The sequence below is a fragment of the Xyrauchen texanus genome, chromosome 41, assembly GCF_025860055.1.
Source record: "Xyrauchen texanus isolate HMW12.3.18 chromosome 41, RBS_HiC_50CHRs, whole genome shotgun sequence".
In the NCBI taxonomy this organism is placed as follows: domain Eukaryota; kingdom Metazoa; phylum Chordata; class Actinopteri; order Cypriniformes; family Catostomidae; genus Xyrauchen; species Xyrauchen texanus.
Window position 1 is genome coordinate 16146139 of NC_068316.1, and position 144179 is coordinate 16290317.

Consider the following 144179-nt stretch of genomic DNA (forward strand, 5'->3'; position numbering starts at 1 on the left):
ATAGAAACCTGTTGGTAAGGGGGTCTTTTGTGTTTGTGCACAAAGCTCGTTTGCTTTATTTTACTGCATGTTTCTGCAATATTGTGGTCTTGCCATAATTTTATTAAGGTACTTTAACTGCACTGTGAAAGAGTAAAATTAAGCTCCAAGGCTTGAATATTAGACAAATAACAGACTTTTATTGTGAGTCATATTATGTTAGTCATACTTTATGGAAGGGATGAATCAGTGTCATTTGGCTCTTTAATTTCTGGTTGATGACACAACATAGTCTAAGATTGTGAGTTGTATAAACTGCCGTCATGACAGTCTGTCAATTTATTTTTTCACAGAAGTCACTGTGTGGGTGAGAACAAGCCTCATTTTGCAATACATATTTACTGTTCATTATCACTTGCCATCAGACATCTGGGGAATAAATGGTAGCAATGTCTGCATTTGTACTGGGAGAAAATTTAGTTCTAAGAATGATAAATAAATACTAGCTGTCACACCTTTAATGAAGTTCAGTTTTGTAGTTGTCAGTTTTCTCAAAACTCCTGTTATCTTTAAATCACAACTCTTCCTTCCTTCCATTCTGCCTGTTTCAGCATGAACATGCCTGAGCTGTAAAGTGCAGCACAAAGCTTGTGGCTGAGGTGAACTAGCTGACAGGGTTTATCTCGGGGCAGAGAAATAAATGAGTCCACAGCCACCAGTATCAAATTATGGTTTTGTATAAACGCCTGTGTTGCACTAGATCTAAGAAACCCTTAAAAAGTGGATGGGCACTGGCTAGACTGTTCCTGCCAAAGGATTGATTTGCTTTTATTGCCCAATAAGCTATATCTCCACAGGAGCAGTTACAAATGCATTCTAGGCTTACATAACAAACATGTTCACTGTGCCAAGCTGTGCACACATTCACTAATGAGTCTCGTAAAATGCATTTAGCAGCTGCGAAAAGTGTAATTTCACACTATCGGAGCAGGGATGTGTATATTCTTTGAGTGGGGTAACCCTAATTCCCCCCCTCTCTAATGTGAATGTATTCAGTCCCCCTCCTAATCAATATATTTGTCTAACTGGTTGAATTTGTAAGTGGGTGAAAGGTTCTGTAATTGTTGACTTGCACCAGAGGGATGTGATTGATTCTTGTTTTACTCTTAGCTCAGATGCAGTACAAAGTGCGGTCAGCCAGTAGTTTGGAGAGAAATGCTAATGGCCTGTATTAAAAAAAAAAAAAACATCAACGGATGTTGTGTTGCTATAAGGACGAAGAGAATTTCTCACTACATCCACATGGACCAATATTGTCTAAGCACTGCTTGCACTATAGACAATTTCCACAGCCAAAACATTAGCCATCACCCAAGGCCAGATTGTATATATGAATATGTTTGCATTGTACTGCCTTTACAATTAACTTTCAAGGGGTTTTCTCTTAATCATGTAAATGGCCATATTTGTTGTAATAGAACATTTTTTAATGGCTTGGCTTAGTATGCAAATACTTTAAATAATCATTTTCCATCTTTGCTTGTGTTCCACAGACCACCAACGCTAGCGCCATGAGCGGGGTTCTCAAGAGGAAGTACGAGGAGGTGGAGGAGGACCCATGCTACTCTTCGTCCTCCCCCTCCTCTCTCTCCTCCTCTGCCTACTCCGAGTGGGACTCCGATGGGGAGAGCTGCTACTCGGACACCCTGGATTCAACCCCCAGCAACCCCAGCTCTCCAGCAACATCCTTTAACAGTGAGTTTCCCCCCAAACAACTGATAACGGCACTTTACACATCTCTACATACTGGCTGCTACATGCATAATTTTGCATGGCTTATCTTGGTGCAAGCCACTCTGTGTCTTGCCTGATAAGACATCATTTAGAATGGATGGATGAAACTTATTACACACACAGGATGTTTTTATGTAGAGTGCATTACCTGACCACAGTACTGGATGTCCATCCAGGAAGTTGAAGGTGGCCTGCAGTGTAAGGTGTGTTGGGTCAGGATGGCAAACGGTTCAGTTTCCCAGGATGACAGGGCAGGATGTCAGCGAGAATGCCATGTGATGTATGGTGAATGAACACAGAGCTTTGTCTGAGCACTGGCATGAACCCAGCACAGGTGCTGAGAGAGGCGTGGAGGAGAAAGGCAAGGAGGAAGGGAAATTATATGGCTGTCTGGTCATGTTTTTGAAACAGAAAGTGGTAGAATAGTGAGGGTAGATGCCATATTTCAGTCAGTTTCAGAACAGTCCATTCAATTGAAAGATACGCATCTTCTCCAGTGCCAATGCAAATTAACTTGAGGACAATGTATAGAGCTGATCTGTTCTTCAAACAATAACATGCCTTGTATTTCTGAGGTGGCTCTGCACATAAATCAATTGGGACCATCTCAGACATTATTCACTGTACTTTTAGGTTTGTCCGTCAAATCATTTTTTTTTTCTTTTTTCCAAAAGTCCTGTTAGACAAGGGCAGAACATATTTGCACAGGCTTCTAGAAGAAGATAGGGAAATTGTGCATGGTTGGGTTCCCACCAGATTGCAAGTCTAATGTAAACCAGCTGTGGGGACAGTGAGATCCATTTCCTTCTGTTCACTCCAGATAACAATCGGTGAGCTGGCGGCCCCAGGGGAGAACTGCTCCTCTCTCACACAGAGGTTAACAATTCAACATGAAGTATTCCTGCAGAGAGGAAATGGAGTTTACAATAAAAATAATGGACATACTCCATAGCTTATTCCCACATGTGGTTTCCCCATATGGTTTTCTTGTATAGTGTGAAAAATAATTCCCTTTTGTAGATTAGGGATAATTTGACCACTGACATAGACTGATTCACTGGGTGACTGTTGGTCTTGTCTAGTTGTAGGAACTATTTGCAGGGGTGGTTAGGATGTTGGGATAGCCTGTCTTAAAGAAAGATGGGGTGTATAAAAAGTTACTTCCTTTGAATGCCCTTTACAACCTCCAGAAACCTCAAACTTTCAGATCAGCCGCTGGGTTGTGATTTTGGAAGCTTTACTGTCTCTGCACACTTCAGTGCCAAGGGGAAATTCCTGGGTGGATTGTCAGACACGAGAGCGAAGAGGAATGCAGTTGTCTTCACATATGGCTGGATTGTACAGAAAACTTATCTAGGATTTCTGCACATCTATTCTGATGTTTATTGGTGAAATCATGTACGTTTTTGTAGTATGTCAGTAATTGACTGTATGGATCTACCTTTGGCGTTTACTTCAGGGCTCAACCATCTTGTGATTTGATGTGTGTGGCCTGCCATCTAGTGACCTAATGTTTTCCCTTAGAGGATTCCAAGTCCACCAACTTAACCAGACAAGAACCTTGATATGAGACATGTCTTATATTTATCCTTTTTTTACTACTTTTTTTTTTTCTCTCCACTCAGCCACCTCCATCTTGAAGAAGGCCAAGCGCACACGGCGAGGCAACGTACAGTTTGACCAGGTTACGGTTTTCTTCTTCCCTCGTTGCCAGGGCTTCACCAGCGTGCCCAGTCGGGGAGGTTGCACCCTGGGCATGGTGCAGAGGCACAGTGCCAAGCGCTGCTACACTTTGGCTGAGTTTGCTGTAGAACAGCGCCGCCTACGGACAGAGAAACTTAAGAACAGAATGAGGGAAGAGAAACTGGAAGCTCTCAAGCTGAAGGTATTTTTGAGTTTAATTTTCACTAAATAAATTGTAAAAAAAAAAGGGATATCTCTCAAAAATGAAAATTTTCTCATCATTTACTCATGATGTTTTAAACTTGTATGAAGTAATTTTTTTCTGTGGAACACAAAAGATGTTAGCTGATCCAACTTTAAATAAAAGTTTATCTTTTTAACATTAAAACAATTTGCAGTATAAAATCGTAACCATGCAAATCCTTTTGCCTTGGCAGCTTACCAAAAATGGTACCCAAGTGTCCGAAGAGGCTGACAGATTGACAATCGATGACATCCCTGAGGACGAAGTCAACATTAGTGGTGTAAACTTGGATAATGGTTCCTTTCTGCATCCCCATCCATCTAAAAAAAGGCACACAATCCTCAAAGCAGCTGGCGTGAAGAAGATCGATAAAGAGGAGAAGCGGCAACTGCATGAACTGCGTTTGTCAAGGGAGGACTGCGGATGTGACTGCCAGGGCTTCTGCGAGCCAGAAAGTTGCAGCTGCAGTTTGGCTGGGATCAAATGTCAGGTAGGGCTTCAGTCCCAGTAGACTTTCCTTCAGCCTCTAAACATCTAATCTCCAATGAGTTTATGGGTAATATTTACTAGTTTTGCTTACCGAATGTGCTTAAGTAATGTGATTATTGACTTTTCAGATGGACCACTCATCCTTCCCATGTGGCTGCACTAAAGACAGTTGTGGGAACACGGAGGGCCGTATCGAGTTCAACTCTAGCCGAGTTCAGACGCACTACATCCACACCATCATGAAGTTAGAGCTAGAGAAACGTCTCGGGGAGCACATGACAGAAAACGAGACCACTTCTGAAAAACAGCCAGATTGCACAGTCCATCCAGCAGAGGGCAGCACAGTGCCAGAAAGTCCTGCCTTTCACTTTAACTCGGAGCTAGTTGCTGCAGGAGAGAACAGCTGTAGCAGCGACATGACTGATTCGTCCTGTTCTTCAGGCCAGAGCGAGGACTCTGAAGTTGTCGAAAGCTGTCAGTGCGAGCAATCGTCGCTAGATGTTGACGAAAATGGACTCGCAAGAATTTTAAGCTTTAGCGACACAGACAATGAGGACCGTTCTGTTAAGAGCAGAGGCACTGATGGTTGCAATGATAACTGCAACCATCTGCAGAAAAAGAGTGAGTTGTCATCTATGGGGTACGGAATCTTTAGCACAGCAGATGTATCTCCCAGCGACAGTAAGCTTGGCACATCGCAAACAGACTCTTGTACGGACATCAGTAGCACAGCCATGTCTGAGCTATTAGACGAGAACGCTAATCAAGGAAACACTCTATTCCACAGTGGATTTGTACCCCACACTCCCTCGCCCTCCATCGATCACTCGGCTAGCTATATGGACCTGAGTCTCTCCTCAGAATCGGACCTTGAGTTCTTTGATGGCTTCCCTTGTCTGGGACCAAGCTCGCTTTACAACTCCCTCAAGGAGTATGAGCATGTGGACAACTTTTTTCAGTTCCAGTTGCCTAGTTACCCCAGCCTTCCTCAAGCTGCCGACCCAGGCACCTGTCTCCTGGAGTCTCTGATTGGCTTGTCAGATTCTGTCCCAGAACCCCCGGCCACCTTTACAGATAATCAGATGCTTGAGGACGCAATGAAGCTCTCAATGATGGAGTCTGTAAAGGTCTAATGTTGTATGATCACTATATAGAACAATTCAGTGATTTTAAATGAATGCCATTTTTCTTTACTTTATGAATGGATACAAAACGGCCCTCCATCCAATGCTATTAGTAATTGCATTATCTGCCTTTAAGATGTTAGCAAAGCATTAAGTTATAACAGTCTTTATTAACATTATTATTCATGCCATCCCAGTGGCAGCTAACATTTCAGTTCAAATTTTGGAATATTTGTACATATGGCCAGGAAGGTGAAGTATTTCTCACCCACATTGGTGGTATTATCATCATTTCCCATTATTATTGTTAAGGTTATTTAAATGAATTTAAAAGGGGCACAGATAGGAGTCTTGAAATAATACTGATTATATATCTCAGGGACTTTTTCTAGCTTTTGAAACTAATGCATTTTGACCATCGCTGTTATGGATCTTATTGGGTTTTTTTCTGAGAATTTTCACCAAAAACACAAACAGCATTTTAAATGGCCCCATTTTGGGGGGGGCTTCTGTCTATCAATTTTGGACTTGAGATGAAGGGTGGTCTGTACTTTTATTGCAAAGCTAGAGGAAGACTCCTGTTCCACAAAACGGCTCCTTGGGATTTTTAATGGTACACAAATCCCCCAGAGGCTCCTCAGTTTGCACTTTATCCATAATAAAAAATTAACCAATCATAGAACAGATGGGTCAGCTTTAGGTTCACCATATTGTCTCTGAGTTAAAGATTGATTTCATGCCATTTTTGGTGGAAGGTGAAAGTAAGCATTTTTCTTTAATTTATTATACACCACATAAATCATATTCATTATGTAAAAGCATAATATAACTGTGATTCCTAGTGACCATTATTTCTAATTGCTTTTTATTTATTCTTACGGAGTTATTTATTTTTTGTTCATCTCCGAATGCCAGCTGAATATATCTGAGCCACACTGTGCTCTGGAGAAGTGGAAATAATGCAACTTATTTTAGCATTTTTGGGATCTCTGTTCATATTTCCCACCTTAAATGCATTATTAACCTGTTTGAAGCACATATTTTTGTCCTTTAATAATGTTTCATTTGAAGCTGTGGAGGAAGGGGCACCCACAGCAAAGTATTTAATAATCTATTCTATTGCTATGAAGTAACACTTGGGTAAATTATTTCACAGTTAGCATTTAAGTGAGAATTAATGTTTTCATTGCTGGGCAATAAAAAGAATGGAGTATTTAAAGGAAAAAGAAAGAGGAAAAGTTTACTTTGTGCCTGTTAACACGAGGAGCCATGGTTTCCAGTCTAATGAATACGATTTTTTTTTTTTTTATAGCTGATGCTGTGTAATCTACCTATCGATTAAATCAGAATTATGGGTCTATTACGTGACCGACTGAGATATTGCCTACGATAATAGAGAATTAACATTTTGTAACTAATGTAGATTTGAGAATTCTAATCTGTATCTCTGACAAATTATTTTATTAAAATATGAAATCCACAATAATGTTCTAATATAAAAAAAAAAAACATTGTAATATATTAATATACAGTAGTCAAATCTATCCTTAAAATGGTCATTCTGGCCAGGTATGTGCATAGTGAAAACGCAGACACAGAAATATCCTATTTTGGATGCCTGTAATGTAACTACCTAAATTAATCTACAAAGTTAAATTTGATTGTACTCAGAATGGTTGGGCAGACACACCGGTCAACATAAATGGTGGATATAAATTAGTAGTTTCAAAAACGTTCTGTGGATAAATCCTGCATATATTATGCAACCTGTATCGCATTATGCAAAGAAAATGTATTTGTTTTGCCCGTATGCACTCCAAATGAAGACAGTTAAGGGTTGTACGTTTCTGTGTGAGCTCAGAGGAACCGAATCAGAGACAATGTACATATCTGACCATCCACACACACATCAGCTGTTGGCGCAGCCTTGTTTTACCTGTAAGGAGTATTTGCATGACCTGTTAATACATTTGTCTCAGTACTACATGCGTTTAGAAAGCAAAAATGCACATTTAGAAATGTATTTGCTTTTTTTGCCTTCATGTGCTGTTCTTAACTGTTTAGGATTAATTTCCATGGCAATGTGGGCATGGCTTCATTCATTCATTCAAGTCCATCTCATTCCATTGTGAAGATGTATCACCTCATCACAATGAAATGGAAATTATTTGTATTTATTAGTCATGATTGATGTATGTTTTGACCTACAATGCTTTTCAAAGTATTTCTTCTGCCTTTTTGTTGTATATATTTTCTGCTTAAACTAAAGACAAAACCAAGCAGTTATTATATTATATATTTTCATGCTAAACTGTTTCAAGCTGTTCATTTCATTCGTCATTTGACAATAGATTGTCCCTTCAAAATAAAAGTCAAGCTCTTTCTTAAATCTCTCATTGTTTGTCTTGTTCTTTTGTATGTGTGTGTGTGTGTGTGCATAAGTATACAGTTAAAGTTAGAAATGTGCTAATCAAAATAATAAACATGCTAATGTATGTGATTTTACAAAGTATGAGTCCACTTGCATTTTTCTAATTTAATCCGTTTAATTACAAATTATATTATCAGCACAAAAATTTGAGTGAGAATTTTGTGCAAAACCTGATGATTATGATTTAATGATCCTGCATGTACATTTTCAAAGAGCATCTTAAGTGCTTTAATGAAAGTAACCCTTTCTTTTTGTAGAAAATGAGTTAACACAGTTTGCTTATTTGATTCCTGATCACGAAATTGTGTGAAATCGTAAATATTTCATATGTCATTGTAATCATGTAATCACTAGCACGCAAGCAGCATGGAGAGGGGAGCAGGATATTTGCGTTATATTAAGTTTTTCACACCTGTATTCCAGTCTACATCTTGATGAAATCCTCATGATCACACAGCATGTTTTCATCAGTTGAACGGAGGCTAAACAGTATTCAAGTGTGACAAGACTCGCGCTGCATACAAGCCATTCGCGCATCACAAGCCGATCAACTATTTGTCTTTTTTCAGTGAATCGCACCTGCAAAATCCTAAAATTGCATTTTGAACCCCACAATGTGGGTTTGTTTTCTCTTTTAATCGTTTACTGTAATTTTGAGTGTGACTATGGTTTAAGGAGGGTGTACCTGTATGCTGGGTTGGAAATCTCAAGGATTAATAGTGGTGTTTTCCTTATTACATCACATGTTGTTCTTAAAACAAAAAGAAACAAATGAAACATGGAATGTTGGCTGTCATCCGCACAGCCTGACCGAAGCGGGCGCGTTTACACACGATTAACCTGAGGTGATGCGCTGCCGGCTCGTGATGCGCAAATGTCTTGCACGCGCTGCACGAGTCCGTTGGGTATACTGCAGTCACGTGAGAGTATTGGAGTTCAACTGAATGAGACACAAACGCAATATTCTGTACGATCAAAAAACACAACATGCAAGAAAAAACGAGGCTGCATCCAGTTTCCTAATCACCTGCTTTTTATTCAGTAAAAGGGTCTCGGTATTTCGACAATACACAACTCAATCACTGGTGAGAGAAATGTTAATATTTACTCGCCAGTGGCTAGTGATTTCCTCGCAATGTAGAGGGCTGTGTTATATGGTGGAAGCGAATGAATGTATCAAGGAAAACTGGAAACATGGGGAAATTATTATTATGTCGCTTATAATGCTCATCCCAATCAAATTGGTGAGGGGTGAGGAATCAGTAGAGCGATAGGCCTACCAAAGGTTATTCCTCACCAATTTGTTTGGAATGAGCCTTTTTCATCGGTTTAACTGTGTAGCTCATGTTTAGACAGACCCAGAGGCGGCGGCAGCCGATTTTGCCGGGGCTTCAGCACTGAATGTTTTGAGTGTAGCCCCGAATGTATTTTGAAAAGTTGACTGACAAATATGAAACCCCCGAAATCATAAGTTGCCTTATTTCATTGTGTTTTGGCTTTGCACATACTGCATACAGCCTGTAAAAATAGACATAGGCATAATCTAGCCTATAGAATAAGTTTCTTTGCTGTCGGTAGCCTATGGGCGACTCCGTTTCTTCCTCTCTGTTGAATATGCAGCAGGTAGGGGAGGAGCTTGCACAGTCGTTGACATCAACTAACATTACTTAGTGGTGAGATAACAGCAGTTAGCAGGAAAGACAGCAAAAATGAAGCAAATGAGGTTTTGGGGATTTTTCCAAAATAAGTGAGTGGGTAAGAATTCACATTTGTTTTTGTCCTTAAAGACTCTAGCCTCCTTGTTAGCGCATCCACCTCTCACGCCGAAGACGTCGGTTCCAGTCCCGTTTCAGAGTATACTTTTCTTGTTTATCAGGTGTTGTTTTCGCTAAGGATAACCAATAAGCATCAGCATGAAATGTATGTGTGACTTGTTTTGTGATATTAGTTTGTTGTAAATATACACTTTGATTTGATTAAATGGTTTTGTAGAGTGTAGCAAAGATGAGCAACAGACTGAGGAGCAGCAGCTGTGCCAGAATCAGGCATGGAAACTGGTAACAATTAATCAGTCACTTTACTTTAAAGTTAAAAGTGAAACATTGTTTATCCCAATGATCCTAATGAAAGGATTTTGACAGATGAACATGGAGAATTATATACAATTCGATGCCATGGTGTGTCAATGAACTTAGACTAAAGTCATTCATGTATTGCTTTAACTTAGGATCTTATACATCATTTTGACTATGTCAAAAAATATAAATTATTTATATTAAAAAAAATGTTTTACTTCACTTTACTCACTATAATATAACTCTTTTGTGATGACTTTATGGTAATGTACATGAAAATTCAAGAATCATGATAGATCTTAGGGCAATCCCACTGATCTGCTCTTGCCAATACATTTTCTTCAATGGTATTGGTCTACAATTTGAAATATGTAGCACTTGATGAATTAGTTGTTTGAAGCTGATTTGCAATAAGTTATGTGCTGTATCTGTTCTTTTGCATCACAGATGATTCAGGGAGGAGAGAGGATGTTGAGGATAGAACTAGAGTGGAAGATTTAGGAACTGTAGAAACAGGCTCAGCCAGAGCAAAACTCAAAGAATATCCTCTCACCAGCTTTGGACTACAGGGAAGTGGTTGCTAGTATGAAAATAAAATTGTCTGGGCTAAGCCCCGGATGTCCTTCAATGCTGGAAACGCCTCTGCAGACCACCAAATTCAATCAAAAAAATACGATGTCAACGATGCATATATAGGCTACAATGCATTTATAAATTGTCTCTTTTGCACTTATAATTGTTAAAGTAATTGTTATTTGAATATTTGTATATTTATTTGACATTCTACATCTGGAACTCTTCACTTCTGCAATAGACAACTTATATTAAAATATATTATCATAATTAAATTAAATTCCACCATGAAAGCCTGCACATGACACCCGTTCAGTCGCGAGGATTTAATTTATAAATGATCTTTTCGTTAAGAAATTAGATTACTTACAACAATATTAACATTACCAGATGTAGCCTACCCCTAACACTTCAAAAGTGACATAATAATTTCCCCATGTTTACGGTTTTCCTTGATACATACGAGTGTTTAGAAAGACCAACAATTTCAACCAAAAAATAACTCCAGTTTGTACACGACAACGAATGCCATATCAAACATATGTAACCTGAGTCTTGATTGAGGTTTGCAAACCCTTAAATAAATAATACATGTATTAATAAACTATATAGCAACACAGAAAGCATTAAAAGCATAAGATTACATGTTTACTTATAGTGGCATCTGGTGGCCAAGGTTGGAACCGCATGCATTGTTTTGAAGAGAGAAAAAAAAAAACAAAGAATTGAAGAAAAAAAAAAAAATAAATGTAGGAAGAGACAAAAAAATTTAAGACTTGGGTTAAGGAAGGAACTGAGACACAAGCGCTTGACGTCTCCATTGCCGCTTCTCTCTTAAATTCTTTATTTGAATACATGTCAATAAAATAGAGCCAAGACAGAATTAAAGTAAATGTCCTGTACATTTCGTTCCTCACACTTGATCCCATGAGCACTGACAGCACTGAAGATAGCTTACAAACTCCGAGTTACAGCTGGCCTATCACACTCTGAGATAAGCCCTGCTGAAAGTAAATGTAGTGACCCCAAAACATTCATTTGACTTCATATGTGAGCTGATAATGTAAAAGTAATGGATAAAGTAGGGCTATATGCGCAGCCGCAGATAGACACACTGCTCCCGCACTCATTATTAGATTGCTTGATTTTGTAAGTAGTGGCAATTCAGAATCAACTTCATGCCAATTTTACCTGTACCTTGCATTGACTGCCCCCTAGAGGACAAACTAATGCATTTTAATTTGTTGCAGTCTGAACTTTGCACTAAGTAATTTTTTTCCTCATTAAAAAAGTTTAACATGAAACGTAATTTTGCAAATGACCTTATAAAATAAGTTAAATGGATATCAGTAACCTTATAAAAGCGGTTTAATTCTACATGGAGAGGGTCCGCACATGGGGCTGCCATGTTATGACCACGTGACCAGCTGAATACTACTCACTCTGTTACCATCCTGTTATTTTACACTTTTACTCATTGATTAAAATAATCATGGCTGACTGTGAATGCCAAATTTCTACAATGGCATCTGAAACTGAAAACTATTGATTTAAAATGATGCTTCATCCAAGGTGGTGTAAATCCAAGATGACACAAAGACAAATTATTGAGTCCACCTTTAAACATTTCAATGTCAGAAATAGCTGTTGTTTGTTTGTTATATATATATATATATATATATATATATATATATATATATATATACACATATATATATATATATATATACACACACACACACACACACTAGGGTTTCCACGGTGATATTGTTTTTACTCGGTACAAAGGACAACACCTGTTTAACATTTTATAGCTGTGGAAACATTATGAATGGAACGTCCAATATCAATACATTAGCCTAACGAATAAAATAACCTTAAATAAATCATAGCTGCCTGACGAAGAGTTTACCCATGATAAATGTACCTAAAAACCCATTGAAAGCCAGATGTTCTTTAACAACAGGTGAACTTACACAGGCAGCTGTACACGCACTGACAGAAGACTTTTAATTGTAGGTAGTGAATATAATGTACATGGTGGGAAACTGTAAGACGTCTTGGATTCGGAATGACACACGAGTGAATAAACACACTTTATATGTTTAAGAACAATGACAGTAAAGCCGTCTATATGTGCATGTCTGACACGTAGTTTGTTCAGAGGCAGGCAGACTCGTGGAACATGTGTATGTAATAGGTGCTCACTCTTTCTTTGTTTCAGTCTTCTAAAAAAAAAAATTATAATAAAATTTTTTTTGCAAATATTATCGTCTATGAGTGCTGAAAATGACCTCAGACCATCTCAGCTCAGGAGTTCTGTTCGCTTTATTTCCACAGAGCAGTTCGTTGTGAACGCAAATCTTTAGGGTCACTCTACTCTACAGCATCTATTGATTATCATACTATTATAATTGTTATGTTTACATTTAGAATTGTTTTAGTAATTTTGTGCTGCTGTCATTGACTGATAGTTTCCTGATAGTAATTGGAAAGATAGTTATCTATGTTTTTTTTTTTTTACCACTTCCCTATTTTAATTGCTTTTTCGTTTGAAGTGCAATTTGAATTTAGAAATGTCTTTGGTTTAAGTCTTTTTTATTAAGTTTTTTAAATAAATGAATTTAATTTTCAATGCAAAATCACTAAAGCAAGAATGTTCACCGATTATTTTGTTATATAATAAAAAAAATGTTTTTTATTATATATATATATATATATATATATATATATATATATATATATATATTATATTATATATAATAAAAATATTGAGAAACATACTTCTTGCATATCGGCCCATATGAGGGAACAAAAAAATTTATTAGCACACATTCAAAGCCATTACCCTTCCGAAGCAGCTAAACTGTGTCCTGGGATGAAAGGTAACAAACACCAACATTAAACCCTCAACAAAGCACAGGAAGTGATGTATTTGTCCAGACAACGAAATACCCGACCGGTAGCCCATGATGGAGAGAATGCAGAGATGAAGCTTCTTTGCCAGATATGTTGCCCTTCACAACTGTTGAAAAATCATCTTTGAAAAATTAAATCTGCAAATAAAATTGTGCTGTTCAACTTTTTGAGTTTCATTTGAATTTTTGGTTAAAATAAATAAGAATTATGTTCAAAGTTTGAAATCAAGCTGCCTTGCGCTATTGTGTAGAGCTGTGTCTACTGCTTAACGGAAATTACTTCATAGTACCACCTAGCGTCCAACCAGCGGTAATACCGGTGTTAGTCGGTTTGAACATGAAAATGATGATACCATGGCAAGTCTAAAATATATATATATATGAGAAAAGAATGAAACGTTGAGCAGCTCACACTGTGCTGTAGGTCAAACTAATGGAGAACTACTGAGAATTCTATAAAGTTCACAGACTTTCTCACCACTGTACATCTTATCCTTCACAAACATGGAAAAGAAAGCAATTTTAAATTCAAACAACAGCTGGGGTTAATTCTTATGCCCATATTTTAATTTCTTTACATTCTAATACTGGAGTCAGCATTTTAAATACTTGTTAACAATGATATTTTATGAAAAACACTGACAATAAACTACTACTAGAGATTTGAAGAAAAAAAAAAAAGAAGAATGTAGCCAACTCATGTAGTTTTGAGATTGTGATCACCAATACAGTATATTTTACAAAATCATTCATTTTAAAACCAACATAGGCTCAATGCAAAGATGTGCAAAAAAAAGATGGCAATAATAATGCTTGGTCTGCATTTTTGGTCACTGATTATGTTGGGTTTGTTGTTTGCATGCTAAGTACCAAGTATCTAATTACCTGTTTAAATCTGGTAACTATTTCATAACTTAACCAAATAATAATCTAAAATTAAGCAACTCTGATGGATAAGAGTGAAGGATTAATGATCTTGTTATATGTACAATACTGTATATTGATTAAAAGTAATTGCATTAAAGCATTATTTCCACCAAAAACTAAAATTCCATCATCTTTTACTCACCCTCATGTTATTCCAACCCCATTTCACTTAACATTCTTCAGTGGAACACAAAAGATGATCTTAGGCAAAATGTAAGTCTCAGTCACCATTCACTGTCATTGTTTGAAAAAAAAAAAAAAAAGCATTTAAAGTGAATGGCATCCGAGGATGTCAGTTCCTAAAATTCATCTCCTTATGAGTTAAGTAATTAAAGACAGTTATAAAATCAGCTTTGCAACAACATAAGTGTGAGTAAATGATGACAGAATGTTTTTTTTCATGATCCCTTCTAGTAAACTCATTAACTTATCACAGGGATACAAGATGTCGAGGTTTTCTATTTCAGGCACAAGTTGAACTATACTATAGTTAGTGCATAAGGATAGAGCCACTGCTTGTGGATCACAAAGGGTGGCACAGTAGCCCGAACACATGCTAACTGCTAATATTAAAGTCAGCTGATATACTTCAATAACACTCAAACCAGTTTTAGAATAACTGATTCTGCTGTGGCTTTAAGAATGCTATCGCTAAAGCTGCTCAAACACGCTCAGGTACTCAGATTTAGCGGATGCTAACAGCAGCATGTGGGGTCAACTGAATCCTGACCAACCTTCCAGAGTTACTGATCTGGAATTGAATCACTTCTTAAAGGGACAGTTCAACATAAAATGAAAATTTGATCATCATTTACTCACCTCATGTCACTCCATCCAAATGAGGGTGAGTAAATTATCACAGAATTTTGATTTTGGGATGAACTGTCCATTTAAGACCTGATAAATGGACCAACTAAAGGCAGCAACAGGTCTGCTAAACATGCTAGCGCCTTATTCCACAGAACACAGGATCTTTTTTCATTTACTCAGCATTATAAAACACACAGGAGCGAGTCAATCACTAAAATTCACTGCTAACAATTACCAATGCAGACAGACATAATTATTATGATTATGAAGAATGTGCAGATGGCGCAGTCTTTCTCCAAAGATCCACTCAGTGCTGTTAGCCAGCACACGTCACTGCAAGCGGAGGCAGTTTGAGGCACCGAATTATCAGTCCATAGGAGATGAAATGTTCCTGTACAGCCTCTTGAATCCCACCCAAGTCACATGCACAATGATCAACTCCTCCCATCTTGCCAGGAGGTGGTATTAATACCACTATAGACAGTGATTATTTATAAAGAGCAGATGTGTTTCACAGATTTTGCAGCAATATTCAGAGAGACCATGAAAGCTGTTCTGATGTAGGGAATATTGTTTTGAATGGAGATAATACAGTAGAAAGCATCCTGGAGGCCGTAGTGTCATACAGTTTTGCATAGTACTGATTTCAGTTTGTGCTTGTGGTACACCTTTGATAATATTATCTTGAAATCCAAGACTGAACACAGAAAAAATGTACACCCCCCCCCCATTTTAGCACCATAATATGTCTTCTAAACTCCACTACAGCATGTACTTAATTTAATACATTAAAGGTGCACTCAGTAATCTGTTTCAGAACATTTCAGAAAGAAATGAAAAGTATTTCTGAAAAATATGTCACTGAATGAAGATTGCCTTCATATAAGTCTTAGATAAAAAGCTGTTTCATTCTTATGGTGCTGGGTGCACATTTACTCGCTTTATAAATCCCCTATTATTGGACGCTTTCACTCATGGAATAAATTAATCATGGCTAACTATGAATAGCACATTCATGGATGTTTCTTCAACTTCGGGCACTTCTATCTAGTATTGTGGATTTCTAGAAAGTAAAGCCTCGATAAAACATTTCTTTTTTAAATTGTTTTATTTATCTACTAAAAATGGTCCAGCAGCATATGTACATGCACCACATTTATGTCACTTTTTTCTTCTGAGAATTCACACCACAGTGTAATTTCCATAGAATTCTGTGCTGGATATGACGGTGATGGAAAAGTATTTGAAATGAAATGGTCGACTCATTTATCTTGCTAATTCTAACTTCATAGCTAACATTTTATATATCCTAAATACACAACTAAATAATATTTTGTAAATGTTTTGCATAATTTGGCAAAATTACAGCTTGATTGGAAATAACGGCCAATACAAATATTCAACAAGTGAGATTTACCTTTATTTTTGTTTTCTATAAACATCAATTGTCTCACATTCCAATTTGACCATTGCCTTCACTGACACTTTTGTCAACTTGTGTAACAAGCTCGCTAACTTTTGAAAAATTAATAAATAAATAAATACAATTAAATAAATAAATATGTATTAGGAGTAAATTTTTTTGGTGTGGTGAAAATGGTGCCTCAGCTGTGGGACAGTCAAAAATAAAACAAAATAATTGAAATAATTTCCCCACTCTAAATACGGAAGTGGTTTGTGTTTATTTGTTTAGATTATCACAATTTTAAACATTAATTAATTTGTATTTTTATAATATATTTTAAAACTGCCATATATAAATGATGAAGGCCTTTGGAAAAAAGTTTCCAAATCAGTTTAAATGTGACCGTCATTTAACAATAAGAAAAAGTTATCTGAAAAATAAATCTGTTTATTTGACTAAAAATCAACCCCTCGAACATGAAAGTGCCCGTGGTTGAAGAAACACCCTTCATCAATGACATTGGTAACTGACAACCTAGCATCTACATCTCAGTGTCAGTGCAACATAAACAAAAAATTACTGGGTGCACCTTTAATTTTTACGTGATTTGTATTTGCTGTGTGTTTGCACTGATGACATGATCTGTTTGGATGATGCAAGCCCCCAAAAGCTGCGTGGGAGACGAGCAGAAAAACATGGGTGTACGTTAGTCCTGTCTTGTTTAGAGGAGGACACCTCACATGAAGGCACATGAAGGCAGATGGAGCAAAGACTCATGTCTTCAAATGTGAGCGTGCATTTCCTGCAAGAATCGAGTGGACTAGGTTATTGCTTTGAGTGCGTTTCCGGGGCAGCTCTGGCTGCAGTGTCCGCGATTGAGGGGGGGCTGCTCCGGGTGTTCGGGACGGGTGTGAAAATGGGGCAAGAGCGCGTGCGAGCGTGGCTTTTGTGGCCTCCTGCATGGCAGATGAGTTCGCTAATGGTGCCCAGGGGGGGCAGATGCTGCTGCCAGCGTTCCAGGCGATCCTCCTTGTATTTAATCGAGTACCAGGTGAGGAAGATGAAGATGAAGCCCACAAACTTGAGACTTGCTGCCAGACCGAAGTACACAAAGCGGAAGGAAGTGACATCATACTCCCAGCAGGAGCCATGAACGCCGCAGTCCTGCTGCCAGAGCATACAGGTGGTGTCAATCACTGCACCAAAGTAGATGGGTGTAGGAATGTAGGCTGCAGGTACAGAAAAAGATGATAATTAATTATTGAGATGGTAAAGTAAACTTTATATAATTACCTTTCTAACTGATTCATACATTATCAATAGTATCTTAATTGCCTCATAATTGTAATGGTTCCTACTAGACTGCCATTATTGTAATACATCTTTATAAACACTAGGGGTGCTATTCGCAAAAATGTTACTAAGGCTGAGGGAGTTTATGACATATAGTTTGTTTTCAGATGATAACATCCAATAATCTGCTGCAGAGGAATATTTGGGTTGAGAAAAAAATCTAAAATGTAAATCCCTCATGCCATTTCAGGGTTAACAGCTCATCTGAGTCTTATCTAGACATTCCAACAATGAATGCAAGGCCGTAACTATGTCTTGAACATGGTTGAAGGTCCTGCCTTCATCAATTATTATTATTTTTCAAATAACATTGAGCGCTGTTAGACTGCAGAGCAGACAAAAGAAAACAACAACAAAAAAACTTTAAACCGGACTGGAGCAGAACAACATAAAGGATATAAATTATTGGGGAGGACAATCTGACAAATATCTGATTATTGGAGGGGACTTGTCCCCCTCAAGGTGTATTGTGGTTATGGTCCTGAGTGAATGCATTCAGCATTTTTGTAACTTACCAAGAGTTCTTAGCAGCACAAACTGCATTCCTAAAGCAAACGGTCTCTCTTGCTCCTCAACTGACCTACAAAAGAAAGACATGTGGTCACAATCATATTTGACCTCTAATGGACCTTTTTCACAAACTGTGGTAACACATTAATTTAGGAGCATACATCTAGCAAACTCATATATTTTTCATTTTATTTATTTAATGCAAATTTATAAAATCCTTTTTTTGCATTATATTACCCTGACATTAATAATAATAATAACTAAAAAAAAGACATTGCTGAGATGGGGTTTTAAATACTGCTGTTGAGGGGGTGCCATTTAATTTGGCTTCTTTCTTTCTTCTGACTGCCGTAATACATTTCTCAATTTTTTTTCCCTCTTTTGGAAAGTCATGAAATCGTAATAGTTGATATTTTCTTTTGCTGTTGGAACATATGGGAACACAAACACAAAAAACCTTGCTATTGTCTTCCATACCCACTATAGTTGATAGTGAAAAGGGCCCATGAAAGTAAGATATTAATAAAATAGTATGGATTCCTAATTTTAATAATTTGCTTTGATTACTTTTTGATCATCTCTGCGGTGCAAGCTTGCATAATAACATCTGCACTTAATAAAGTCTTCATAAATTCTGCTTTTTACCTAAGAGTGACAATTATTGCAGAGGGTTGTGCACAAGCTGTGATGAGTGTCACAATGAAGAGGAAGATGAGGAAGGGGATGAGTGTGTTGCAGGTTCGATCACACTTCCCTGACAGCGCAAACCCGTTCTCATTCAGGTAGGTCTTCACAATGACCAGCTGCAGCTGGTTGCCTTGACCACTGGTGGGAGGGGTGATGACCTGTCTGCTCTGCACACATGCGCAGTCGGTGTAATTTCTGATCTGCAGAGAAAAAAGATAATAAGTCTGAACATCATCACAGTCATTCAAAAAACACAAAGAAAGATAATGACTGTAATTCTGCAAATGTTTTATGTCAGCGAAATTTTAAACAGCTTCAAATGTACAATGCTTCTTACAAAAATAAGCAAATGAAAATAGGACTCTCTAGGTGTAAAACTGCAACTAATATGGGGAAAATATTTTGATATCTCAAAAAATGGTTAATTGACATTTGCAATGCTCTGACCTAATTACAAAGATAATAAGATAGTAGCTTTTAACTTTATAAAAGAGTAGACTCAGATCAGGAGAAAAGGATCCATACATACAGTGTGATGTTTGCACTTAAAAACACGTAGCTGAAAATACTGGTCTTTAAACATTTTTAACAACCCACATTCTCCCAAATATTCTCTAGTAATCACACAGAAGTACATCTGATGTGTGTCTCACCCCAGTGCTTTCATTGCCAACTGTGCTGCATCCTGCCAGGCAGGGATTGAAATACGTGATGCCATCTGAGCCACAAACAGGAGCATACTCATTGATTCGACAGCCACAATTCACATTACAGCCTCCTGTCAGGTTTCTGTGGGTCAAAGTCAGTGTTGGCCTAAAACACACATGCACGCAGAGAGAGAGAGAGAGAGAGAGAGAGAGAGAGAGAGAGAGAGATTTAAATTTGAGAATAAAAATACATTATTTTAAAGCTCCTGTAGAGGTGAATCTAAAGAATAAAGATTTTATAACACAGAAATGTCGACCTTCTGAAAAGTATGTTAATTTATGCACTCAATACTTGGTTTGGGCCCCTTTTGCATGAATTACTGCTGAGGTGTTATGGAAGCCCAGGTTATTTTGATAGCGGCCTTCAGCTTGTCTGTATTGTTGGGTCTGGTATCTCTCATTTTCCTCTTGACAATACCCCATAGATTCTCTATGAGGTTAAGGTCAGGCAAGTTGGCTGGCCAATCAAGCACAGTAATACCATGGTCACCAAACCAGTTACTAGTAGTTTTGGCACTGTGGGCAGGTGCCAAGTCCTGCTGGAAAAGGAAATCAGCATCTCCATAAAGCTTGTCAGCAGATGGAAGCATTAAGTGCTCTAAAATCTCCTGGTAGAGGGCTGCATTGACTCTGGACTTGAGAAAACACACTGGACATGGCACCCCAAATCATCACTGACTGTGGAAACTTCACACTGCACTTCAAGCAATTCTGTGCCTCTCCACTCTTCCTCCAAACTTGGGACCTTGATTTCCAAATTAAATGCAAAATGTCCTTTCATCTGAAAAGAAAAACTTTGGACCACTGAGCAACAATTATTTGCAGTAATTCAAGCAAAAAGGAGCCCCGACCCAGCGTTAAGTGCATAAATTAACATACATGAAGGGTGACATTTCTATTTTACAAATTCTTTATTCTAATAAGAAATGAAATGTTTTGGATTTTGGATTTCCATGAGCTGTAAGCCGTAATCATTAAGATTATAACAAAAAAAGGCTTGATATATTTCACTTTAGGTATAATGAATCTAGAATATATGAGAATTCCACTTTTTTTTATTAAATTATGGAAAAACAAATACTTTTCCACGTTATAATTTTTTTGGGGGATGCACCTGTATGTAATTTGCAAAACAAATTAATAAAAAAATCATAATAAAAATAGGAAACCTGTTAAGTAATAAAGTATTTGAAATTTCATTTGGTGCCACTGGCACTTTGTGAATAATAAAGTGATGTAAAGAACTGCAAGTCTTATACAGTATGTAAAATGATAAAAATTTTTTTAATAAAAACAAAAAACTGTAGAAACAATACAGTATACAAACATTTATCCATTTTTGGTTGTCCCTCTGTACAAACAATATACATGACTTTAATAGCAACAATTCCCCTTAAAGGATAGTTCTTCCAAAAATGAAAACTTTCTCATCATTTACTCACAGATGTGTGGGACTTTTTTCTGCAGAACACAAATGAAGATTTTTAGAAGAATATCTCAGCTATGTAGGTCCAATGCTAGTGAATGGTGACCACATTTTTAAGCTCCAAAAGTACATAAATGTAGCATAAAAGCAATCCATATGACTCCAGTGGCTAAATCCATATCTTCAGAAGCGATAAGATAGGTTTGCAGTCTTCGTGCATATCGCCACTTACTGGGCAATAAAATAATTTATAGTAAAAATATACTTTAATATTGAGCTGTTTTTCACCCACACCTATCATTTCACATCTGAAGATATGGATTTAACCACTGGAGTCGTGTGGATTACTTTTATGTTGCCTTTATATACATTTTGGAGCTTCAAAATTTTGGTACACATTAACTTGCATTCTGAGTACCTACAGAGCTGAAAAGATGAAAGTCACACACTTCTGGGATTGCATGAGGATGAGAAAATGATGAGAGAATTTTCATTTTTGGGCAAACTATCCCTTTAAAAACTCATCTTTCTCAGAGGGAATTAGAAAAGAGAACAGAAAGAGGAGAATAAGGAGAAAGATACAGAATAAACAGTTATTGTAATGCTGTGGGAACCCCAGGCAAATTCAAACAGAGCTCTTTCCCACATTAAACAGAGCAAATGGCAAAGGCTCAAGTTGACTTTGCATTATCTTCACAGATCTACAACAGAATGGAGAGATCAGTCATGGCATAACATGGCTAGAAAGATGGACAGAAACAGCAGGGATTGAAATTCCCACTTATTCTTTAAACAAAACGAAACAGACCTCCGTCATAAAAAAATCAGACACCATAATAGTCAGCTCTCAACCTTATATGACTGCAAATGTTTAAAGACTACTTAAAGAAATAGTTCACAAAAAAATTATTTATTCACCTTTGTGTCATTTCAAACATATGTTTTCTGGTGTGAAACAGAAAAGGAAACATTAAGAAACTTAAGTTACTGCCTAACATCTCCTTTTGTATTCAATGGAGGAAAGTCAGTCATACGGGTTTGGGACAACATGAGGGTGTGTTAATGATAACAGAATTTGTATTGTTTTGGGGGCCGGGGAACCATCTCTTTAAGCATGTATACAGTGTGCAGCATATAATATGAGAAAGGCTTGAGAACTGTAACCTTAAGAAACGTAGGGAAAAGTGTTTGTGCAAACTATTCGCACAACCTTGTAATGTTGGTGTTGAATTATTACTCTGTGCACGCACGCTTTGTATTTCTATATCTGTCTCGCACTGCAACTCTGTACATTTAAAAGGGCCTCACACTTTTATGTCATGTTTTCAACAAATAAGCTGTCTCGCTGGTACATCCACAGAATAGGTCACAAGATGCTCTTTGGAAAATTCTCAAAGGATTCTGGGATAACACGGATCATCAAGTTTTACACAAACTTGTGAAGTCCATGCCAGCTTGAGTGCATGTGTCACTGAAGCAAAAAGGGGACATTCGGAAATTGATGTTACTTTTTCAACTTATTTTGTAATTAATAAAAATAAAAATAAAAACAAAAAACTAAATAGAAGCATTTTCAGAAGTGGACAGCCACTGTACTGTTTGTAGGGTCATTGAAATGTGGCTTAACATATGCTTCTTATATAGAGTTTGTTGTAGTGTAGTGTTTCTTAAATTCAACTTTGTCTGAAACTACAAAACATAAACAGGAGACCCATATCCTTTTGGTTTCCATTAAAACTAACACTGAAATATTTTAATGGGTGAGTAATATAACTTACCCTGTGGTATAAGGGATATTGATGCCGCCCAGGTTTATACTCTCACAGCCCACGATGAACAGGGTGGAGAAGCACAGAAGAGACACTCCACTGCAGATCATGGCCAGCTTGGCAGATTCACGAGCTCCAAGCTTCAATTTCTTTATGATGTAGCCCCCCAGTACAATGCCCACACCAGCACTGGGCACAATGATCACCCCTAAAGGAAACACAGAGAGAGAGATTGGTCAGACTGGTCAAAAGACTGTCTGCAGGTATAGTCAGAAAAAATTTAACCTAAACCTGTTGACTTGGACATCACAAACATGAGCACACGTTTACTGCCTATTCAGTATTCGCACTTCACCTATTTTACAAATTATAAATAAAATAAAATAAAATATTAATTTTTCATAATTTTGGTCACATTTTAGTTTTTTTTTTAAATGTATAAATCCATGTATTCCGTCAATAAATATGGTATTATATTGCACATATTTTTTTTTTGCACATGCTTTCTCAGTTCTGCCCACAAATTTTCTAGCGGATTGAGGTCAGGGATTCGCAATACCTTGATTTTGTTGTCCTTAAACCATTTTGCATCAACTTTGGAGGGACACTTGGGATCATTGTCCATTTGGATGACCCATTTGCGACAAGCTTTAACTTCGATGTATCCACATACATTTCCTTCCTCATGATGGCATCAATTTTGTAAAGTGCACCAGCCCCTCCTGCAGCAAAGCACCCCCACAATATGATGCTGCCACCCCCATGCTTCACGGTTGGGATGGTTTTCTTCAGCTTGCAAGCCTCACCCTTTTTCCTCCAATCATAACGATGGCCATTATGGCCAAAAAGTTGAACATCTGTTTCATTAGACCAGAGGAAATTTCTCGAAAATGTAAGATCTTTGTCCACATGTGCACTTTTTTATGGTGGTTTTGGAGCCTTTCAGGATATGTTGATATACGACTTGTTTTACTGTGGATATAGATACTCATCTACCCGTTTCATCAGCATCTTCACAAGGTCCTTCACTGTTGTTTTGGGATTGATTTGCACTTTTCGCACCAAATTACGTTCATCTCTAGGAGACAGAATGTGTCTCATTCCTGAGCAGTATGATGGCTACACATTACTTTGGACACACATTACAAGGACTGAGTCAAATCAAACTTTAACCCTCAAATGATGCAGAACTTATTTGTCATTATAGTACTCAATCACTGTTGAGAGAAATCTGAACATTTACCAGCCAGTGGCTAATCACAGACATTTTTAGTCACATAGCTTGAAATTTGGTCTTATATGCAAGTGATTTGTAGAGAGTTGTGCATAAAGTAAAAGATTGATCCTGGGATTTAAGAATCAATATCCGAGATAGTTCAAATGAAGATCGCGATGCATCAGAAAATCTATATTTTTACCCAGTCCTAGTATAATGGTAATGCATAACTGAAGACTGTGCAAGAAACCTTGTGTAAGGGGGTTAGGATGGGCAAGGAGGAGGCGAGAACCGGCTTGTCAATATAAATAATAATTTAATGAAAACTTAAACCAAAAGCACAAACATAAACACACACATGACGGACATGCCCGTAATTCTCCCTCTCTCGAACCGTCGTCACCGGCCACCTTTATCCCTCGCGCGCCCCATCAGGCCGATTGGAGACTGGCCGTGCGACATTCTTGCCCGGCCCCGCCCCCCTCCGCTCCACACCTTGATTGCATGAAAATGTAAAGTCTAAGTGTGCAATTTCTGCACCACTAATGTCACCTAGCAGAATAACAAAAATAAACATTGTTATAAAAAACCTTTCCAGAATACTCCCTTCGTCTGCCTTTGAACAAACATAGCAATGATTTGATAGCCTCACAAGCTACAGTATGTAGATTTTTTTTTAGAAACCTCCACCTACAAATGGCTTATTTATCAAATCAAGTTGGGATAGGAGAAAGTATTTTAATGTTTAAAAACAACACACACAAGCATTAACACAAACGTGACAAAATTCAAGTTTCAAGCATAATATTCACAAGTTTTAGCAGCACAAATACTTAAAAAATCATGAATAGGGTTTAGAGTACTATCACAAAGAAATTAAATATTAAACTCTGTTGTTTCTCTGTCATTAGGTGTAGAAATGTGATTGGTAGAGGAGTAACTTTAAACGATACAAAGATAGGCATCTCATGCCGGCATAAGAACAGTGAGCAGGGACAGAAATGTGATGTCAGAGCAGCCTCGATGAGGGCAGCACACGTGCTGGCAGCGTAGCTCAGGATTTGAAAGTCTAAGCTGATTGCTGGCCATCATAGTTCACTTCACTGTGTAAATATATTGGGTGGGCAAGGCAACTCACAAACAGCACATCTCTCTCTATTCATATTGCACTCTCTCTGATAAACATTTTAATTTATGCATTACTTAACATTTATGCATTTGATGCTTTTATCCAAAGTGGCTCAAGCTATAAATTTGTATCCCTTTAATATAATATAAATCCAGGAATCATTTGCCACATCTTTCTCTGTGGGAAATGCTGATAAGGATGCAAAGCTTGGAAAGATGATAACTGGGATAGTAATTTCAGATTCATAAATTAATCTCTGTTTTGAATGATTCACTCAAACCGCAAAGCTTTTGTTAAGCACTCAACTGTGAAGTAAAACTGGTGCTAAGTGGGTCAAAACTGATCCCATTTTGAATTCGGCGACAGTAAGACAAAGTTTTGCAGCTGAAATCAGTCTGTGCTTATCAAAATTCAAATCACTGCCCCCAGTGGCTGAAGTTGGAAGTGTTTTTGAAAGTATGAGCACGTCAGCACCAGTTTCCGTATGAATTATCCACAGAGTGGTGCCAAAAGTGTGCTGTATATTATTATTTGTAAATGATGTAATACAGGACAGTGATACAAATTTGATTAAACATACACACTAAACCTAAACCCCAACCCTAAACCTAACCATCAGTTGAGTAATAATTACATTTTAGAGCGAAAATGCAATCTCTGAATTGTGCTCACAGTTGTTTATGTGACCGTGATTACTTAATGGTTCCAACGAGATCAGAACCCATGTCTTGGAAGTTTCTTGCACAACATGCTTTCAATAGAGCTAAACGGAAAGATGATGACACCCATTTTGTGGGTACATTAACTTTTGGAAGCAACATGTCGATTTCCTGTTTGTTCATGCTGAGTGGGGGATATGCTATAACCATAAACAACAAAACATTTTATACAATCTGTATAACCCAAAATGAAAATATAGTAATACGCTTTCAATAATTTTTCTCCCAAAATATCATCACATCCAGAATACAGTTTTTCACATCAAACATATTTGTGTCCGTCTGCGCTGTTTTTCAACTGTTTTCCATGTAAACGTGCTAGATGGATGTCTTCCACATCTTGCTGTTTTTTCAGCATCTCGCACAGGAGTTTAAAATTTTTTAGATGATGTGTCAAGATTTAAATAACTTAATCTTTTAAAAACATGTTTCAGGACACCTGCCTTCGATTGTTGTGCTTTTATAGCACAAAAATGTATTCGGTCTGAATGGCCCCTAAAGGGGAGGCCACACAACACTTTGCGCCATCACACCCTGACCTCTTGGCTCAATTCAAAGGATACATGCAGTGTATCAAAGCTGCAACATTTATTGTTGCATGCAAGTGAGTAGACAATATTTTTGAACATTTTTTATATAATATTATTTGTGATTAATTATTTACTTAGACCGGAAGCCCTCCCAAGTGACATCATATCCTGATTCGTTGTGTTGTCCGAAAAAATGTGCGTGTTCAAAGCTGTGTTACCGCCCCTTAAGCTGGTCTTTTCAGCAGGAATGATTAAAATTAATCCTTGTTATGAACCAGTCCATTAAAACAAACTATCAAATGAATTATGCAATAAAATGAATCATATGTCTCGACGCTAATCTGGGAAATACATTTGTTGAGACTGCCTGCTTAACTTCCTTACTCTCCAACAAATGTTTGTGCACCCACACACAACCTCACAAGGTGGTAAGAACACCCATTCATAAGACATCCAGGGCTGTGTTAAGCCAATACAGTGTTCTTCTGGGCTATATTTTGCCAGTTGTGCATCAGGAACACCTCCCTGTGATGAGAGGAGAAGGGGAAAGGAGCACTTTTCAAACAACCTCACAGTATATCTTAGTAGGAGACAAGGGGAATTATACAAGGGGAGCCTTCTTGAGAAGTTGTCCTAGGAGACTCAGCACGGCTGTGTGCACAGCTGGCAAAGCTGTGTTGAGGAGGGGGGCAGCGTAGGCCATGCCGAGGCAGAGTACAGATATTGCTGTAGGCCACAAGCTGGAGTGAGGCAGGGTATTAATGACCACAGCCCCCTGACAGATCTCTCTTGCATCCTTTTTCACTTTCATATCGCTATCAGTAGTGCAATCTGAAGTCATGGGCCTTGGAGACAAAATTAGATGCAAAAACTAAATAGCTTGTTAAGGAAGTAATTAAGCAATGGTTTGAAAAGAATAGATTCACACAAGAAATTTAAAAATAAAAACATCAGCTAAGGTATTACTATTACTACAGCTCATACTTCTCAAAACCACTAATCCTGAGACTTAAACTTCAGCATGTAATTCCTCCCGCACTGTTCATGCTACAGACGTGGGTGATACCCTAATAACGAAAAGTGTACCATTTCTAACTGAGACTGTTTTTTGCCTGGTGGGTGATAAAACAGGTGAAAAAGTTATATATTTACATAAAAGGAGGGACCTAATCCATATGTAGAAATGTTGTGTTTTTTTTTTATTTTATTTTTTTATACTTAAGTCAGTAAGCAACCACCTAGCAACACCCTAGCAACCACATTTCGACATGCTAAAAACATCTCAGAACACCTTAGCAACCTTCGCAACAGCGTTCTGGCATCATAAGCCATTTTGCATAGGCAAACGCCACTCACATTTCACAACAGAATTTGTAAACAAATTGTTTTTCTTTTCCATGCAGCCTTTTAAATGATAACTTAAGTGATGACCCTGATATACTTCAGGAGAAGTTCTTCTTCATTCTTTGCTCAGGGGTATTTAAGAAGTTCTTAACAGCCGAGCAACGGTACTGTTTGGTACGGACTGTTTGCAAACATTCAGACACCCGCCACATCGCTGTGGGAGGTGTATAGAGGAGCATTTAAATGTGGATGCTACACGTAAAACCTTAACTAGTGTGACATTAAAATATGTTTTCAATGACTTTATGCCTCATTCTATAAGTAGAATTCACATGAGGTCAGTAAAAGAAGCTGTTTTAACCACTCGATTATGATTTAATGTAATATATTTAATTTGTCTGGTTTACATTCTGAATTAATGGAGCTATTGAGCTAACATGCTACACATGGCCATAATATGCACCGATTACACTATGTTATTGTAATTTATGATGACTTATACTACCGCAAAGATGGATGTATAATAGGAGTTAATGTGCATAATACAGACAAAAGAATGATGATAAGAGAGGCATATCTTACTTTGGGTAGATGCATGAATAGCTGTCGCTGCAGATTGCACACGAGTGAATGGGCACTTGAGAGTATTTGAGTAAATTTGATTTCTTTTGTAGACAAATGCGCAAATAAAAAAATTGTATGACATGGTCTTGTAAAATGTCTCTATGTAAACGATCGTACAGATGTAGGTACATTTCCACCAGCTCGCTAATGACTCTGCACGCCGGTGTGCGCATGTTGACTGATCTTGACTGACTGAATAATGTAAACAAAGTAGGTCAAGCTTCAGGTCACACCTACCAATGACTTGGAACAATGGCAGTAAGATGATGTTCAGCAGCTGGTTGGAGTTTTCTTAAAAGTTCGCCCAGACGAGCGGTTATGAAAGAAACTCAAAAAACAAAATTTTTGGGCCAGATTTAGTTCCAAATGACGTCAAACCCGTTCGTTATTTGATTTTGCATATTGGGGCCTTAACATAGTGCCTTTTGAAATGATAGGAATAGTGAAGATATACATGCAGGTAATTTATGAATAATTCAAGCATTTTTGTACCTAGAGAAAAGCTGAGATTTTATATCACCTGAATTTAATTATTAAGAAAGCTCGAGAGATGTCGATTTGATCTGCTGTTTTCATTGACTGTATTTAAATCAGAGGCAACATGTTTTCCAATCTTCTGTTTGAGACTTTATCCATAAGGGATGAAAGTCTTGTGTTTCTACCCACAGTCTAGCAGGGTTACATTTGAACAACCCTAGCCAAGGAGTATTATAATCAGAAAACACACAAGCATAGTTAAGAGTCAACATTTTAACTATACTGCAAATTTGTTTCTGTCCCAGTATCCTGGCAACAAGATTAAGAGCTAAAATAATGACTCTAAAATCAGAACACCTTTAGTTGATATACAGAGTTTAGATCATAGGGATTTAATAAATGGTTAGTATTATTAGTATTATTACTCATATAACCAGTGGTGGTGGTGTAGTGGTCTAAAGCGCATAACTGGTAATCTGAAGGATGCTGGTTCAAGCCCCACAGCCACCACCATTGTGTCCTTGAGCAAGGCACTTAACTCCAGGGGGATTGTCCCTGTAATAAGTGCACTGTAAGTCGCTTTGGATAAAAGCGTCTGCCAAATGCATAAATGTAAATGTAAATGTACTCATACTTGGGGTTAGGAATTTGAACAAAACACTAAATGGTGTTTTGTTTTTTATATACCGCTAGTAAATCAACTAGATCACAGTCAGCTCTCACGGTGGTACCCTCTACCTAACCCGGGCGGACAGAAGAGGATAGCAATTTCTCCTACCTGGTTTGATAAAGCATCCTGGCCAGCCTCCCGTTAACTTATGTGAGAGAATCTGTGCTGAGACATTTGGACATATGCATAGCTTCATAATGATCTAGAGAGGGAGGGCAAGGTGTTTTGAGGCTTTATTCAGATCAGCAAGACCATAAACAAGTGAGAGAGCCATCTTTATTGTTTCTGAACCCGCAAACTGTAATATGCTCTCAAGGAGGGGTATTTTGTTACATAGGCTATCATAACAGCTTTATATAGAAGCAATCAAATATGATTTCACACGTAGAAGTAGGTACAGCTGTGAAAAGAAATAACACATGACTTCACACTCCTTTTTAACACGTTATTTAATGTGATAAAGAGACTGTGAATCATATGTGTGTGGAATGTGTGATATGGCAAGAAAGGAAATCATAAGTAATTGTTAAGGAGAAAGAAGGAAAATAGAAGCAGAAGTTTACATTTAGCTGCAAGCAGCGATGATGGGCCCAGTAAGACACTATGTCTTACCTTCTGCTCAGACGTAATGGTTAACAATTTTGATGTGTGTGTGGCAAATGAAATAAATGTGTAATTATTGCAAGTTTTGGAATTCCATTGAATATTGTTTGAACATTTATTGTTGCCAGCTGGAGGCCCTATGAACTTGACCTACCATAGCCACATTCATGTCATAAGCGTTATTAAACATATGGCTGAGTTTCAAATACACCCAAATACACTACAACATCATAGAATTGAATCCATTGCCATGACAACACTTTTCAGGATATCAAGAATCCCTTAATAATTTGACATCAGCAGTGTCTTGACATTATTGTAAACAATTTTGAAGTAATTCAGGTAAACATAAGAGGGCTATTTCAAAATCTGTTATAAGTGCCAAACTTCCTGACACAAATTGGTGGTGCTACGACCGTGACTCACAATAGCCACATCCATATGATCAGCCCCCAAGACCAATTTTGATCTAAATCACACAATGCACACAGAAAATATAAAAAACATCCTGTTTCAATTTTTTGCGATTAATTTATTGCCTCGCCCTGGTGACACCATTCAATATTTCAATAATCTGTTCACAATTAAGCATCTTCAATGTCTTGGCATAATGATGCCCACATTTGGAGCCAGTCACATGAATCCCCTAGGAGGAGTATTCAAAAATTCAGAGCTTGCTTGCCCCATTTTAAATGTGGCGCAACAGAGCCCCCTGCACGACCCCCCTGCAACGCAACTCTTGCCCAGCCCTAATGGCCAACAACTCTGATGTGTGTGTCAAATGTCATGACATTTTAAGCATACCAGGTGCCTCAAAAGCACCCAAATACAGGAAGAAAGGAATAATAACAGTTATTGTGCTGCCACTACTGATTATTTTTATAATTAATTAATCTAACGATTATTAGAATGACTATTCAGCGATTAATTATTAGCTCTTAACTGATTATTCAGCTTGTGTCTGACTTAAAGGTTTTATTAAACATGCTTACTAACAATAAAGAGTACAAATCATCTTTTAAAAATACCTCTAAAAAGACATTCACTGAATTAAAGGGAACATTTTTTTTTTATTATTAAGTTGAAGTCAGTAAAGAGATTCACTGCAAAAATCCTATTGTTATCAATGGGTTTTGTCTTGTTTTCCATTTAAAATTGTTTAAAAATCCTTAACAAGATACACGTACTTGAGAAGCAACATACAAGATAGTTAGACTTTAAGAGAATGCATCTTAAATAAAAGTGTATTTTTTCACTTGGTTATACTTCTGGGAGTTCAATAAAGACAAAATATACTTATATTCAAGATCTATTCTCTAAAAGAAAGACTAAATATCTTATATGCTGATGCTCAGGTGAATACATTTTTTAAAAAGGATTTTTAGATATTTAAAAATATTTGTATTTTTAATATTACATTAAACATTCTCAGATAATTTTTTCTTCTTCTGCAGTATACTGCTAAAGAAAATCTAAATTGTTTTAAAGGAATTGTATATATTTATATAGGAAAACAAGCCAAAACAAAAACACATTTTGTTGCAGTGTACAATGTGTCGAAGACAACCCTCTCTCACCTTTCTGTTCACCTCAATCCATTTTTATCTCACAAAAAAACCTCTTATTAATAAAGCTGTGTATTGCCAATTTTCTTCACGATAAGAAATGCACAGTGACATATATTATGATTCAATAAGTCACGAGCCATCACATTAAATTCTAGTTGCATTAAGTGTGTGCATTCGAGGGATAAGTGTCCCCGCGACAGTGTGTGCCTCAGCCGGGTGTATTTACGTTTTTTTTTTGCCTCACACTTTGCTATCTACATCACCTGAAGCTGTTTAAGTTTAGAGTGCATCTGGACTGTGAGCTGTGTAATTCTTCCTCAGTCAGGGGCAAACTGCAGAGCTGCTCTCGCACGTGCATCATCATTAGAGTTTAATCATTAGAGTGTGATCTCATGTCACGTTAAATAAGATCAAACGACTATTAGACACTTTGTGTCGTTTTTGTCGCCAATTTTTTATTGTCAACATTGTCGTTAACGTCGACTAATAGTTTCAGCCCTAGTTGCCATGGCAACGCTATTTAAGATATCAAATTTAAGTTATCCCATGACAATTTTACATCAGCAGTGTCTTGACATTAATCTAAAAGAATTTAAGCAATTCATGTAAATATAAGAGGACTATTTTAAAGTCTTTTGTAAGAGCCACACTTCCTGCTGCCAATTGGTGGCACTATGACCGTGACCCAAATGTGATTAGCCCCAAGCTAAATGTGATTAGCCCCAAGACTTAACATGCATCTCAATTTTTATCTAAATCACACATTGCACACAGAAGATATGAGACACTTCTTGTTTGCTATGTTTTGCCATTCATTTTAAATGCCTCGTCATGTCAGCACCATTTGATATATTAAAAATCTGTTCACAATTTAGCATCTTCAATGTCTTGGCATAATGTTGTCTAAATGTGGTGACAGTCTCATGAATCCCCTGGGAGGAGTATTTAAAAGTTCAGACACTACAATATAAAACAAATCCAAAATCCTGTTGGGCAGAGCTACTGACCATAATTATGAAAGCTGTCCAGCTTGGTGAGAACTATATATTTACCAAGTTTGGTGACTGTAGATGAACATGGGGGTGCATGGGAGGTTACACCCCCATTTTAAAGGAGTTTTCACACGTTAAGTACACCAAAAGTTCAGAAAACCATGACAGAATAGCAACAATAATAATAATAATCCTTAGAAGAACAATAGGGCCTCTGCACTTACTGTTCTTGGACCCTATTAGTCATTTGAAGAACAATAGGGTCTCGAACTGTCAGTGCCTTAGAAGAACAATAGGGCTGCCGCACTTTGTGCTTGGGCCCAAATTAAAACGAGACGATCATGTCCAAACTACGACTCGATGATCTTGGGTATATAGGCGATAAAAGCAGCGACGATGGCACTCTCAGACATGTAGGACAGGCTAACAAACAGGAACATCAGGGGTGCTACAGCAACTTTGCCCAGCCCTACTGGCTGACAACCCTGATGTGTGCAAAATTTTACACACATGTAAAGTACCCCAAACATACCGAAAACCTTGAAACAGTAATAATCCTTAGAAGAACAATAGGGCCTCTGCACTTTCAATGCTTGGGCCCTAATAATCCTTAGATGAACAATAGGGCCTCTGCACTTTCAGTGCTTGCACCCTAATAATAATAATAATAATAATAATAATAATAATAACAATAACAACAATAGGGCCTCTGCACTTTCAGTGCTTGGGCCCTAATCAAAAATAAAATAAATAAATAATAATAATCCTTAGAAGAACAATAGGGCCTCTGCACTTTCAGTGCTTGGGCCCTAATAATAATAATAATAATAATAATAATAATAATAATAATAATAATCCTTAGAACAATAGGGCTGCCACACTTCCAGTGCTTGGGCCCTAATAATAATCCTTAGAAGAACAATAAGGTATCCGGACTTTAAGTGCTTGGGCCCTAATTAAAACGAGACAATCTTGTACCTGTGTAAATGCTGGCATTGGAGGCAGGGATTCCAAACTGTGACTCAATAAACTTGGGGATGAAGGTGATGAAAGCAGTGACGATGGCGCTCTCGGCTGTGTAGGACAGGCTAACAAACAGGAACGTCATGTTGCTGAGGATCCTTATGGCGGCCTTGGGGAGATCTGCCCAACAACACCACAAAAACAACAGCATCAGCATCAGTGAACCAATGCCAAATTCCCCTGTGGAGCAACTGTGAATTTGCACACATACCCAGGCCACAGGTTACACTATTTCTGCTTCACAATAAAACTAATAAACCTCTTATAGAAAGAAAAATTATTATAACATGTTTAAATATTAATTAAAGGGGTATTTCACCCAAAGACTTTAATTCTCAAATCATTTACTCACCCTCATGCCATCCCAGATGTGTATGGCTTTCTTCTGCAGAACACAAACAAATAATTTTTGAACAATATGTCAGCTCTGTAGATCCAAACAATGCAAGTGAATGGTGACCAGGATCTAAAAGCTCCAAAAAGGCAATAAAGTCAGCATCAATGTCTTCTGAAGTGATCCAGTTGGTTTCAGTGAGAAACAGACCAAAATGTAACTCCTTTTTCACTTTACATCTTGTGCTTGATTACCTTCGAGCTTGAAATCATGATTGCTAAGGAGACTGCTGTCAAGACGTACAGTGACAAAGGAGTTATATTCTGGTCTGTTTTCACCCTAGACAAACTGGATTGCTTCAAAAGAAATTAATTTATCCACTGGATTTTATGGATTACTTTTATGCTGACTTTGTCTCCATTTTGGAGCTTTTGAAGTTCTGGTCACCATTCTCTTGCATTGTACGGATCTACAGAGCTGAAATATTATTCTAAGTTGAGTACAAAGTCATACACATCTGGGATGGCATGCAGGTGAGTAATTGATGAGAGAATTTTCATTTTTACGTGAACTAACCCTTTAACTAATTGCAGACATGTGCTAATAAAGAACTATTCTAGCATGGGAAAGATTGATAGACAAATATTTCAGCCAAGCCATTTAATTGCTCAATATTTAGCCATTTTGAGTCTCACCTTTTATCATTAAAGACCCAATGAAGTCTAAATGTGAGTTTTGGTCTTTTAGTCGATGTGTGTTAGCACCGAAGTCATCTCCTGTTAGGGTTGGGAGGGTTACTTTTTATTATTTTTGATTACAGAATACATATTGCAAAATTTCATTTGTAACATATTCCATTAGATTACTCAAGGTCCGTAACGTATTCTAAATACTTTTGAACTTCTTCAGCACTGGTAGATTTTTTCTCTTGTTTTGACTATTAAAAACTCTGCCAGTACAGTAAGATATAATGCGCATATTAAAAATACATTCTCTGAAAAACCTAAATATCTTATGCAGTGTTGTTTCTAAAACAAGATCAATCAAATTTTATCTTGTTTTAAGGATTTTTACAGAACAATACAAAAATGATTATCAAGAATACGATTTTACTAAAAAAAAAGAAATTACGATCCAACGTTAATTTTCTTGATATAAAAATATGATCGTGCCTGGTAACATGTGCATGTAAAATGGCTAGAAATAGCATTTTAGCTTAACATAAAGCTGACAATTTACACAAGGTTTATTTCTGTTTCTTCAGCTCCAAACTTACTTCAAACTTACTTCTCTGTCTACTTGTATGAATGTAACACATCTTAAGAAAGTGTTTCACCGCTGTTCAAATGCACTTTGGATTGCATCATATATATGTATTAATTTTTCCATCTGAAAGGACTAAATATTAAATGAAACAAATGACAATAAAATACAAAGTAATCTTTTCAGTAATCAAAATACTTTTTGAATGTAACTGTATTCTAAATACCAATGATTTAAATTATAACTGTAGTGGAATACAGTTAATTATATTTTGTATTTTAAATACGTAATCCCGTTACATGTATTTAGTTACTCCCCAACCCTGTCTACTGTATATTCTAATGTACACCTAAACGATGACAAAATTATATTTTTTGCAGATTTACACACATTTAAAATGTACAAGAATATTATTGACTCAAAAATTAAATGCTCCCTAAATGAAAACGTCCCTCCCCCTTAATACCACCGCCAAATAACTAACAATTAATGAAGTCAGGATACATGGCTGTGGCAAAACTAAAGCCTATTGGCTATTTAAAAAAAGGGGAGGAAGCCCTTTGATATGTCCCAACCAAACCTCCTGTTTCAATAAGAAATACATCGACTCAGGAAGTTAAACTGTACCGCCTTTGAAGTTGACCACTTATGACAAATAAAAAAATGTGAATCTTATTTTAATTTGTTGTTTGTCTTAAAAAATGCTTTGTAGTTAACATCCTCATCAGCAGTGTGACCTGCTTTGTTCTAACCATCATCTCACAAAACAGTCATCATCCTTTCTAATATGTTTGCTGTTCAAATAATGTAAAGACTGCTAAAATTAAGCATGGAGTCTCCACATCTCTTCCAGATACATCAGCTAATCCATTTAAATCCTGTAGGTTTTAGCCAGATGCTTCATCGTGGCCAATTAAAAACAACAACTTTTCGTTAGCAGTATAGCACATTGTCTCCAAGGTAACAGGCTATAATCAAACATTAATTTGCTCCACAATGCTGCACTTTCACATTTCAGAGCATCTATAGCACTGAAGGGGCAGACACAGGAGCAAGCAACTGTCTTAAATGCTTTACCTACATATTAACAAAACGACTTGTCTCAATTTCAAAGTCCCATAAACTCTCATACTCTAACATACTGTATGTATTGCACAGTTATGCTGTAATCCTACTTATGCAAACCCATGCAGGCCAGGGGGGGAATGGAATTGGGTTACAGTGGGTTTATAGACCAGGATTGTCTTGATTATACCGTAGTTGCATGTGTGTATTTGTCAAAGCAGGACAAAAGGCTCCTCTGGCTGTTAATAATTTGTACTAATGTTATAATTTAGAAACAGGGTGAAGAGAATAGCAATGAGATTTTTACTACTGAAATGTATTAGTTTGTTTGCTCTGCTTTATTGTTTAGTATAGTTAATATTATTGTTCATGAAGTCTCTGTCCATTTGTGTTGCATCCTTGTTATGAAATTGTGTTGTCACCATGATAGCTTGCATCATACATATACATATACATATACATATATACACACACACAGGTCAAATGTTGAGACTTGACTGAAATGTTTCTCATGATTTTAAAAATCTTTTGACCTGAAGGCGTATGCTTAAATGTTTGAAATTAGTTTTGTAGACAAAAATATAATTGTGACACCATATTAATTTATTACATTATAAAACTAAGATGTAATAAAAAAAAAAACGTTTTTGAAATTCACAATGGGCCAAATACTAAAGAAAAGCAGCCGTAAGTGCCCAAAATAAATGGGAACCCCTTCAAAACTGTTTTAAAAGCATCCCAGTGTGATACCTCAAGAATTTGGTTGAGAAAATGTCACGAGTACATGTCTGAAGATTCTAGGCAAAGGGTGACTACTTTGAAGATGCTAAAATATAACAGTCACAACATAATTCCCATAGTTGCATTTATGTTATTCCATAGTTTTTTATATATATACACACAAAGGAGTAAGTGTTTCAAAACTTTTGACCGGTAGAGTATTTTATGTATACTGTTCCTGTGTGCTGTTTTTTGCATTATTACTTTTTAGATTTCCTTTGTTGACCAAGCCAAATGAGATTTGGTGTTTTAGGTACTGGTACAAGTATGCTTACAGGGTTCCCACATCTTTAGACCAATACATTTCCATTACTTCACAGCAGACCATAACAAGAAAAATATATTTTCACAATAGACATGACCTTGACTTTTCCATAATGTAATAATTTGTTTATTTCTATGATTTCTAATGCCTGGAAACCATGAATATAAATATATTTTAAATTTCCAATGACTAAACCATGACCTTAGTAATAAGTGCAAAAAAACAAATGTATATTATTTAGAAAGGATATGTTATGGATATGATATGCAATAATGTATTAATTGCCAGCAGCAGTGTAGTCAGTAATGAAAGGGATCAAATTAATGTTGAGAGTGGCATTATTGTCATTAATGCTCTTCCCAGGTGATTACTGAAAAAGCAACTTCTGCAATCTCCAGTTATAACTTTTAAAGCTTGGTCATCAGTCTGTGATTTCATAGCAGCAGTGCCATTTGGAAATCTCCTGACACTGTTGGTCAGCAGAATTGTGTAATTAAATAAGGGGATGATAAAGCCTAGAGGTTAAAGATATGGGCTGGTAAATGAAATATTGGAGGTAGTTCATTAACCATTTCCAATGTGCCCTTGAGCAAGACACTTAACCTCAGGTTACACTAGGGGATTGACTCTGTAATGACTGTACAGCAAGTTAAAAATGACATTCAGATCTGTCAAGGTTATGTCATGAGAGCACATTTTGTGGTAAATAATGATGTTATGATATTGCTGTTATATATTAAGCAATCCCTGCTGAAAAGACCATCTTACACTAGCAATGTTGTCCATACAGGTTCAGGCTGGTTAATAATGGTCTGAAACTGGTCTAATTTGTGGACAAGCATAGCCATGGTGTTCAAAAGTAAATTTGCTGAACAACCAGCATGTTCTACCAGGTTGACCAAGGAATTCTTGCTGGTTAAGATAGATAAGAGGTCTGGTGGGGAAACCAGAACACCAGTTTCTCATACTGGAAACTAGCATCCAAAACACATATGCTGGTGACCAGCTGTGCTGGTCTTCTCAACAGGGATATCCCCAAAACAAAAGCACACATTTGCAGTGAAGCAGTTTTACTGTACATTGGCTGAAGGCTTCTCTATATGATGACCGAAATAGGGATAATCCTTGCTAATCTGGCGTTTCTTAGACAGTGTTGAGGTTCATTGATTACAGGGAAAAAGGGCAAGATTTTGAAGGTAACGTTCCAGTATTTACATGCATACCTCCTCTAGTGTGAATCACCACCTGACCTTTAAGGTATCCATTATTCATCAAACACATACCTTTAATGTCCTTGCCAAAGCTCATGGAGGATGCGACAGTCTGGCCTTTGCTGTTGGATTTCTCTTTCAGGACGTCATCGTCATTGGGGGTGCTGTCCGCCCCATGCTTTTTCTTTTTCTTCTTGTGACGAGGGGGCAGTTTCTTGGGGAAGGTGAACATGGGAATAATGACCAACAGCATGGCAAAAGCACAGAGCAGGAAACCACTCCACCTGTAAACATAAACATAACCAATGGATTTAAGGATAATCGACACACAAGCAAAACACGTATTCTGATGTGGAGATTGACAGATGTTTTTGTTTTGTTGTTTTACAGCTTATTTCAATACAAATTGTTTTTAAATGTCTGATAAGTAATATGCAAAACCATTTTAAATTATTGTTTAATTCCTGCTTTTTCACACAATGACAAATAAATGATCATTAGGCTACAACAATACAGAATAATATTCACTATGAATATTTTAGTATAAATGTATATTATAATTCATGATATAATATTTATATAACTATTAGGCTTAAAATGCTACAAGTGTATTACTTGAGGGAATGGCTGTTGAATAATTTCTTAAATAATTTAAATTAAAATCAAAACAAATGTTAATTTACCTGTGAACACTGTTGTTTCCTATAGAAAGCACAGTGATGTAATAGCATTTCTGGGTGATATTCTTAAGAGACCCACCAAACTGTGCATTGTAACCGATAATGAATAACCGATTATCAATTAAGTAAAAAACAACAACAACAACTTCAAAAACGCCAAATTGAACTTTGCAATGTGCACTGTTTTTACCTGTTGAAAGCACAGTGATGTAATGGCATTGTTGAGTGCTAATTTCAAACAGTGCCATTTAACCAATATTGAATAACTGATTACTGATTTTGAAGAGAAATAAAATTGGCCAAACTGATGAGCCTACCTCTCCTATGAACACTGTTGTTTCCTGTTAAAAGCAAAGTGATGTAATGGGGTTGTTGAGTGCTAATTTCAAACAGTGCCATTTAACCAATATTGAATAACCTATTAAGTAAAAGCCGAATATTGCTCTACCCACATGCAAAACAGAACTTACCAGTTGCCAACAAAGCATGGATCATTCTGCTCAATGTTGACGATGGTTTTGGGATCCACATAGAAGCCAATCAAAACTCCTCCCAGCAGGTACCCTGCAGCTGGACCCAGAGCCCCCATCACATACATAATAGCTGTAAAAAAGAAAAACAACATCACGTTACAAAACATGCTCCACTACACCCACATAATAGACTTTTTTCATACTACAATGAGTCTGATTAATAGTTGTTTCCAATTTTGCTGCACCATGAGCTCTTGACTCAGTCATATATGCTGGGCTAATGAAGAGGATGATCGGCTAAACATAATAGTGCGTCATTCTTTCACTCTGTTAAGGAACAACATGTATTAATAGCAGTGTTCTTCCAGTCATAATGTTTTTATATACCATAAAGATGTCAGATATCAAGATCAGAGATAGTATATAGAGGTTTAATATTTAATACACCTTAAGCTTGACACACTAATTTGGAGATTTAGTTTTTCAAGTAGGTGTTTTTTGCAAGGCTAAAATAGCTGCCATGGGGAGATAAAGATATCTGATGAGTGGACTGACTCGCTTTAAAATAACTTTGATGGCATTTGCCAATCCTGATGTAGACCGTCAGATTGGTTTGTTTTTGTGTTCGTACCAGAGGGTTATCTGTATTTATACACAGGCAGATGTGTGTTCTGTTTTAGACAGCAGTCATTTTGAGAGCTGGGTATGTGTGTACTGTTGGAAGATACATGCACAAAGTGTCATCCCTACAATCATCTATTTAAGCCAGTTCACAGAAAGCAGCAGAGAAATCTCTCCTCTTCCACATGCAGAGGTGGGTAGACTAGCCAAAAACTGTACTCAAGTAAAAGTACAATTACTTAAATACTCAAGTAGAAGTAAAAGTGCTAACATAAATAATTACGTGAGTAAGAAACTATCCAGTTAAAAGAGTACTCAAGTAATGAGTAACTCGTTACTTTCACAAATGAAATAATGGACTTTAACTCCCCTATATTCCATTGCATAATACACATTTAACATGTATTACAGAATTATTATTATTATTATTATTATTATTATTAGTAATAATGTAAATTCTGTCATAAATCACCATCGTGTTGTTCCAAACCCATATGACTTTCTTCCATGCAACACAATAAGGAGATTTTAGACAGAATGTTAGCCTTGGTCACTATTTACTTTCAGTGAATGTGTTTTTTTCCTCCATATTTTGAAAGTGAATGGTGACCGAGACTGTCAGTCCCTAACATTCTGTCTAACATTTTGTGTTCTACATAATACAAACAGTCATACTGGTTTGGAACAACATGAGGGTAGGGAAATTATGACAGAATATTAAACTATCACTTTATAGAAATAATTTACCCAAAAATGAAAATTCTCTCATCATTTACTAACCCACATGCCATCCCACTTATGGATGACTTCCTTTCTTCTGCAAACTCAAATTAAGATTTTTAAAAGAATATTTTAACTCTGTAGGACAACATTTTGATACTTTTTGACAAATCATTACTTGTCAAACAGTGCTATTTACTTGATTAAAATAACAGAGACAAAACATACACATACTTTTTAAAATGTACTCTTTATTTGATAAAATGTGTTTACTCTTTATTTTAACACACAGTTTATATTAAAAATGACTGAATGACTAAAAATTAAGATTTATTGTAATATTGTATTAATATATTATTTAATTAGAATAACAAGTAAGGCCCAAGTATTTTAAAATTTCATATGTGACGTTGTTTCTGCAACAGCCTGAGAGCTCCAACACTCACTGACTGGTGTATAGTCAGCATCCGAATTCACACATTTTGTTCACATACTGCTGAGATATAGTGCACTAACTGCCATTCACTATATAGGAAAAAGTGAATGAGTGAACGATTGCATAATGCGGACACAGCCAGTCTCTACGCCATACGATTGCCTTGCGCTCGCACATCTCACATGCGCTGATATATTGCTGCACTGATTTGAAAATGTACACTTAAAAACTGGTGTCATAAGAGCTGTTACATTATCACCCTGAAAATTACCATCTCACTACACAGAAAAGCACGCATTAGGATTAGAGCCAAAACATATCTCAGCGTGCTGCCTTAATTTGGAGCTGTGATTTTAATCTTGAAATATCAGCTTGTTTTGGTGTTAAATGAAGGCATTGCATGAGGAAACTATAATTTTTTTCCACAGCACAGAGCGAAGAAAGTGTTTCACTTTGAAGCATTTGATGCTGCAGCAGTGCTTGAGTGGCAGTCTGTGACAGCGGCTCACCGTACGCAGCTGTGTGAACATCCGCTGTCATAAAAGTCCTATTCAATAATCTCTCACTAAATTACATATTAAAATTAAACACAGTAATGTAACGATAGGAACACCACCCATTGTAAAGTAAAAGTAAAAAGATTTCATTAGAAATTGACTTGAGTGAGAGTAAAAAGTACCCACTTTTAAACGTACTCTGAAAGTATTTTTTTTCCAAAAAGTTATTCAAGTAAAAGTAGCAAATTACTATCCACCTCTGTCCACATGACCCATGTGGCTGCATAGTGAGCCAAGCCAAACTGGTTCTGATCCAGCCAGAAGCTCACACAGCACTCTGAGAGGTGCAACATGAGTGGGCATCACAACTCAGTGCAGGAGAAAGTTTGGCCGATGGCCTGCCAGGTTACATAACACAAGCACACTCACAACAGATCAGTAACTTTTTATTTGATGTAAACAGGACTACACTGGCTTAGACTCCTGTCCTCCATGAGACCTCTAAAGCCAGAACTGAGAGAATGAGCCAAATCTAGCATACACACACACACGCATACAAACTGTTAGAGCCAAAGGGCTGCATGACATTTGGGCATAATCATTTCACACACTGAACCAAATTTAGTAACGGGTGATGATTACACTGAGAAATTATGCAGCCTTCAATTCGTCCTGGGAAGTTCCTACTTATGAGCTCGGAAAATGACAATTACAATGTGATGCGTTCAATTGATTTTGATAAGAAAAAAATGGAGGCATTAGATAATTCCATTTTCTTTTTCTCCTTTTCATTTCCAGACAAAGATACTAGTGCAACATAATGACGATCAAATACATTCTGTTATACACAACATTAATTGTGTAATTGATGCTTTATCTATATATTTTATCATTCACATGCTGCCACAAAGAATGACAAGAAATTGTTTTGTCATGCATGTGTGTCCCCTCAAACCATCTAAATGATTATTATATTCTAGCAACCTTTTGCACATGAGCTAAACTGTAGCCAATATTCACAATCAAAACTAATGACCAATACCAGTTTGTTTCTGCTACAGTTCTTTTTTCATCTTTTTTTTTTCTCCCCTTTTCTCACCAATTTGGAGTGCCCAATTCCAAACATGCTCTAAATCCTCATGGTGGCGTAGTGACTCGCCTCAATCCGGGTGGCGGAGAAGGAATCTCCGTTGCCTCCATGTCTGAGACCGTCAATCCGTGCATCTTATCACACGGCTTGAGCGCATTACAGCGGAGACCTAGAGCGTGTGGAGGCTTCAAACTATTCTCCGTGGCATCCACGTGCAACTCACCACGTGACACACCGCAGGCGAGAACCACATTATGGCGACCACGAGGAGGTTAAACCAACATCACTACCCACACTAGCAACCGGAAAATTGGTTGCTTAGGAAGCCTGACACGCCTTCAACTCAAGTCAACTTAAAGGTATAATTTACCTAAAAATTTAAATTCTATTATTATTTATTCACCCTCATGTTCTACACCCGTATGACTTTCTGTCTTTTGCAGAACAAAATATATATAATTTTTTTTTTGTCGCAATTGCTGATTTCTATGACTCAATTTAAAGCTTAAAAAACAACCCAGAAAAGGACATAATAGTAATTAATGTGACTTGTGTGCCATATTCCAAGTCTTCTGAAGACATATGATCCCTCTTTATAATGAACAGACCAGAAATGTAAGTTGTTTTTCACTATCACATATAAATCATAAGTCAATGATCAATTCCTGTAAATCAGATATGGTGACACATTGATAACATCATACATATGTATTTTCATAATACATTTTTTATGAAATTATAAATGACACTGGCCTTAAAAAGGAACTAGAGACACAATTGAGCATCCATTATTTTTTTAATTTTTAATATTCTGCTTCATTCATGTATTTGCCTGCAGTCTGTAAACATTCACACCTGAGACACATTTATGTTCCTCTAATTATTATTCTTTTGTCTATATCCTGCCTATTGCCTAATCCTATTATATATCTGCCATAGTAACACCTATATTGACACCCAACATTCACCTTTGTTGTTGCATCAAATGTCTTTTTTTGTGATCTTACATGGATTCTTTTAGCAAATTCCATCATAAAATATAATAAGAGAATGTAACCGGTACATCCTATGGCAAAGGTTAGCATTAGCTTAGCTCCATGTCAGCAGTGTGTAAACAATACAAATTAAACATAACATACTGCATTTATCTTACTTTCAGTTATCACTGAGTGGTTATAACAGCTTCTTTTACTGATTTCATGTGGCTCCCATTCATAGAAAGAAGCATAATATTTAAAGAATACGCAGCCTATAGCAAACAACAGTTCTCTTACGAGAGGTTCTCTTGTATTGCGTAAGCTAGCTTACACTACGGGAAAGATTAATCTTTTCTGAGATATTGAAGCCAAAAAATTATCCTTAATTTTGTATCATTTGTCAACGCAGTGCAGCAACTGCAGACCTTGAGCGGGCTAGCTAGCGAGCTCATTGGTTGCTCTGCGGCAACTGCTGCAGCCTACAGACGAACTTGGGCGAACTCGCGTCCAATGAGAGGCGTCCGCGTGCTTACTGCATCAAAGCCTGCCAAAATGGGCGTGGCTAGAGTGCATATAAGCGTAGTTCGTAGGCTGGAACCCTGATTTTCATCTCTTCAGCGAAGCTCTTCGCATCTCTGAACTGGAAGCCGCGTCGCCGTTCGAGGGGCATCTAGCAAGCTTGGACAGCGCTCGAAGAAGCCGGCCGTCTCCGCCACCTTCAGCCATCCTGCGAGCTACGCCATCCGGCGACGTATCCTTTTTTAGAGCAAGCTAGTTCTTAACGAACTTCACAAAAGAGTAACGAGCGTATTTTTTAAGATGCCTCGCACCACTTGCGCTTCATGCCGCGCCCCTCTCAGCGCCGGAGACCGCCACATCATCTGCGCTCTCTGCCTGGGACTGGGGCATGCAGAGCTCGCCCTCGCTGAAGGCGGATGCGACCTCTGCGAGGAGCTTCCGATGTCGACCCTGCGGGCTCGACTCGAAGCGCTCAGAACCGAAGCCGCCGCGCAGCCTTCCGTTCCGCCGCGCAGGAAAAAGCGCCGCTCCCAAAGGCTGCCAGAACCGGTGATAGAAGCGACTGCCTCGCCGGAGCATCGCTCTCATCCTCCCCTTCTCAGCGTCGACAGGGCGGCCGCCCTCGATCGCGCTCAGACAGCCGCCGCAGACCGCCGCCCCCCCGCGGGCCTCGGTCTAAGGTTGCGCTGAAACCTGAGCAACCGAAGTCCTCCTAGCCTTGCTGAAAAAACGACGGCTCAGTCCCGCCGCGGCCGGACCACCGTCAAATCTTCGCCCCCTGTCAGTCCCCCTCTCTCAGGCTACTACAGTGGTGGATTCAGCAGCCAACAAGCCTGTGATACTGCCCGCTTGCCTGCACTCAAACGCCGTTTTAACGGCGACCCAAAGAAATCTTGTAAAAAGCAAACATGCCTTATGTGTAGAAAATGTGCCCACAATCCAGTGTTCACCCCTACACACAAGCATTACACTTCCCATGTTCCTATAAGAGCCCACTCACATAAAGCGGACACAGCCCGCTCGAGAGTTAGAGTCAATAAACGCGCCCACGAATCCGTGCGCGCGCCCCTTCTCTGGCCGCTCTGTCACACGACCAGCAAACACTTCTCTGTATGTAAGTCCCGTGCCCGTGACTATGCTCGCGCATCACTTAACAGATGTGACTCTTTCCCCATTCACCTCAATAGGGAAGTCACTCACAGAACAGCCTGTCCCTGCTGTCTGCGAGCAGTCATGCATAAGCACAGTAAGCACGCTCACACATTCTGTTCAGCGCGCTGTGTGCGGCAATCAGGGCGATTTGGCCATTCACCCTCTAGCGTTACGCTTCAAAGCGTGGGAAGCTATCCCAGGGATATCCAAATGGGTGTTAAGCACAATAAAACAGGGCTATTTGCTACAGTTTGATCGCCGCCCTCCCCGCTTCAGAGCGCGGCTCGAAACTATTGTGAACACGGAAGCAGCCTGCATGCTTCGTTCAGAAATAGCAAACCTTCTGAGCAAAAGGGCCATAGAGAAAGTGCCGCCTTCGCTGAGCGAGTCGGGGTTTTACAGCCATTATTTTCTTGTTCCCAAGAAAGACTTAGATCTCAAGGGTTTGAACAAGGTGCTTGCAAAAAGACCGTTCAAAATGCTTACAATCAGGAAACTCCTCGCGCATACGCGCCAGGGGGACTGGTTTATCTCTCTCGATCTGAAAGATGCCTACTTTCAGATTCAGATAAATCCCCGTCACAGGCCATTCTTGAGATTCGCCTTCGACGGCCAGGTTTATCAATACACCGTCCTTCCGTTTGGCCTGTCTTTAGCACCCCGTACTTTCACGGAGTGCATGGATGCGGCGCTCGCACCCCTGTGGAGTCAGGGCTTGCGAATTCTGAACTATTTGGACGACTGGCTGATTATGGCACAGTCACATACGGAGCTGCTGTCTCACAGAACAGTTCTCCTCAGCCATCTGAACAGTTTGGGTCTTGCAGTCAATTGGACCAAGAGCTCACTACAGCCCAGTCAGGCAATTTCCTTCCTTGGAATAGAACTAGACTCCGTGGCAATGACGGCTCGCTTATCTACACAGCGCGCGCGCCGTGTTCAGTGACTAGCCGCGTCCTTTCAGATGAACAGCCTCACGCCTCTGAAAAAATTTCAGAGAGTGCTAGGTTACATGGCCTCAGCCGCAGCAGTACTTTAGCTGGGTTTACTGCGCATGCGCCCGCTTCAGCATTGGCTAAACACCCGCGCGTCTCGCCGGGCTTGGGCCGCCAGCCGATCAAGGTGACTCAGACCTGTATTTCAGCTCTGTAGCCCTGGACAGTGGCCGAATGGTATCAGCGGGGAGTGACGATGGGAGCTGTATCTCGCCGAAAAGTCATCTCGACAGACGCGTCCAACACGGGTTGGGGCGCGGTCTGCGAGGGCTCTCCGGTTTTTGGTCTATGGTCAGTTCAGGAAAAGCTCCTTCACATAAATTGTCTGGAAATGATAGCGGTCGAGTACGCGCTTGTGCGCTTTCTCCCGGTCATTCAGGGTCACCACGTCCTGGTCCGTTCGGACAACAGATCTGTGGTATCCTACCTAAACCGTCAGGGCGGTGTCAGATCCAGGAACCTCTTCCATCTGACGAAATGCATACGGAGTTGGTCCCAGTGCCACCTGCGCTAGCTGAGGGCGATGCACGTGCCAGGCCACCTGAACGACGGCCCAGACAGACTGTCCAGAGACAATATTCCTCCAGGGGAATGGTCCCTGCACGCTCAAACAGTCCAGAAGTTATGGCGCACCTCTTTGCGTCAGAAGAGAACTCTCACTGCCCAATGTTTTTCTCGAAAAGCGAGGACGCGCTGGCCCAGGACTGGCCCAACTGCCCGCTTTACGCCTTCCCTCCCGTCTCGCTATTGCCACAGGTAATGCAGAGGATCAGGGAAACGCGTCACTCGGTGCTCCTCATAGCCCCGCATTGGGAGAATCAGACATGGTTCCCGGAGCTCACGCAGCTGTCACTGACAGCGCCGTGGCCCATCCCAGTGAGAGCAGATCTCCTCTCTCAAGCTCGCGGCACGATCTGGCATCCCCACCCAGAGCGCTGGGCGCTGCACGCGTGGGTGATCAACGACTACCCGTCGCTCTGCCAGAAGGGGTAATAAACACCATCATACACGCTAGAGCCCCTTCCACGAGAAGACTATGCGTCAAAATGGTCTGTGTTTTCAAAATGGTGCACCGACAGAGACCTGGACCCACGGACATGTGGGGTGTCGTCGCTGCTCGTGTTTTTACAAGAGCTGCTGGATAAGGGCAGATCCCCATCCACGCTCAAAGTGTATGTGGCAGCCGTCGCGGCGTTCGCCGATCCCCTGCACGGCCAGTCACTGGGAAAAAACGAGCTGGTCATCCGCTTCCTCAAGGGAGCTAGAAGGATGAACCCCCCGAGCCCCCCATCGGTTCCTATCTGGGATCTTTCTATAGTTCTCGAAACTATGAAAGCCCCCCCTTTCGAACCGCGTCAATCCGTGGATTTGAAATACCTTTCACTCAAAACCGTTTTTCTGACTGCCCTGTCATCAGTCAAACGTGTGGGAGACCTTCATGTGCTGTCTGTCAGCGCTGCGTGTCTTGAGTTCGGACCAAGTGACTCCAAGGTCATTTTAAAGCCTAGACACGGCTATGTTCCCAAGGTGATCGGTACTCCTTTCAGAGCACAGGTCATTTCCCTATCGGCGCTGCCAGCATCCGATAGCGAACGCGACGCCAATCTCCTTTGGCCAGTCAGAGCACTGAGATTGTATACTGCGCGCTCCGCCTCTTTCAGACGCTCTGAGCAGCTTTTAGTTTCGTTCGGAGGGCGCACCAAAGGTCTCGCCGCCTCGAAACAGACACTGTCTAGATGGATAGTGGACGCTATTGCTGCCGCATACGCGTCAAAAGACCTGCCATGCCCGTTGGGCATTAGGGCTCACTCCACTAGAGGCATGGCCTCATCGTGGGCATGGTCCAGTGGGATTTCCATTCACGACATATGTGTGGCAGCGGGCTGGGCTTCCCCCTCCACCTTTGTCAGATTTTACAATCTGGAAGTGCCCGCCATGCAGGCAAAACTACTAGCGGTTTAATACGCTACAGCTCCCCTGGTGAGCTGCACTGATGGGACTCATTCCACACAGACCGGCACCGCCGCTCTGTCGTTCCCTTCCCACTATGTGCTTATGTATTACACACACACTGACGCGCACTCTTGCCGGCCAAATATTATTTCCCCACTCACAAGGGCTCCCCCGGGTCCCACCACCCCCGGGCTCATGCAGTGGATGCTTGGTGCGCACGGCGTTGACAATGGGTTCCCGTAGCGTAAGCTAGCTTACGCAATACGAGAGAACCTCTCGTAAGAGAACGAATCGGTTACCTAACGTAACCTCTGTTCTCTCTAGATGAGGGAACGAGTATTGCGTAGCCGGCCGTGCTCGCGCCACGAGCGACTTTCGCTTCATTCAATGAAAACCAGGGTTCCAGCCTACGAACTACGCTTATATGCACTCTAGCCACGCCCATTTTGGCGGGCTTTGATGCAGTAAGCGCGCGGACGCCTCTCATTGGACGCGAGTTCGCCCAAGTTCGTCTATAGGCTGCAGCACTTGCTGCAGAGCAACCAATGAGCTCGCTAGCTAGCCCGCTCAAGGTCTGCAGTTGCTGCACTGCGTTGACAAATGATACAAAATTAAGGATAATATTTTGGCTTCAATATCTCAGAAAAGATTAATCTTTCCCGTAGCGTAAGCTAGCTTACGCAATACGAGAGAACCTCTCGTAAGAGAACAGAGGTTACGTTAGGTAACCGATTCGGTTCATTGACAGATGCAGAATTCAAGTATACAGACTAGATACTGCATTAGTAGAGAACAGCAGTATGTTTGCACAAAATCACAATAAGTGATTGAATATTTACATAATGCTATTGCATTTTTGGTATCTGAGCTTTTTTACGAGTATGAGTACCAGTACATGAGCGCGGTATTGAACCCGATTCCAGTATCGGGACATCCCTAGTTTTTTCAAAATGATTCCATAATATGGGAAGTATGATACAAATGTTTTGATGTTTACTCTTTACATAAATTATGGAAATATGTTTGTAATAACATATCAATCATGAAAAAGCTTTCAGTATTCAAAGCATGAGATTCAGAGCTTTCAAATGATGTATTGGTCTTAATAAATGACCATTTAAACATGTAGTTAATATCTGTAGGGACCCACCAGAGGTTAACAGGTTTTAAGTAGACTTTTGTAATATATAGTGTGAAGTCACTTATACTCAGGGTTGGGAGGGATACTTTTGAAATGTATTCTACTACAGATTACAGAATACATACTGAAAAAAGTAATTTGTAACATTCCATTAGATTACTCAATGTCAGTAACATATTTTAAATACTTCAGCACTGGTAGATTTTTTTCACTTGTTTTGACTATAAAAAATCTGTCAGTACAGTAAGACAAAATACACATGTTAAAAATACATTCTCTGAAAAACCTAAATATCTTATGCAGTGTTGTTTCCAAAACACGATAAATCAAACCGATATTATTTTAAGGATTTTTAGATATTTTTACAGGAAAATACAAAAATTATTATCAAGAATACGATTTTTGCCCCAATATCAAAGGTCTTAGTAGAAAAAATAAATGATGATCCAACGTGAATTTTCTTTATAAAGATATGATTGTGCAAAATTGTAACTGTAGTGGAATACAGTTACTTATATTTAGTATTTTAAATACGTATATCCGTTACATGTATTTTGTTACTCCCCAACATTCACAATGGTCCACAGTCTGTAGCCCACTCTCACCAGCATTAGCGAGGCGATCCTGAAAGTGCAAAAAATAAGTATACATAGGCCTTTAGAATTCTTCAACATTCTCCTTTGCATGCCACTTAAGTGTTCTTCACATGGGGGGCTTTCTATACAAAGTCTGGAACACTTTAAATCTCATCTAGCCATGACACCTCAAACATTTAATCAGCCTTATCTACAGCCTAATTAAATAACAGGTTCAGCTAAAATAACCCTGGGATTATTGGAGAGGGGATGAATTATTCCTAAATTCACAAATACTGCTGGTAAATCTTATCAGCCCAAAGCAGAAATTCCCATCACACAGGACCAAATAGAAAGCAGGAATGTGTACTGCCTTTAACAGAAAGTCTTTTACAGAAGCGATAAAGCACTTGGCCACATCCCATCACCACCATGAGGGACTTCACACAAGTGTTCCACCACATCCCTCCGCCTACTTCTACACATTCTACTTGGCAAACTACAATCAATTTAATAATTAAAGGCCAAACTGTCCATTTACTGTTCACTCATTAACCAACAATCATAACACGTACACAAAAACAGCCTTTGAGTCCAGAAATGCAATTTATAATCATTAACGCAAGCGTAACAACAATTGATCACCTCAGTATGGAAACGGTTCAGACAGGAAGACAATATAATATCCATGATTACTAGCCTCTGTACCAGCTCCCATATCACTGAGAGAGATCACCTCTAATGTCACAATTGTGTTACAGAACTTTGTTTGGCTGAATTTATGTCGATAGGGGTATGTGCTTATAGAGGGTAAAGGAGGGTCATTTAATTAGAGAGCCCTCAAAGTTCCATGTTTTCTGCCAGAAATCCAGCCATGATTTTACCTCTACCACATTGCTGTTATCTCTGCATACAGGGGATGTGCTTGAGAAGAGAAATGTGCTGGCTATGCAAGACCATATGGTTGTAATCAACATCACTAAGTGACATCACAACTGGACACTCCAAGAATTCCAAATTAACCTTTGCATTCCCTGCTGAAAAGACCAGCATACAGTGTGTTGTGTTTTGGATTAGAGGTAGACCGATTAATCGGACGATTTTTTTAACATAATCGGCATCGGCCAATATCCAAGTATATCAAGCCGATTACTAGGCAGGCGCATCTGTGGGCAGCCTAGTGTTGTTGTGGAACACGTGTTCGATGCACACTGCCCCTAGAGTCATTTTCCAGCAGAGTGAGCAGACCTCATCCAGTGCCTAAGGAAGGAGCTAAGTTCCTTGGAGAAAACAGTAAGGATTAAATTTGTATAACTCCTTTATATTTAATTATAAACTTTTTATATGTTACTGCCAACTTCAAGAAAAAACGCGACATGACGTTCGGCTACTTTGGATATTGATAGCGTTGTTGAAGTTGCATTATCACAGCAGAAGGGTTGCAATCATGTCACAATAAGTAAGCAAGAATTTTGCAATTACAGACTTTTATTTGTTCTGTTTGTGTGTCTTATATTTGAGAGGGTTGTCACTCAATGTAGAGAAAAAAGTAATAAAAAAAAGACACCAACGCACTATATGCTATTGAAGGACTGGCTTTGGTAAGCTCGGACGTTATTGGTTCTGCTGTCGGTACTGGAGAAATTAAGAAAATAAATGTATTATTGCTATAAAGACAAAGTTATTTTTATCTCGCCAGCCATTTCTATGTATAATAATATGAAACTATTCTCTGTGATGCAATTTAGCTATTCGCAGTCGGAGAGAGAGAGAGAGAGAGAGAGAGAGAGAGAGATCTCCCTCACGCGGTGCCACAGCGAGCACAACATGAGCCCTGTTTAATGAGTGACGACGGAGGACAGAACTAAACATTCAAACGTAGCCTGGTTTAGATCTGTGATATTAGTCTGATATTATTTTAGATTTCGCCTTCCAAAGATTATAAAAATAATATTTATACATAAGCCGCATTCTGTCTAGCACAACTTCCTTCCCTTCACAGCGGTGCACTGACATTTCTCCCTAAAACTCAAACTTAATGTCAGAATCAGCACGATCGGTGATTGTTGTAAAATGCAGTCTAGCTACTGTTGCTAAATTGCGGGACGCGTTTAATAATAAAAAGAGCGCAAGAGATACCGTTCCCAAGGTGGCGCGCGCTCCGAAACAGACCACAACGAGACAAGCAAAGTATAGACTACTTTGGGTTTCATGTGCGTGTCTAAACGATCAACTATACACAAAAATATGTCAAAACGACCGGCTTGGAGATTCACTTAAACACAGTTTATGTCTTAAATGGATGTAGTTATGGAAATAGTTGGGAGAAAATATGCTGCATCAGGAGCCAATTAGACTCGGTCTTAAAGGGGACTCTGTCTAATAAACATGCTGACGATTGAGCCATTACTGTGATTCAAACAACAAAAGGCAAAGAGAAAATCACTTACAGCTCTTGAATGAATAACTTCTGCATTAATAAGCATTAATCTATCTATGATAAACTAAACTGTTATTTTACAATTGATTACTTTATTAGATTTCTTTTTAGACCACACCTGAACAGTAATGTTAGTAGACCTTCCTGAAATTAAATCACTGTGCCTATATAACGTTTATCTTAGTATATATATATATATATATATATATATAACAAAAAGAACCTCTAAGAATACCGTTAAAGTACCGGATCGATAAGCAGTATCAGTAAGAGTAGTAATACCATTAAAACCTTAACGATACCCATCCCTAGTTATGCCTGTGCTTCTCTTGGATGCTCTGAATATTGGATTACGTGTCTGGATTGCCCCTTAATTAAAGCTGCATTTGGATCTCAACCTTCGTGTCTCGGAGCAGTTCGTAACACCTGCATTGTTTATTTAATATATTTGTTATACATTATTTATAAATATGTTTTTACATTATACATTTTTAATTGAAGTGTACAAGTGCAGATTGGTCAAGTGTTCAATAAATGTATTTGTTGAGAAATGTTGTCTATCTTAAGTAATTATTTGTGTTACATTTTATCTTTCAAACAAAAGGTTCAAATAAGAGGTTAAAAACAAGCACATATCGGCCAAAATACATCGGCAGCAGTAATCGGCCATCGGCCAACCCGGATTTCAAAAGATCGGCATCGGCCTGAAAAAACCAATATCGGTCGACCTCTATTTTGGATGCTGTTTCTCAGTATGGGATGCTGGTGTACAAGCATAATTTTAAAAAAAATTACATTTCATTGTCTGGGAAACTCACCCCAAGTTGGATACTTAATGCAAAGTCATATTATGGGACAACACAAGGGTGAATAATTGACAGAATGTTTATTTTTGGGTGAACTGTCCCTTTAACCAGCAAAGCTTGGTCAAACAACTTTCAGAAACACCATGCATGGTATACCATCAAACTAAAATTAACCAGTATAAATCAGCCTAAACCAACATAGAAAATTGGTGCTGTTCAAAGCTGGTCTTTACAGCAGGATTGCAACTTGCATAACAGACCTTCTCAGCAGACATGTCACAGAATGTGCAGAGTTAGTCATTCGACACAAATGCAGTGTTGACAATGTAGTCCTTGCAAATAAAAATCTCAAATGATCCTTTCAGGCTACAGTAAGTTGAGGAACCCTCCAATGAGCTGCTGGAATGGGAGTGGAAGCACATTTACACTGCATCAATAGATATCACAAAACACAGTATCCTGCACCATGCTTCAGTGTCACTCAAGGACATCCCTTTAAAGGAGTGTGTTGTCTTTCCCATACATGATGGATGCAGATTGTTTCTAGTGCAAGGGCACATGTAACTGCACGGGTTTGTGATTTAGTTCCAGGGTCAACCTCTTTCCAACACACATGTGACTGAAATGCTCTCAAACCAACCAGCTCCTTGAGGGTTTGTTTTCTCTGGAGAAGACAATGAAGTCTAAGCAACTTTCATGCTAAATTAATGAGTCCCCACTGACAAAAATAATTAGGGGAGATTAATAAATTGAATTCATTACAAAGAGAAAAATTAAAGTCAGCATGTGTGCATCAATGCATTGTGGTGGAAGAGAGTGAAAGGTTGCGCAAGGTGAAGTCCACAACACTAGAAATAGTTTATGACCCGTAAGAGTCTTAAAACAAACTGAGCGTGAAGCATTTGATCAAATGTACAATGTAGCACCCCCATTGTCACTGTCGGTACGCTGTGGGGGATTCATTGCAGGATATGATGAAGCAGATTAAATATGGGCATAAATTGTGTAATCTCTCACTGGGCTCAAATAGAGCCTTGGACCCCAAGAGAATTGTGCCGAAGCAAAACAGCTGCACAATATGGTACAATTCATCATGCAACTTTCTACTTAAATTGAAGCCCAAAAATATAACAGAAGTGCAAATTGTCTCTGAATAAAGAAGATGAATTAATCGAGTTAAAACTCTTCTTGTTGTTGAGGCAGGACGTGATGCAAGCACTCAAAATATGGCATTCAATGTGAAAAATAGCCATACTTAATTCCTTTATGCAGTAGTCAAGGCAGGGAAGAATCCCCAGCTGATATTTTACACTAAGTGTACAGCGTTGGATCTCTGTGGTTGTTCAACCCTGTGTCCTTGCCTGGAGACGGGGCTAAAAAACAATGAAATTAAATTAAATGAAATAGGGAATGTCATTGGCGTGTGGAATAGCACTGTCATGGCAACTTGCTGATGCAGCAGTGTCTTCTTCCAAGTTCTAACCTTCTCTCTCTCACTCTCTCTCTCTGTGAGCCCACATCAAAATGGCCTGACACAGCTGTCCATTTACTGGCCTATGTTGCCATTTCAATCCAGTCTGAGCACTGGATTTAGCTTTGTTTTGAACTTGACAACACTTACTAATGCCATGAGCAAAAGTTTTTTACGCACAGGTGGTGTTTTAGTGTATTAAAGATGTTGAGATGGCATATATAATCTGATCATCCTGTCTGGGTTTATTTGACATTAACCATACATACTGACCATTCATTTTCTTATTATATTAATTTTTATTATAAAATAAAATATTTATTTTAGTTTATTTTATTTAATTTTGAGTTGAACATAATGAAAGTCATAACTTTTGGGAACAGCACTACACTCGTCTTGTTTTTGATGCACTAAAAAAACCCAACTCATAACAGTCTTTAGCCGCTTTTCCTATATAATGTGTGTGGGAATTGGACTACACTGGTTGCACTGTATGTTTCATGCTGTAGATTCAAAAGAACCAGCTCATTTGAGTCATTTGTTCGGGAATCAGACTACACTGGACGCAATGAGTTTCGCACCATACAGATGATACTCAACCAGAATTAACGTTTCACCGCTGTGGTTGCTGCTGCAACTGTCCATTTACAGTAAATGGCACTATAACCATTCTGTTTCAACATGCTGATGCGAAACACGACACAGGTAATTTACAGTAAATTTAAACGAGAGCGAAAAGGCCAACGCAGAGCAGCAGTGAGAGAGAGAGAGAGGAGAGAAATGAATAAATTTTTTTTTTTAAAAACCTACTCGCCGGTTCTCCGATACACCGTCGCATGGTCCTCGATCACTTCTCCACCCTCTCAGGCAGACGACACAACCCCCGGTAGTCAGAACGCCCCTCCGCGTTCTCTGCAACTCGTGGGGACACTCCTCCGCCCCTGACAGCAGCCCTACCGCTCCAGGCGGTCGGGGAACACTTCCCTCCTCCCTTCGCGGATGACGGTCTTCCTCCGACCCCTCCGTGTTTTTGTGGGATGTCAGGGCTCTCCTCCGCCCCTGGCAGCGGCTCCATCGCTCCAGGCCGTCGGGAAGTCCAGTCCCCACTAGCCTCGCGGACGGCGGCCGTTCACCGTATCCGGGCTGTCGGTCTACTCCCTCCCCCGGTGGATGGCAGCGGCACTCCCCTGGATGGACGGTAGTGTCGAGGACTCCGCGACGGGCATCCCTCCTCCTTCCCGGGCTTTGGCACCAGTGTAAAGGGAGTTCAATGGGAAGGAGGCGAGAACCGACTCATGTCTTCCTAATTGCTGTCAGTGTAAACATCCCTTTAGAAATCATTAGAGTTATGGTTTAACTGGGCTTATCCAAAATCAATACGGAGTTGCTTACTTTAACAAATTAATGTAGCGCAAGTAAAACAGACTTCAGTAGTTCCACCAGCAGTTCCTCCTTAATAGCATGAAATGAGACATATTAGATTAGCTGCTCAATCAGAAAATGTAATCAGCTCCCCAAGCAGTTGTGTTATAACTCAGGTCAGGAACCCCAAACAATATTAAACATTTACAACAACTATCCTTAATGCACCCCAGTTGCTCTGATTCAAATGACATCCATCCTTGAACGGTCATCCAATGCATCCAATCAATCCAATTTAACAAAGAAAAGAAAGCCTTTGTTGTGACACATTATACATACATTTTCACATATATACAGTGAAATGTATTCGTTTTCACATATCCCAGCTAAGATGGGGTCAGAGTGCAGGGTCTGTCATGATACGGTGCCCCTGGAGCAGATAGGCATGCTCAAGGGCCCAACAATGGCATCTTGGCAGTGTTGGGCTAGAACCACCAACCTTATAACCTACAACTTTACAACCTTAAAAAGTTCAAAGAAAAAGACAGGACAGGGCAAACAGCCATGAACATTTCACTCACACTAAGCGACTGAACACATTATTTGCTGAAATGGTGGGTCTCTTCAGGGGTTCTGCAGCACATTGCTGACTCCCTTCACGCTTTCTGCTGATTCTGATGCAAACGTGTAGAACTCTGACCAATGCTGACAGCAACATTCACTACAAATCAAAAACACAAATGCTGATGTACCAAGTTCTACCCTAAACAAAAGACTAAAGCAGGAATTGCCTTCATTAACAATGTTTCAGTAGCTGACAGGAATGTGATGCCAAGAGTGTAACAATTGTTGTCTCAAATCCTTTAAAATGTATCCAATATTTTGATAAGGGAATTAAATATTTCAGGAGAAATAATGCAAATTTTATGCTTTACTACTTAAAAAGTGAATGGTTACAGAGGCTAAAATTCTGCCCATCTTCTTTTGTGTTGCATGGAATATGAAAGTTAAACAGGTTTGGAAAAACATGAGGGTGAGTGGAATACATTTTTTTAGGTGAACTATAAGTTAAAAAAGCATGAGTATCAGACAATTAGGGACAGTTTTAAAGACATTAAAGATAAATCAGATATAACACTAAAGGCAATGGTATTTCATTTTATTTATTTTTTTTACAGTATGTTCCATGGAAAAGACTTCTAAAGCTGCCTTCTACTCGAAGATAAAAGCTCCTGCTTACACCAGCACGCACCTCTCCCATCCAAACAGCTATAGGAAAAAGGTGCATAAGAGAGGAGGTTCAGTGTACTCAAGATTACCCCTGTGCATTCCCCCAACTGGAGATATCACTAGGTAAGATTTCAGGGGGCTCCCTTATTCCTCATGCATCCTGAGGTGGCACTAAAACTGCTGACATGCTCCACGTGGACTTGCCCTTTTCTTCCAGAGACCAACTGCCACCTTAATAATATTTGCAGCTTTGGTTTTATTGCCTTCAAAAGGGTGCACACTGGGGACCAATATCCTGTAAGGTCATACAGTACTTTAAAGCCACAGAAATTGTGCATGTTGTAGCTAGTGAATGCCACAGCTGAAGGTTTGCATATGTACCTTGGAAGTGCCTCTTTTTAAGACAAATTAGACTGGCACTATACATGGGGCAAAGCTTTATGACAATGATGTCTGAAAAAAAAAAAAGAGATCCTGGTAATGAATCCACAGCCATGTTGACTGTTACACTACTCTCCAACTCACACTGGAGAAAGAATTTCTTCAAACAGTGACAATGACATTGGGTCTTTTTTGAGACATTAACTCACTTAGCACTTTATTAGCAACACTATGGTCCAAACAAAGTGCCCGGCATGGTCTTCTGCTGTAGTAGCCCATTCACTTTTTTGCCAGGTTTGAATAACCAGACCCACTATGGAATATTTTATCTAATTTTCTAGCAAATCGAAGGGGAAGTCTGCAGAGGGGTGGAGTGACTAATGTTCCAGACAGTCCCAGACCAGAACTACTCGATCACACAATGGCAATCACCAGCTCCATGTACCCCACTGATCAAAGGTGCGGTTCGCTCATTAAAGGGCTTTAGTGCAGGAATGTTATTAAGGGGAACCGCTCCAAAGAAAAAGTTGCTAATCCCTTTGCACCTCTGTCCTTGCCAGCCATGGCGTCAGGTCACTCACCGTCAGGTCAGATGCTCACTCTGGCCTCCTAAATCTGTAATCCTATCCACTCTGGGAGCTGTATCGTGCTCTTTGTCTCTGTTCCCTTCTCTCTCTTTCACTCACTCTTTCTCTGTCCCATGACCATGGGGAAAAAAAAAAAAAAAAAAGAGGAGATGGGAAACCAAAATTGGGAAACTGAAGACAGAATAATAAGTAACAGCTTGAAACTGCTACAGAAATCATTGGCTTGACCCATTTACTGCAAACAAATTGAAGAACGAATGGCTGTGACATAATGTAGAACAAAATCTGGCCAAAAAGTCTGTTTTTGTGTTCGTGACCGTGGTTCGTAACAGCTTGCATGGGCGAATGTTAAGGAAAACTTAAAACCGACTGCTTAACACCTTCCTGCCATTGGTCCACATCATCAGTGGTGTGACCTTGAGCTCCAGCTACCTTGACGCCAACAGCTGATTCTGTTTATGTTGTTCAGTCTGTCAAAATCAGTCAGCAAGAACACACCAGCGTGTAGTTATTAGCGAGCTGGTGCAAATTTACCCACATCTGTATGATCGCTCATGTAGTGACATTTTCAAAGACCATGTCATGCAATTTTTTGTTTTGTTTAATTAGTCTACAAAAGCAATCAAATCTACTCAAAAACTCTTAAGTGCCCATTCACTCATGTGCCATCTGCAACGAAAGCCATTTACACATCTGCCCAAAGCAAGACAATAATTGTCTTTATTCTGCACATTAACACTTTTATACACTGATCTTTGCAGCAGAAAAATCATCATAAATTACACTAACAATGTAACTGGTGCATATTATGGCCGTGTATAGCGTTTTAGTGCTATAGTGCCATGAATTCATTATGTAAACAAGAAAAATTAAACATCTTCTGCTACATATTACTTTAAATTAGTTGTGCGAATTAGATTCAGGGCTGATCTTTTTTTGCGGCACACAGGGAATCACACATAAACTGCTACTGTAATGAATGAGTGCTTTCTCAGACCTTGAAGCATGACAAGAGTGGCCATTGGAGAGTGAGTTTTTGGCAATTCTAAGCATTCACAAATTTAAACTTTCAGACATTATGTAATTCACATGAATATGCCATTTTGTTAATAAAAATTTGTAAAAATTACATGTTTACAAATATTAAGTTGCCCATTTTCAAGAGTCATTATTGGTAGTTATGCTGACTCGTTGCACAGTGATCAGAAAGAGGATAAAGATGCTGCTAATGGTATAAAACTAATTAACAAATAAACATGCAAATACAAATCTGAGTACACATGATGTAAAGTGAGTCATACAATCAGACATTGTGTGGAGCGATCGAGACTGTATGAGCGATCATGAGCACTTTCAGCTTCTCTCCCGTTAACATGAGTGCCCTCGGTGTCAATCAAACATGCAACTCTCCAGATGCTCTCAATCTCTCACCATCAGTCACACATCTCAGCGCTATTCTGTGGTTAAAACAGCTTCTTTTACTGATCTCATGTGAATTATACTAATAGAATGAGGCCTAAAGTCATTGATAACACATTTTAATGTCACATTAATTAAGGTTTTACATGTAGCATACTCATATTAAAATGCTCCTCTAAACCCCTCCCACAGAGGTGTGACCGGTGTCTGAATGTTCGGAAACAGTATAATATTGCTCACCTCTTTACTTCTTTTTACCTCTGAATGAAGAACGAATAAGTACTTCTCCGGAGACCCAGCATGTCACTTTTTAGACTGAACTGTAAAGAGCGATAGCGAGACAAACAGACCCAAAGGCAGAGGAACCGTTTAAACGATGAACAGTCACTGTGGATGTCGAGAAACCTGGCACCGGCTTGACCAGTGGGGAGAGATGACAGAAGCAGCGTACACGCTGAGGTCACGCCTGGGGCAAGCCGTGAAGAGTGTGTACATAGAATGAGTGTGTGCTTTGTGGAAGTCAGGAATAGATTTCTGGAATCCTCTATTGAAGCTTAGTGAGGTGCAGAACGACGCCCAACAGGGTAGGGTTATTTAGCTGCCGACAAGCAGGCAAAGACAAGGTATCCTCCGTGAAAACCCTTCTGACATGCTGCGAATTGGAAGGCAACCACACCCCTGACATGCGGGTAACAAACCGATACATGAGACAGGACCAACTAGGCAGAGAGAGTGAGGTTTAGTTACTTCACATCAAACACCAATCTAGCAAAGATACTGAGAACTCGAAGAGCTTAAGAAGAGAGTGAATTAGATGAGAACAGGTGTTGCTCATCACGCTAATCAGTGGAATGATCAGCGTTCCCTCTGGAACAATCAGAGTTCCCATGGAAACGGTGATCATGCATGCCGGCCGCACCAGCGAGACATGAGGGTGAGAAAATAACAAAACACACCAAAACAAACCGGCAAACTCACCGAAGCCGTGACACTGAACATTCTTTACATCGTTCAACTGAAACATGATAAGTAGGCTAACTGACATTATTAATAAAAAAAATATAGTGAAATTAAGTCTTGAAGGGATAGCTCACCATATTAAATCACCCTCATATTGTTCCAAACCCATATGACTTACTTTCTTCCATGCAACACAAAAGGAGATGCAGAATGAAAGTCTCAGTTGCCGTTCACTTTCATTATATGGAAAAAGATGCAATGAAAGTGAATGTGATCTTTTGTGTTCAATGAAAGTAAGTAAAATGAGTTCTGAAGAATTAAAAAATTTTGGTATAGGCTACTATTCCATTGTGCAAAATAATGTGGTAATAATTAGTCTATCTGTGCCATATGTCATCCCTATAATACCATAAGAGAGTGACGATCATTTCCTCACTGCACTCTGATGATCATGATCACAGACTGGTTTAGTGAAGACACGCATCGAACATCAGGGTGCTTGTCTGTGTTTTCCTCCTCATGCTGGATTACAAACTGGCTTTGCACTGATTGCATGAGCTTTAGAAATGCCTTTGCCATGGACCCAGTATTCTGGGTAAGTGACAGATGATCCCTCGGCACATTCTTTCTAAAAGAGCAATCTGGACCGACTGGCCTGAGCACAATGTATTTATTTGTCTAGTGGGCATAGACAATGAGGGCCAAATAGGGGAAGGGGCAGTGAGACAGGTAGCAACTTTGCCGTGTGTATTTATGTGTGGGCACATGAGTCTGTGCAGTGGTGTCAAAGAATGAATTTACACCTGCAGCTTTTCCATCTGAACCACAGTGACAGCCTTGTGTAGTTCATGTAGGGTCCAGGAAGAGAGAGATAGTTCACCAAAAAGTTTTAATTCTGTGGTTTACTCACCCTCATGTTGTTTCAAACCCATCTGACGTTCTCCCTTTCAATGGAACAGTCTTTTACAAATTACAATGAATAGGGACTAGAGCTTTTACTGAGCTTCAAAAGGATGCAAAAGTACTATGAAAGTATCATAAAAAATGGACTTGTGTGCTATATTCTTAGTCTTCTGAAGTAATATGATAGCTTTGTGTGAGCAACTGGTCAATATTTGTATACGATGTTACTCACTGAAAATCTTTACGACTCATTCTTATGGATCAGATCTTTTCAACAAATCAGGAAAGGGAAGATTATCAGGGTTTAATGACATAAGTGTTTATTTTTTCTCACACAATGTGACTTCAGAAGACTTGGAATACAATGCACAAATCGGATGGATACCTTTAATGCTACTTTTACAGTGCTTTTGCATCCTTTTTGAAACCTAAAAGCTCCAGTCCTAATTCACTATAATTGCATGGGGAAAAGAAACCAGGACATTCTCCAAAATATCTCCTTTAAGGTTTATTAAAAGTTACTTAACAAAAATAACTTTTGTCTTAGTTTGTCTAAAAATAATTACTGAATGGACTTATGTTTTTGTTCCAAAATGTTTTGTTCGTTTGGTGATATTTCTCCTGTTTGCGCACATTCCTGAAATTCTTGACCATGGAGAATTTGGCTAGTCAAAGAGCATTGACAATTGGGCAAAATTAATCGTAGGTGTGGTTTGGACATGACGTACTTAATTTAAAACCGTGCATGCCAGCTGAGGATCTTGATGCTAAAATACTCTTATACATAATGCTCAACACAAACTTCAAAAACTAATTTTAAAACTGTGTAGTGCGTAGTATAAACACAGGCTTCATTCACCATTGGCGCTTTAGTTTGTATTGTGCTTCTTCTATTGTATAAATTAAGCTTTAGTGTCCCACAGCAGAAACAGAAGTCATGATGGTAAGTAAATGATGACAGTATTTTCATTTTTGGGAGGACTATTTCTTTAACCAGCTCCAATAAATTCAACCTAAATCCTAATCTGGGATGTAAGGAACAGTGGTGAATAGAAGAACTCCTCAAGAATTTTGCGCAATCCTGGTATTACTGTCTGCCTGGGCCTATACAGTCCAGATAATTCTAACAGATAGAAAAGAAAAATCCATGTAGAATATCTCTCTCTTGCTTTGAGGCAAACACAGAGCAAGACAAAGGATTACTAAGCACTTTTATAAATCATTACTCCAGGCACACAGAGGCCTGGGTTGCTCAGGAAGTATTGAAGTATTGACAAGTTCAAATCCTGGGTGTGCTTAGTGACTCCAGCCAGATCTCCTTTGCAACCAAATTGGCCTGGTTGCTAGGGAGGGTAGAGTCACATGGGGTAACCTCCTTGTGGTCGCGATTAGTGGTTCTCGCTCTCAATAGGGTGGTTGGATCGCAGGGATAGCATGAGCCTCCTCATGCTGGGAGTCTCCGTAGTGTCATGCACAATGAGCACGTGATCGGATGCACGGATTGGTGGTTTCAGAAGCGGAGGCAACTGAGACTTTTTCTCCACCACCCGAAATTAGGCAAGTAACCACGCCACCACGAGGGCCTACTAAGTATTGGGAATTCCAAATTGGGGAGAAAAAATAACTTTTTAATTTAATTTTTTATAAAAATAATCCAGGCACACTACAAAAGCATATCCAGACATCCTAAGCATCAGCTGCTGTCCACATTCAGATGTTGCTCTAAACTGAACCAGGGCAAGACCTTCAAATAAGATTAACATAATTTAGATTTTGGGCCAATAAGATATACACCCCAATGAAAGCACGGCTAACATCAAACAGCGAGTAGTCCCTTATGGATCAAACCTTAAAGCTATTGTTGTTTCATAGGCACAATCTCTTCTGAGGGGCAAATACTGAAAATCTGACTCACTCAAATTGCAAAACAGTGGTAAAGACAAATTGTATATCAGTGAGGAATGACTTTTTGTAACATTTTCTACATTTTGTTCTAAATACCAAATGCTTTGTATTCATAGGAACATTTGGAATCCTTGAACAGACATGTTTTCTAGATGCATAGCTCGCAAAGTACCTCTGGTAATGTCTGTTACCATCGCTTCTGGACTGGGACTGAAACATGGTAAACATACTTCGGTTCAGAGAGAGCTTTATCCCGAGGGAAGGTCATTAGATAAGACAAAGTCAAGTCTAAATTCCCAGAAAGGGCAAAGAATAATGAAGGGATTTTTGCCCTGACAAATACACAGATCATGTACGCAAATCATCACCTTGGCATGTTTTTTTTTTTTTTTGCAAAACAACATTTAGTGGTTTAATGGAAAGATGTTTCGCAAAACATCTTCCTGTTGTTCAGGTTCAATATGATTCCACATATCCTGCTGTTTTAACCAGTTACAACAAGCTGTCTTTTGAGAATGGGTTAGTTGTGACAAATGGTGTCTTTTAGACCAAGACTGAAATGGAGATATTTGAGTGTCACCCATAGCTAGAAGCAACTGTACTTCTTAAATTCGACAGCTAGCAAGGGAGTGACATGGGAAAACAACCTTATAAACAGACTCTTTAATCTTTTAGAAGAGCGAGCATCCCATAAAGGCACAGTTCACCCAAAAATGAACATCCACGAATAATTTGCTCCCCCGATTTCTTTTGTCGAATACAAAAAGAGCCAGCCTCATTGATCATTCACTGTTATTGCACCTCATTTTTTTCATACAATGAAAGTGAATTGTGACGGAGACTGTCAGTCCCAAACATTCTGCATAACATCTCCTTTTGTGTTCCACAAAAGAATGAAAGCCATATGGATTTGGAACAATATGACGGTAAATAAATGATGACAATCTTCATTTTTTGGTGAACTATCCATTTAAGAAAGTGAGGACCAAGAAAATATTAAAATTTAATCTATTCAAAAAATTTAGATCGAAGAACATACTATCCGAATCACTCATGTCTGTCGAAACTAAAAAGGCCCGGGGAGCCTGGGTAGCTCAGCGACTAAAGACACTGACTACCACCCCTGGAGTCGTGAGTTAGAATCCCAGGGTGTGCTGAGTGACTCCAGCCAGGTGGGTAGACTCCTCGTGGTCGCTATAATGTGGTTTTCGCTCTCGGTGGGGTACGGGGTGAGTTGTGCGTGGATGCCGCAGAGAATAGCATGAAGCCTCCACGTGCGCTACGTCTCTGCGGTAATGCGTCCAACAAGCAACGTGAAAAGATGCATGGAATGACTGTCTCAGACATGAAGGCAACTGAGATTTGTCCTCCACCACCCGGATTAAGGCGAGTCACTACACCACCACGAGGACAGAGCACATTGGGAATTGGGCATTCCAAATTAGGGAGTGAAAGGGGAGGATAAAAAAAAAAAGAAAAGAGAGTTAAGAAACTGCCTGGCTCATCTTTAGATAAGCTCAAAAAAAATACTTGGAACGTCATAATCTCAGATTGCTTTGAGATAAAAATGTCAGTGCGTACATCAATAGAAAAACAGTTGCACACTACTACTGCAACTGACTTTGGAGAACACAAACTCACTTGTCCTCTATGACAAATGACAAGATGATATCCAATACCTTACCCTGATCCATTCTCTAGTAGTTGTAAAAGCCATTTTCATTTAATTTCAATGACAGATCAAAGCAATGAATAAAGTGATCCATAATCATTTGGTTCAACCCGCTAACATTTAGTGACCATTCCGGATCTGTAATTATATTTAATTTGCCGAATAAGATTGTTCAGTTTGAGTTGTTTAAACTGACATACATTGTTAGCAACCCATGCGGAGAGGCACTAATTACAATGAATGCCATAACAAGTGTTCTGATCACATTTCAAAACGCTATGTGACATTTGTCTGAGCCAATCTGGAATAAAAGGTGCAACAGCCCAATTTGTAATGATCAAGTCATATAAAACAGCAATGTAAAATCATTCCATGTCAATTAAGTCACATGAAATGAAGACAAAGTCATATATTATTTATATAGCAAAGATATGTAAACTAGGTTATGGGAATCTTGCGAGCACCACTACAAAATGTACCCTAAAGCAAGCCAACCGTTCCAGACCAGACAAGATATCCAAATTTCATGTGAAATAAAAATGTAATATTAAACCGTATCAAACATCTAAGGGGCAGTTCACACAGAACACATTTTTGTGTTTGTCTGACTAATCTTGAACTTTTCGACACAGAGAAGCAGATTCACTAACAGTTGCACCACTTTTGCATGTGGAATTTCAGCAAAAAATACCTGCGTCTTATTAATTAACCACCCGCAAATCACGTTTAGCGGGCGCAATCAGCGCCGAAATTGCACTGCATCTTCAATATTTAAAGGGCACCTATTATGTCCCCAGAATGTGTCTGTTAAGTTTCAGCTCAAAATACCCTACAGATAATTTATTATACCATGTTGAAAATGCCAATTTTTGTGTGGGAATAAAAACGAGCATTTGTTTTGTGTGTCTTTAAATGCAAATGAGCTAGTGCTCCCCGCCCCATAATCCTGAATAGGGCGGAGTTTTGACATCACTGCTTTGAATAACTAGACATCATAAGCTATATGACTGATAGCGAAAATAGTGGTGTTCAGCCCTATATGTTTGAACCGGAGTCAGACACTGATGAGAGAGAGACTCCGTCAGAAGTAACAACTTTGAGAATGAACCAGGAAGTTTCCGAATGGTTATTTGATAATTGTATTTATTTGTTGTAGAGTTTTTTTCAGCAGTTTTGCAACAATGGTTGAGCAACACACACACACACAAATATTGTTACAACGTTCACCATGCGCTATAATGAAACAACACACACAAACAAACATGCCCGTCAGTAGTGTCCATCAACAGTTGTGGGTGGGGCCTGTACAAAGTGATGTCACTTTGTGCAGAATCTGCAAACGGCTTGTTCTGAGACAGTGCTTATGATTAATGGGGATTAAAAAAAGGACTGGGTGGATTTTTATCATTATAGGGTGGTTGTGTACACACACTGCCAACACACATTGTTCAAACACCATGTAAAAGTGAATTTTGCATAATAGGTCCCCTTTAAATTAAGTCATTCTATGTAAATTAGGCACATTAAAGATTGAGCTTCATTCACAAACTCTGTGCAATGTGCCCTACACAATTTACATTGTGATATTACAGCCAAACGAAAGTAGAAAATGTTTATTTGTTTTATGTTTGTGAACATTTTTAACTGATAATATCAGCAGTAATTACTCAAATAATCATCAAATGATGTTGAAGAGCATTAAAACCTGGCATAACCTTCTACATGTTTAAGAGATGATCCAGGTGTCTGGATCAAAGTGATGCTGTTCAGTCCCAGCAGGGTGGGTCAAATACGGTGGTCTGCAGCATCCTTGGCTTTATTGCACTCAGAATATGACCGCAAGATCAGAATTGCATGTGCAAATTGCGTTCAGCTGTTATTTTGTGTGCGTGTTTATGCTTTTGCCCGATCTGCATAATTCCTTTAGTAATTTAGTAATAAAAAATTAGCATGTGCAAAAACCTTTTCACTCCACAGGTATGATACCATACAATTATCAGTTTTTATAAAAAAATTAGGACTGTCAATCGATTCAAATTTTTAAATCGAATTACATTGTGTCCCGATTAATTAATCGCGATTAATAGCATTTAATCGCATATAAATATATTTGCTGAGAAAGCCCCTCGTATAACAATATTTCAATATATATTCTATACATAGTTATCTTTAATTATTTCAAAAAAAAAAAAAAAAAAGTCACTGTGTCAAGTTAAATATAGTTTAATACTTAGAAGTGTTTTGAACGCAAGAACGTAATGCACGTCTGTGTTGTTTTGGTGCTCAAGGGTGTTTTTCTTCACTGTATAAACTGCGCATTGCCATACAGCTGAAGTTTCACTTTCTGCCCTCTGGAGTAAACAGGTGGTACTACAAGCTTGCATTTCTCAGGAATCTTCCATATGACGGTCTGGGGGCATTACGATTAATGGCGTTCATTTTTTTAACACGTTAGATTTTAGTCAAATTAATCGCACTGAATTAATGCATTAAATTGACAGCCCTATTAGAAATAACTATCCAGTGTAAAATGTCTCCAAATGGATATAAAGTGTTCTTAGATTTAAATGCGGACACATGGAGGATTCGGTTTTCAGAGTGTCAAGTGCCCCCTGCAGGAATAAAACTTTGTGTCTCACAAGACACAGACAGTAGCAGACAACATGCAATTTAGTCCATAAAAGGCATCCATAGAAATGATCCGTTGTTTTCATGGTGAGGAAAGCAGACAGATGAGTATTTTAGATGAGCAGGTAAGAATGGTAATTTTCTAAAAGGGTAAATTCTTTCTGAAACATTAACCCTAATGCTTTTTATGAATATTTGATATCATACAGAATATAAATATTTAAGAGTATGCATTGAATTAGGAACGCCATGATTATTCGGTTTTACTATTAATGCAATTAAAAATGTCAAGGTTAATTTAACCGTAAGAATTTATAATCCATGGTTAAAAAGCATGAAATGTTTTATTTACACGTGGCAAAAATATTAAATATAATGTATAAATATATAATATAAAATATTTTTTTGTAAGAGTTTGTAAGCCTAAATGTGAAACATTTTGTGCCTGTGTGGGGTACTGGAGCAGTTTATATGGTTACGGATGTGGCCGCATGGTGTTTTAATGGTCAGGTGTCATGAATTGAACAAGAACTTTCAATTCATGTGAAACTGAAGCTTAAACACAATCTTAAATCCTAAATGCTGCCTTGTTTGGCCGCATTTAAACGATTAACTGAAGACGATGGATGTAAAACAAGCAGACAGAAGTCATACTGTAGAAAGATACACATCCTACAAACTGGACAGGATACTTCAATTGTCGTCCAACAAGCTAGTAAGTTTAATATTTTTAGCTGTGATGATTTTAAAATGTATGAAATGTATGCTGATGGTGTGCTGTGCATTACGTGTAGTTACTATCAGCGAGTAACTTGAAAGGTAGAATCTTAAATAGTCCTCATTATTTAAAGCATAAATTTTTGTCATTATCGGACTTTAAATTGCTTGCTGTAAGTAATATTCCCATTATTACACATAGTCCAAAGCTTCATTTGTGAGATGCTGTGGACAGAATTTTTATAGAGTCTGTTGCCGATTCTTTACGTTGGGGTGTCTGAGAGAACAACTGATTGCTTTAATAAACTAATGCAGAAGAAAAAAAACTTTAGGATGCATGAACTACATTTTGTGCAAAAAAGTTTTTAAAACTGAAGTTCTTAGTTTTAAACTTGACAAGCAATCTAAAAAAAAAAGCAGTGCTCTAGTGGGAAAAGCTTAAAAAACAGCGAGACAAGCTGCAATGGTTTAATAAAAACATCTGTACATGCTTTCATAAGAAAATGCTTCAAAAACAGCACAGACAGTGTAAAAACACATTCAAGTGCATTATTGCACTAAATACCACTAAACACAGCACAGCGAATAAAACAATGCAAGTGTCTTGAGACGTGTTTTTAAAAGTTTAAGTTCTTTTAAACAGTTAAGTGTGAACAGCCCCTAACACTGCAATTCACTCACTGCTGCTGCAGAAAATCAATTAATGCTGGAGTACATATGGAAATAGAAGACAGCACTCTAATAATAGAGTGTTCATGTGAGGTGGCATGGTGCATAAATCTCCTCTAAGAACTTCTGTCTGCTGAGAGCATGGCACAAACACCATGCCATGTTTATATGCTAAAGGGTACAGTAGGGCAGTGACAAAGGGTGGGAAATAGCTTACTGAAGACTTGCTTAAGTCACAGTCTGCTGAGTAACCCTAACGCGTAACTGAAGCCTGTTACCCAGTTAGGTAGTGGGTGGTAAAGTCAGAGGAAGCCACCAATGCCGTGACATGGGTGCAAATTTTCTTTAGGACTCCACAAAGCCAAATGCACTTCCAGCACAGGGAACGTGATCACACATAATGGACGGAACATGGTGGAGATTTTTTTTAAACTCAGAAGTGAGAGAGAACAGATGTATTTAGATCTCTCTCTCTGTGTGTGTGTGTGTGTCTGTGTGTGTGTGTGTGTGTGTGTGTGTGTGTGTGTGTGTAAGAACTGTAGAGCACACAAAATGTGAATGTGACACTGCAAAATAGTATTTTTTCCTCAATATTTTTGTCTTGTTTTCCTGCAGAAATATCTAAATATCTTGATTTAAAGATACATTTACTTGAGAAGCAATATTGTTTGTTTAACGTATACTGTAAATCAAAAAAAAAATTGGTCAGACTTATGCTTAAAACTAGAAATAAGTGGCAATAGGATACGAAAAATAAACGTAATTTAAGATATATTATCTTAAAGTCTTAATAGGCTAAGGTTAATATGTCATTTAAAAGATGTTTTTACTGCACAAAAACAAAACACCGTGGCAGGTAGGAGGGCGGGGCCGAGAGAGATAAAGGCAACCGGAGGCGTCAGAGAGTTACATGGCATGTGTAACTATTACACATAATAAAGACCACAGTATATTTAAAACCTCTTCCTCTCTCCTTTAACACACAACTTGCAGCAGCTGTTCCCCTGCTAAATTTAACAGAAGACAGAGAGGGTAGATGTGTTTATCCAGGGCGGTCTGATATCGTTTCCAACAATACAACACAGACTCTATCCATCTCACAGTATTCCTCAATAACTACCGCAAATAAAAATGCTTGCCCACCAGGGAGCTGTCAGAGCATTATGATCAACTATCTCTGACACAGAAAGCGCTACAGCCAAAAAAAAATAATGCAGGCCCTAAATTGCCTACTGGAATATTATTAATTTATTCTGCATTTTGCAACAGACTAAAATACAAACACACACTCAAACTCATAAAGACACAAACTCAGAGAGAACACCAATCCCAAACCAAAACCCTGGCTGACTCCAGTCTATAATCCATGAGTATCACGCAAAGAAAATGGTTGGCCTGTAAATCAGTCGGAGAAGCACCTGGTCCCCCAGTTTATTAATGAACTGTGCATTTTCTGACAATTCAAATGGAAAAGAATGATTAATTAATAAAAATGTTTAGTGTATATAGGGACCTTTAAGATGTCAATGAAGAGATGCCACTTCATAGGCTAATCTCAGTTATTCATCAAGGAAATGCCACTGATGACTAATCTGAATGTGTTTCAGGAAGAGAATATGTTCAGACAATAAACTCTGATTTATGTCAGCTCAATAAAGTGCATTTGCCTGAAGCATGTTGAAATTTGTGTCATAATGCAAGTCCCCTGAAAGCATAAGTTGCACTCATGAAGGTTTTCACTGAAAAATGTCTTACATTTTAAGTGGGACATATGCCTTCAGAAGACTTGGAATATCATGCACAAATATACTTTTATGGTATTTATTGATCCTTAAAGAAAACATTTTCAACATTCCATTGTGGCAAACATTCCACTATACATTCATTTCATCAAACACCCAATTTCAATTTGTCTTTCTTGCCCCAAGTGATTTTAGTAAATTGTTATGGGATTTGAATTAATTTGAAGAGGGAGATATCAAAAGGAAATTAGACATACAAATGATTGTCATTAATTCAAATTATAGTTCTGGGTCTCTTTTTAAGAGTTGATTTGTCGGCTTTCTATTAGTTGCCTGGCCGTCCGAAGCAAGACTCAACTTTCACCTCAGTATATCTACTACTTTTTTTTTTTTTTTTTTACAATCTAACACATTTTCTTTATCTAAAATATCACAAATACAAATATTGCTGAATCATGTGATAACACAATCCTGGCCTTTTATAGAGTAAAACATGTATGGACATCAGTTTCGAAACAAATTACAGAAAACTACTGAAAACTGACATAATTGTAAATGTTAATCAATACCTTTTAAGATAAAGAAGGTTTTGTAAGACCAAACTAAAAGCTCTAAGTCTCACAAGTGTTATAGATTTTATAGTTTTTTTGCTATTTCAAGACATTAAAAGAGTTCACCCAAATATTAAAATTCTGACATCAATTACTCACACTCATGTCATTGCAAACCAATATGAGGAAGCCTTTCTTCTGTGGAACACAAAAGGAGACGTTAGGCCGAATATTAGGGACTTGCATCCTCAGTTAGCATTAACTTCCATTGAAATTAATGTGAATGGTAACGGAGATTAACATTCTACCTTATTGTGTTGCATGGAACAAAAAAAGTCAAATGATTTTAGAACAAAATGAGTGTGAAGAATTTTCATTTTTGAGTGAACTAACGTCTTGAAATGGCTAAAACATTCCTGGTTATGCAGCAAGGTTTCAGCAGAGAAGTAATACCTCAGGCTGTCATAATGGGGAGTGTAAATACAGAGCGAGGTGTAGCCCGGTCAGGAAAACTACATTTGTCTCCCTGAAATAATTGCGATAAACCATATTATTGTCATTTTAAGACAATTTAATGCCACTGATATAATGATAATATAAGAGCATAATAATGCAAGTGCACCTGTTTAAAGAGCAATGAACTTCTAATTCTTAAGAATATTCAGACATTGGAATGTCAAAAAAAAATAAAAACAATGATTTAATTGCGTTTTTTGTTCCCAGCTCGGAAAACTGGATGGGATGGTTGTGTTTTAGATGAGCTTTTAGGTTAGTAGTATTGCCACTGTTTTTAAACAAAGTCAACATACCGGCTCGTTAACGTTAATTGTCTCTACTCTCTCATTCGGCTTAAAAGCAAAAATGTTCCCACACTGGAGCTGTGGAATGTGGCTTTGAAACCAAGTCCATTTGGACTTATTCTTCCAAACTTTCTGGCTGGAATTATGCAGTCGTCCTGAAAAACACCTATTAAAACACCTATTAGCCTCAAGTAACACGCAATCTTCACCTGTCGCTGTCCGATCTATGTGTGTGTGGAGTTGCCTAAGCCCCACCGCTGACACAGAGAGCAGACAAGAGGACAGAACAAGCGCGACTGGCTAAAATATTGGTGACATTAATTCTTATGTAATCAAACACACATGTAAACACAATGGGTAATATCGAGGTCAGCAAAATTGATCGAGGTTATGTCCATATATATCGTAAGAGAAGTCGATAATGTAATTATCGTGACAAGCCTAGCGAGGTGTATGGTTTTCTTTATCTCCAATGCTCTGCCCTTATCACACTTACTGTACTGACTGTGATGCAAGCTATGATAAATAAATGTACTTTAAGGAGGCAGCACATACACTTCATAATAGGGGTGGGCTCTTTATTCTGTGTATATATGTTCACGGATGCATTTTCACCCATCACAATAGCCCCACACTACTTCTGGATAAGCCAGTGTTGCTGTAAAAGCACTGAGATGCTGGGAGTGTATACAGCTTACTCACCAAGCTGTAGATAAAGTGGTCTTCTTAAAAATTCACCTGTGTGTCAAATCCAGTGGCCGGTCCACATCAATCATAAAAAACAAATCATCTTTTGTAAAAACCTCTCACTGTGCAAACATCCAGCATGCTTAGTACTTCCATGGTTGCCATGGTTATGACTCAACACGTTGATAATATCATGATGCTGAATATAACCAAAACAAGAAGATTATTTAACACTGATGTCACCTTGTTTCAAGCACAGAACTGTTTCTCCCACAACAATCTCTCCAAAAAACAGAAAGGTGCACCCAAAATGTCTCATACAATTTCATCAGCATACCCAATCACAGAGCGTAAGGAACAGGATTTGAAGAAGATTAAAGATAAAGGTATATGACAGAGGAGAGAACATTTGATGGTGTGTTTTACCCCCCTCATCTTGCAGTGATTTGTTTAAATTTGATAGGGGTATATTAATTGCTACTACATGTTGTCTACAGAAGAGAGATCTACAGAACATTTCCGGACCTTGTCACATGACTGTGATGATATTTTTGCAAAATGACATTTCGTGGATCTTTACTACAGGGCCGGGGGATTTATTTTTCTGAACTAGTTTGGCATGCCCTAACAATAAGTTTTGCATTCCCTCGTAATTGTTTCGTTACTTCACAATGGTTTGATCTCCCACACAGAACGTTTTGCGTTCCCTCGCAATAAGTTTTGCGTTCCCAAAAATACTTTGCGTTCCTTCGCAATAGTTTGCATACCCTCAAAAAAAGTGTTGCGTTCCCTCGCAATAGTTAGGGTTCCCTCGCAAAACGTTTTGCATTGCTTCGCAATAGTTAGGGTTCCCTCGCAATAAGTTTTGCACTCCCTCATAATAGTTTGCATACCATCTGCAAACAGTTTTGCGTTCCTTTGCAATAGTTTGTGTACCCTCGCAATAGGTTTTGCCTTCCCAAAAATAGATTGCGTTCCTTCGCAATAGTTTGCGTACCCTCTCAAAATGTTGTGTTCCCTCACAATAGTTTGCGTACCCTCACAAAAAGTTTTGCATTCCCTCGCAATAGTTAGCGTTCCCTCGCAATAGTTTGTGCACCCTCCCAAAAAGTTTTGATTTCCCTCACAATAGTTTGCATTCCCTCAAAACAGTTTGCGATGCCTTGTAATAAATTTTGCATTCACTCACAATAAGTTTTGTATTCCCTCGCAACAATTTGCTTTCCCTCACAACAAGTATTGTGCTCCCTCGCAATAAGTTTTATCAGCACACAGAGCAAAACTATTTCAGAGGAAATATTCCGGCTTTCACATATTGCGCCATTTTCCAGGTTTAGTGTGGCAATAAAGGCAATTACAATTCTTCCCAAACAGATGAGGTTTGTGTTCTATTGAGTTTTAAATGAACAAAACCTACCTACCACCCTACCCTAAACCTTAAACCTAAAGTCAGAAAAAGCAAACAAATCCTGAAGCAGCCAAATCCTTTTGTGGAAATTCTATGACACTTTCGGCTTACATGTCGACTAGCGTGCTGTTCAGGACTCATTTCAAGTGCAACAATATCAGCTGAACAAGCTTTTAAATGTAGTTGGTACTATATTTATATGGTACTATTTATATATTTATATACTGCAAATGCTACAAGCCATAAAAGTACATGAAATGGAGAAAGTGTTTTGGTGCCATAAGATGGCATTGTGTAAGGAATGAGGGAAAAGGTGTTTATGAACTGTTAATCTGCCCTTTTTCTATCATTTGTGTGAAAGTGAAGGTTTTGAAATGTATTTATATTGTATTGTACAATGACAGATATTAAAGCATAGCCTATACTCAATTGAAAATACAACAGAAGCACAAAAATATGTGGATAATTATCAGGGTTCCAACACCTTTTGACCTCTAAATTTCCATTATTATAACACGACTTTTCAAGTTGTTGGTAATTAGAGGGTACAGATCGTTAAAGAAATTGGCAAGAAATTGCTCTTTTTCAGAAATATTTGGAAATATTTCAGAGCTGAGCATAACTAAAACATGTTTTCACTATAGAAAGCTCCATGACTTTTTTCAGGTCTGAAAATCACAAATTAAAAATGCCCTCATCTTTCCAGGCTTTCCATGACTGTGGGAACCCTCAATAATAAACAAAAAATGTCTTACCTAGGTAGAGAGATGCATTCTCCTTTTTCACATTATCATCCAGGTATGTTGGTCCCAGCGTGTAGATTGGAGTGGAACCCATGCCAACCAGGACCTGGGCACAAATGAAAAGGGCGACGTATATGGAGTGATCGTTGCCCTCCTGATCCCGTGGACAGGAAGACATATCCAGAGTGTCCCATCTGCTCCCATTGCCATTCATGCACAGGCCCTCATTCCCCCTGGAAGAGTTGACCTCTTGGATTTTATAGGGTGGAGAGATAAAGTGTGGAAGGGAGAACAGAGCTGCTCCCACGGCGATAAATACCCCACCTACCGCCAACCACCGTGGTCTCTGCCCTCGACCCCCAAAGTAACTGATGAAGACCACAACCAACAGACTCCCAATGTCAAAACAGCTAACCAAAAGTCCAGATTCAGAGCTTCTTAGGCTGTATCTCTTCTCTATGGTGGTGATGACACTACTAAGGTAGCCAGAGACCATCAATGACTGGATGAACGTCAGGTAACACATACAGAAAAGAAAACATCTAGAGTCCGAGAGAATCACCCTAACGTACTGCCTTGCAGGGTATCGGATGAATCTCATGAACGAAAAACCAATTTTTTTACCACCTGCCCGGTTGGTATCAGTTCTCACAGAGCTACTAAGAACCACCATGCTGGACATGGAAGGGGAGAAATCAGTCCTGGTAGGTGAATCCAATTCGCTAGAGTCTCTTTTCTGGTATAGCTTGCTGAATAATGAGCACTGGTCAGTATTTACTAAAGTCTGTGTTGTGCTGACCAGCCTCGGCTCCAGTGTCTCATTAACTGTAGGACAGCCGCCATTAAGAACGGGTAGGCTTCTGGATTTGTAGTAACCTGTCGAATCCACATACTGACTCTGGAATTCACAGACTTCCAGAGATTCCGATATGTCACTCCTGGTCTCATCGTTATATGATGATGTCATTTTAGCTTAGGCTAAATAAAAATACAACTAGGATTATATATTATAAATTAAAAAGTTCACAGCCTGACTAGACAATAGAGACAAAGAGGCAAAGACAAATCGACCTCCAAACATGATCACTCTTTTTAGCTGTCAACAAGTCCAACAGCTATCTTTCTATCTATTCTTCATCATAATTTGGAAATCTTACTGTGTAGTCATATCGCATACATATAAATATATTCTACAGTAGGTTACATAACCTGTTGTAATTGATTAGAGTTAAAGTCTAGCCTAATTTATAAGTGCAGCAATAAACAGTTATTCATATGTTATTACAATGTCACTAATATGTATTACAATGAACCAACTCTGGGTCATGGTTCTGAAATAATTATATTTGGCATATTGTTTCAGATGAAATTCAAAGGACAAGCTGCACAGAATCCTGAAGCTGAAAAACAAGACAATGGAAATAAAAAACAAATTAGAAAAGTTTTACTTACCAACTCTTACTAAGCAATGCAAAATGCTTTAAAAACACTGTCATTTGTTTTACATCTAGCTGCTGCCTGAAGGTGGATTAGTGGCTTACCAACACAAAGAACTACTGGAAGCGCGTGCGACAACAGACTACTGGGGGAAAACAATTTCAAGAAAATAAAAGCGGTGTCAGTCATTTGTCATCTAATACAAGCCATTCCTGACGCATCGTTTACGAAGTCATTACTTTATACATGAGAAATACAGCGCAATGCAATGTCAGTCTAAAACCTGTTTCTTTCTAAATAATTTATGCAGAGCATCACGCGCGCAGCGCAATGTAAATTATCGAGACGTAAAAAAGGTAAAGCTCGGAACAGTGAAATGAATGAGCAATAGTGTACTTACACGGGCAGATAAAGACAGAGGTAGTAAGTTGTTGTCCTCGGTACGGACAGTGAGTGAATGAGATTGCGGATTTGATGAAGGGGCTGACGGAGTCATCTCGGCTGCATTCTGGGAGATGTAGTTTCAACAAATTACTTATACAATATAGTTCTCATTGCCATGTTCAAATCGGACCACGGAACAGACAAAGCATAATTCATCAGAACAAGCCAAGTAATTTAGTAAAAATACTTTTTATTTTTTTATTATTTTACCCACATGCAATTTAAACAGAATACTTGTACTTTGGAAATGTAATTAAGTAAAAGATACAGTACTTTTTACTCCTTACAATTTTATAAAACTTTAAAAAAGTACAAATTTTCTTTCATAATACTAGACTGAAACCAACTTTGCACTGCATATGACAAGCGACAGATGACAGACCAGAGGTCAATACTTTCAAATGGATTGTCGCATTTCTACATTTTCCTTCATATTTAAAATCATATTTATTCATTTCTACTCCCTATTTGCTGAATTATTGTTGTTGTTGTTGTTGTTGTTGTTGTTGTTGTTAGGCAACTATTAATTATAATAATAACTTTAAAACCAGCAATGATAATGATAATAATAATGATAATACAAATAATGGAATCTAATAAAATATTAATTATACATTTAATTTATCCATCTGCAAAACAGCAAGGTTTGGTAGCAAACCTCAGAAAACAATTCTCAAAACTAACAGCATTACTTTCTTCAAAGAATATATATATATACACAGTGAGGAAAATAAGTATTTGAACACCCTGCTATTTTGCAAGTTCTCCCACTTGGCAATCATGGAGGGGTCTGAAATTGTCATCATAGGTGCATGTCCACTGTGAGAGACATAATCTAAAAAAAAAAATCCAGAAATCACAATGTATGATACAGCTGCAAATAAGTATTTGAACACCTGTCTATCAGCTAGAATTCTGACCCTCAAAGACCTGTTAGTCTGCCTTTAAAATGTCCACCTCCACTCCATTTATTATCCTAAATTAGATGCACCTGTTTGAGGTCGTTAGCTGCATAAAGACACCTGTCCACCCCATACAATCAGTAAGAATCCAACTACTAACATGGCCAAAACCAAAGAGCTGTCCAAAGACACTAGAGACAAAATTGTACACCTCCACAAGGCTGGAAAGGGCTACGGGGAAATTGTCAAGCAGCTTGGTGAAAAAAGTTCCACTGTTGGAGCAATAATTAGAAAATGGAAGAAGCTAAACATGACTGTCAATCTCCCTCGGACTGGGGCTCCATGCAAGATCTCACCTCATGGGGTCTCAATGATCCTAAGAAAGGTGAGAAATTAGCCCAGAACTACACGGGAGGAACTGGTCAATGACCTGAAAAGAGCTGGGACCACCGTTTCCAAGGTTACTGTTGGTAATACACTAAGACGTCATGGTTTGAAATCATGCATGGCACGGAAGGTTCCCCTGCTTAAACCAGCACATGTCAAGGCCCGTCTTAAGTTTGCCAATGACCATTTGGATGATCCAGAGGAGTCATGGGAGAAAGTCATGTGGTCAGATGAGACCAAAATAGAACTTTTTGGTCATAATTCCACTAACCGTGTTTGGAGGAAGAAGAATGATGAGTACCATCCCAAGAACACCATCCCTACTGTGAAGCATGAGGGTGGTAGCATCATGCTTTGGGGGGTTTCTGCACATGGGACAGGGCGACTGCACTGTATTAAGGAGAGGATGACCGGGGCCATGTATTGTGAGATTTTGGGGAACAACCTCCTTCCCTCAGTTAGAGCATTGAAGATGGGTCGAGGCTGGGTCTTCCAACATGACAATGACACGAAGCACACAGCCAGGATAACCAAGGAGTGGCTCTGTAAGAAGCATATCAAGGTTCTGGCGTGGCCTAGCCAGTCTCCAGACCTAAACCCAATAGAGAATCTTTGGAGGGAGCTCAAACTCCGTGTTTCTCAGAGACAGCCCAGAAACCTGACTGATCTAGAGAAGATCTGTGTGGAGGAGTGGGCCAAAATCCCTCCTGCAGTGTGTGCAAACCTGGTGAAAAACTACAGGAAACGTTTGACCTCTGTAATTGCAATATTAACATTGATTTTCTCAGGTGTTCAAATACTTATTTGCAGCTGTATCATACAAATAAATAGTTAAAAAATCATACATTGTGATTTCTGGATTTTTTATTTTTTTTTGATTATGTCTCTCACAGTGGACATGGACCTACGATGACAATTTCAGACCCCTCCATGATTTCTAAGTGGGAGAACTTGCAAAATAGCAGGGTGTTCAAATAATAATTTTCCTCATATATATATATATATATATATAAAATTATTTTTTTTTAATCTTTCCCGACTCATGCTAGGTGGTCTTACATCGCAATTCGTGAGTGTCTTTTTTCCAATGCAACAAACATTGTGTGACTGTGGTTCATTACACGTCTCAGGGCAGTTCCGAAGTGAAATGTTCACTGTGTGGCACTATAAGCGAGTGAAATGTACCCCGAACAGATGATGTTTTCAAGGTTAATATTCTATCGAGATACAAACCTACATACCCTAAACCTTACCGATAGTGTAGTAAAAAGCAAATGTAACATGAAAAACACCATTTCTAAAGCAACCACTTCATTTTATGATGTTTATGGCACGTTCGACTCAAGTGATGACGCACATGCTTTTCAGGACCCTGGTCCTTTGTATTGCATTTATAATACTCAGTTGAGCTGCAACGCACTTCGATTACACTGGAAGTGAATAGGACGAGTTTAACAAGGTAGAAATGTGAAGCTTATAATTTTATAAAAGCATTTACATAAATTATTCTGTTAAAAATTATTATTTGAGCTGTAAAGATGTTTAAATAGTAATTTTTACAGTAATTTTAGGTTTTGTTGACAATACACCATCATGTATTATTGGCTATAACTTTACACAGAAAGGGTTAGTAAGTGATATTATTACAGTAAAATCATGTTAACATGCATTTTGTTAAAGTGACAGATTTGTCCCCATTCACTTCCATTGTAAGTGCCTCACGGTTACCCAGATTTTTTTTTTTTTTTTTTTTTGTGGCAATCACTTTTATGCCACAAATGCTGTCGAATGAGCTCAACTTGTATTGAACCCGAATATTCCTTTCTATTAAGATGCTCAATAGGACTTCCCTGTGATCTGATTTAGAACTAAATTCTTAGCAAAGCAAAACATTTTTATTTTAATAATTTTAGTTTGAAAAAGATGAAAAAAAATAACGATCTAATAATAAAAGTATAAATACATACCTATTTTTAAGAATAAAGGAACCCTAAAAATGTATGAAAAAAACTTCACTCCTAAAGTCTGTGGTCTACTCATTAATCCCAAATTCACACAGCATCTTAAATCACTGTTTCTGACAATTATTCCAGGATCCTTCTGGGAATGCTGGATTCTATTGCGGAGGAGACAAACCTCTTTTTAATTATATATATATATATATATATATATATATATATATATATATATATATATTTCCACATAATTCTGAAGTTGAACATATTGTGGAAAGCAGTAGTGTGTCACCTGGTGGTCAGATATGTGTACTACATATACAATTGGAGATCACCGTAAAGTCACAATTTTCTAATTTGTCCTCAAATCCCCATCCTGCTATATGTGGTTACGGATGTCTTTTTTTCTCTCTCTCTCTCTCTCTCTCTCTCTCTCTAAATTCATGTATACTGTACATGTGCTAAGTGAAATTGTTAACTTTTTGTCTGCTGCAGCAATGGATAGCAGGCCACAGATCAAAACAACATGGCATGTTCATTAAAAAAAATTAAACATAATATTTTATATATAAATAATTTATAAATGTTTTACTATACTTTTACAATAATTATGGTATGACACACACACACACACACACACACACACACACACACACACACACACACAACATTTAAATCACCTGCCTAATATTGTGTGGGTCCCACTCATGCCACCAAAATAGCGCCAACCTGCATCTCAGAATAGTATTCTGAGATTACGTTTTTCTCACCACAATTGTACAGAGAGATTATCGGAGTTACATTAGACTTTTGTCAGTTCTCCAAACCAGTCTGGCCATTCTCTGCTGACCTCTCTCATCAAGAAGGCATTTCCATCCTTGGAACAGTCACTCAATGGATGTTTTTTGTTTTTGGCACCATTAGTAAACCATTAGTAAACCCTAGTGGCTGTTGTGCATGAAAATCCCAGGAGATCAGCAGTTACAGAAATACCAAAACAAGCACATCTGGCACAAACAATATTATCATCCATGCAATTGTGTAGCAGCAGTGCATAAAATCATGCAGATACAGGTCAGGAGCTTCAGTTAATGTTCGCATGAACCATCAGAATGGCATAAAAATGTGATCGCAGTGATTTGGACCGTGGCATAATTGTTGGTGCCAGATGGGCTGGTTTGAGTATTTCTGTAACTGCTGATATCCTGGGATTTTCACACACAACAGACTCTAGAATTCACTCCAAATGGAGCCAAAATAAAAAACATCCAGTGAGTGGCAGTTCAGAGGAAGGAAATGCCTTGTTGATGAGAGGTCAATGGAGATGGACAAACTGGTTTGAACTGACAAAGTCTATGGTAACTCAGATAACCACAATATATACAAGTGTGTATACATATACATATACATATATATATATATATATATATATATATATATAAAATATAGTGATAACCTATTGAAGCATGTAAACCTTGTCATAGAGTTGATGTTTGTAGATTAAAACATGGGTAGACAATTGCAACATTGTGCAAACCACATTCATACAGGTGAAACTCGAAAAATTAGAATATCGTGCAAAAGTTCATTAATTTCAGTAATTCAACTTAAAAGGTGAAACTAATATATTATATAGACTCATTACAAGCAAAGTAAGATATTTCAAGCCTTTATTTGATATAATTTTGATGATTATGGCTTACAGCTTATGAAAACCCCAAATTCAGAATCTCAGAAAATTTGAATATTGTGAAAAGGTTCAGTATTGTAGGCTCAAAGTGTCACACTCTAATCAGCTAAACACCTGCAAAGGGTTCCTGAGCCTTTAAATGGTCTCTCAGTCTGGTTCAGTTGAATTCACAATCATGGGGAAGACTGCTGACCTGACAGTTGTGCAGAAAACCATCATTGACACCCTCCACAAGGAGGGAAAGCCTCAAAAGGTAATTGCAAAAGAAGTTGGATGTTCTCAAAGTGCTGAATCAAAGCACATTAATAGAAAATTAAGTGGAAGGGAAAAGTGTGGAAGAAAAAGGTGCACAAGCAGCAGGGATGACCGTAGCCTGGAGAGGATTGTCAGGAAAAGGCCATTCAAATGTGTGGGGGAGCTTCACAAGGAGTGGACTGAGGCTGGAGTTACTGCATCAAGAGCCACCACACACAGACGGGTCCTGGACATGGGCTTCAAATGTCAAACGTCTTACCTGGGCTAAAGAAAAAAAGAACTGGTCTGTTGCTCAGTGGTCCAAAGTCCTCTTTTCTGATGTGAGCAAATTTTGCATTTCATTTGGAAACCAAGGTCCCAGAGTCTGGAGGAAGAATGGAGAGGCACACAATCCAAGATGCTTGAAGTCCAGTGTGAAGTTTCCACAGTCTGTGTTGGTTTGGGGAGCCATGTCATCGGCTGGTGTTGGTCCACTGTGCTTTATTAAGTCCAGAGTCAACGCAGCCGTCTACCGGGACATTTTAGAGCACTTCATGCTTCCTTCAGCAGACAAGCTTTATGGAGATGCTGACTTCATTTTCCAGCAGGACTTGGCGCCTTCCCACACTGCCAAAAGTACCAAAACCTGGTTCAATGACCATGGTATTACTGTGCTTGATTGGCCAGCAAACTCGCCTGACCTGAACCCCATAGAGAATCTATGGGGCATTGCTAAGAGAAAGATGAGAGACATGAGACCAAACAATGCAGAAGAGCTGAAGGCCGCTATTGAAGCATCTTGGTCTTCCATAACACCTCAGCAGTGCCACAGGCTGATAGCATCCATGCCACGCCGCATTGAGGCAGTAATTAATGCAAAAGGGGCCCAAACCAAGTACTGAGTACATATGCATGATTATACTTTTCAGAGGGCCGACATTTCTGTATTTAAAATCCTTTTTTTTTTTATTGATTTCATGTAATATTCAAATTTTCTGAGATTCTGAATTTGGGGTTTTCATAAGCTGTAAGCCATAATCATCAAAATTATATCAAATAAAGGCTTGAAATATCTTACTTTGCTTGTAATGAGTCTATATAATATATTAGTTTCACCTTTTAAGTTGAATTACTGAAATTAATGAACTTTTGCACGATATTCTAATTTTTCGAGTTTCACCTGTATAATTGTCCTCTGCTATAAATGTCTGGCCTTTCAGGCAGACATTTATAGAGCAAACCATAAGCAAACATGAGGAAAAATGTACAGCATTTATAGTGCCAAGCCAGTCAGTTTCAGTTTCTTGGCAGAGCCTTACTAAACACTTCAGATTTTATTTTAAGTATTAATTAGTATCATCCACCCAGGAGAGCAACTGAAATGATCACATGTAGTCAGTTTAACTCAAAAGCAACTTATTGACACATGGACTCAATTACTCTTGATCTAACAAGGATTATGAAAGGCAGATGCTGATGTGGAGCCAACCCCAAAATGAACAGATTAGACCACAAACTGGCTGTATTTCTTAAGAGTACATTCTAAAATATTTTTGTATTGTTGCCCTTAGATGAAATCTCATGTCTCAATACCTTTGTTTTTTGAAGATAAGGGAGGCACAAGGTAGGTGAAACACATTTTTTATTTCAAAATAGCCTCTAGGCTTTCCAGAAGCCAGAATTGTTCCAACACCATTGATTAAAAATAATGTAATATCTGTAAATTTTTAAACAAATTTGACTTCAGAAAGTAATTTAGACACTGTAGCTCTAAAGAGCGGACAAAATTGGTCAGACAAAGGGCGAAAGAAAACTGCTGAAATTAGGTTACGATCATATGATCTCACATTCTTCATAAAAAGAAACAAGCTCTACTTAAGTGATATATTTTTGTGAGTTAGTATTAGTGAAAAAGTTAAAAGGTCTTCTATCTTTAGTCTTATGAGAAAGTCACTTTTGGTCAATGCCATTCTTGCATGTATATGGACTGAATGCTGCTGAACTACTATACATTTTAATGTGAAACAACATGTGTGAGAAAACCATTTCACTAACCAGTATAACCATTGAACCATGCTCATCCTCACCCAAATGTGTAAATGTGTTCAAGCAGTGTTTTATAGTTTAAACAGTGAACTGAACTTTATAAGATGTATTAGATACACAATTCCATCATTCAGATATTAATTAATGAAAGTGAACAAATGTAGACACCAGAAAGGGATGATTTGACATCAAGACTATACAAGGAATGTTCCAGGCTTAATATTAAAGCATGAGTGACATAATGCTGTTTTCTGCAAAAAATAATTACAACTCATCCCTCGTTTATCTAAAAACAAAGCAAATATCACGGTTAGTGTAAGGCAATTTGCAATGGAAGTGAATAGGGCCAGTTCAAAAACATTAAAATACACACAGTTTTAAAAGTATATCCACAAGATAAACATTATACTTGTTAAAATGATTTTAGTGTGATTAAAACAGGGATTTACCAGCGTTACAGCGTTTATCAGATTACAGCCTTTTGTCAACTTGACAACAAATTTGTAATATTGGATGAAATTTTACAAATTATTTAGTAAGTGATTTTAATCACAATAAAATCATGTTAACACATGTGTTTAATTCTTGTGGCTATTCTTTTGAAACAGTGTATTTGAATGTTTATGGACTGGCCCCATTCACTTCCATTGAACATACTTAAGTTTTCCTTCATTTATTTTGATTTTGTTTAATAAACGAGGGACGACTCTATGTTTGTGCCACTTAAAATTATTGAACCAAGAACATTGCTTAAAAATGCGAGAGTTGATTTTTATATTGAATTGCTCATGTAAATGAGACTGTAAAATATGTTGATATTGAGAAATATGAAAAAGTGCATCAAATATCTTGGGAAACAACCTGCATTTGATTAATTCAAGACTGAATGCAATGTTTTCACCATTTTAACCTGTTTCATTTTAAAAATATATATTAAAACCTTACTTTGATGTCGTTTTCCACTTAAAACATTTGAGATGCATCTGATACTTAACCTCTAAATTTCTATATATATAATTTTTTTTTTACAAAATGCATAACACTGATTTCTAATAATTGGAAACACCTGTAAAAGATAAACAAAATAACTCATTAGATGATTCGTACAGAGGAAGCAGTCCATGCTCTCTGGGGTTATTGTCTTTGAGTTGGCAGGCTTCATAGTGCATGGCAGCAGTCTTTTCTCAAAGGGGAAAGGCCCGAGGCACTGCCCTCTGAGTCCTGAGGGTCCCTGGGCTTGAGAGTAAAGGGTTTGACACTTTCATTCCACCTCTCCTGAGGGCTGTCAGTCTGGGGTGGAGGCATGTCCCTGGCCTGCTCTGGGGGTTTAGCTGGCTGTGGGGAGAGGGGGAGGTAAACTTGGGCCTGAAAAATGTCGTCCTCGTCATCCTGCTGGTGTTTTGGGGTCTGGTAGAGTTCCAGTTGCTCATGCATGATTTTAAAGCTGTGCAACAGGAAGTCATGGTGGGTCTCCAGCTCAGTGACACCGTTGCCACTAAATGTCATCCCGTCATTGTCCAGCTTATTTTCCAGCTGCTGAATCCAGGTGTCTCCTCTGAGAAGACGACTCCGCTCGGTTTGGTGGCCCTCTGGGAGATCGTTAAGAGACTTTAGAGTCTCTTTAAATGTTTTGGGAGTCAGGCCTTCTGTGGTGGGGCTCGAAGTGACCACAGGTGGCCATTCCTCCTGTACAGGGCTTCCAGCACCGCTGGCCTCCTCCAGCACCCCGGAGCCCAGCTCAGCAAGGGGGTTAAGCCCATTGGTTTGGTTGAGTTCCATTAAATTTCTCAGCAGCACAAACATACTATCTACATCCTTCCAAAAGTTTGTCCAGTCATCCAGGCTTGGACTGTAGTTGTGTCTGTGTTCATACAGACTCTTGTTTACACTGTACAGATCTGCCAGTCCTTGCCAGTTGACATCCTCTGTGAAATTGGGCAGCTTATCCATTGTGTACGTCCCAGGTTGGTTGTGCTCTAGAAAAGGGTGAAGGAAGAAAAGAACTCCATTAGGTCTGAAGGTCTTACAGTGGCTGTGCAAGAAAAGCATTTGCTTTGGAATGCATCTAAAACATGCAGCTAAGCCTGGCGAGAGGCCAGGGCCTTGAATAAGTGCCCTGCACACCACTGCAGTGCTTTTGAAGCCACAGACCAATACAAAGCTTTAAAGCAGTAAAGCTGTGTGAATGCAGATTGAGTTAACCAATATTGTATGCCTCCAAATGGAACACCCAAAACAATATACATCATAAGAAGTGCACGGACAGACTGAAAATCTGCAAAGCAATAAGAATATTTAAAAATAAAATATCCAACAATGCTTTGAAAGTGGCAAAAAGATGGAAAATCAAGACAACCTGGAACCAAGAAAATGGCAAAAAACAAAAACAAACATTTGACAGAATGAGTGGGCAAGAGGTAGAAAATTAAAATCTGCAAAAACAAAGTGTTAAAGGGAGGGGCAAGATGGAATGAGCATTCCCAGAGTAGGTCAGAACTGCCACTCAACTCAGGGTCAACAGAGATCTGGTGTGCAGTGTGGAAAATTACTTAAAGGGATAGTTCACTCAAATGACAATTCTGTCATCATTCACTCACCCTGATGCTGCTCCAAACCTATATGACTTCCGTGGAACACAAAAGGAGATGTGAGGCAGAATGGCAGCCACCATTCACTTTCAGTGCATCTTTTATGATATAATGAAAGTGAATAGTGACTGAGGCTAAAAATACTCCCTCACATCTCCATTTGTGTTCCACAGAAGAAAACTGTTTTTCATTTTCGATGAACCATCCCCTTAAGAATGGAATGAGAACAGACATGGGTTCATCTAGTCTCAAAGACTCACAGGAACGAATGGTTTTGCCTCCTCAACTTTGACCATTTTCGATGCTGCTGTAGCCTGGTAAGCAGGTAAGCCAAAGAACAGATGTCAGGACAGGCGTGAATGAGAAAATGTAACTGTCTGCTTGTGATGCAGAATAGTCAAAGAAAAGTTGATGTTCCATGGAATGAGATATATTCATATACAGTATACTACTCCACTATAATAAACTATATCGGAGTTGATGCGTGTGTGAATAGCTGAAGTTTTGGAATTTAATTTGCAAATAATTTACTATCAACTAGTCAACAGCAAATTTACTATAAGAAAACATTTAGGAAAAACAACAACAAATAAACAAGTCCATTAAGAGTTCAAATTAGAGGGATGCTTTTGTAATTGCCGTTTACCACTTATATTGTGATGATTTTAAATGAAATGTAATGTACCTGAATTTATGTTAGCTAAACCTAGCATGCAACCACACACGCTTAGTTCAATGAAACATTGCATATTAGTGGAAATGAGCTGCCCATGCAGTTATTTCAAAAGCCAATAAGGGATTCAAAAAGTGTGGATACCTGTTTTGATCATAGCTTCCTCCATCTTTACTCCCTGATCAGGAAAATAAAAGCAATTCATTGTTAAATGTCTATTGTGATTTAAAAGAAAAAAATAAATGGAACAAAAATATTGCAGTTCTTCATGCAAAACCCCAGCTCCTGAGGAGAGGTATTGTTAGATTAAAAAGACACAATGAAGGAATGTGGTAGAAAACGGAGATGAATGAGTAACTACGAGTGGTCATTTGATGGTCCTGCTTACATTAAGAAAAAGATGAATTTTTCAGATGGTAAGAAGGTGTTGCATTGGAATGGAATGAATGTTACATGACATTAAAAGCATTCTGCAATGTCTTTGTTCAGTCTTGTATGACCTAAGGTCAGGAATAACATGAGAATTGCACTAATTTGTAATAAGGGATAGTTCCCCCAAATATTAAAATCATCATTTACTGACCCTCATGCCATCCCAGATGTGTGACTTTCGTTCTTATGCATAATACAAATAAAGGATTTTTAGAAGAATATCTCAGCTCTGTAGGTCCACACAATGCAAGTAAATGATGGCCTGAACTTTGAAGTTCCAAAAACCATATAAAAGGACCCTAAAAGTGATCCACACTACTCCAGTGGTTTAATCAATTTCTTCTAAAGCAATATGATAGGTGCAGGTGAGAACCAGATCAAAAAGTACTTTTTCACTACCATTCTCCAGTTTCACTTATTTCGTTTTTGGCGATTCACATACTGGGCAGGAAGGAGAATTTATGGTAAAAAAAAAATAAAAATAACTAAAATATTTACCTTTTTCCTCACCCACACCCATCATATAGTTTTTGAAGATATGGATTTAACCACTGGAGTCTTATGGATTACTTTTATGCTGCCTTTATATGCTTTTTGGACCTTATAATTTCTGGCCACCATTCACTTTCATTGTATGGACCGACAGAGTGGAGATATTTTTCTAAAGATCTTGCATGAATGTGTGTGCATGCTTTTAAGCCTACACTACAGATTTATCCCTGTTGAAATTAACAGCATAGACTATCCAAAGTCAGACTGCAGGTCTTAACTGGTATGTCAGACTGTTTAGGCTAGTCTGGTTTTAGAGTAGTTTTGTGGACTTTCCAGATGGCTAGTTAGACCATCTTAAACCAATAAGACTATCAAACCCTCTTAAGAGTGGTTCAAGACAATTTTTTTTACAGCAGTGATTCTGAACCAAGAAATGTGATGCCATCAATTTTGCCTCTAAAACAAAAGTTAGCTGTTGAAAACAGCCATGACAACTTATACATCAAAATATTATTTAACACAGAACGTGAAAGCAGCTGTTACAACTGATCTCTATGATTTTTCCTGTTGTTGTGATGTCAACAGGATGAGTCAGTCAGTCTCTCCTCACAGGAAATTATAAACAGCTTTCCACTGTTATGGAAGTAAAATTGTCCTAGTGACAGCATGCTCTAAATGGCCAAATTCTCAATATTATAGAGACATCTTCCTTCCTACTGAACAAAGACGCCAAAAAATACTATGTTTTTAACCACAATTCCACTGCTAAATAATATCAAAAACACCCAAAGAGGATTGTGTCAAATATAACTTTATAATTTAAGATAATGAAAAGTGTTTACACAGAACACACACGCAGGTTCTTACACCTACAAATATAACAACAACATAGCATCTTTTACATTTATGCATCAGCACTTTCACTGGAGCACTGTTCATCTAGTCTGGTATTCACTAGGAAAGGAGAAAAATGCAGAAGTATGAGATGATATGATTGCTAGACTGCTGGTATCAGAGCATAGTCCCCTGGTGAGAGAATGTAATGGGAATATAAATGGGGAGGGCACATTTACCATCCATCAGTGATCAGAAATCATGCCAAATTGCATCACGTGGTACACCCCAATCATGCATCATGCAAAAATCAGACCAAGTAAAACATGCCAGACCATGTGTTTGCTAAAAAATTAGGACTTTCGTGTAAGAGCAATATGTAGGATATTAAAAGAGCACTAAGACTGGATTCAATGGATCCAACAGCATTTTAACAGTGAAATAAATAATGAATATATAACTACAATGAAAAGCTTTCAGAAACAAACAAATAAGGTGAGCTAGCATGTGTCTTCCCCCATTTTAACACACAAAGGGTGGTGCAGAGAGAGAGAACAGTATTTTTACCTGCATCTGAACTTTTCGGTTTGGGGTTGCACTGTTTGTGCCCTTGACAGCTCCTCATTTCCATTAGCTGAAGATGCAGCTGGCTTAAGACATCCCTCTCCACAGTATAAACTGTATTGCTTAGCTGCAAAAACAGTGCATTCACAGAGCCAGTAAGTGAAGTGATTAAGTGAATAAATGAAATTGCCATTTATTACCTTTTATTTGCTTTGTTTTGACAGGATGGTGGAGAGAGATAGAAAGTGAGAGGGGGACTAATACTATCATGAAATGCAGGCCAGACTTAAACATGCATCTCCATTGGAGCACCAAGTCTCCTGAATGTCTGGAGCACACATAAACTACCACTGCTTTGTGATTCCTAAAATAGTAGAGCATGGAGTGCAACAAAAATACATTGTATGGCCTTACCTGGTAAGGGTCACTGTTTAGGTCGAAGTACTCCAGGAATCCAGTGGCAAATTCACAGAAGAGCGTGTTGTGAGTGTCATTAATAGTTCTTAGACACCAGTATGTGTTGTTGTTAGAGCTGGTGCAGGCACAGAAGCCACCCACTATAGAGAACAATACATTTATTATACATTTGTTTATATTAGTGTACTATAACCAGACACTATTTTGTTTGGAGTCATATATCATTAACTATTTCCTTACAGTTCCAGAAGGGGGCGGTCTGCCAGTGGTCATTATTATGTGTGAAGCAGGTTAGGCCAGGAAGACTGCAGTCATCACCCTTCTTCTGCCTCTTTCTCTCCTTTCTCTCTTTTTTCCTGCGACGGATCTCATTGTAGAGCTGAGCCTTGCTGTCCACCTCCTGCATTACCTCTCTGTGGCATAAATAAATGAGAAATTAGAGCCAGATTGATAGTGAACTCGATCCCATGTGAATTACACAATGTGGTGGGGATATGTAGACCAGCCGATACTGCATAAACAGTAGGAAGAGAGGTCATGAGAAGGGAAAAAGACATTGTACACATCCCCCATCCACAAGATCACCACCAGTTACTTGACCCATTTTCTGATGTTGGGTTTTATTGTAGCAGACTAGGAAGTTTCATTATCTCAAACCAATATCTTACAAAAATGCAATTACAATTATTTGTTTATACTTTAAAACTAGTTCTATGCTAATAGAAAATAGTATCGGTAGATGGTCTAGTTATGGAAAGAGCTCTATGGGTAATAACCCCATGAGGATCTGACCTGTGAATTATAAGAGTATGAAAAGGTACATTTAAAACTTCACTAATCTAACACATGCAGCACACACATGCAGATTTCACACAGGAACATAAACAGGACCAACAGAGAATGCTTGCAGTTAGTCCATCACCAATATTCTGTGGTTGCAAAACTTCCAAAAGCCAATATTTCTTCAAATGTACAGTCTCCAAACATACTGTTTTAAAGCACACATGATTCAAAAAATGGCCTTGTACCATTCAAATAAACTTGTACTATGTGCACCCACATACAGTTTTCTTTTGATAAATAGTAGCATTACCACTTTGACTGTTTTTGAGACATCATACAAATCACCATATGAAGTTAATCCAACACACTTTATTCCAACAATTAGAAGATACAACATACGGGGACACACATACGGACGATAAAGGACACACGAACATGTACACACACAAGAAGAACTCACTTAAAGGGATGGAGTTGGTCATTCCTATTCTTCAATCTGTCGGGTTTGTTTTTCTGCTCTCTCTCTTTGCTATAGTAGCTGGTTATAATGAGAGAACAGCACCGAATTAAAGTTGATGGTCTAGACGGAACTTCTAAAAATACCTTGATCTAACTCAGTCATAATGCTGTTCAGATTTAAAACAAAACCAATTATTCAATTTGGATTTAGCAGTTCAGATGAGGTAAAACATCTACCAGCGCAACATCATAAAGGTTATCTTTTCGTAAACAGATTTCAGACCAATTGGATTGTGTTAGGAATCTTATAAAATTAAGAACCATTGCAAAAAGTGGACTGAGAGTAAACCAATGACCAATCATGTTTCGTTGGCTGCTTAGAGATGCATCAAAGTGATCTAATTCATATGACTCAAGGAATTGATTAACCATTTTTGAGATTTTGGAACTTTAAAATGGAACTGACCTCTTTCCACAGTCACATTCATCTGGTCTCCTCCTCTTCAAATGACCTCTAACCTCACGCAGTTTCTTCATTTTATCCTGGAGAAGTTCAATCTGTGGAACAAGCACATAAGACAAACACTATGTAGTTTACAGCAGTAATCTTAAAGTCAATATACAAAAGTGAAATGGGCCTCTGAGAAATGATGGGTGGACCGCTTACCTCCTGGTCTACAAAGTTCTTGTGGTCTTTCCATGCTCTAGAGGACTGGTAAATCTCTCTTTCACAGTGCACAGTGTCATTCATTAGTATGAAACACCTGTGATACCATGGTAACATGAATAACAAATTAGAAAAAAAGCACTTTGAAAGGCCACAAACAAGCAAAAACAAAAAGGTAATGTAATACTACAATGGAAACCAAAGATTAGAAAGAAAATTATGTCAGACATAATGTTAATTTTACACCTAGGAATGCAATTACTACTTTTATCAAACATTTCACAACAACACTGTGTTTTGCAAATATCAGAAAGTTGCACCCATTGGATTGGAGCTCTTACTTGTGTGTAACTTTGAGAGAATTGGTGTAGCCCACTGCATTAGTGTCATCTGACAGCATTTCCTCTGAGACATCATCAGACTCCAGCCCCAAGTCCGGATCAAAGGATCCTTCAGGATCATAGTGCTGTGTGCTGATTGGTCGAGGCTCAAGGGGAGTTTTGTCGTCAGCCTGCAGGTCCACATCATATATCTCTCCCTCAAACGCCACTGATAGAGATCTGGCAGGCCGTGTGTGCACAAAGCGAGGTCTGTAGCCTGAGGGAAGAGATCAGTTTAAGCCAAACATACTTTAATATTTATATAGCATACCTAAACATTTATATACATAATGAAGTACATGTCCTCAAAATATGATATATATATATACATACATACACACCACTATTGAATTTTCAGCTCATCACCAATAGATGGCACCAAAACATGAGTCAGGACTCTCTTAATATAATTGAATCCAGATACAGTTCAGTCTTAGTAATGGGGACTGCGATTCTTCACAGTGATTCAAATATTTTAATTTTGTTCACCAAAATAACTTTTCATTCACCGAGTGACCTTTCCTTGTTAGACCAATAAGTGATGAACATTACATTTTTATTTTAAATGTTTTAATTGTTTTGTATTTAATAACATATTAACAGAATACAGAAATACTGCTTAAACAGAACTTAGCCCATGTCACAATGTTTAACTTGAAGTGTTTACACTGTAAATACATTGTGGACGATTATAAGAGTGCATATTTTATTTTCCGTATGTTTTTTTGAGAGCTGGGGAGCACAGACGTTTAAAAATAAGAGTCCCGGTGTAATTCTGGCTTGTTAATAGTCAAAAGTTAAATGTTATGTATCAAATCAAAATTTTCATCTGATTGTAAGATTTTTGGTTGCACAATAAAATGGGTTTTTATGAATTTTTGACTCTTGTTGCCATTATGTCTGTGCCCGTCACAGTCCGGAAAGACTAAGATTCTATTAGCAGATTTTACAACAATCAGCAGATTAATCGGTTATCTGCCTTTTCCACCATCATAGATGGCATATTGGCAAAACCCAATATCGGTCAACCTCAATTTTCAAGAATGGCACCCAAGAGTTCAATGTTTGTCTAAAAACAACCTTGAAAAACTAACAACTCTATTCCAAAATAACTTAATCTAAATTTCTGACCATACTTACGTGGACTTCTGCTCTGGGCGAACCGTCTGTGTGCCCGGCGCTCTACCTTGGCAGGTTTGTAAGGTCGGTCTCCACAGTGGCAGTCTTTTTCCTGGCTGTCATAGCTTCGAGATCGGAGACTCCTTGTCCTTTTCTTGGATCCCTCCTTCAGGGAACCCTTACACTTCTGCAAACGCCATTTCCCACTGAACTCCTCGACACAGTGCCATTTCTGGAACAAAGAGCAAAATAAATTTCAATAAATATCTAGGAGGTCAAACTTGTCTCTCTAACCACTTGGTGTGCAAAAGTCACCTAATTTCCATAATTACAGATTGTCTCTGAATAAAATTAATCCTCGGCCTGCAAACAGAGCTTAGCAGTTGAGCATCTGTAGAGTAATCCCACTTATTCACAATTGTAAGAGCGCCACCTTGCAAATCTTTCCCATAAAGCAGCAATCAGAAGCTAATTTAGACCTAATCTCCTAATTTGATTTAGCCATTTGCTCTGCAGATGCTCAAAGCTGACCACAACTCAGACATGTGCTCACAACTATGGGAAACCATTTCCAAACAATGGCCACAATGCTCAGATTTCCTGTGGAGTCCCGTCATTGAGTTTATGCATCTGCGGGTGTTGGTGAATCAGGCTTGCAGGAACACAGATGGAGAAGCCTCCAGCTAGGATGTTTGTTTCAGGGCAATAAACCACAAAAGGGTGAGCCAAAGCTGGCCTGAGCACTTTCACTCATTTAGTCCATCCAGACAAGCATACAGTAGACAAACACAAACGCACTAAAACCCAGTGCACGCTGTGCGCTTTTGGGCACATTTTTGCAGTCTGAGACAAGTTTCGTGAATTATAAAAGATGTCTTCCCTCGTATTGCAAAATGTACTCTTGACCGAGAGCCAAACAGACGCATTCGGCCAACGTGCAATACGACTGTTTGTGATACTCTTTGAGCACAGTCATGCGCAATGTGCGTGAGATGTAATAGCATGCAGAAAACTGAAATATATTTGGCCTTTAGTGTGACATAGTAGGAAAAACTAGTAGGAGCACAGCAATAACGATGTGTGTGTGTGTGTGTGGGGGGTACTAGCTTGTCCATATGATATGTAACTTAAATATGGTTCCCTTTACATTATGAATATACCATCAGAATTATGTGAAGTCACTCGAGTGCCCTCTGAAGTTAATGACCTCTTTTGGCCAGATGCAACTTACTCCAGACAGATTTAGGCTTTTTTTCCCTTTACATTTTCCAGGCAAAATATTGTTAGCATTAACACAAGGGCTTGCATGCTTGCTATGTACGTTACAAGGTCAATGTGTCAATGAGAAAAGCAGAATGGACCAGTCAATGCTGCTAAGTGTAACCGAAGTCTGGCTGCAATGTATATTGTACTCAATGACATGAAAGTTAGTCGATTTCGCACATTCAGATTTGGCTTTAATGTAAGATCTCTCCTGGGTCATTTTGTAAAATCTGACATGTAATAATTGTAAAAAAAAAAAAAAAAAAAACTGCAGCGTGCACCAGGCTTAGGGCACACAGGCTCCAAACAGCCACTAGTCAAACAGATATGAGCAAACAGAGCTACCGCCAACTATGTGAAGGCTCACTACTTTACTACTTGCATGACAAAGATACAGCTCAAACTCAGAAAGAAAAGCACAGAGAAACTAACACAGGCATTAACTTTCACATACCCTCAATCACACACTCACACTGCCCTCATTGACTCCACTGCAGGCACTTGTCAATTATTGCATAAATTCTGTCGTTGCAAGGCTTTAACATCACATTCCTACTAGTCACAGAGGAAAGCATGGCCTAAGAGTGAGGGAGTTGAGACGAACAGCGTTTTAGAAAGAGACTGATACTATCCACAAGCGAAGACGTGAACTGGAAGCAGTGTGTGTTTTACTCTAAACTTTGTCAGGTTTCAACACCTTAAACATGTCGATCTTTTCAGTGAGTGGATTTCCCAGAAAAACAACAATGGGGTTAAGTAGTGGGTGACTGGGGGAAAGTAAAAATTGATTTGAAAAAGATTTGAAAATGGCATAAAATTGTGCAGTAAACTGTAAAACAATAATTTACTTTATCCAAGGCATACAATGCTTTCTGGAAAATATCTTGAATTAAGGATGTTAAGAAATTTTTACTTGGAAACAAGTCAAAAATATTAAGCGTATTTTTCTTGCCCCTTTGTCAATTTTGTTTTGGTAACTCTTTACAATAAGGTTCCATTTGTTAACATTAGTTGATGTATTCTGTATCACAAACTATCAATAAACTATATTTATTTTACAGCATTTATTTATTTGTCATTAGAGATTGACAAAGTATAATTTTTTTTTTTTTTTTTTTTTGGAAACCACTGAATATAAAAAGCTTGATTTTTCTAACATTGATATTAATCTTTAGCAAGCTAGATTCAAATAGGTTATGTTAATGCTAACTTTATCTGTTTTTTGGAGCTTCAAAATGCATGATCACCATTCACTTGCATTGTATGGACCTACAGTGCTGAGATATTCTTCTGTGTTCTGTAGAAGAAAGAAAGTCATACACATCTTAGATGGCATGAGGGTGAGTAAATGATTTTGATATTTTAACTGAAAAACAAGACAAAAATACTGATTAAGAAATAGATTTTTTGGTGTGTGCTTCAATATCCTGAATCAAGATTAATTTTCATAATAAATGAAATGAAATGGTTTACAAATATGTAAAAAGATATAGAAAGTGAGGTTTGAACAAGCACGAGCAAATGATTCAGGGTTGGCCATAAATTGCAGCTAAGCACAAGCAATCATGTTTAATGAAATAAAGGACCTCAAATTTTATGAGGTCTTTTCATACAAACATGGCAGGATTGTGTCCTTCAACTTTGAGGCAGGTGACTGAACTAAAATGAAAAGATGGAAACCCGTGTTATTCCAAGCTGTGTTCAATCAAATTTCCAGACAAAGTGTTGCAGGCAAACACTTAAGCTGACCATAAAAATAATCTGGTTTGCATTAGCGCAGTCCTTGAAATACTGTCTGCATTTACGCTACCTGAAATTGTACCAATTTGTAATGTTCAGCTCTCTCTGATTCATTGCCACACCACAGAAGGTCTGGTGGACCAGGCCCAGAGTGTGCTGGTTAACGGAGCACTGATGAAAGAGAACTACAACCAATCTCCAATTATCCTTAATTTGTTGTAAATATCGATTTAAATTACAGTGGCACCAGTCAAAGGACTTTGGCTATGCACTGCACGCTCAAATCTCCGGTTTCGTGTTAAAGGTGCAAATTATTGTATTCAATAATAATTTAAGGTTGAGTGATTGGGGCAAAAAGCTTTCTTACTATAATTCTCAGAGGATTTTCTCAACACATGATCACCCTGAATCAGGCCCAAAGCAGGACAAATGAGGACCAGGTTGAGTCTAGCAGACTTCCATTCTGATAAACCATCTTAAACCAGTCTAAGAAGGTTAGATGGTTTCCCAGCCTGGTCAAGCTGATGGCACTGGCATAATTTTCCAGTTTTAGAGGGGTATAGGGCACTTATCAGCTAGTCAGGCTGGGAGACCAGCTAGATCAGTTTAAAAACAAGCTTGGCCAGGCTGGGCAACCAGCTAGACCAGCATGACCAACCAACCACCCTAGGCTGATTTAAGCTGTATTTTACCAGTAGTGTAGCAACAAATGAAACACAAAAATTGTGCATGTGTGTGTCAGTAAAAAAAAAGGAGGTAGACAGACAGTGGGTGCGAGACAGAGGGAGACACATGGGTGAGAGACAGAGAGATGTATTGTGTAAATTGTGCCTATACCTGTCCTGGTTGTTCACAGGGTGTCTGAAACTTGGCCTGCTGGCACACCTCCTTCACCTTCTTGTATTTGGGTAAGCTATTGGAGTGTTGGGTGTTTGCGTTGCCTCCCAAGTCATCTTTCTTACGCAGGATTTTGCTGAAATGACAAATGGGCATTGGTGAGTTACTAGGCTGCGTTTCGAGGCCGGCAGCCTCCTGGTGGATTTGGGTGCCAGGAAACCATGGGCGCCTCGCCCAAGTCAGCGTCATATAACTGCTCTGTGCAGAGTCATTTGAACTCCTGGAATTGCACTCAACCCTGCATCCCAACCCATATCTTGTGTTAATGCATTCTTATAGGCCACAGAAATAACTGCATCGTCCCCTGGGTAGTAAGATATCTGTATCGTAGTTTTATAGGATTGTATTTTTGGCTCATCAAATTTGAGGTTGTTGAATATAGACAACCACAAAAATAAGCATTTAAAGAGTTCACCCAAAAATGAAAATTCTCTCACTATTTACTCACCCTCATGCCATTCCATATGTGTTTGACTTTCTTCTGCAGAACATAAACTTTTTTAGAAGATTTTTTAGAAGAATATTTCTGCTCTGTAGGTCCATACAATGGAGGTGAATGGGTACCAAACATTTGAAGGACCAAAAGGCACATTAAAGCAGCATAAAAGTAATCCACAAGACTTCAGGTGGTTAAATCTAGATATTCAGTGATACAATATGCAGATGAGAAACAGATCAATACAAGTTATTTCTTACTATAAATTGTCCTCCCTGCCAAATAGGTGGCGATATGAATGGAGAATGCGAATTGCCAAAAATAAAAGAAGAACGTGAAAGTGAGTTGATTGTAAAAAAGGACTTGAATATAGATTTTTTTTTTTCTCACCCACACCTATCAAATCACATCTGAAGGCATGGATTTAACCACTGGAGTCATATGGATTACTTTAATGCAGCCTTTGTGCCTTTTAGACCTTTTGGAACCCATTCACTTGTATTGTGAGGACCTACAGAGCTGAGATACTCTAAACATCTTTGATTGTGTTCAGCAGAAGAAAGTCATACACATCTGGAATGGCATCATTTTTTGGAGAACTATCCCTTTAAGAATTAGTTCATCCAAAAATAAGAATTTTACGGTTTAAAAAAAAAAAAAAAAAAAAGACTTTGTTTTTTCCATGCAAGTACAATAAATGATTACAATTATTTAGATAAACAAAAAGGATGCAAAACCCTGCTTAAAAAAACAAAACAATTAAAACTAGGTAGGCTGGTTTAAGCTGGACTAGTCTCCCAACCAGGCCAGCTGGAATGTGACCCATACCCCTCTAAAACCATCCAACTGACAGGTCTGACCAGGGTGATAGACCATCTAAGAGTAACAAACCAGCTTAGGCTGGTTTTAGCTGTTTTTTCTTTCCAGCAGGGAAGCACCATTAAAACAATCCATTCAATTAATGTGCTACATTCAAAGTCTTCTGAAGTCATGTGATATCTTTGAGTGAGGAAAAGACAGAAATGTAAGTAATTAAAAATAATATATATATTTTTTTTATATAATTCTCTTACGTGTTCCATAGAATAAACAAAGTCATACAGATTTGGTATGACACGACGGTGAGTATACATTTAAGAATGGTGCCTGTAGTGGAAATAAAGGCTCTGACTGATTTCACCAGAACTGATAAATGAAGTGGTTACTGATCTGACTTCTCATAAAATTGGAGCTGTCGTGACTGCAAAACAGGTTAATGACATTTTGGTATAAACACATCTAGTGGTCTGGCTTTATACACAACAGTTATTTAGTGACGGAAGCAACAGCCTGCAATGATCAACGCTGCGCTTTCCTGGAAAAACCTTCTTTCACTTAGCGTTAAGCAGAAAGAAATAGCGGGCTGGCTGTGGGAGTGGCAATATGCCATTAAGAAGACTGACAGCCCCCTGCGAGTGACATGAGGAATGTTAGACAGAGACAGCAGCGTGGTTGTGCCCACGGCCACAGTTACCACACAGTGATTACGTGCAAAGGGCTTCCAAGCTGCACATTTTAAACTTAACCCCCGGACAGTCTATTGTGTTAAGTGATAGGGTCTCAAAAGATATGGTAACATATTTTTGGATTTGTGTGCCATGATAAAAGTATCCAGAGGCAAAAATGTACAGTGGCCCCAAAAAAGTATTTGGACACTTAAGCCACACATAAACAAAATTATGGATGTCTTGGATGTATATAAGAAAATATCAAGCCAATGGCATTTATTTTAGAGAAATATAAAACAACCATACTTTAAACATTAAAATAAGTTGTTAGCTTTGAAGAATATACTGTATCATGTTTTATATATATATATATATATATATATTATTTAAAAGTGAAACAAATGGTGACTTTCTCAGAACTATACGTTTTTTGCAATTGCTTTTAATTGGTTTCAAGGTGTTTTTTGTTTTTTTTAGTGGCTGTATGAAGTCCCCTCAAGTTCACACAGGTGTCCTAGTATAGTAACCACTTATGTGGTTCATTAACAATGGGCATGTTCCACTAATGTTTGACAATCAGAAAGTGTCCAAGAATATGGGAACGGACCACACACACGCACGCACACACACTAAAACTTAAAGCAAATAAAAATGGTTAGTTCTGAGAAAAAGGTCATCATTTGTTTGCAGACGCCACTTTAATTTGTTGTTAAATGCAAAGGAATTCATATATATTTAAGAGTGGCTTAAAGTGTTCAAAAGTGTCCAAATAAATTTTTGGACCATCCAGAAACAATTGCTCACAGGCAAAGGTACAGTTAGTTAAATACGGTCATTTCAACACCATACCTACATTCCATAAAATAAAGAGTAACGCTATGCAGACATATCAAGTTTGAATCTGATTCCACAGGTAATATCATATATTTCCCTGGGGAAGGATTTGCTGCTGTCCTGAGCATCCTACAGAGTGACTGAAACTTATCTTATGAGCGTATACGACTCTAATTTAAATAGCTGAACTCTCGAGGACATATTTGACTGAAGGTAGCAAAATTCTGATATTCCTGTGATGCTTTAGTTGTTTTTCATGATTATTATGCTAAATAGGACTATATTTGAGGTATTTTCCCACATTGTTAGGTGAACTCGACCCAAGCCATGTCAATGTAGACGGATGTTTGCGCAATGGAATCTCAAATTCATAACGTGTACATCTTATCTCTTGGCGGTTTCTCAGCAAAATACTGGAATGAAACAATTGGATTGTATGTGGGGAGCCTCCCATGCAAAATAAATCAATTCTAATTTATTTCACACGTTTTTTTAGTGATTTTACGGTATAATTAACCAGAGAGGGAATAATGTTTGTTTTACCCACGCTCCACAAGGAATGTGTCCCTCCAGACTTTGGGTTTCCGGTTGGGTTTAAATCTGAAAAATAATATGCAAATATTTAAGACCTTTCTCAGTATTCTTGTCATTTACATACTATAAGCAGATGTTTAGCTTGGCCTGAATTATGACACCTTAATCTGCTCAATATCTTTTGCCATCATAAGTGGCAGTCACCCCAGAGCATTTATAACATTCTTTACCTGCCAGAAACCCTTTAAAATTAAATCCAAATGCAAAACATAACTCCCTCAACTCAACTTCATTGGTTTAAAGCAATACATAATGAGATACCACTTAAATCATACATTTCACATTAGACTGGGAATATAATGTTTGTTATGGACCAGAGTCAGCTCACCTATTCCCAGTCTTTTCCTGATCTAGAAGTTTCAGGATAGATTTGCCATCCATATCAGGTGGAGTGTCCAAGCCAGCTATGTCCAGGATTGTGGGTGCGAGATCAATGTTTAGCACAAGATGATTGTTCCTATGAGAAATAGACCATAAAATAAAACTGATAAACCTGAAAAAGAACTTTAACGATGCATGGATTGACAGGGTTCTCACAAGTTTTATGACGTTTTCATGACTGATTACTGGAGGAGTTTTAAATAATTCCCTTTTAGACCAATCCGCCAATTAATCATTCAGACTGATGTGTGAATCAGTTTGATAGATTGTGTGTAAAATGACCAACTCAACAGAATAATTCGGTATAGCTTGCAAGTTTTACTCTACACATGATCAATATCTAGCCAATGAAATATCTTGGGAGCAAAGTATAACTAGAAAAATGCAGTAAATTTCCATGACTTTCAAGATTGAATTCTTTCCCATGATTTTTTCAGGCCTGGAAAACATAAAAATATTGATATTTCTATGTTTTCCAGGACCGTGGGGACCCAGAGTTAAAATTGCTTTGTTGAGAGAAAAACAAAACCTTAACTCACATCCTTGTATAAGTCGCACTGATACTCTTTAAAAGCATATGTGTTTGGAGTGCAGTGTGTTTGACTGGCCGACAATCAATTACACTATATAAATTGCTCTGGACTACAAGTCACAAGATCATTATGGAAAATATGGTATGTCATGCAAAAGGGTGTAAAATTTGAAGTTGAAGTTGAATTTACCTTGCACCTGGCTCCACATTTGGACCTCTAACAAAGAATGGCACTCTGAGGTCAAAATCATAGGGCATAGACTTCCCCTTGACCAGACCAAACTGCCCAATGTGGTACCCATGGTCAGCTGTGTAAATAATGTAGGTGTTATCCAGCTCCCCAGTGTCGACCAAAGCATTGTATATCTGGAACACATAGTATACACACATTTATTTCTAGTTAATATGTAGAATCTTTTGAATATCCAGGATTTGGAGCAAGAAAAAGAAAAAATAAAACAAAATAAAACTGACCTTTTCCACAGAGTCATCTACAGACATCAGTGTCTGGAGCCTCTTCCTGTGCAGGAAGTTGGTGAACTCCATGTGAATTGGCTTCATCGGGCCTGTGTACTGCATGATCCAGTGCTTGTCCATGTTTGGTGCATGGTTGTAGCTGGGCGTTCTACATGGATGGGCACAACATGCTACTGTGAGACAAACATGCACCTGTCTGCCATTTCTCAACCACTTGTGGTTGTTGGAGTTGTCTTTTGTGTAACACACTTGAAAAACATCAATAACACCCCCCCGGAAATATAATTTGTTTTCTTGCTAGGTGTTTATCTTGGATTCGCTCGCCATCTCTCCTGACACCACGCTGAGAGTCCATGGGTTTCTTGGCAGTGATTAATCGTTTGAGGGTTGGCACATGCGTAAGAAAAATAATAGCTTCCCCAGCCACTGGGCCCAAAATAAATTTTGTAATAAGTTCTGTAATGACAGAGCTATAAGTCATTTGCATTTGAAGAGGAGAATAAAAAGCTGGGTAAACAAGGAGGCTGTGAAATTGTTTGTTGAGCTGAGGCTACGAGATGGCCACCTGTTGACAGTTGGCCAAGCTCCACAGCTGAAGCATTGTGTTGGAGAGATGGCTTTCCAGGTAGGACTCTTGGGCCTGGTGTCAATGAATGGTGGCCACATGAAAGCTCCATTCTATCGGAGTGGATGGCTCCTAGCCTCTTCTCCTCAGTCTGTCTTTGTCTGCTCTCTGAACTCTTCACCCACTCAGTGAGGCACACTAATATACCACACAAAAGGAACCTGTCTCTTCACATAGGTAGGGAAAAGGCAGCACGCCACCAGGAATTTTGAGGTCAAAGGAAGGAATTAGTCTGGATCTGACACCCATCACAAAGCAGGGTGGGGCACTCTTGTCTTCGCAGAAACTATGCATAAGGATCTAATCTCAGTTACACTGAAGTCTGAAGCATCAAATAATCCATACATTTTCTTGAAAAAAGTAGGCTAAGTTTCATGGGAATCTCTCTCAATTTAAAGGGATAGTTCAATGAAAAATTCCATTCCAAACCTAGGTCCCTTTTTTCCATAGAACATGAGCGGAAATGTGAAAATGTTGGCATTACAATTTCCCATACAATGAATATCCCATACAAGGTTTTTCTCAGAACAAAGTAATTCATGCAGGTTTGGAACAACACAAGGGTGAGTAAATTGACAGAATTGTAATTATTGGATGAGATGAACTAACCCTTTAAATGTGATTTTCAATACAAAACATTGAATAAATTAAATTTGTTTACAGGATTTACCTCCTTAATGCTCTTTTGCCTGTCAAATCCACTTCATGAAGAGGTTCGAATTATAGCAGTGCTGCCCAAATGCTTTTCAGATTACTTGTATCAGTTACCACACCAGAATGTTTGCATGCTTATGCCATGCTTTTCCAGACTGGCAACAAAATTATCCGTGGCTTTATGCATAGTTACTTTGGCAGCGTATAACATTATATTATGTAGATGATGGATAAACCACAATTCCATCTAAAACTCATACTTGACTCTCAGCAACAAAATCCACTAGTCCACTTTGGCTATAGAATTTTAATGTTCTGGGGTCAATACAAGTTGAGCTCAATCAACAGCATTTGTGGTATAATGTTGAATACTAAAAAAAAAAAAAAATTATGCTCCTTTACTTAAAGAAACCAAAAAGTACATATTGCGTTTACAGCAAAGGCACTTACTGTGGAAGTGAATGGGGCCAGTACAAAAAAATTTAAACACTTTTTCTAAAAGTATAGCCACAAGAAATAGACATTATTTTAACATGGTAACATGATTTTATTTTGATAAAAATCAGGGATTTATCTGCGTTAAGTGTAAACCATATTATAGGATTTCCAGTTACATCGTCATGACAACGAAGTTGTAATATTGGAAACAACTTCACACATATGTGGTTAGTAAGCAATTTAATCACACTAAAATCATGTTAACATGTATAATGCTTGTCTTGTTGCTATTCTTTTGAAACTTTATGTTTCTGGACTGGCCCCATTAATTTCCATTGTAAGTTGTTAAATTTTTTTTTGTTTTCTTTCTATTTTTTTAAATAAGGGAAGAGTCTACATAATTTATGCTAATCAACATTATGCCACAAATGCTGTCAACTGAGCTTAACTTTGTACTGAACCCGGAATATTCCTTTACGGGCCTTTATGGATAGCCCAAGAGTGGTTTCTGAAACCCTACTGCTCAGAAAGTAACCTGTACCTGCCATCTGTTTTCCTGTTCATTTGGTGCAACTTGCCAAGCAACCATTTTGGCACTATAGCAACCTGCTTGCCAACTAACCTTGGGGTATCCTAGTGTGAGCTATTCAGAGCCCAAAGTATGTGCTTAAAAAAATATTAATAACACAAAGGCTTTTCTAAGTCAAACAATGCATTCCACACATCCCAAAACCTTCATGGTGAATGGCATGATTGATATGAGAAGACCCAGGAAGTTGTGTTGGTGGACAAGCTGAAAGAACTGTGGAAAAGGAAGAAATAGATACGCCTGAGAGACAAAAGTGTGATCTTCTCCTTACCAAGATTCTGAAATGCCAGGGAAGCTAAATACTTGGAGATAGCGTGAATGTTGCCACAGCACTGTGTGGAATAGGATCCTAGCCATGGATTTTATGATAGTGCAGTGAACCAATAAAGGTCTTGGCAACAGAATGGGATCCATAAACATCTCATCCCCCATCATCGTGCTTGGCATGTGCCAGAAATTTACTAACATGCTAAATCATTTCAGTTTCATGGTGGTATGGTGTTTGAAATGCACTTCAGCACACTGTCATCTCTTCTAATTTTAATGGAGAATTCAAATATATGAGACCACAAAAATTCCTTGAACTACAAACTTATATTTACCTGCAAAACAAATTATAATGGTTTAAAATTTATAGGGAAATTATCTGCTTGGAATGCAACCATTCTTTTAGAATTGGGCTCTTGTGTGCCTTGGAATATCCTATTATAAATACATACAGAAAAATATAAATATCTAGACTCAACAATTCCAACGCCAGTGCCTATTTTGCTCTTGGGCGGTGTGTAACTGAACTGAATGTCACTCACATGTGCTGGGAAGCATTTTGGAAGAGCTCGGAGTACTGGGGTGCAGAATCCTCTGGGCCATGAGGCGCTGCATGGCTGATCACCATCATCACCGGACGATGCGGGAACATGTGCTTGGACATTCGGAAGTAGTTGATACTGTCATTGGTGATCAAATCTGTGAAGTAGTCCTAGAACCGAAGAAATAAATGCATAAACTGATTAGGAGGTATTTAGGTTTTAGTCCTAAGAGTAAGAGAGGGGAAGCACTTTCAAACCATATATTGTTACTGGAATTTGTAGATTAATGAATAAGGTCTGTGGTTATCATTACTTGGAGAGTGATATTTTGTTTTACAACATCAATTGCATTCAGCCATACTTAAAGTCCTCAGATATAATTACAATATGTCAAGAATGCCTGTAAAGTTAGTTAGCAAGCTAATTAGTAACGTTCATATTTAAACATTCTACTCTAGCTTTGTTGAATTGTACTGTGTATCTACTACACCTCAAATAGTTTGTTTATAGTTTTTTGTAAAATTATGGGTAAATAATAGGACAGCCATTCTCATCCTTAGTAACTTGTAAGGTAGCAACTTAAAATTTAGCAAATGTATACAATGGCTTAAAAATGTAAGACTGTGTAATTTGTTATAGAAGTCTCTTAAAGCAATGTTAACCACTGACCCTATTTCATTTATAAAATAGAAAACGATTATTCTAAACACCTTTAGAAATTCCTGGGAGAACGCATGGTGATTTGACCCTTTGATAAGCCCCGCCTTAAAAGCATTTTAGACCAATTCTATCTTAGCAACTGTTGTTGTCAACTGTGATGCAGTCTACACTTGATGTGCAAGGTTGACAGTAAATGGCCATTTTGAGCTGCACATGCTAGTGCTGTTCCTACAAACAAGATAAATAACCAGTTTTGATCGTTCGCTTCTACGTGTCCAGTGTAGACAGCCTAAAGCAGGTGTGGCGAATGGAAGCCGCAGAGTGCCGGAGAAATAAATGATCAATCTATTAATTTAAAAATAAAAATGTGAATAAACCCATTTATAAATGTACAAATAAATAGACATTTAAATGTTTTTAATAACATTTAAAAATTTAATTCTATTTAACAAAACTTTGCATTAATAAATCATTTTTAAATGCAACTTTTAAATTGGGTTTTAAAAAGTTTCTTTTCTTCATTTGCCAATGGCTTTTCTTCATCCATTTGACAATCGATTAAAAAAATACCATTGGACAGTTGACACATGGGAGCAACCAATAAACTTTCGACTTAAGACACCCCCTCGATGGAGATGTAAGACGGCCTGTCATTGGATGATTTATACAGGCATGGAGCAGTTTGTGCTCCATGAAACTCGCGCAACAGGAGCGGACACAACGCGTATCAGAACTTAATTGTCTCGTCGCCACTGCTGTTAAATACAGACCATGGCCCTCCTCGAGTGTGCACAATGGAAGGGAGCTGTTAAGGTACCGAACCACTGGAGAAAGCTGCCAAACCTCCAGGCTGAAGTGGCTGCCGGATCTTGAACCTACTTTTAAGCAAATCTTCCAATTATTCATCCGTTTCATATGAATTTACTGTATGATCGCTCGGTCATATCTGTGAACACACCCAATATACAGATTCTTCAGTGTGCTGCACCGAATCATCCACAACAAATGGGATTCAAATTGATAAAACTTTGCGAAACTTTTTTGATGAGTCCACATTTCAAATAGTTTTTGACAAACACAGCCATCGTGTTCTCTGGGCCAAAGAGGAAAAGGACCATCGACGCTGTTATCAGCTTAAGGACAAAAAGCCAATGTCTGTATGGTCCAGGGGTGTGTCACTGCCCATGACATGGGTAACTCAAATTCAGGGTCCCTGAATTTTCCTGCGGGACAATGTAAAACCACATAATGGCCGAATAAGCAGAGTGCAGGTGCTAGATGGGCCTGCCTGCAGTCCTGACCATCTCCAACTGAGAATGTGTGACACATTATGAAGCATATAATACGGCAACGAAGACCTCGTATTATTGTGCAGCTGAAGACCTGAATAATGGATGAAGAGGAAAAATTCTACTTTTTAAACTTATATCTTCAGTATCTTTTTGGAATTGGGGTTTTATTTACAGTATATAGTTTAATAAAGTGATACTGCCATTCACATTGACAAACAAACATTTTTGTTTCTTTCAATAAGTTATATCTTAATTGACATGGCTTTATTTGACACATTTTAAGCCGTAAACAAGCAAGGGTAAATTTTGCTATTGTACTTTCAGAAAAGGTTTAGCTTAAGCTTTGACATTTTACATCAAACATCTATGACATGTTAGTTGCCATTACCTTTAATTGTAAATGACTTAATTGTTTTTAAACTAAATTCATTAAACAGTTTAACCCATAACACCATGACTATGATTGTAAGAGTTATGTGATAAAAGTAGCAATAATTTATTAAGCACCTCAAAGCCAATGTACATTGAATATTTAATGTGTGTAAAAGATACTGTTAGTCAATAGATATCTTCATGAAGAGGTGCACAACACAAGATTGAGAAGCAGACTTTATTATTTGCAACATTAAACATGTACAAAGCAGGTTGATGTAAAAAACATAACATTTTAAATGATCATTACAAAGAGTCAATAATAAAGTAAAATACAACAGTAGTTTAGGCTTTACATTTTTTTTCATAAGTGTGCTCACTTGCCTTCTGTGTACCCTCTGCTGGTCGGCCTTTTCCAGATCATACTCATGCAATTATCTTAATAAAAAGGACATAAAGCCCGGAAGTTTTGAAGCTTTATCCAGTGGTTCTGTACCTTAATGGCTCCCTTCCACTGTGCATACTTGAGGGCGGCCACACTTGGCATTTAGCAGCAGTGGTGACAGAGCATGAGTTTCATAGAGTACAAACTGCTAGTACCTTTTAAATAACCTTTCAATGACAGGCTGTCTTACATCTCCTAGTGGGGCGTGGGAGAGGGGGTGTGTCTTAAAAAGGAGTAGAAAGTTCATTGGTTGCTCCTACGTATCAGTGGTCCAATGGCATTTTTAAACTCGATTGTCAAATGGATAAAGAAAATCAATTGGCAAATTATTTTATCAGTGACTGATAATCATTTGCCTCAATTCTTATTCACAGTCTCCACAGTTTTCAAACATATTACGGTGTTATTAAACAATTTCCTTTAAATAGATATGCTTTAAATAATCACTCTTCAATCCAGTCTACATAATATAAATTCCATTCACTGCACTCTCCCATTCATTAATGGGACTTTCTGCAAAGATTGTCAGAGCGAGCAATGGTAACCAAGAGTGTGGAGCTTAGTGAAGGGTCAGTTGGTCTTCCGGGTTAGCCCAAACATTTACATCAAGACTGTACATCCCATTCTACCAACAACTAGTCATTCTGACTGATGCAAGCTGTGCTTTCCATGTCAGAAACTACTGAATACAATTTCATTGACAACTTAAACATTTTTCTTCACAGACTTGTTTAGCTTTATGTTGGCTTGACAAAGCCTGGCCTGAAAGTTTTAAAAGATTAATGGGACTTACAATAAAACACAGCTAGCTATCTAGATAGATAGACAGACAGACAGACAAATATTGTCTACTTTGTTTACATTTGAATTTTTTGACAGTTTGAGGAGTCTTGGCCTGGCTGAACATTCCAATGTAGGATATCTGGGATATGCGATTGTCCGTTAAAGGAAAGCCAGAAGTCAGATCAGTTAGAAAAGACATAAAACAAAGTCAGAACAGGCTGAAGGTCTGTGCCAAGTTTGGTGGGTGTAGTTCAAAAGCTGTAATTATATTTACTAATTTTGGTCTATGTTTAGGAATTTTGGAAAACCCCTAAACCAAGTTTTTAGAATAGTGGTATTTTGGCTTTGTCAACACAACAGTGAACTCATGAATTTATCAGCAATTTATCCACCAAACAAATTAAGGATTTCTAGTACGGATCAGGTTGCTGAGCATATACGTTTGTTTAAAAAAAACCCTGTTGTGTTGGTGCTAACCAGTAAAGATGATGACAAGTGTGTCGACACATTCACTCAGTAGTAAGAGAGGTTCGTACCCCTCCATGGGGCTGATGTTATGAAAACAGCAAGGTCTCAATCTTACTGCTATGAGGCTCAGCAGGAATGTGTACAAGCTCTGAGGGCTTGGGGGTAAAAAAAAAAAAGAAGAAAATCACGTGGTAATGAAGCTTTAAGCCCCTTGATGGCAGTGCTCCTGGCTCAGCCTAGTTGTGGGAAATCCTCCAACCCCACTATGCCCTCCCTACTGCTAAAAAAAAAAAAAAAAAAAAAAAAAGGCATCTGTGGACGTAAAAGTCTTGTGGAAGCTATTGTATAGAGACTTGTGACTTTCTCCTCAGCATTTCAGCGCTTTTCTGCTTAATTTCAACATTTTGTCTCACTAATAGTACCTGCAACTGATTTGTGTATTTTGGAAAACTATTTAGCATCACCTCAGTGTCCAGAAGTAGATGAAAGAGCACTGTTCAGAACATCTGAATGCACCTTACCTGATTAATACATTTGAGAATGGATCTTAAAATGGTTTTGCTTGGACTGACTAAAAAGGCACAAAAAGTTCTGAAACTATTCAACTAACATGAGTCATCTTCCTATTGATTCACTTGTTGATTAAACTTGAGGCCACAGCCAATTTAAATGTGTGGCATTCTTCAATAATGAGAATCATAGCAGGGACATTTTGGGTATAATTTGGGAGCAACATGTTAGCTAAAATGTATGTTTGCTATGGATTATGACATAAAAGCTCTATTAGCAAGTCTCAACCTTAAAATAAAAACGAATTAGTCTTCGTAAGCGTTTACTGGAACCACTTGAACAACTAGCCACCATATTTCTCCAGCCCTCAATAAAAAACAAAATCCAGCCTCTTGTACATCTCAACTTTCATCCAATTCAACAAGTGGGTTATTGACATCCAAGTAATAGAAGAAACATTTATTTACTTAAATCACTTGGACTACCTTGTAAAACAATCCAGACCAATTTGTGCTAAACCATGAAACCTCTGCAAAAATTCCAAACTTCCCAAACATGTGCTACCTTTGAGACAGCTATGGGAGAAGCCAAAAAATTATTTTGACATCAGCTCCAAATCACACGTAGATTGAGGGTGGCCATGTCAAATTAAACCGTTTAAACACAGATTTTATCACTTCCACAAAGATAGCAAATGTGGTTTTTTTTTTTTTGTCCTCACTATGTTTTTTCGCAGATAGATACCATATACTGTGAACCATGGCTATCTGTGGAATGGAATACTAGCCACCCCTTCATATCAACTGTTTGCAAAAACCACTTTACCCCAAGAACATCACTTTATTGTCTACCAAGTCTTATTCAGAAGACACATCTAACCCCCCATTCCCCCTTTATTTTAATAATATTCCATGTGGAGTCAACCAACCCAGGTTTTATATGCAATTAGAGGTCTGAAATTTGTTAAGAACACACCTTGCAATTGAGCATAAAATGAAAACAGAGTTTAAAAGAAAACCTTTGCATGATGACAGTGTTGTGAATTTACGTGGACAAAATGCACATACCTTGGCATAATCTGCTCCGTGCTTCTCCTTGTTCCCATTCCGACAGACAGTGTAATTATAGAAACGGGAATTTTTGATCAGCCCCACCCATTCGCGCCACCCAGGTGGGATGTAGCTGCCATTGTACTCATTGAGATACTTCCCAAAAAATGCTGTGGGACATAAAAAATACAATATATAAACTTGAATCCAAGGTTGCAGAAAGACTAATATTATATCCACCTCTAAACATTTCCTTTCAGCAGTACCTGTAAATGTCTGTTTCTGCATTGTATTCAGGCCTACTGTACCCTTTTTTCCATTAAGCTAAAGCATGTTCTAAGAACCAGGCAAGCAGCCAGTCTGCCCCAGAGAACTAATTGTAGACTAACACATCAGATGAAAACCAAACAGTGGTAAGACCTGTACCCCTGTATTCAGGGTCAGAATGTGCAGTCACTCTAGACACACAGAACAGGGCTACCCTCAGCTGATTAAAAGATGCTTGTAAAAACTTTGAGCTCTAAGAACAAATTTGAAGCAAAATTCCAGTGGAACCTCAGAAAGAGCACAACACATTAATGAACACATGAAATCAAAACTGGAGTTGTCTGGCCTTTAGTCCACGTATTTTAGCTTTGAAACACTCTACTTGATATTGTACTCCTAAAAGCTGACAAAAATATGCATTTAAAATGTGTAATCAGTGTTACTGATCAAAAATATTGATGACTCATCATGCACTACACAGATTTTTGTCTTTAAGATTGAGAATGCCACTCTCCCTAATACCACCTGCAACCAAATAGTAAATCATGGTTTATGGCTGTGATGTCAATAAATGCTATAGACTTTAAAAAAAAAAAAAAGCTTTTGAAATATCCCACCCAAAATTCCTGTTTCAATAGGAAATGTCAACACACGACAAAAAAAAACTGATAGTATAGTATTTGTAGCATTGGAAGATCCAAAAAGATGAACACAAGGATCACATCCAAAAGAACAGAGAAGCTGTTAGAACAATGATTTACATCAATAATATATTCCTAAATCAAATGTATCACAATAGGTCATTAGGTTCAATCACTCATTTGGGTTTATACTTATCTGAATCAAACTTTCTCACCTGTTCTGTATCCAGTATTGTTGAGATAAACAGCAAAAGTACGTGGCTCGTGCTGAGCTTGCCAGGAAGGTGAGGAGCAGTTCTCGTTGTTGGTGTATGTGTTGTGGTTGTGAACATACTTCCCGGTCAGCATGGACGAGCGTGATGGACAGCACATGGGCGTAGTCACAAACGCATTGGTGAATGATGTACCACCATCCTCCATAATCTTACGCAGTTTTGTTCATCACCTGTAACGAACCTGAAACACCCAACCAAACAAATGCAATTTCAGTACAAAACGCTATTGAAACAAAGTTAAAGTTTTACATTGACATGGATATTTATGCATTGGGCAGAAACAAAACATGAAGTTTTTTTTTTCTGGTTGTTTGTTCTCTGAGAATCAAACCCATGACATTGGCATTGCTAGAACCATGGTCTACCAGTTGAGCTACAATAACTCTTTCAAGTTCAAACCTCTAAATGGTCTTGAATACATAATTTAACTTGAAATACATAATGAAATCTGAAGAAGCCAAATGTAAGAGTTAGATGTGAAGGATTCCTGCTGCTTCTTTGGCAATCCAAAGATTGGCTGCGATTGTAAGACTAAGCCCCTTAGCCTCTCAGATGTCTGAGTGAAGCCATTAAATATTAAGGGAGGAAATCAGTCAAACCTGTGATGACAGTCTGAGATTGAGACCTATTGAAAGTTATGCTCTCAGAGGAAGGAACTTGATCCAGTGACAACAGTTAAACTTGCCATACATGTCTGGTATAGCTGTGATGGGACAGAAACCAACCGAATGCTTTGGGTGGCAGATCAAGTAGGCTTATAAAAACAAGCATGCTAATGCTCCCAGGACACTGGCCTGAAGTGCGAGAAGGCAAAATAATTTTTCTTCTATTTTTGTCTGGGTTGATTTAATAAATGGAAGCCTCAAGCTAAATATTAGGTCTTTTAAAAGAAGAATTACAAGCTATAGTGGAAATGCATAATCAATACATTTGACACTTTTTGATGCCTATATAAATTATAACCCTGCTGAGAAAAACAAACCCAGATTAAACCAGCCTAAGGTGGTTAGATTGTCTCCTAGCATGGCCAAACTGGTTAACATGGCCTGTTTTGATTGTTTTTGAGCACTTGTCATCCTCCAAGCCATGCCAAATTGGTCAGGCTGGTCTGTTTTGATAGTTTTGGTGTACTTATCAGCCTCCAAATTTTGCCAATCTGGATAGGTTGGTCTGTTTGATGGTTTTATAGGCTTAAATGGGTTTTTGAGGTTAAAGGGTTTGTGGGCCTTTGTCAGACTCTTAAGCATTGCAAATTTGGTTAGGCTGGTTGGCTTTGTTAATTTTAGAGGATTTCTGTGCACATGTAAGCCTCCAAGCTTGACCAGTCTGGTTAGGCTGGTCTGTTTTGATGGTTTCAGAGGGTTTTTGGCCACATGTCAGACTCAAAGCCTGGCAAATCTGGTTAGGTTTGTCTTTAGACCAGATGGCTGACCAGCTTAACCAAATTAAACCAGAAAACCACATTAGGCTTGTTTAAACGGTTCCTTTTCAGCAGCGCAGTTTTTAATTCTATACTCTCTCAAACACTAAAACATTAAATCTCCAAATATTTAAGTGAAGACAGTGCAAATGCAGACATCTGATTCAGTAAGGGCCCAACTTTCTCCAGACAGCATTGTCGTTTGTGATGTTCTCTAAAGCAGCTTTTCCAGACTACTTGCCGATTCATAACTATTGCGTGCAGAGTGCTGACAAAGCCCCAAGATTGGCGGATGGGGTCTTCAACTCATTTGTCTGCAGAACAGATGGGCCATTAATGATGAATTGCATCTGGTATGCTCACCCAACTCCACGTCCTGGTCATCTGTCATGATGAGTATGATGTTGGGTCTGATGTTCCGCCTGTCTCCCTGAACCCGCCCACGCAGGCCCTGACCACGGGTGGTGAAGCCATAGCAGACCAGTGGGGAGGCCAGGGCCATCATCCAGGCCAGGTTCATCAGCTGCATAATGAGATCGCAAACAGGGGTCCAAGAACACTGAGGGATTTAATCTTCACAAGGTAATCTGTTTGGAGAAGGGAGAAAATGTCAACTGAAAAGGTTTCTGGATTTCTAAAGAGGTGTAAATAAATGTTACTTTGGTTAACAGAAATTTAATGAAAAGAAAAAAAAAAAATCACTTTCATTTACTCTGTGAGACAAGTAAATGACAATTTCAGATCCTTGTCCGAAACTTCTAATAAAGCATTTACATCTGCTTTTAAGCTTCATATCATCCACAAGCATGGTAACAGACCACAAAAGATTGCAGCATCTGCACTTAAAGCTTACAATAAAAAATTTTTTATAGGAATGTCAACTCATGTTTTAAACACTTCTGACTTTTTCATGGAACGCATTAGCCTCAGTCACCATTCACTTTCATTGTATAGAGCTTTTATTGTAAAGATGCATAAGATCAATGTCAACACTGCAAAATTTCTACTTGTGTTCCACAGAAGAAATCATTCAGGTTTGGAAATTCATGAGGGTGAGAAAAAAAAAAAACAAACAACAGATTTTAAATTTTTGGGTAAACTATTCCTTTAACCTTCTGGCATGCAGCATGGATGTCCTCCTGCCACAATGCACATGCTAAATAAAAGACACTTAAGGAAACTACATGAATAGTTTTTATATATACAAAACAGCAAACCTTTCACAAACTTATTGAGCATTAAAACGCAACACAAATCCTCTAATCCCTACCTGCACAGTTCTCAGCTGAGCAGCCATCAGTATCATGGTGTCAGATTTCCAATATCTGTAACTTCAGTCAAAAAGACCTACACTTGTATGTCCAGACACTTTCTTAAAGTCAAATGGCCTGCAGTAGTGCAGCACACTCTCCCTCCATGTGTGCAGACACGCCAGCTCTTTCACTCTAATCAGTCACACTCCTTCAATGCTTTTGAGGCTTTGCCATTGGCTATTATGGGGCTGCACCAGCCCACACTCAGCCAATTGTGTTTTATGGCAGGGCTGTCACTCAGAGGGCCCAGAGCTTGTGACCCCTAGCGGACACCCGGTGGGAATTACGAAGCCAGCAGAGGCAGTACGGTGAGGACAGTGTTCCGCTACATTGAACCTTGTGCTGCGGTCGACAGTCACAGATTTACACTCACCTCTTTAACCAGTCCCATGGCTCTATGGGTCAAGAAAGGGTAAAAAGACAGCATCTCACAAGTGGCTCAGTAAGATCTTGTGTAGTTGTATACATTTTTTTGATTTCACGGACATGCTCAAAAGGAATGGTTCACACTAGGAATGACATGAGGAAATTGATAAAAATGTACATGCTTGGGGAGAACTATTCCTTTAATTTACTAAAGGCCATGTAAGTTTTCAACAAGACGACATAGGATGGGACTAGATTTTATCCATCAGTTTCATATATGAATAGAGCCAGACCAAATTGCAAAGTTTGCTAAAACAATGCCTGAAAAGCTATTTGGCACTTGGTCAACATTATACAATGGATACATTATGAAGACAAAACAGTTATTTTCTTGAGAATAAAATGCATGATAATTCATTCATTAGAAGACCAGGAAGGACAGATTTTAATTTACCTGCCATTTAGCAGCATGCATGAAAGTGGGTTTGATTGATTTACCGGTCCAATTGCTCATGGTAGTTTATTGTACAAACCTTATGGAGGGCCCTATTGCCTTTGGCCTCATGCCAATCTTTGTCTCAGCTCAATGAACTGTTAAACCATCTGATATTTACGCACCTGAGCCTCATCTGATGCCATTCAATCGTCTTGATACTTTTCCTTGGCAACAAGTCCAAACTGGACTCAGAATAGTCATTTAACTTTTGTGTGACAAAACGACCAGTGAGAGTCAATTAATAAATTAGAGTAAGCACTGGTTTTACAGTATCAACTGAAGTCCATGTGTCCACGCATTCAAACTAGCAATACTCAGTTTGACAAGTGGGATGTTCAGCTGGTCTAATTCTGTTAATAACTCATGTTGTTCCAAAACTTTATGACTTATTTTCTTCTGAAGAACACAAAGGAGACAATGAAAGTGAATGGTGTCTGAGGCTGTCATTCTGCCTAACATCTGTGTTCCACAGAAGAAAGTCATACGGGTTAGGAGCTTATGTTAAGTCTGATAACAGGGGACTCTTATATTCTGTTGAATGGAAAAGCATTCGTGCTTGCCGTCTTCCATCATTGTGTAGCTGATGGGCTGTCTCTCAGATGGGGTCTAAGTGCTTTTTTGGACACAATGGATTTCAGACAGGCTGCATGAGGGCTAGCTAGTCCAGTGATCCTGACAGCACTGTGAAAACACTGGTGCCGTTTAAACAAACCAATGGTGCAGGGCATGTCAGGGTCCAGTTATCCATTCCACACACACACACACAGTCGTCAACCCCATGTTGTTCCAAACCATGACTTTATTTCTTCCATGGAACACAAAGTTAAACATTGAAAAATCAATGGTGACTGAGGCATTCTGCCTAATATATCCCTTTGTCTTCCAGGAAAGAAAAAAAGTCACATGGGTTTGGAACAATATGAGGGTGAGTAAATAGTTCACCCAAAAATTGTCTCTCTCTTTAACCCCAATGTTCAGCTCAATCATTAGTTCAAACAACCCTAAATTAAACTGTCTCTGCCCTCAATGAGGACACATTCACCCTCATTCCAGCACTGTAATTTTAGAATACAGTCGACTCAAAATAGCTCTCCTATTTTCTTCCCTGTAGGGAAAAAGGGTTGTGAATTATAATTTCATTTTAATTACCCTCATTACTGTGAAAATGTGTTCCAGTCAGTGGCACTGGCAAGAACATAAACCACTACTTACTCTGATGTAGTAAGAGTCCTCCGCTGACCCTTTGCCTATAAGAAACAGACCTGCGATCCTCCAACTATTTCCACTTCCACTTGACCATTACTCCCCTCACACAAAATCAGCACTGGACTGGTATGCAGAGATAATAATGTGATGTTTGTGTCTGAAGCCTTCCACTGAAAACCTGCTGACTTCCTCTGGCTTTACAGAAACTGTTATTCAGACTAATGTGCTTTTAAAGAACGCTGCCTATTCAAACAGAACAAAAAGTACCATAATATCAACCCGCTTGATTTAAATGTCTATTTTGAAACTATTTTAAATGCCATCCGGTTATACTAAAGTACTGTGCATGTATCTGCAGATCTCAGTGAATTGTCTGGGCCACTGCATTAGGCTCTGGAAAGGTCTGAAAGAGCAGGCAAAATCCAAAGCCAGCAATAAACAAGCAAGCCAAGAATCCTGTGGACTGTGCCATAGTGAAAAATGGCCACAAATGAAGAGGAAAGAACAGAGGAACATACAAACCAAGCTTGCCGACTCTGGAGCCACAGAAAAATAACGTCATGATGCTGATTAGCTGATGGCACCATAACCAGCCAAACCTTTAAGGAATAGTAAACACAAAAATATTTGATAATTTATCTAACCTAATCCAATCCTAAATGTGCATGACTTTCTTTCGTCTGCTGAACACAGTCTTTTAGAAGAATATCTCAGCTCTGTAGGTCATTAAAATGCAAGTAAATGGTGGTCAGGCCTTTGAATCTCAAAAAAAATAAAAAATAAAAAAATAAAGTAGATTGTCCAGTGGTTTAATCAATGTCTTCTGAAGCAATCCAGTTATTGAGACCAAAATAAAACCCCTTTTCACTGTACATCATACAATTTCTGGGTTAAGGCACAATCATGATTTCAAGCTCCATTACACTTTCTAGTGCTTGACACATGTGCAGTGTGCTAGATTGTATATAAATAAAAATAATTCTTTAATCAGTTTGGCAAATCAATAATAAGTGCATAACTTTCCAAAACACAATCGCCTGTCATGGAATGATGGTGTAATCTGGATAACATGACTTTACGAGTCTGGTCCTGGCCAATACCAATGGTTGTTTTCAAGCTACGGCAGCTTGAAACTCATTTGTGATCAAGATCATTGGAAGTCTTTAATTTGTGGTCTTTGTTTTCCACCGTCTGGCTGTGCACATCTGCTGAGCCATGCCTTTGTAGAATTACAATGCAGAGAAACACAAAAAGCTTTCTTGTGGGTCACTTAGAAGCACCAGTGAATCTTTCAGCCCTTATTGTTATTAGGGATTAAAGCAAATGACCCAGTAAATTAGCCTCTACTGTACTAATCAGAGCTAAACTGGAGGGAATAATATTCAGGATTTATTAAGAAAAAAAAAGATCCCGAATGTTCAAAGGAACAAAACAAAAAGTCTACTATTGGACTTTTCAGCCTGATGCACAGCTGCCAAAAATAGACCCCCTTCCCTGCCCCCCGTGAAAGAGGGGCAATTTTCAGATTAAATGGATGACAGGACCAGGGTCCTTCAATGTGATCCAAATACTGAGCTTTTATGATTTCGCTATGCTACCCCCACTCTTCTTGGACCCACATAAATATCCATGTATATACCAAAGCATTTAGCCCCTCTTCCTAACCACATAAGCAGCGTTTTCTACCATGCAGTGCTATCAGACAGCGGCGCAAATGTTTTGGCGAACAAACCACTGCTGCTTGTGGTATAGGCCAGACCACATACTTTCATGCACCCTGAACCCCCTTTGACCCACTTGGTAATGTGGGGTGGTTAACCCAAACCTCAAGCACCTGGGCTCTTAGAAGACTCTCCAAAACTGGAGTTGTTAAATTCATAGGCTCCACAGGTTAGGATAGACAAGTTCCTGAGGAATAGGCCACTTGATTAGGATCAGAAAGTCTTGACATAGCACACTTTCCTTTCCAACCAATCTGGGTTTTATAATATCTAAAATGCATATGGCCTAGTCTGGTTTCGGTCAATCTCTTGTTAGAAAGATGAAAATGCCTAGTCAGAGAATGGCTGCATACTTGATATGTACAACAAACACAATTTGACTTTTAAATCACTTAAATCCTGATTGAAAGAGATTGACACATTTTGGATGAACAATGAAACTGAATGGCGTCTTAGGCTGCGAGTTGGTAACATTGTCGAAAATCTCCTTTTTTGTTCCACGGAAAGAAAGAAAGTCATCCGGGTTTGGAATGGCAGCGGGTTTTCACTTTAAAATGGTCAGTCTTGGCTTAAAATTATTCATTTTAAAAGGGATAGTTCACCCCAAAAAATACATTCTCATCATTTACTCAACCTTATGCCAACCCAGCTGTGTATGATTTTCTTTCATCTGCAGATTTCTTTCTTCAGCTCTGTTGGTCCTTTCAATGAAAGTGAATGGTGACCGGAACTCTGAAGCTCCAAAATCACATAAGTCAGCATAAAAATAATCCTTAAGACTCCAGTGGTTAAATCCATATGTTTAAAAGATATACGATAGGTGTGGGTGAGAAACTGATACAAATTTAAGGTGTTTTTACTATAAATCTCCACTTTCACATCTATATCTGAAGTCATCATCATCATCTACATCAAGCCATTTACATCTGATGTGGTGGTTTCACTTTCACATCTGAAATTAAGTGAAAGTGGAGATTTTTTATTTAAAAAACAAACAAAAAAAACCCACACATCACTTCTGAAGATAATTATTTAACTACTGGATTCTTTTGGATTACTTTAATGCTGCCTTTATCTGCATTTTGGACCTTAAGATTTCTGGCCACCATTCACATGCATTGAAAGGACCAACAGAGCTGAGATATTCTAAAAATCTTCATGTGTGTCCTGTAGAAGTCATACACATCTGGGATGGTGAGTAAATTATTTTCATTTTTGGGTGAACTCTGAATTATAGCAATGAACTTTGCTTTTAAGAGACTCTCCACAATGATAAGGTCGTTTTCATGTGCATCTTCACTGCAAATGAGAGTCCCTTGTTATGTAGCCAACAACTAGTATAAATCAAACCAGTTGGCACAGCTAAATAGCGAGTTAACCATTCATAAATGCAAGGTTTCCACAGACAAAGACCATCTCAAGGGCTAATCGACTATAATCTATTACTATCTAATAGAGAGCCCTTGCTAGCTCTGTGCTCTCCATTGAATGTGCCTGTCCAGAAGCCAAGTTTAGTTTTATCTTTAAAGTGTGTAATTTCTGTGCAACTAGCTTCACCAAATGGAATTGCCATTAAAGCAGTCGTTATCTATAAGCTTTCCAAAATATACCCCTGTCTTACATTGGTGGGACAAAAAGATGGTCCCATCCCAAACTAACACCATTGATTCAACTAATGTTGCAGTGTAATCTGGGATAAGATAAAGTATTTAAACACTTTTTCAAAAATGACTAAAGCTTTCAGATTACATGAAAGTTTTACAGAGCAACTATGAGAAGAACTCAGAGGTCTTTAGCGTTTTATTTCCACAAAGGCTGTTTGCATATTTGTGTACACTGATTATTCCCACTGGGGGAGACATGATTATCCAGCCGCAGAAGCAGAGAATGTTGTGGTTTGGATTTTGCAAACTTTTTTTTTTTTAAATCAGCCAGGACATTGTGGTTGAAGCACCATCCACACTGAGCCATCACAGTGTCAAATCTTATAATGCTTTGAAGGACTGTGGCCAGGGCACACCACATGACCCTTTTCACCCACACAGGAGCAAGGAAGGCCAATAGTACCAGTGGCCCAGTTTTAGAACATGCAAGGAAATGCTTGTTCTATAAACCCAAATGTCGCTCCTCTTAATTACTGTTGGAGCAGAGTTTGCTATCATTTAAATTTTAGCTGATGGTACTTCCGATTATGTGGTGAAAAGAAAAATGTGGAATCCGACTGAAGTGGTTTTAATTCATTCTCACGTCATTGGACCATTCTGCTTAATCACTGCAGAGAAGGCAACAGATATGCTGCAGTTGCATGATTAAAAAGCCATGCCAACACAGACACCTTTTCCAAATGGGAAAACCTCATGCAACTTAGAGTTCAGGCTTTTTCACTACTTTAAGCTGAAAAGTAGAGGAATCTACTTTCAAATTATTATCGTCACTGAAACCCAAGTGTCAGCTGATAAGTTGACTTTTACTTGTGGTCAATACAAAGATGCACCACAGTTTGCGTGCCATCAATCCAAAATAGTATATGAAAATTTGAAAAACTTTTCAAAACAACTAAAATAAACCAACAATTCATATATATTTTTTCCCCAGTTGAAGTATGTGTCCGTGCAAGCTTCTTACAGCTAATATTGGACACAACCTCTTGCACAATGAAGGATTTTGAAAGCTAATTTTACTTTTGTTTCTGTTGAAGGACTGAACCTTGACAGTTTTTAAAACGTATAAACCAAATAGTTTAGTACTGATGTATTTATAATGATAATTCTTTGAAGGTGATTTTGATGCTAAAGCTAACATGTGAGTGAAAATGGTGCGAAGAGTGTAGGTGAAGGGTTAGTTTGTAGATTAACTATTTTTTACTTGGTAGTCTTATTACACAAAGTATGTCTCAATTTGAAAGCACTACCTCTCAATTTGAATGACCACAGCAGCTCCATTACAAAAGCCATCTACAAAAGACAGCTGCCCTGGAAGGCACACAACCATCATGGGAGGAATTCTTCTAAAAGAATTTCAAATGCAAGTTCATATGCTTGAAGCATCCCATTGATGTTTCTGGGTTGTTTCCCTCTTTGGCACTGGGAATGTTTTTATGCATCTAGAGTCTTGAATTGTGTCAAGAGAACAGAAGCTTGCCTATCTGCTAGAACAGCTGAGCAAACCTACAAAATCAATTAAAAATCAAGTGTGGCAGCAGTTTGTCAACAGTGTAAAGCCAGCCAACATTAAAAAAAAAAAAAAAACACCACTGTCCAAATAGGAGCACTTGCAATACTGCAGCTTTCAGTGGTCTCTGCCTGTAGGCGAAAGATCTCCATCCTGATTGAATTATCCAGTGGTTTCTGAATAAACGGCCAAAAACAACTCATTTCTAGGTGACACAGTGCCCTTAAAAATGCACATGAACTCATTTGAACTTTTAACTTATTTGCTCCGTTTCTTTACTAACCGTTTATCCGAAACTGATTTTAACAGGCACTGGACTATATTTATCTGAGGCATTAGTGTTTAACCACTATACTGACTGAAGCGGAGGCTTCGAAAGATTGAAGGTGTGGTTTTGAGAGCAAATGGCACTGACATGGTAAAACAATGAAAGCTAGTCTTTGGGAAAGAAAGAAGTGCCGGTGGGCACCATGCAGCAGCTCCAGGACTGTAGAAAGCAAAAGTGCAGCTCTCGGCGTTAACACACAGCATATAATTCAGAGCTAAGCAAATTCAATTCAGCTCTTCCTCGACTTGGCTTTGGGAGAGATTAGCTTTCTCTTATGAAGGCCCAGCAGCAAAGCATACCCAGTCAAAGCTTTAGACCTACACAACTACTTAACCTGATTTTTGAAAGCAAGTCAAATTGACTGAGATTGCCAGGCAAGGTTGAAGTCAACTCAAACCGAATCTGGTATTATTCTATTGGAGGCTGACGGAGAATCTTCCTGGCATATTTGCTCAAGTTGAAACAGCTGATGCAAACCATCTTCGTCTTAGTCAGCAGGCCATTTCTTTAAGTGTGTGGTTAATGAAAGAAGCAAAAAAGCAGATCTCTAAAAGACAACAAGACAGAGGAAAATAGAGGAGGGCCATGTCAAACATTTGGCCTTTGATCAACTTGGTGTATGACAAATAACAGAGAAACAGACATAGTAAAAGCATTTTATGGGTCTTTAGTGGGGGAGAGAAAAATGTATTACAGCTGCAACCAGCCATACCATAATAAATGCGTTTCTTTGTCGCATTTATTATGTTATAAATGTTCTTTTAGAGCCTTTGATTTTCAGTGTGTATCCTCCACAAGACATATACTGTACATCATTAAGAAAAAAAGACCTATTTTTCTTTTAAATCTGTATCTGGATGCAAGAACAAAAATGGTCAAAAAGAATCTTTCTTTTATTTTTTATTATTATTTTTTTTATAGAAATCTTCCTCTCACCACTTTGTCAAAAACACCAAACACATTAAATGCCACAAAGAAAATATTAAAATAGCTTCAGTGAGTTTCCACTGATGTGACCATTCTAAATAAATAAATCTATGTCTTTTCCATGGAATCAGAGGCCATCTTCCACATGAAGAATGAAGGGAGCCAAGTAAATCTGTTTGAGCTGGTGTATACATGATGCTTAAGTGAGCATAATATTATATGCACTGTTCCCTGAATGAAAAAACCTGGCATCATTACAATATTAGAGACATAAATCCCTCTCATTTATGGACTTCAGCTATCGCTCTCAGCTTTCAGAGGGAGAAGTGTTGGTGACACTGGGCATTGATGGAGCTGTGGTTGAGTAACATGCATCATTGGGGGTTCAGCGTCTTGGAGGGCTTGTTATTCATAGACATGCAAAGGTGAAAAGACCTGGCTACAGAAGTATACAGATTTAAGAATCCACAAGATCTGCTCATGATTAATTAATATTTCTCCTGGAGTACATGTCAAACAAATTTGCTTAAAAATGTGTTCAATTGTATTTACAAGGCAGAAGGTAATTTCAGGTCTTTGTGCACTCGTTTAAAGTTATATTTCGGGTTCAATACAAGTTAATCTCTTTCGACAGCATTTGTGGCAGAATATTGATTGCCACAAAAATACATTTTGACTTGCCCCTTTTTAAAAAGAGCAAAAATATGGGTTACACTGAGTCACTTACAATTGAAGTAAATGGGGCCAATCCGTAAACGTCACTCGCCATTTCAAAAGTATAGCCACAAGACAAAAACAATGTTTGTTATCATGATTTTAGAGCGATAAAAATCACTTACTAATCTTTTCTGAGTAAAGTTTTAGCTAATTTTACAATATTGTTGCCATAATGACGTAATTTCAACAAACCCAAAATGACTTAAAAACGAAGATTTAAAAAAAAAAAAAAAAAAAAAAAAAACTACAGCTCAAATAAAACTAGTTTTAACAGAAGAATTAATGCAAGTGCTTTTATAGAATTATAAGCTTCACATTTATGCCTTTAAACACTCCAAAAATTGGCCCCATTCACTTCTAATGCAAGTGCCTCTGTAACTTCTATTTTTTCTTTAAAGAAAAGGATGGATAAGTTGAAATATTTTTTTGTGGTAAATCAACATTATGCCACAAATGCTGTCGACGGAGCTTAACTTGTATACAAGCTGGAAAAATCCATTTGGTCTGAAAGTGTACACCCCTACTATGTTTGATCATTTCCAAATGCAACCCAGATTCAATAATATTTAGCTAAACACATTTTTAAATAAAAATTATTTTTTTTAATTAATAATAATTTATTTGTCTGATATTTTTGAAATTAGTTTTGCTCCAGATTAGACACAGTCTAACACCATCAGGCATAAACCAAAAAAATAATCCATTTAGTACAGCCCATAAGAAACAATTTGAAAAATGTTGATAATAGATGATTGATAGTTGATCACTACTATGACATTAAATAACGTTTAACTTATGGGTTGTTAGATATAGTTCTGCCCATTTTAAATCAGACAGTTGTAAAGTAGAGTGAAATTACATAAATATGAATTAATTAAATAAAAAGCTGTACAAATATCTGGAAAAATTAGGAACTTTTGAGCTGTACTTTGAGAAGTCATACAAGGGCACAGGTTTAAAAAAGAAAAAAAAAAAGCCTGAACAAAACCAAATTAGACAGTGATTCCCTAGACTCCCTATTGCTATTTTAATGAGCCAAAATAAATTGTGTTCAAACCCAAAATATAAATACTTGGTCTATCGGCAAGCGTGCATGACAGGCCTCACAACTGGAACATATGGCCTTGACTGAAGTGGAGAAAGTGAGACAGTGTTACTCTATTTAATGCCAAGATCAGCTTACAAATCATTCTCATTTCATCTGTAAGACCAAAGTAAGGGATTTAGTAGCTGCACCTCAGCTGAAAAACCCACAGAAGTGCATATTCACAGGACTTTACATGGTTGTCAAACGGGTCTGGAGAAAAAACTTGATGCAAGCAAAACCACCAGTACATGTTCATTTGAGACTCTTCTTCTCCTACCAAAGACCTCAATGACCTGAATACTGCAAATGTACTTGGGGCACTTAAAAGGAACAAAATTCCAGACAGACGTTTTTGAGATGGGTGGGTGTATAGAGGGCTCTGTCAGCAGGTCCCAGTCAGAGCATTTCTGCCCTGCCGTGAAATGGTACACTTCCAAAATGTGGGGCGTGTACAGACAGAATCTTGTTTGAAAGACACCGACTATGATAAAATCCATCCCTGACCCCATCCATCACTCACTGCTGATGCAGATACCGGTGGGATGTCACTCGTTAAAAAAAATTAACTAATAAATAATATAAAACTATGATACACATCTAGTCAACCACACAGACAAACGCAGAAATGCAACCTGTGATTAGTACTCAGATACCCCCCACACCAAAGCTTGGGTTGCAAATGCATGTGGCTCTTTTTCCTTTTAAAGCATGCTCACATAATTTGTCAAGTAATTAACGGAGTAATCTTGGATTTTTCCGACACCTGTACTTACAGGTCACACCCCATCAACAGACTGTATGATCTTTCCAATTCGAAGGATTAATTTTCAAGAAATGACAGCCAAATATTCACACGCATTTACGAACCTACTGTTCAACCAGCAGACCAAATCTACAAAGCCGTGTGCCAGAGACAAACTCATGCATTGCACTACTCTACTCAAGGATTATTTATGTATAGCAGCAGATGGCCGGCATCTATGTAGTCCTGGAACAGTTTTTTTTCAGACAGAAAACATTTGCCAAATCGACTAACACTTTGGCATCATTAATTATAAAATAACACCAATGTGATTTCCCTTACTCTTGATTTAAGCCTAATATCTTCACTGCCACATTGATCACACCATGGCAACCAAACAGGAAAGCCACAGAACCACTGCATTTGTATGGTACGACTCCAGTGGCTTGCATGTTGGGCTCTGGCAAGACTAACCCAATGCAATTAAAGGTTTATAGGCATTCCACTCAAAAGCAAGCCACAGCAGAGGTCAGACTCATATCCCCATGGCAAAGACGAGACAGAGGAAAGTCAAAGTCATGCAGCAACAGAATAAGTTGTGTGCTGCTTTGAGCTGTGATGTCCCAAACAGGCCTACTCAATGCATTTTAGCAGTGGATGTGTGTGTGAGAGAGAGCATTCATTACCTGGCACCTTATTTTAATTCTATCTTTAGTTTTATTTGTTACCATTTTATCATTTCTCTCGTCATTATCGGTTTTGTGTATTATTGCTTTGGCAATATTGTATGTAAACACAATCTTGCCAATAAAGTACTTTTAAATTGAAATTAAGAGAGAGATTTAGTTTTGAAAGCATTGCATGCTTTCTTTTATTAGGCAAGCTGTCGGGTGTAGCAGGCCTATTATCCCCCCCTGTTTGTTCTCCATTTGAATTCTGAATTAGCGTAGGATGAAAGCATCACCCCATGGCCACACCACCTTTTTGAGCCACTCTAACTCCAATGCATCTTGACGGCTGCCTAATTGCATGCGATTTAGGCAGGACCTTTTTTTTCTTTCAACCCTAAATCGGATTGCTTGATCTCTGCATTGTTGTGCAGTGGAATTGACATGGTATGGCCAGCACCATCCTTAGGCAGGTAGAAACAAGTCGAGGTGTGTATCTGTGAGAGATCATATGAGATATGCAAGATGGGATGTGAGATGTAATATCAGGCATGTGCGTGAGGGAGATTGTGGGAATGAAAATTAGGGTAGGGAGGCGGCACAATGGTCATCGGGCCCTCTGACCTCAACTGGGACAAAACTAGGTAAAGGCTTCAAAGACATGCAGCTTGTTTCTTTAGAAACCTGAAAAGCCCCTCTTCCTTTCAGCCTCAAATCCGCAGTCATTCTCCAGCACCGCACTGTCCAGAGTGTTCAGAGGGTCCCTAATAACTCAAATATACTTCGGTCAGACACAAATGCTGAGCGTCCATGTACAGGATGTGTGACGCAAATTTTGTCATCAGTAGAGCACTCAAACGTGTCTTTGAATAATAGGAGACGAATGTAGAAACAACAACAACATCCAACAACATTGGATGTGCATGTCAAGAGTGCGTGTGAGGTCAGGAGATACCTGCATTTGTTTAACTCAAGCTCGAAGAATATAGACCTCTTTATGAGTCTAAACTCCTGAGGAGAAAAAGTAATTTGTTGTAGTCATAGCGTGCATTCAATAAATGTGGCAGCTTTCCTAATGAGAGTTTTTCATTCCAAGACTGGGGAACCATCATAAAACATCTTAACTCTCCTCCATGCATAAAGAACAATGCATCTTGAATATGTGAAATTATAAACCCTAGACCCACAGCAGAGGACTAGGAGTCACAAATAAGCAAGACAATATTGTGCTGACACACGGTCAACTCTCAATTATAGTAATGTCACCCACCCTTCTCTTTTAAATTACCACCTCGCTCTCTGTAGGATCACTATCATCAAGCAGAGATAAACAGCTACTGAAAAGTGTTGCTCAACATCCTCTGTCACTGCCTTTTTTAAACAAGACTTTCAATGTACATGTGGTCAAATGGCTGTGCCATTTACTCCGTGGTGCTCAAATCAGAACCTTACAGGATCTTGGGAACAGCTGGTACTGGCGGCCATCTCCACATGCTGCCGTTTTTCCAGTACTTGATAGAAACAACTTACACACTGGCTGTTAAATGTCCAGCACCCTGGCAACTATGATTTGTTTGACAGAATGGCAGCGAATGCATACAGCTAGTTAAAAGGCAAGGAGGAATTTTATAAACTGTGGCACAGGGGTCCCTGCTGCATTTGATTTGAGCTAGGTATGTGAATACGAATGGCAGGGGGTAAAATACTTATGTCCAAGTCTTCAGGATATTAAATTATTGGGTATGAAATGCTCATTGACAGCAAAAATCACAAAAGTGTGTCCTTTAGTATCATTTAAATAACCACCATTGGAACATTGTCTAAGCTTTATCTTAATAGGGTCATTTTAGTTATTTGTATTACACACTCCAGTCGCTCTCTTGTGCGGTCTGACTCTCACGGTACAGTTGATCCCTGGTCAAAGTCTACAAAAGGCAGAACAGCTACTGAAACAATATTAGTGTTGGCAGATCTGAATCTAGAATGACAAATTATTAGCAACAGCTGCAGTGACTGTTTATGCACTTTAGACACAAAACTGCTCCAATATTTCAAAGATGTTGGGATCGGGATCATGTGTCCATATCTGAACCAACATGCGCTTCTCAACCTTAAAGGGATAGTTCACCCTCATGTTGTTCCAAGAAATTATGATAATCTTTCTTCTGTGGAACACAGGAGGTGGTGTTAGATCAAATGTTGGCATCAGTCACCTTTTACATTTGTTCCATCTTTTTCCCATACAATGAAAGTGAACGAGCCTCTAATTCCGTAACACTCTGCTAATGTCTCCCAAGCTATTACCATGATTTGAAATATGAGGGTGAGTAAATGAATGACAGCATTTTAATTGGGAGTGAACTACCCCTTTCAAACATGTTAAACCGAAATCAGAAGCAGACCATTAGGTTGCAATTAGTTTTAAATGTAGAGCAAGTGATTGATGAATAATTTTAATTTACAAGTTTATAGTGTTGCACTGATTGCAACGAAAGAAAAAGTCAAGGGTATTGATTGCTTTTGAACCTAAACAAGGGTTCAAGACCATAAAGAGGCTTCAGTTCAAATATCCTTAAAGACATCAGAGCTATAACATCCAATTATGCACTAATCATGTAAAAAGTTAATGAAACGTGATGAGTGCTTTAACTCTATCGTAAACTGACATCACCCATCAAGATTAATCTAATGTAATTTTCACATTTGGTAGATGCTTTTATCCAAAGTGACTTCAAGTGCAATCAAGTTATACCTTTTCTCAGTTTGTATAATCCCTGGGAATCATGACCTTGCTAGTACCATGCTCTAGCATTGAACGCTTTGTTTTATATTCTATTTTTAACATCACGTTTCATTCTCTTGTGCATTGGGCAGGTAATGCCTGCACAAACTTCATCCTTCAAATGATTTTCAGACACTAATGAATTTAGAGGCAGTTAAATGGTATGACTGTACATGTACAGTAATGAAAACATAGTAAACAAAATGTGGGTTCTTAATTCAAATCCCTTCATAATTATTTAGTCGTCACTGGTAATGACTGCCCTCATTGTAAAATCTCAACACTGATGCTGATGTATTTGTGGGTTTTCTCAGATCAATTTCAGCGTGTGAGCGAGTGTGTGAGTGAGTAATCCTGACATGGCTGATTAATGTGTGTAAATAAACATCATTCACACAACTCTGTCTTTGTGGAATTCCTGGCATAATTCTTTTGCCCCCCCCCACAGCTGTACAGTCCCCTCAGCAAACACCTCATGCTGTATGCATGCCTGGCAGCAAACTATTAATGCTTGACATCTCATTTCTGCCCACTCCTCCTTTGGCAGGTCAACCTTTTGGGTTGACTGGAGTTGAGTGAAACTCATGCCACGATTTCTGTACTGCACCCCCTTTGCTTTCATGATTGTCTCCCAACTTGGACAGCTGGTCCATGCGACACTCTTAAACGGCACATTTGTTTAGTATGCAGACAGTCAGTTTAATGTAGGATGCAACTCATTGAAATGATTGATGCGCATTAAATGCACTAACTTTGAGTTTGCCAACAATATGTGTAGGCTCAGTCTCAAAATGAACCTGTGACTTAATAAATTATTGAGGTAGACAAATCGAAAATGTTTGAAAGAAGTTCCAGTAGATCTATCTTAATTCCCTCGCAATTTCATGTAATTCCAATCAATGCAAGAAAGAAGAACTGGAACAGTTTAAAAGTTCCGCACATGAGAACTACACTAGCAAAGTGAAACGTTCAATTCACTCAAACTTTGCTAAACCTTGATTCAGTTTCTGTCATGCTGCAATACAATCTTTATGTATTGCCAACATCCAATTCCATGGATAATTAAAAATAGTATAACAACATCCAAATAACCAGAAAAGTCCTGTCAGTCACAGGTTTACACAGTCACACAGCATGCTGCTGGTTTGCACTTACTCTGACTGTATATCCACCACAATCTCTCATTCAGAAAACCTCTCTGAATATCAAACCTGACAGCCCCTTTTAACTTCATAGAGACAAACAAAACTATTTAATAATAATAAAAAATACAAGACACCTCTTAAAAACAAAAAGGGAGAATTAGAAAAAAGTTACTACCTGAATAACAGGATGTCACAGTCTTGTTCATGAAGTTGATCTTTTTCTGTGTGCAGCTCTTTTGAAACTCTGCACATGAAGTCAAGAGTATTTGTGGGGACCACACTGCTCATGGAAGACAACCTTCCTCCTAATTCTTTCTCGATGTGATGACACACACCCCAACCATCTGTTGAAACACGTCTTCCAGCACTCAGCACAGTGGTGCGTCAAGACAAACTACCCAGTCCAATCAGAGGGGGTACTGGGTGGCTCTTCCCATGCTGGAGGCAGGGACAAGGACATAAGGGAAACACTAGCAGAGATGTCTAAAAACTCCAGCCACAGTAACCTGAGATTTAGAGAGAGGGTGGAGAGAAGAGGGAGGGAGTGAACTGAGAATGTGAGTATGCATTTGCAAGTTTGGAGGAGGGAGGGGACTGTTCCTCTGAACAGTTCTGTTACCACTTGTAGCTCACATGAATCCCATAGTAGTCTCGAGTCACCCACAAATCTCACTCATTCACTTAAACACCGTTTTAGTATTGTAAACCCCCTAAAACCTCCTTACTTTTGAGTGTGGTCAAGTAAAAAGACTATAGTGCACTGCTGTTTGCACTACACTGCTCACACCTCCCCTTTATAAATCTTCAGCTGTCTTGGCAGCATTCCTGTCCTTTACAATCTATTGCCTTAAGTAAAGCAAGAGAGAGATTTTCCAGAGATAAGCGTTTCAAGCATAATTATTAGCCCAGTTTTGTATAATTTATTTTAGTTACCTCTATCTATGATGCTGTTCTGGACTTAGCCTTACCATAATTTGCCCTGAAGCTAGACTAAATACTCAACATTAATAATATCTTTTACTTTAGAATTGTACTTCGAACCACTAGAAATATTTGCTCTAGCCATCAAGACTTTAACTGTTTTTCCAGTGTTTTGACACACTGACAATGGAAAGTGAATAATAATTTCATCCTCGTGTTAGTGGAACGTCAACAGAAAGTGGCTTGTCTTTTATCAAACCTGCAGCTCAATAAACATTCTAACCCTGGCTTTGCACTATCTTAGCAACTAAGTTCATCAGTTGAGGAAATGAAAACAAAGGCTGCTAAGTGACCTATTAGTATTCTTTAAAGCTGCTTTCACACCTGGTAAAGGTTTCAGTTAGGCCAGACTTAACTCAAACACTGATCAATCGTCACCTGTGACAAACCCCTCAACAGCCCAAAATCCAACAAGCACAGCGAGGTTGTCATGTCTTCAGAGCTGGTCTTCAGATGGTCACCCAGCCTGGCCAAGCTGATCTTCAGATGGTGTTGCTGGTATCTCAGCCCAACAAGCTGAAAAATGCCCAAAACTTGGAAATTCCAACAGACCAGCATGACCAGGCTGGGAGTCCATCTATGACCAGCAAACCATTTTAGGATGGTTTAAGCCTTTATTTATTTATTTAATTTATTTTCCCCCAGCAGGACAAGGTCCATTTCACCTTTCCTGTGCCAATAGTGTCAATCTAGGAGAGGAATTACACTGATTACAGTTGCATAGGGAGGCTGGAAAATCTGATAAAATTCTGGGAAAACATGACATACTGGTCTAGAAATCAAGGAGAGTTGTAACATAGTTTACCCAAAGAACACAGTGGAATGAACAAGGATGACTCAGGTCTGATACCACTCTACATCCAAAATGGAAAAGTGGAGTGGGGACAAAGGCTTCAGGGAAAGTGCTTAAATTAGACTGAATTCATAAAAGTGCAACCCCACCCCTTCGCAACTGCACACTCTGTACATGCTGCACCTCAAACCAAGTCCCCCAAGCCCCACCCTCAGATATTTTTTAAAAGCCTTCAAGTGAAGGCAGGGGCCAACAACCCTATTCTTTAGTGGACTTCACTGATCACTCATGTGAAAGCTCTCGTATGGTACAAGTTGGCAAGGTTTTCAAAAAGATTTATTATTCCAAGACAAGGGCTCTAAAAACGAAGATAAGCATAACCCTTTTGACCCAGGTAATTTACTTTATCTCAGGGGGTACTTAAATGTACGCAATAAGCAGACACATTTATCCAAACGAACTTGGAGCATTTAAGGTAAACCTTTTGCATTTTTTTTCCCCACATGGGAATCAAACCCATGACCATAGTTTTGCTAGTGCCGTGCTCTACTTGTTGAGCTAAATAGAAGTCATCCATTAAAATACAATGAATTTAACACCTTTGCAAGTTCACTTGTGATGGACACACACACACGGTTCGGTAAGTATTTGCTCCATGGTTCATCTAGTTTAATAATGCATGTGGAGCACACAATTTGGCATAGAAAATAAAGCGCCAAATAGACATGCGCAGTTGTTCCCTCCGCTAATGCACCTGTATGGCTCTGTAGATTGACAAACTCTGCCTGCGTTTCACTTTGGTCAACTTTGTACAGAGAGAAGCTGTCCTATTAACTGTTAGTATGTTAAATCAGTTGATGACAGTTCTGCATGTGTTAGTTGGCAAAATGGCAAGCAGAGAAAAACAAGCCGCAAGATGTAAGCCCCTGCGTTATTTAAGTCTCCTGTCTGGGATCTTTGTCTTTATGCAGTCAATTACAACATCGATTGTCAAAACGTTTACAAAAAAAGCACTGTTTGCAGACATTGCTCAATGCGAGTGCCGTGTACTGGTAATACATTGATATTTGATTCGATATTTATGCCGACATCACCTGAAGAGATACAGCGTGTGGTGTGCACAGAGCCCGAAACTGCACACAGACTCCATTCCATCTTTAAACAGGCACTCCTTGCTAGTTCCTAGCCAGACTAAGCTATGTTGCCCTTACTCCATTGATAAAGATGTGGGCTTTCCGGATATGATTAAAATAATCATCACGATATGTCATCCATTCACGTATTCATTTTAATAGCAAGTTTATTTCTTCTGGAGAGATGTACAGATTCTGAATGTTGCATATCTATGTTGAGTTTGAGATGCTGTTTATGTTGATGCGTGTACCGTGATCATGCAGGTATTCATTTTAAATGTTGAGTTAGTAATTAAAGTTTTAGTTAAGGACCCTAATGAAAATTGACCATGGTTTCACTATAGTAATATTAACAATGACTGTAACAAGGACTGTTGTCACAATGGTTTTCTTATCAGAAAACATGGTTTTGATGGAATTAACCATTGGTTTTACAACAGTAACACTGTATTTTCCATATAGTAACCTTGATTTTACTATAGTATTGTAACCAGGACAGTAACCATTTTAAATTGTGTGGTTACTATGATTTTACTACAAAAACAATCATTAAAATATGGTTACTGTAGTTAAACCATGGTGATTTGTAGTGAGGGCAAATCTCTTAGTGTCCGTTACCAAAAATATTTTTACTTTCGATTTGGCAGTAATACCCCCCAAATTTATAAATTAGGGGGGTATTACTGCCAAATCGAAAGTTTAAAAAAAACCCTGCATACAATGCAGCAAAGTAAAATAAATAAATAAATAATTAAAAAAAAACACCTAAATGCAGCAAAGAGGATCCGTACACTAAAAAGAACATTATCTAGAGATCTTTGGGATTAAGAGTTTTCTAGGCCTATATGATAGGGTACTATGCAACAATCTTCTGTCCAACAAGCCTAAAGACCCTGCAGGAGGTCACTTAGGCTGTAAAGAGCAAATCCAAAAAAGTTCCCCCTCCCAACACTCAACAGAGAGGAAAGTGAGGGACAAAGAGGACCAACCCAGCAAGAATTAACCCTCGCAAGGGCCCGCTCCCATCTACAATCCCAAATGAGGCTCACAGATGCAGTGAGTACCTTGAGCATATCGACGGGGGGGGTTACTTGGTTCATTTGTCTCATTCATTATGCTTGGATGAAACCTGGTGTCTTTGTGCTAGGGGTAGAGTGTAAGAGCGAGCGAGAGAAAGAGAGAGCAAGAGCGATGCGCGTAGAGAGAGAGAGAGAGAGAGAGAGAGAGAGAGAGAGAGAGAGAGAGAGAGAGAGAGAGTGCTCTAAACATAAATGGTGTTGTCTTCCATGTTCTTGAGTGCCAAAAGCATGTAATGCAGCTGCGCTTTGGATCAAAGACTATGAAAGACAGCTGCCTAATGCTTTGACCTCATGCATGTATTAATCTAAGAGAAATACCTTCACCATCCTGAAATATCCAAGACTTTATTGCCAGTGTACATGCAACAGATAAGCTTGGGTGTCAAACACCGAACACAAAAGCAAAAAAGGTTTTCACTTTGGATGCAACAAAACCCCAACACACCTATTTAAGAAACATTAAAAGAATAGCCTACCATTCATCAGACTCCCAGACTTGACATAGATCAAAAGGTAACTAATTGCATTTAACTATTTTGATTTCTCAGACACCATCACCATTGTCAGCAGAGTTCTTTGAGATGTGACAGCTTGTAGCTAGTTAACACAATTATCACTATACATAGAAGTGTCATGTGTCACTGGCACTAATCAACAAATAACTATAGGGAGGAACTTCAATTACTGAGAATTAAATCAGAGTAATTTCACCCTATAATTACAAAGCTAAATTACATTAAACCATTATTTGCATATCAGCCTCAATCATTTTTACAGAGAGAAGAGTGGGATTCACGCCTGACTGGAACTGAATGTCTAGCATTAATGGATCTGCTAATGTGAGGGAATTTCTCCAGAGACTTAACTCATGTTTTAATAGCTGTTAAACTGCTTAGCTAAGACTCAGTTGTACAAACCACAACATTTTTAGTTCTTGACGAAACAATTCTGCATTTCATTTCAGGGGAAGCTACAGTAACTTCAAGCTAATTGTCCACACATGTCCAGAACTGTCCACTACACGGATTGGTTCCTTTTGCCAGAAAGATTAAGAGCACTTGTCAAGTACTTTCTTGGACGAAAGTATCTATAACTCCCTCCAGATCCCAAGCAATAAGAATTTTCAGCTTAATGGTTGCCATAAGCAATCAGTAAAGGTATTGCATTGGCTACTTATTGACCAGCACTTCAAATAGTGTATTGGTTTCATAGCCCCTCGTTGCCTGTAGAGCTTGAAATTGAATATAGAACTCATTTCCTCTGGAGTCTTTATCAGAGCAATCATCTGTTTCTGCAATATGGGGCTCCAAATTTTGCCTGAAATTTTCTGCATGGCTAACTATATTGGGTTATCTGAAACATTAGTACAGTCAAGACATGACTTTTTCCAAATTTGGCAGAAACGCACATCTATAATCTAATGAACTGACCTATTGAGGTTCGTTTTAATAAATAAAAACGAACACACACACACACACACACACACACACACACACACACACACACACACACACACACACACACACACACACACACACACACACACACACACACAGTAAAAATCAACCCCCTGAGCCAAAAACAGACACAGAATACAGCATGAGGTTTTTATGGCTAAAGTGAATTATCTGTTCTGCACAATCTCAGAACCTATGCTGCAAAAGGACTGTTTTGAGTAAAATATATCCAAACATCCTTAAAAAAACTGACTAATAACATTTTAATTTTTAACTAGTATTTCTGTCTTGTATTACAGTAAAAAATAAAGAAAAGTTACATTTTCTTGTCACGCAAAATGACAAGATATAGTCTCGTTTTCAGAGAAATCTAGCCAAATTTTGCAACATTTATGCTTATAAAAAGAAAAACTGTACCAATGAAAAAAAGAAAACCCTCGATTCAAAAGAAAAAGTTTGTTGTTCTTACCCTATTGGTAGATTTTTTTTTTCTCCTTGTTTCAAGCATTGACCAGACTTAATTTATTATACCATTCTAGTCAAGATTTTTTTTTCTCGTTTTAAGGATGTTTACATATTTTTAGAGTGACATAAGAACTATTTTGATTTTGCAGTGGTGCTGTTAGCCTCTGGGTCAGGTTGAATCACCAACAAACCCATGTGACTTATTGAAGCCATTGTCTCAATCAATGACAGTGACTCATTGTGTGAAAGGGACAGCCAGGCAATCTTTCAGCCTGTCCAGGGGTTTGCATACCCCAGCGTGCTCAGTGGCATTCAGGAATCTCAAGATCTCTTGGTGCCCTCAGGCTATGTCACTGCTCAGGATCTCAGCACTCGAGAAACAGTAAAGCACAGTGTAGCATGACAGCATGTGTAAATTATTAGTCCGTGGGAATCCCACATGTAAGAATAAAGCTATATTTCGCATTTATAGCAGATTGGGAGCAGCTGCAAGAGAGTCAGAAAGAGACACTCAAACATCTATCACAGAAAAGGCACCTCAAGCAAGGGTCATTAGAGTGAACTTTCACTATCTCCTATGGACCAAGACTTTGAATCAGTGCATTGTCAAGGAGTGTAGTGCGGAAGTTCGAAAGGAATTCCTCCATGACAAGAAAACTCCCAATCCTCGAAGACTCTGAATGAGCAGCAACATCTGAAATCTAGGTCAAACATATCTTACATAAATGATATTCATCACTATAAACATAATTTAACAGTCCAAGAGAAATCAAGCAATTTATTTTAATTCTAAAAGTTTATCCCAAAGCAATGAGGAATTTGAAGGCCAATGATATATGTGTAAAAGTATAAATTAAGGAGTATTAAATTAAATACTTAAAAGTATTAAAGGAGCAGGTGGTTGGTATACTTGCTTTTGTTTTTTTGTGTGCAATTTCTTTCTACTCTTCTAGCTTCTTTACTACTCTATTTGACTGTGCAATAAAGCAGATATTTTTGACACTAGCACAACAAATTGGTTGTAGTGTTCCTTATTTGTAAGTCGATTTGGACAGATGCATCTGCTATATTACATAAAAGGTAAACCCTGCTGAAATAAAGCTGGTCACCACCATATACAGTGTGTTGCGTTTGAATTTTTTTTATAAATATAGGTCGACCAGATTCATGGCTATGTTTATGGTGAACATGGCAATGCTGGTCCAACAGCTAGAATCAAAATTCCCAGCATGGGAAGTGCTTGTTTAACCTGGTCTGATTTGCGCAGGGCATGTCAAAGTAAAACATTTCAGTAGGCCAAGTTTCCAAAACTGCATCAAATCCAATAGTGTACCTTCGTCTTTAGGGATCACAAGATCCCAGTTACTTCCCCTGGCCATCTCATCCCAGACATATAATGCTCTGCTTCCGGAAGCGTAGTTTAATCCTCTCAGGCCCAAAGGTGAATGGCAGGAACAAGACAGAAAAGGCAAATCCTCATCTGAGGAGGCTCTGTCTGCACTTAAACATTCTGAAATGGCAGGTTGAGTATAATCCCTAAAAGCATGCCACCAGCAGGTCATTGAGAGGGAGAGTTAAGGTTGTCTGTGTGTGGGGTGGATAGTCATCTTGATAACGTTCACCTCCTGCATAACCCTTGAGGTTGCTTAGGGGAGTGATAAGGAGAAGATATGAAAAGATTGTGGCTAAATGAATCATTGAGGATGGACAATTTAAGAGCAGAGGGGAGTTGAGGACTGAAGACAAGATAAAAGGAGATTTTAAAGTGAAGTTTCAAAAGTGACAATTGACTCAAGTCACAATGCTGCATTATGTAATGCCTTGACACATAACTAATTATGCAGATGGAAAGGTTAAACCTCAGAGACTATACCTTCTTAATAGGTTAGTGGCCGAAAAATGGTTTGGAGGTCTATTCTGATAGGGTCATAGACAGCAAGGCAAAAATCATGCTAAATACAAATAATTAAATGCAATTCCATTATATAAATATGCAATGTTAGGATAGGAATATAAATACATTAACCAAAATAGGTTTCCTATTCAGACCAAGTCATGTTAATTTTGTATACTCTTAGGCCTCTGCAATTCATGGCAATATATTTTTTAAATGTTTATGGCTATATTATCCAGTTTAAAAAGTTGTTAGTTTTATACAATACATAATTCTGTTTTTTGCTGTGTTGGGTCACCACAATCTGGGTCCTCCTGAAGCAAGACCAGTTGAGAACCACTGATAAAAACACCTACTGGCATACAAGCAAATGTCTGTTTGAATGGAGTGGAAAGAGAACACCTATGGCTATGGCTTTTTAATTCTAATTTCAGCATTCAGAGAAAGGAAGTGACAAGGGTCTGGCTATCAGTTATTGGCACGAGAGTAGGGAGCTCTTTAAAATTTAGCCTCAAGCACGTTTCCCCTTTTTTAGATGAAATCATTACCGCAAAGTACAACCGCAAAGCAACAACTGCTCAAGCATGGGGCTTGATCACATTGCTGGGTATTTATAATGTTTTGTAAGATCTGTTCTTATGAACAAGAGAGGATATTTGTATGAAAATAGATGTGAGGAGTGCCAAACAGACCCCTCCTGCCTTCTCTCTCTTTTGCCCTTCTTAGAGCGCTCACACCTGGCTGTTTATGAAGGGGCAGTAGAAAGGGGACATTATGGCTCTGTGCTACAATAGAGGACGTCTGTGCCCAGGCCTCTCAGAGAATGGACACAGCTGCTGCACCGAGAAGGACCACATTTAAGGGTCCTCGTCACAGTGTGCACATGCCTCTGTGTGAGATAACATGAAATGATGGTGGGGGGGTTGGTCAACTAAGACTTGCAGAAAATTTAGATTTACTCAAGTGAAATATTGGCATCCGCTGCTCTCATTCTGTCAGTTGCGTGCTTTCAAACTCTCTCAGTTGGCCTCGGTTTAACAGTCTGGCCCATATATTTTGCGCACGTTTGCACGTGCACTTTAAGTAGAAATGTTATTTAGTCTGCGTAGTCTCATGTGGTTCTGTGATAGTCCTATGTTGATGTAGCACCATGGTCATGGAGGAACATTGTCTCCTTTTGCTGTGTACTGTCCTATGTGTATATGGTTGAACAACAATAAAAACCACTTGACGTAATAGCGTTGGGAGACCACAAGAGGGTGTTATACCATTTACTGAAGCTGGTTGCAATCATCACACACACACAAAGAGCTGAAGAGGCGCAGATGGCAGTACAAAGTTACAAAGGTTTTTGTACTTCAAAAATGAACAGTGTCGTTGATGAGTTTGCATGTTGGAGAAACTGGATGATTAGAAATGGCGACGTTTATTTTGTTTCTCGGTATGTAGCCATGAAAAGGTCTTTCATTCAAGCTGTCAAACCATCCTTTGATAATGATGAGGTCATATATAAAATGGAAAACTATGCAAGTTGTGCTGCATCGCACTGCAAAAGTTTTAGACTGAGTGATGCATGAAAAAAAGGCATCGATCCCAAGCCTACAATCTACTAACAAAAAGTAGCCAACTACACTGAAGCAATTTAAAGAAAATATGTAATCATGATTGCAGAATTAAATAATACTGTCTGACTGTTTTATAAGTTTTGATCGCAAAATTCAATATTTCCTGATAGTTTAAGCAATATTTAATTAGGGTGACATTCTCTAGCGGAAATTAACCATTGTGTTACTTCAGTAACTAAAAAGTTTAACCATGGTTTCCATTAAAAAAAACAAAAAAAAAAAAACACACGCACGCACGCACGCACGCACGCACGCACGCACGCACGCACGCACGCACGCACTACTGTAGCAGAACCACTGTTAATTTCCATAAGTGTATGTATTCTTGGAATAAAACACCCTATCTTATAAAACTGAATTGAAATAATGTTAAACACCAACAATTTTCATACATTTTTTTACATTAAAGGCAAACTACCTCTAAGGTTGCAAGGGGTTCAAGTGAATCAGCTAATCATTTGTGAACTTGTTAATTTACATGGACCATCCGAAAGAACAGACCCACTAAAATAATCAGATTTCCCAAAGCTAAATATAAAAGCATTTAACTGGTTTATTTACATGGACCGTCCATGTTTCTGGCAGAACCGGGTTGAAAATATAAATAAAGTTTAATGATAAACTTAAACGCATGTAAAAACATAAAAGGGCAGCTGCCATAGTTCTCCCTCTCTCTCGGACCGTCGTCTCCGGGTTGCCTTTATCCCTTGCCTCATCAGGCTAATTGTGGTCCGGGCGTGCATCATTCCGGCCCGGCCCTCCTCCGCGCTACACGGTGATTGAACACACACAAAAAAAATGCCAATTCTACTTGTTGGAAAATGCAAGTCGTTACTGGACAAGCAACACTACTGTAAAAAAAAAAAAATGGTCCTGAAAAATTAAGTTTGTAACATCACAACTTTTAGTCAAGTAATCCAACATAGTTACCGATATTACCATTTGGTAGAGTCAACATTTTTTTATTATAATAATAAAATAAAAATTCTATGAGTCTGTAGAAAAGGTAAACTTTATTTTTAGCATCAGGGGAATAAATAGGAAAATTTCTGTTTTAAAGGAGTTTTTCACATCGAAGGTAAAAAGCTAGTAAAGGTACAAGGAATCAAACCGTGGCATGGTCTTCTGTTTTTTCTTCACCGTAGCCAATTTTATTACAAAAATTGCTTTGCCTCGGCTAGCAGTGGTGATCATTTTAGGACATTCAGAAAGATTGTCTGTGCTTGCTCTGCAACAGGACGGAAGGGCGGGGCCGGGTTGTGATTATGCACACCCGGTCCCATATCAGGCTAATTAAACCTCCAAGAGGGATAAAGGCTGATGGCAGACGGTGGTACGAGAGAGAGAGTGATAGTTTACGGACATGTCAGTCATGTGTGTTTGGAGCATTGTGCTTTTATCAGAACTTTTCCAGTGGTGTTTTGTCTCGATTCAGAACAGGTCATCAATCCTTTCTGCTTCAGAAACACTCCGAGGATATGCTTGCTTTAGCCATAATTCACACCTTGGTGTTATCCACTCTGACAGTGAAGCAAGGGCTATTTTCAGCTTTTTATTGTATGTATAAGAGTGTAATGAGCAGGAAACTCACTACATTTTGAAAGGTAATGATGAAACTCTTCTATCATCTCAGTGCTAATTGGGTGCCCTTTTAAACAAAGGAAGTCAACAGTGACAAAAGAGGAACCTCTTGACAGCCATAAAAAAACCAGGTTGTGAGAGGACAAATTCTATTCTAACCCCCACTGACAGTCACTATCCCCCACATGAAGCTGAGAAATGCCCTCCGTTTAAGGACTGAGAGCTTGACCTGTATCAAGTTAATCTCAGCAGGATGCTACTGTTCATAGAGCTTCCTCTGAAACCATCCACAAACATTCATTCGAATTTGGTATCGTATTGCATGTTGTGAAATTGAATCACAATGAATGTGATGTAACCCGACCCAATAAAGCATTTCACAAATGCAGAATAAAATCCATTTGTTCCCCTTTAACTCAAAGCAACCTTTTATAGTTGTCATAACATCCTGTATGCTTGTGCAAAAACAGCATCATGAATGGCAGTGGAACTCTGCCAGCCAAATGGGCATTCTAAAAAAAAAATCTTTCCTGATCCGTCTGCAAAAGAACAAGCCCACAGGGTGATCCTGCATGCACACCACTGGTGTGAGAAATCCTTTTGGAACAAACCAACTAATAATCCCATTAGACCACATAATTTCCTCTGGTACACATTCTTTCACCAAATGGCAGCATACAACTTGCAGAGTCAAAGAGAAAAAAAGGGAAGGACAGTGGAAGTGGGAGGTAAAAAAAAGAGACTATGTACTTTTCAGCTGTGCAAGTGAATGAAATGTAAATAGTGCTTTAGAGAACAGCTTCAGATCTTAGCAAACATTACTGGGGCCTCTGTTCCACTTTGTAACCCTCCTGGCTGGCAGGGAGCTCAGCCTCTTGTCAAGCACCATTCTTTTGTAGTGCTCCCCTGACACTCAGCCAAGCTTCTTTCTCAGGATGTGCTTGCATATGTATGAAGGAAGAACTGTCTGGCCTCACAGGGCCAAAACCAGTGCTCCATGCTAGATGGAAGGACAATTCACAACTCTAATTATAAGTTCCTGCGTTCCTCGGTTGTTGTTCCCGAGATGACAATTCTCTAGGTAATTCTCAAATGTTCTCAACATGATCGCACAGGAACTCGACATTGAAAGTTACGACACTCTGACATTGACTAAATTCTGCAGAGTTGCTGCCAAGCACCATCTCCCAGTGTCTTTTATTAAAGCGTATTGTAAAGTCAAAATAATGTTCGTTTATATCATCGAATACAACTTTATTTTTGGCCTAATGCCGTCTATGCCATTTTTAATTGTTTGTTTACGTACCAGTGCATCAGATGGATGCTTTGAGCAGCTCACTTTGGTTGCATCGTATCTCATTATTTTTCAGGTTCTCTAGTCATAAGCATCTTTAGGACACTGTGTCCAGTTAAATGCAAGCAATGGTTTCGAATTTTAGGATACTCCGTCTCATCTGACAGACGTGTCCAGTGTGGAACTCCCCTTAAGATTGCATTTTTACTCCATTGACATTTAGGTTTAGGGTTGGAATTTTGGGTTAGGGTGTATGGTTTATAAAAATGCATTTCCTGTAGTCTGTATTAAATAAGACAGCTGAAAACAGTTGGCATCAAGATATCTAGTAAAAATGTTCTTCCCATCCCTTCAGTCATGATATCATCCTAGTTTACTTTAATTCTTCGTTGTAGATAGCAGTCAGCCAGAATGCTTGCTTTTCAAGTGATTTCCTTCCACCGATGTGGAGAGCTGATTCAGATTCTGCATGTTTGGACACAGTACTAGGAACAAATGTAGGCTGGAAGACTGCGCAGACCTCAATTTCCAATGCTTCCCTTCCTGACAAATAAAATTCCCCTTCTTTCTGGACTGGACATTGATGCACCACAGAATTAAGAGGGAAATCATGAGAAATTCAGGATGTTTATCAACTGCGGCTTATTGTCCATGCCAACATAGGTTGAGAAAAGCAGTCAGCACCAGTGTAAAAGCACATTATAGTTTGAGCAATTACAGCAAGCTATCCTGTCCAATATAACAAGCTCAGAGCCTATTTTTTTTACTCATATACTTTAGACACAAGGCAGAATTGCAATCTTCCCTCTCTATACAAAGCGACTTCAGGGCCTTCTGGATAACTTTGTGAACTTCATTTAAACTTGACCTAGCCTACACAAAATCTAACAGTGAAGATCTCAGGATGTCCATCAACTTTAGATTATTGCCCAACCCAGTCATGGAATCTGAGATGTGTATATGTGCTCTGCTAAGAATGGAAAAAGGCCATCTACGTTCATACTCATGCCAATCAAACTCTATAAGAGTGACCAGTTTGAGCAGCCATTTTTCTTAAAACTAATAGTTCACCCAAAAATAGATCAATACAGGTTTAGAACAACATGAGGCTGAGTAAATGGCAATAGAATTAACATTTTT

The 144179-nt window shown here is 38.5% G+C and overlaps 1 protein-coding gene and 2 pseudogenes across 1 annotated transcript; 1 reads left to right on the plus strand and 2 right to left on the minus strand.

Moving 5' to 3' along the window:
- LOC127634065 (cysteine/serine-rich nuclear protein 1-like) overlaps positions 1-7703 on the plus strand; it is a 15746-nt pseudogene extending 8043 nt beyond the window's left edge.
- Positions 7704-13468: 5765 nt separating this feature from the next.
- LOC127634063 (solute carrier organic anion transporter family member 5A1-like) lies at positions 13469-77507 on the minus strand (annotated as a pseudogene).
- Positions 77508-84153: 6646 nt separating this feature from the next.
- On the minus strand, positions 84154-131106 carry LOC127634062 (extracellular sulfatase Sulf-1-like). Its single transcript, XM_052113473.1, is given in 20 exon segments — positions 84154-86698; positions 90309-90432; positions 90720-90862; positions 90963-91135; positions 91966-92043; positions 92431-92522; positions 92632-92728; positions 92973-93228; positions 94152-94362; positions 97971-98106; positions 101331-101387; positions 101710-101838; positions 102485-102660; positions 102769-102919; positions 105887-106056; positions 111484-111635; positions 112589-112802; positions 112804-112829; positions 114432-114655; positions 130913-131106. Coding segments are annotated over 19 exon segments (3369 nt in total). The 5' UTR covers positions 114598-114655; positions 130913-131106; the 3' UTR covers positions 84154-85880.
- Positions 131107-144179: the final 13073 nt, after the last annotated feature.